Raw genomic sequence first — 126474 nt, 5'->3', positions numbered from 1 at the left:
TATCTCGAGTTAGACGTTTAACATAGGTCACCTGGGTCCCCTGTCTGCTCAGCGGATGGCAGCGCTACAGTCAGCCGTTGGAGGGCAATCCTTGACACCCACCTTGACACCAGCCAAGGACTTTTCAGCTTCCCCTCCTCTGCCAGGTGCACAAGAAGCTGGGAGGGGGCACAGCCAGGGGGGCTGACCCAGACTGGCCAAAGGGCTATGCCATACCATATGGCGTCATGCTCAGTATAGAAACTGTTGGACAGGGGGGAGTGATCGCTGCACAGGGCTGGGCTGGGCATCAGTCAGCAGGTGGTGAGCAATTGCATTGTGCAACACTTGTTTTGTTGTTGTTGTTGTTGTTATTTCCCTTCCTTTTCTGTCCTATTAAGCTGTCTTTATCTCAACCCACGAATTCTACTCCCCCCCCCCCCCCCCCAATTCTCTCCCCCATCCCACTGGGGAGGGGGAGGTGTGAGCAAATGGCTGTGTGGTGTTTAGCTGCCTGCTGGGTTAAACCACAACTGCTAAACCAGATGCCCAACCTTGACAGCTGCAGCGAGGCAAGCCAAGTCCTACCTTGTTTGCTCATTTTCCCTATATAATAAAAGCAGAGGCAGGAATCCTTGAAGGCCCCAAGGAAGATTGTTTTGGCCCTGGTGCATGCATATAAGATAGGCAGAGAGGATCTCCTGGGTGCTTATTTTCAAAGGCACCTGCTGAGCACCCAGGGAATTTAGGTACTTGCTTTAGGAGGATGGCTTCACTAGGTGCCTAACATTTAAATGCAAACAAGAATCACTCCCTCAGGTGAGGCAGCTGCATTGCACCTCTCTCGGGAGCCAACTGCCAGGAGCAGGATGCCGGGTGTTTAACCATGGTATGTGACGACGCCTTAGGTATGTCCTAGTTACAGCTTGGACCGATGCCCTTTTCTGTGGTCACCATGTGGTGTGAGAGAACCCAAATGGGTCCTGCCACCAGACCCAGCTCTGGTGCCGTTTGTAGGGTCTGGGACTCCCTTTGGCTCGAAAATACAGTGCTTCAGCCTCCCCGGCCACCTGCTTGCCTACGTGTGCTCCTTCAGAGCTCCAGCTAGCCAAGGAATGTCCTGACAACTTCACTCTCCTGCAAGCGTTTGGGAGCCACAGATCTTTGTAAAATACCTGCAGAACAGAGTACATACTAGGACTCCTGATTTGCTTTTGAGGCACTTGTCCTGCCTCTTCAGTGAATATGAGTTATGCTGCTGTTTTGCATCTGGCCCCGTCCCACTTGCCTTCCTCCTTTCTATTTCTCCTATATTGCCCACATATTGGTGCAGAACCTCAATCAGAGGTCATGGGCTTGCTGTAGCTTTCTCTCCACTTCTCTACTCACCTTGCTTTAATGCCTGGGTGATAGGAAGCTTTTGTAAGCAGAGCAGTAGGCTGAGCAGTTTGGAAAGCAGTACAGTATCCTGCTTTGGACAAGGGTGCAGAACAAAATGCCACCCCTGTCTCTTTCTGCGTATACCTTACACTGCCATGGTGCTCACTCTCACTAAAAAGAGGAGTTTACCAAAAAGGATTTACCAAAGATAGGAGGAATAATCTGAAAATGTGTTTTGTGAAATACAGCTTTGCAAGGTACAAGACACTGATGGCCACCATCCAGTCCTTGGATGCAGTGTGGTAGGTTTCAGTTCTGTTTTCCCAAGTCAGAGCCAGTGTAATATTCTGTCTAGACTGATAATTTGATAATCTTGATGCGTACAGATAAACGTGTGTGCATAGGCATATGTGTAAAAATGCCATTTGTAATGCAAGAAAATTTCAGTATTTCAAAGAAATATAATGCTCCAGGTTTTTATGTGTACTTCTTTCAAAAACATCCTGGCAGATCTCCGTTAACCTATGCAGTCATGTTGCCCTCTATTGACTTCAGTATGTGCCTGCAGCTTTCCTCCTCTAGCTCCAAGTCAGAGCCGACTCTTGTTCTCAGGGCAGCTAACCAGAAGACTTCATGAGGCAGTTTATTTTCCTGACACAGAATCACAGAAGGGTTGAGGTTGGAAGGGACCTCTGGAGGTCGTCTTCTTCAGCCCACTGCTCAAGCAGGGTCACCTAGAGCTGGCTGCCCAGGACTGTGTCTGGATGGCTTTTGAGTATCTCCAAGGATGGAGACTCCACAACCTCCCTGGACAACCTGTGCCAGTGCTCGGTCACCCTCACAGTGCAAAAGTGTTTCCTGATGTTCAGAAGGAACCTCCTGTGTTTCAGTTTGTGCCCATTGCCTCTGGTCCTGTCACTGGGCACCACTGAGAAGATCCTGGCTCCAGCTTCTTTGCACCCTCCCTTCAGGTATTTATGTACATCGATGAGATCCCCGCGCCTTCACTTCTCCAGGATGAACTGTCCCAGCTCCCTCAGCCTTCCCTCATAGGAGAGATGCTCCAGTCCCTTCATCTTTGTGGCCCTTCTTTGGACTCTCTGCAGTATGTCCATGTCTCTCTTGTACTGGGGAGCCCAGAACTGGACCCAGCACTCCAGCTGTGGCCTCCCCAGTGCTGAGCAGAGGGGAAGGATCACCTCCCTCCACCTGCTGGCAATACTTTGCCTAATGCAGCCTGGGATCCTCGGGAGCCTGCTTTGCTGCAAGGGGACATTTCATGTGTACTAATGAATGCAATAAAAAGCAGGACTGTACCCAGGCTCCGTAACCTCAGTGTTCACAAAAGGAGTGCCACAACGAAAGAAAGGTGAGGTAGAGTCATGCCAGGAGCAACAGAACAAAAAGCACTCGGGTGATTGTGGTTTACAACTACCACAGTCCCACCGGCAATACACTGAGGATCTGATCTTTATGGTCTGTATTAGTCAGAGAAGTAAAACCTCAAGAAAATATTTTAACAACCTTCACATTCCAGCGAAGTCCCCAGGAAGGTTCGGAAAGGCAGTCCCAGCCACCACGACCCCAAGTGACATGCAGTTAATGGGCAAGGCTCTTCAGAGGTGACTGCCAGGCCTGTGGTGAACGGGACGGAGGGGCCCAGCCCTGCGCTCTCCTGTGCCCCTTTGGCTCCCCACTTCCCCCATCCATCAAGACATGCTTTGATGCTTTCTGCATTTCTCCAGGTCCCCTACACCCTCTTGCTACTCCTGGGTCCTGAAGAAATTGCCACACAAGTCCCCTTCCCTTCAGTGGCCAGGGTAATCATCAGCATCTTCTCTAATTTGAGAAAAATTTCATGGTGCAGCATGAACCCGCGGCTGAGCCCTCCGGCTGGGACACAGTGAGTGCAAAGAGATGCTGCATCTCTGTGGAGATTTCCCCATGGGGCTTTCCAGCAGCTCCGCTGAGGATTCGGCTTTGCCCTCAGAGGGGGACGGGGATGGGCAGCCGTCTGCTCTGCCCCATCCTGCTCTTGCACTTGCTACCCAGACGTTGCACTCTTAGCAAGACATGACGTGCCCAAAGTGTGTCCTTCGGAGCCTTAAATCATTTCTTGTTGCAGAAGATGGTCTTGTTCACTGCTAGGAATAACAACATGCTCGTGGCATTTAGATCTATGTCTGAAAAAAATTTAATTTCCCCAGAAATACTCTCGCGCTGCCGAGCACTGCCTGTGCAGAGGGGAGGGCTCTGGTACCCTGCTGTGCACCAGGGCTGGGAGGCCGGGGGAAAGGCCATGGGGAATTAAAACCTGTTGGCTGAGTACTTGCAGTCAGGTACAGCTGGAGGATTTTTGCTTTTTATTCTCTTTGGTCTACCCATTAGTGAGGATGGGAGGGAACGATGGGGCCATGATACTTTTGCTGCAAGCATCGGGGGTTCCGGGATGCTTTCTCATTAGCCGGCCTAAGAGTTAGGGATTTGAATGTAAAAATATCAGGCACATCCAGTCTCCAGTGTTGCTGGAGGTGCAATCAAAGAAATCTTTGTGTAGAAAGACAGAAGATGAATTCTGCCCGCTAAATATGGCCTTCCATTTTGAACCCAGGCGCTTTCACCCAGTGTTATTAGGGGCCGTCGCCTTCATTAGCTAATGCACTTTCAACAGATCTGGCTATATTTTATTATTATGTGAATTGCTCTTCTCCCAGGTGGTTCTTCTAAATAATTTAAGCTGTCTCTGATCAGAAAGCCTGGCATTTATGAATATTATGCTTCTCTTCTAAGGGATCTCCAAAATCGGTGCTCAGTGATGTGCTTCTCGGTATGGGAACTAGCAGAACACTGCCACCTGATGGAAATCTTGATTTTATGCAAGAAAACTTGAGAACTTTTTCACAGAAAACATTTTCACTTTCGGGCAAGATGGGCAATCGCTATTATGAACTCTGTTGCATATTATTTACCGAAAGCCACGTTTATATGTTTTTAGCATCAATTGAACGGAATATTGCACATGTTCTAAACCAGGTGGAATTCAGCATAGAGGGAAAATGGTCTCGGCCCGTTGCTGTTCCCCCACCGGCAATGAAGGATTTAGGTGTTCAAACACTGATGTGCTGAAGTGCAAAAAACAGAGCACCGCGGGGCGTGCGGTCTTTTTTCTAGAGAACAAATAGTCTGGAAGAATATAAACAGCATTGAATTACACTGTGTCAATTACAAATATGTCTCAATATTCTAGTTCAATATTTTTTCCTGATTAAATAAATTGAAAGCAACTGTTCCAAGTCACTTGAAATCCTTTCCAAAATGAAATATCTTAGATTTTACGGTTTTGAATATTTAAAAATTGAATTTATGTACATTTCACCGTCATTCAGATGAAAGAGGTTTCCTTTCTGAAAAATGAAATATTTTTACGTTCTCCGTCTGTTCTCAAACTTTATTTTGATTCACTAGCTGTGGGCCTGCGAGCTGCTTTGCCTGGCCGCTCCGCTCATTCAGTGCCGGGCGCGGCTGCCACCGGCGGGGCGGCCGGCCCGGGAGCGCCCTGCCGCTTTAAGAGGCTCATCTGCATGGCCCCGCCCCGCCCGCCCCGGCCCCGCCCCCGGGCGCCGCGCGCAGCGCCGTGCCGGGCGGCCGCCTCCGCCAGGGGGCGTCGTGGCGCGGCGGCGCCCGCTCCCCGCGCCGCTCCCCCTCCCTCCCTCCCTCCCTCCCTCCCGCCGCGCCGCGCCTGCGCGAGTCCGCGGAGTCCTTGGAGCGGCGGCGGCGGGCGCGGGCCGGCGGCGGCGGCGATGCAGCGCTGGGGACGCGTCTCCTGCGCCCTCGCGCGGGTACGGCCCGGGCCGGGGACGGCACTGCCGCGGGGGGGGGCGGGCGGGGGGAGCCGCGCCAGCCGCGCCGCGCCTGGGAGCTCGGGCCTGGGCTCTCCTCACGCCCCCCCACCCTTCGCCGGGAGCGGGCGTGAGGGCGGGCGGAGCCGGAGCAGGCGCCCTGGGGCGGGCGCGGCGGCTGGCGGCCGCGGGGCTTGGCTGCTCTTCCCTCCCTTCTCTCCTTTCGCCTCCTTCGCGGGGCAGGGGAGCCGCTCCTCGCCCGGGGCGGCCTGGGCTCGGCCTCGGTGACAGCGTGCCCGCGGTGTCGCCTGGCCCCGGGCGGGCGTCACGGCGGCCCGGGAGGGGTGGGCCCGGGGCCTCGTCCCTGCCGCCGTGTGATTTGCCGGCTGTCGGCCCTCCCGAGAGCGGAGGAGGGGAGCCCCGGCCCGCAGGGGCCTTCAGCCGGAGGGATCGCCGGGCCGCGCCGGGAGGGAGGGCCGCTGCGGCTGTGGGAGCCGCCGGCTGTCAGAGGGCCGCTTCCCGCCTCTTGGGGAGCGGTGAGGGCTTCGGAAGCGCTGAAAAGGAGCTTCCTCTGCTCCAGTTACAGCATGATCGGCCCCCGAGGTGCTCGTAGCAACGGTGCTGTCCCATTGCCATTAAAAAATCTTGCCCTCCAGAACCGCCTCCGAGGTGTTGCCTGTTCCTCAGAACACCTCCGAGGAAGTGGCCGAAGGGGATGGCGATGGAACAACAAGATTCTTCATAGACACCTGTGGGTGTCTAATTCATGTCATTAAGCGGTGTGAGAGTCCCGTGTGAAGGGCTGAAAGTTTGCATAGTTAGAGGCAGCTTAGGCGAGGCTGACGTGAAAACGGGTGTGATGGTCGGCTGAGGTTGCAGCCCAGGTAAATGGCAGAGTGACTTCTACCTCTTGTTCCAGTCGGTGCCCTCCGTGTCCACTTCAGTCACGTTGTTCCCATTTTGGTTAACTGGTGACTGTAACCGCGTGTTCGTCTGTGTGTGGTTGAATGCTTATTTTTCTTCAAGGGTAGACTTCAGCTTCTAAAATTAAGGGTTTTTTTCCCTTTTTAGAGAAGCCATTTTGATAGAATTCATCATGGTCTCCAGGGAATTTGTGCAGTGTCACAAAGGACCTATGCTGATCAAGGTAATTAATTGTGAAGAATTTCTTTGGACAAAAAAACCAACCCAAACCCCCCAAAAAACCAAAGCAGTGCTTCAAACTCAGAAATCGGTCTTCCAGGTGACAGGGGAATCCATGTCAGCATGGAGATTTAGATGAAAAATAGTGGCTTATTTGCCCTATTTGATATCAAGCTAAAGCTATAAATGGAAGTTGAACTTTATATAACGTAAGAACAGTGGTGGTAATTAATATTCCAAAGGAGATTATGGTTATGAGAGATTAATTAGGTACAAAGTTCATAGCGTCTGCTGTGTGCATAATCGATAGAGGTTGCATAGATATCTATTTCAGCCATATTTTCTCCTTTATAAATTACTGATTTTATGGCATTCAGTAAGCATTTATCTTTTGCACTAAACACCAATAGAAGCTGTGTTGGAAAAATGTTATAGTAAACTATCCAGACATCTTGGGTTAAGTTCTTAAAGGATTCATAGCAGGTGGATGGGTCAGACAGAATTCAGTTGCCTCCTTTCATTTTATGTTATTTTCCCTGTAAAATTTAAGACTGGTGGTTTTTATTGCAGAGTGAATACCTCCACACAACCTTTCCTTTTGTCCAGAAAGTTACTCTCAGATGTGAGGTGTAATTTACTTGTCTAAACCTAGTTTATTAAGTTGCATCATTTTTAATAGCTATTTTGCTTTTTTAAAAAAATATATTTTCAAATGTGAATTATTTCAGAAATGATAAACTGGTATTCCTCCAGTAAAAAGTTAATTGCGGAAACAAAAATAACTCAAATGTTCTGTATTTCAGTTGATGCCGATGTCACAGTTATTGGCTCTGGTCCTGGAGGGTATGTTGCTGCTATCAAAGCAGCTCAGCTTGGATTTAAGGTAAGATGAGACCTCGCTCAGGTAGCAGAATATTCATCCAGGTGAACTTGGAAGATGTTTGTGTGATACTGGAATTCTGTCACACCTTGGGCCACCAGATGCTGTTACATGTCGATAATCTTTCTTTACCTTGCTTACCTAGATGATACAGAAGTTGAAATGGAGATGTTGAAGGTATTGCTGTCTATAGCCCTGCTAGGCTACTGACAAAGCTGCTCAGGACAGCTTGCTTTTGATTGGAAGCGATAATTGAGGTGGGCTTATGCTCTTGTGGAAGAGAAGGTGGGAAAAGAATACTAGGAAGGAATTTTTCTCCCAACAAAGAAAAGGCAGGGAGGGAGGGAAATGAGACAGTGACAAAAAGGCCACTGAAAAACTGTCCTGAAGAACAGACTGAGGGAACTCAAAAGAGGAAGAAACAGTATTCAACTGATGTGGTTTTTGAATGTGAGTAGAGGAATTCCATTGCCACGTGAGAACTTTAGAGGCAAAAATATATCTGTAGAAATACTATAGTATCTGACTTATATTTATTTATGTTCATCTCTGTTGTTCTGCCTGTTGTCTTTGATTTGAAAGATGCAACTTTTATCTGATTTGTACTAATAATGTGCCATTTAATTGAGTATTGTGAGAATTATACGTGCATAATGCATTTCAGATTTTCTAAACTTAAGAAAATACGGAGTGTGACTTCATCAGGATATTTTTTTACCCTCACTCCTTAATATGAGGCCAACTTATTCTTTTGGCACTGTGTTGTTATTCTCTTAATTATTTTGAAATCTGAGAAGGTGGTGCTAGCAGTCTTGAGTGTGTGCCTGCTGGCTGATATGTCCCAATGCTTCTGAATTATGACATTTGGACTTCATGACAAAAAGGAGTTGATTCTACCACCTGGTAAGGACAGGAACTCCTGTTGATGAATGACATTCCAGCGAAACACTGGAACGGGGGCCCAGATAGCTCAGTAGTCTTCACCCTTGGATATTGTCAGAACTTGGCTGTACAAGGCCCTGAGCCACCTGCTGTATCTTTGATGTTGACTGTGTTTGGAGCAGGAGGTTTGACTAGATGGCCTCCAGAGAAGGTCCCTTCAACCTAAACTTTTCTGTAATTCTGAGTGTTGTCCCTCATGGCTCCCCCAGCTGGGTTTCACTGATGTCTCTCTGAGTATCTTTCAGCCTTCTAATGTGTAACTGTACGTTTGAGATTCCATTATGAAGTTTTACATCTGCCTGTGACCTAGTGCAGATAATTGAGTTGTCTTTATCCATGTTCGTGAATGATTTTTTTTTTTTGTCTTAATAAATACTCTTGCTTTTAGATGTATGTTGTTACCAAGCTACTAGTACCTGAGAAAAAAGGTGCTCAGTGCTACAGGTTTTAATTGAGATTGAGGCCTTCTGCCGTATAAGTTCATGTTTGTTTATTCTAAAGCTATTTTTTGTGGCTATATGCCGCTTTTCTTGGAGCGACGCTGTCCTCAGGTCCTTCATATCAGTGATTAAAAATAGGATAGCATATACAAGGAGGTTGAAAAGTGCCCCTGATGCTGTTTTTCATCATGGCAAAAAATAATTTTGTTACACTGCTTTACAGCTAGTCAGAGTGGGCAAAATATTTGGATGTGCTTGCATGTGTCACCTGTAGCATTGAATAAACATGAAGAATGTTTATGCTGTCCTTGAGGAATGTAAGGAGATGTTTTTGTGAGACGGGCAAAAAGATAGATTCTATAGTGACACCATTCATGAAAGAACCTGAGTGTGCTCTACTGAACTACGGAACTTTAACCTTCAATTTTAGTGCTGTGTGTGCTAGCACAAGCGTTAAGTCCTTGTATCACCACCACAACATCCCACGGTATTGCCGACAATGTTGTCTGGGCTTTGGCTTTTCAACAGCTTTGCTTGGCCTTGTCGCTGAAGTTGATGTAAAGCAGATGAGGCAGAACCTCCTTATCAGGTAAAGGTAGGAGCAGTCTGCTGCTCTTTGATCCATAGTGCAGCTTTTAAAGCCTTTGGATCATTTTTCATGCATTCATGTGCTTAAAACAGGAGGAAGGGTAGATAGGGGCTCAGCATGTCTCAATGTGTTTCTGTGATTTGATACGGTGAATCCTGCTCTTCAAGTTACCATCACCTCTACTGTAGCACAAAAGCAGCAATTTAAAAGAAATGATGAAAGACTTTCCCTGGGTAGTCGCTTCTGTCAGCAGATTGGAGCTCTTAGAGTATAAACCAAGGAACTATTATTTTGAACATGTGTGCACGTTGCAAAAAAGATGCCAGTTCTTTTGCTTGTGTAAAAAAGGTTTACGATACTCTCTTCCCACCCAAGTGATCTGTTTTTACTTGAAGTTTTGTCAGTTGTTTTTTTTCCTTTGCACACTTTGATGTTGGCAGGTTGATGAGAAGGAGATGAAATATTTTCCATCCTTGTTGGTATTGACCTTATTTTTGCTTGGCTTTGCTTTACTTGATTTTTATTCTTTCTTTATAGATATTGGCACAACTTTATAGCAATGGGTCTTGCAGGATAGTGTGTTTAGAGAGGGAAATGTTTGTGGTTTGGGCGTTTTGTTTTTTAAGAAAAGATGACTTCATGCAATTTTAACATATTCGTTCATTTGTCTGTTGTTTGCTTGCGATTACTTGTTTTTAGGAATCTTTTGCATGATTTACGTTTTTTACTTTTTGCAGGTTTTTAATTGTAAGGGGAACATCTTTCACAGAACTGAGTGTTGTGTTTAAGTGAGGCAACTGTGGATTTTTGAAGCAGAACAAGAGCACTTAAACTTGTATGGAAGTATAATTGGTGCAGTGGGGAATGTGGCGCTCTCCTGGTAGAGAATTTTGTTGCAAAGAGCCATTTTGTGGTTTTCAAATTAGGAAAAAAGAGGGAGGGGAAATCTGAGCCACAAAATAAATCTAGGAATGAAATTAATGAGACACTTGTAGAGGAAGAGTTATTAGGTAAATGCCTGGTCTTTGTCATCAGTTCTAATTTGTCAGACACCCTGTAAGGCAATGGCTGCATAGTATTGCTAAAAAGTTCTTTTTCCCCCCCCATTCTCCCTCAGACCGTCTGTGTAGAAAAAAATGAAACCTTAGGTGGAACCTGTTTGAATGTTGGATGTATTCCATCCAAGGTAAGTGTACATAGTTTGTCATAACTTCATTAAAACTAACAGATATTATATGTATCACTTGAGAAACTCTCCTTAATCTTTCTCCAAGATTGACGTACTTTCTTTAAAAATTGAAATTGCAATCCAAGTAAGCTGAGGATCCAAATAAGTAACACAAAGGGTTAAAATTTTATTTGCTCAAGGGAAATGTTTTGTTTGCAAACTCTGTTTTATGGGCTTTCCCAAAAGAAAGAGAGGAAGAGAATGAAAACCAGAGGTGCATACAGATGTGTCTTCTCACTCTGATGAGCTGTTGAGTCTGTGTTGGAACCAGTAACTGACTACAGCGTTAACTGTTTCAGATGGTTGTACTTCTTGTAGTCTACCATGTGAAGTTCTTGATTGCCTCATATCAATTTGGTCAAAATAAACCTGTAGTTTTGTCCAAGATTATGTTCTTGTTAAAGGAATGCTAAACTATGTCACTAGGGGTAGAGAAAGTAAATCTAAATTAGGGGGAGAGGGGCACCCCTGAAAAAATCATGAACTCTGGTTTTGGTTGGATGCACCGTGCTCTGAAGATAGCTGTCTCTCTCCATTGACTGTAGTAAAAGCCTAGTTGATTAGCTTTTGAAATATTACTCTAACCTAAAATAGTATTCTCACCAGCCCCAAAAGATGGTGTGGAGAGTGGAGCTGGTAGTGCTTGTGTGGAGTAGTGCAGGTAGGGAGAGAAAAGGGAGAGTACAAGGCATACTATCTGAAAGAAAGGAGAAGCAAGAAGTAGTTCAGAAGAACCTAGTATTTGATGTTGTCAGTCCAGTTTTAAGTAATTTCAGAACTAGGGCCTTGTAAGAACTGTGCTATTGCTAGATAGCCTTATTAGTCTAATGTAGCCTGTCTAGCTGGGTGCTAATGAGTCTGCCTCATTAGCACGCAGCAGGTGAAGGAAGACACTGGTAATGCCAGGTTTGTAATGCCTGTAGTAACAGACACAATTTTCTCACCAAGATCCCTCTTAACTGTATTGCTGTTTCTAATCTGTTTGCTCAGAGAGGTTCCATTAGCATGGTAGGAGAAAATACAGTATAAATACAAAGTTTTTTAAATGATATATTAATATTTCTAACCACTTTACTAATAGTTATAATGAAGTTCAGAGTATCTTAATATGCTGAGGAAAAAATAAAAAATGAGATGTAGATCAACACAGTCTTACTTTGAAAGTTTGGAACTCTGCTAGGATCTATTTAACTAACTTTTCTTCTTGAGTCCTTTTTGTTTTGGGTTTGTTTTTTTTTTTTAATCCTTTGAAGTTCTTAAGAAAATACTTCTGAACCCATGGCTAAACTCGAATGCTATCCAGAATTTTTTTTGAGTGGCAATAAATTTCTTAAGAAGTGGATACATAGGCTGCGTACACGCTGGCAATAACAAACTATTTGAAAATGCCTTTCCAAAAAGCCACCCAAAATTATACATTGGGCGTGGAATTCTTTTCTTTTTTAATTGCTAAAGTCTTAAGTTGTGGCTGTGTCTTCAATAATTTTGGATGTTACAGATTCAGGGTTGTGACAGTTATGTGAAATGGGCAAATGAATTTTAAAGAGTGAGAGTTGATAAGACTTACTCATAAAAATGGAATTATCTTATTCTGACAGTATTAGTTTCACTCAAGCATGTGTATATAAGGCAGGTATCTCAAAATGTGCTTTGAATGTTTTACTGTCCTGCTTTCAGTCTGTGCAGACTTGTGCTGTTGTCCTTGAAAAGATACTGGTAATTTCATGTCTTTCACTATAGCCATCCCAAACATCATTTTTCTTACCAAGATCCCTCCCTAACTGTATTGCTGTTTCTAGTAGAAATACAGTTCTAGATGTTCTGCATTTCAAGCTGCTGATTTATAAATATCATTATAAAAACTATTCTAATTTTGAATTCTGAATGTCCAGTGACCTGAGCTAGCTCTAAGCCATCTATCTACCTTCAGCTCAACTAGTTATGCAGTTGTAGTAACTTTAGCACAACTCCTGAACTATAAAATTTAACTCACATATGTCTACATGGGCTAAAATTTTAACAGGTATTTCAGTATATATTTTCTTCATCCAGTTTTTCTGTATCCTCTTTTTGTTCACAAGTGATCTCTTGTCTGAGGTAATAAGGAAATTCTCCTGTGAGTCAGTCAGAATAATCTTTCTTTCCTCTACTTAATTTGTTCCTATTTTTTTTAATCATCCTGGAGTCATTCCCAATTTCTTTGCTGAAATGAGCAAAAAGGATAGATGTGGATTGAACTATTTTCTATGTTTATGTTAAATATGTAACTTTATGAAACACTTCAGTAAGAGCTACTGTGTACAATTTCTGTGTTTGAAATACACCTTTTTTAAATACGTACATGTCAGACTTAATAGAATGTTTTGCAAATAACATCAGATTTTTTTTCTCATTATATAAGAAATAAATAATTCAATTGCAAATGCGTGTCTCAATTCACATTTCTGTGTGTGTACTTTAGGCCTTGCTGAACAACTCCCAATTCACATTTCTGTGTGTGTACTTTAGGCCTTGCTGAACAACTCGCATCTGTATCACTTGGCCCATGGAAAAGATTTTGCTAATAGAGGAATCGAAAGTGAGTGTGAAGAGCAACTTGTCAGTGCCTGTTAACATCAATGCTTTCCATCAACGCTTTCCATCAACGAGCAAATTTAATCATGCAAATCTGACTGCTATGGTTTTCTGGTCAGAAAACTTTTTAGACTTATAAATAACATCCTTTATCTGTCAATTGGAGGGTTAGGGACGTGTGTCTGCTCCTTGAACCCTGAATCCTGGATAGATAAATTATATTTGAAAAGTGTAATACTGCTTTTTAACATAGCAGTTGTTGAATGTAACCTTTGGCGTTTAGTAGGTCCATTCAACACATCTTACTGTGTCAGAGCTGTTCATTGTGTTTAGGTTAGCTCCTTTAAATAAAACCATTGCAATGCTTGACAGAAGTTTTTTTTTTTAACCTTAGTTACAGGAATCCGTTTGAATCTAGAGAAGATGATGGAACAGAAGAGTGGTGCAGTGAAGGCCTTAACAGGTGGAATTGCTCATTTATTTAAACAAAACAAGGTTAGTTTGGATTATATACTGAGGTATACCCATGATTTTTTTTCTGATCTGAATTTGTTGCTTTTTACATTTTCATATTTTTGCCACATAACTTAATTTGAGTGACTGACTCGGCAAGGGCAGAATTTGAATGCTTCTCTTCTGGGAAATTTTTAAATGAACGGTTCCTCTGTTCTTAATCTACTTAAAATAATAGTATACAGTTACTTTGTGATTTGTACGAGATGGTAATGCAAAGGTACGTGTTAGCAGCTTCTCTAAAGCATTAGTGAGATTTAGATTAAATGTAGCATCACTTATATAAGTAATTTGAATCTGAAGTTACTGTGTTCTGATTACTAAAGGTTGTACATGTATCTGGGTTTGGAAAAATAACTGGCAAAAACCAAGTCACTGCAACCAAAGAAGATGGCAGCACACAAGTTATCAATACAAAGAACATACTTATAGCCACAGGCTCAGAAGTTGCTCCCTTCCCCGGAATTACTGTATGTATTTGAAATCTTAATGGTACTGTTTTTCAATGTGTAGTATCCACGTAATTTAATGTGTAGTAATTTTTTGCATATGATTGCACTTCAACTTCTGTGTGCTTTATATATAATGTATAAAAGAGATTGTAAATGTCCCTTTGTGGATTTCTTTGTCATTAGATTGATGAAGATAATATCGTGTCATCCACTGGTGCGCTGTCACTGAAAAAAGTTCCTGAAAAGATGGTTGTCATTGGTGCAGGAGTCATTGGTGTGGAACTGGTGAGCGGGTGTTTAAACTACTTGGCATTTAATTTACAAAGGAAGAGAGTGTTCTTTTTGGTGTTAGATTTGATCGTGTTGCTGTGATTTGACTGATGTTTGGTTGAATGAGTTGTAATGAAACTGTTTAGGCTTCATAGCTTGCTAGCTCCCTTTTCTACCAGCAAAGCTGGGATAAGTGTTTGTAGGATCAGTACTCCTGCAGCTGGTTAGCTGAGCAGAGAAGTGAGAGAGGAACATACAGGGCCTCACATATAGTTTTCTTTTGCAGGGGCTTAACTTTTGCTGAGTTTTGTACCTGCCCTATGTATAGATGAGAAAACTTCCTTTTATTAAGAGAAGTTCATTTTAAGCCAGGATAAATTCTTGTGTGTAGCAGTTTATCCCAATAAATTTTTATGTGATACGATTGTACACATTCTGTCTAACAACCAAAGGAGCGGAGACTTTGTAGTTCATCTTGGTCTGAATCCTTTTGCCTCATACCTATGTAGTTCAAAAAAGAATGTATATTTGCTGGTCTTGCAACTGCTTGGAAATGTGCACATCTGCTTAGTGGTTGCTTAGCCTGCTGACCATTAAGCAAGGAAAGAGTAAGCACAGTGAAATACTGTGTTGGATGGATGTGGATAACTGCAGGTAAATAGGGTGTATATGGGTTTTGTTGGTGAAGCTGGTGGTAGTGGTTATGGTTACATATACATACAGAAGCAGCAGTGGTTCCCTTTTATTGCATAAAATTTCCTTAATGTGGTATTGTTTTGATTTAATTTGTAGTGGTATTAGAACACCACAAGCAATTTCCTTTGGATTTTCTGAGCTACATTCAGCTTCTTTGATTTTGAATTTTTCTATACCTATAACCTAAAACATACCTAATTTATACTTAATTATTTTATTAGCTATTTCTTTAAAAGCTTAATTCCATTAATTCAATCACTGAAGTTTTGGGTATGCAAACAAGCAGTGATAAATCCATTTTTTTGTGAAAAGGCTGGGGAAAGTTGGACTTGTTTTATTCCACGCTGTAACATTTGTAAAAACGGATCAGTTTGCTGTTATGTGTTGTCCTGCTTTTGAAAAGTTTACAGTCTGTGGTAAATATTTAGAGTAAAGAAATCCAAAGTTTGCTTTTCAAAAACTCTTTACCTATATTATTGTGACTGCAGGGTTCAGTTTGGCAGCGCCTTGGTGCAGATGTGACAGCTGTTGAGTTCATGGGCCATGTTGGTGGAATGGGAATTGACATGGAGATCTCTAAAAACTTCCAGCGTATTCTTCAGAAACAGGGACTTAAGTTTAAACTGAACACCAAAGTTACTGGTGCTACCAAGAAACCAGATGGGAAAATTGATGTAGCGTAAGTGTTTAATATAAAACTAAAGGAATGCCATGTATATTTTTTCTCCCAATCCATCAAACCTATGTAAAAATACAGTCAGATATTCTTTTTTAAACAGGAAAAAATGCATTTAGGATGAAACTTAATTCTTTAGTGAAATTCAGTTTTTATCCTGTATTGTAACTTAAAGAGCTCATAATTTTGGGTTTATTGAGTCCTGGATTGCTTATACAGGAGAGGTTCTGTTGACTTGAGCTGAAGGCATGCTAGTGTAAAACCAATGTTGTTATAGTGAGATCAGTAATGAAAACAGAACTCTAATCATATAATAAACATAAATATCATGATTGTTCATACAGTCATTTTCAAGCCGTTAATTCTTGGCTGTTTACCGGAAGGGTTATTTTGTCCATACCTCCTCCTGTTTCAGAATAAGCGTGGCAGAGATTTTATTGCTTTTGAGCAGAAATAAATGAAACTATCCCAGAGTGTCTTTTAATGGCCACGCTCAAGCTCTTTGAAGACTTATAGATGAACAGCTGATATAGAAACATATAAAAAAAACTTGCTTCATAAAAGTCCATATGTATACACTACTTCTGTTCTTTTTCTTGTTAACGTATTCTTTATGCAGAAATTGTAGTTTGAGTTTTAAGAAAATGCTTAGTGTTACTTAACAAAAGTAAGCTTAAATGTTTTTTTCAGTGGAATCTTAATATGGTGACTTGTATTTGCTGTATCGCCATACCTCGGGATAGTCTGTCCTTCACCATTGTAAAGGTCCTAGATTTGGGCTTCTTTATGTGCCACGCTGATGCTGGCTGGATCTCTCATGTAGTCTGTTTCTACATCTAGAGTTTCATTTTGGTTCAGGAGTATGCTTTTGAAACACACTCCCTATTTATCCTCGCTGACCATGCTTTGGTTCTAGTGCCCTCAGAACACGTGAACTGAACTTGTTCTGGGTGCAGTTAAACACAAAGATGCACTTGAGGGATGCACTTGATGGGGGGCAGCTGCTACCAGCTGTTTGGTTCTGGGGCCAGAAGAAAGCTTGCTCAGAATACATGGCCCTACCCCACCCCAAAGTGTATATAGTTCGGATGTCAAGTACTGAGCACCAATTATTTTGCTGTACAGATTTGATCCTATCAGGTCATCCTACTTGCTAGTGGATATATACCCTCTGGGTGGATATATATAGCGGATATATCTAAGAGTTGTCAACAAATGTAGTAAGAGTTATTGTCCCTTCCTCCGTCTTCTCAACTCTTGCAAGGAAGAAGCGTGGGGCAGGCTGAATGCAAGTGTTTTGGATGCCAGATTCAGCCAGTAGGTCGCCATCTGAATCATATTAGTTACTGATCAGAGAAATACAATGCTGAAAGTTTACAGCTTAGCGTTTTTGCTACTTATTTTTCTATAGTGTTGAAGCTGCTGCTGGTGGCAAGGCAGAAGTAATAACTTGTGATGTGCTCCTAGTTTGCATCGGTAGACGTCCTTTTACAAAAAATCTAGGTCTTGAGGATATTGGAATTGAACTTGATAAGAGAGGGAGAATCCCAGTCAATAACAGATTCCAAACCAAAATTCCAAAGTAAGTAAGACTAAATATTTTTTACTTTCTTTAAGCAGAACTTTTTTTTTTAAAGTTTAACCTATTAAAGCACTTCTTTTGTTTTTAATTGCAGAATATAGTTTTCTTTTCTGAAAGGAAAACTCAAGATTTCTGTTTATTTCAGGAACTAAAGATTTTTAGTCAACCTTTGAAGTCTTGTAATTTAAAAGTCACTAGTACTTCCTGAAGTGTGGTCATTCTTTGGAAACTGCTCTTTTATACTTTGTATTTCTTTTGAAATGTAGTATTTTAATCGGTTTTGATTAGAGTTTTCAGTAACATGTTTCAAACTGACGATTATATAAGGTAGCCTAGGTGTGCTAGGATGTTTTTAAACGGTGTCTCATTCTGTTTCATTGGTCTGATAGCATCTATGCTATTGGTGATGTAGTTGCCGGACCTATGCTGGCCCACAAAGCTGAGGATGAAGGCATTCTTTGCGTAGAAGGGATGGCTGGGGGAGCTGTTCACATTGACTATAACTGCGTACCCTCTGTGATATACACTCACCCTGAAGTGGCCTGGGTTGGCAAATCAGAAGAACAGCTGAAAGAAGAGGTACTGTTTCTTTTCTTTTCAAAATTGTTTTTCCATCTTGGGTGCGGTTTCATTGTCTAGTAGTTTATCTAGCTACTTTTTCCAGGAAAATTCCTGCATCTGAATTTATTGCTTAGGGTGTATGATTGAATGATTCCCTCCTGCACGCCACTCTCCCAAGGATCACAGTTCTCTGTAATGACTTCTATTCTGTGAAGTTAATATTGTTCATTTGCTAATTAATCTTTTTTTTAATACCCCTTATACCGCTTTTGGTGGGTGTTCTTATGCATTGCTCTGTGTGTCTTATATGTCTTTTATTTTTGTATTGCTTCTGTTCTTGTACTTATCAAATTGTCAGTATGGTTACATTGTTCTTGTTGGTCATTAACTCAGTAACACATCTATTTTGTAGGGTATAGAATACAAAATTGGGAAATTTCCATTTGCTGCGAACAGTAGAGCAAAGACAAATGCTGACACAGATGGCATGGTGAAGATACTTAGTCAAAAATCAACAGACAGGATGTTGGGTGCTCACATTTTAGGCGCAGTAAGTATTGTAAATTGTGCTGCTGTCTTGGCCTTGTAAGGTCTTTTACTGTTGCACAGTTGCAAAGTAGTTGTCAAGTTAGGAGAAGTGGTGCTTATAAAAAGAAGGAAGATTTGAGTCTACCATAGTAATTTTTATTTATTGCTCTCTTCTGCAGCCCTGCCCTCCTTCCCACTGTTCTCTTACTTTGGTGTAAGGCCCAGCATTTTTTTTTCCCTAGAATTGCTAGGGTTAATTGGTTTTTCTGACTAGTTTTTTGGTTTGTTTTTTTTTTTTTTTCTTAAGAGTACTGCCAAGTACTCAAGAGAACAGCAGAAATTGTTGACTCAAGTTCTGGAAGTTGAGGGAGCTGAACAGACTGGCTTTTTCATTCGTGTTTTCTTTTTTTTCCCCCTCTCTGAACTTCAGACTTCAGCAAAGCTAGTAACCTTATGCTGCAGTCATCAAATCTGGGGTCAGTAACTTACAGAACTTTGATTAAAAATCCTTTGTAAAGGTGAGAAATCAGAAAGTTCGATTTGGGAAAAGTATAATTTTCCGCTGTCCCTCACATTCCAAAGTTAGACCCTTTTCTCTCTCTCTTTTGTTTCTTAGCTTTGAATAATCTTTTTTTTTTCCTAAAGATGTATGCAGAAACACTTCCGTGCATCTCTGTATACAGCTTTCTTCAAGAGAAAGACTAAAACTGCTCTCCATTTTCCTGGAAAGGAAATTTTATTCCTGTGAATGGATATACTGTCAACACTAGTGGATAGGCTTTTTGTTTCTGAATCCAATTCTCATCACTTCTGATAGGAATACATAATAAGGCGTTATGCTAGTTATTTTCTCTCACAATGCCAGTCATTTAAAAAACAACATGCCTTAAAGGAAGCACAACTTAGGCTTATCAGTGTGAGACAGACTAATTTTCTTCATTGGGAAGGGGCTGGGGGAAAATGTTATGATTGTGGATCTGAATGCTAAAAATGTAACAGGACACTTCACTATTTTTGGCTCTTCAAAGCAGTGTTCTCTAAGTAAATACACATAAATACAACAAATAAAAATGAGGGTGCAGATGTGGTAACAAGCTTTTGTTTATCTAGTTATCATCTATTAACTTTCCAGGAGGGCACTGAAGTTTTGGGGAGGTTTCAGCAGTGATAATGTACACTGTAGCTTTGAGAATGTGGGTATTATCTGACCAGTATCTTGTAGTGGAAAAACGCCCAGATTTTGCACCACTCTCAGTAATGAGAGAACAAATACTCTCATTAAGAACTATGTTTAGATTTACACTAGGCTTGAGCACCGTCACCAAACAGATTAAGTACTTATGACTTATATTAGAACACAGCTGAAGTGGTAGTTACAATACAACTTTTCTTTTTTAGCAAAAGATGCTTATTTACAAGCTGTTAGTGATTCAGGAGAACCCGGACAACTGCATGAAGACTTGTGCTAATTACAAATACCATTAATTTACAGGGTGCTGGCGAAATGGTTAACGAAGCTGCCCTTGCTATGGAATATGGAGCATCATGCGAAGATGTAGCCAGAGTTTGCCATGCCCATCCAGTAAGTTTTTTCTGAACGGACTGTGGAACACCAGGGTTCCACAGACATGCTATAATTGCATGTAACTATTAACAACTTGTCCCTTTTTGTGTTTGCTCTCTACAGACAGTGTCAGAAGCCTTCAGGGAAGCAAACCTAGCAGCATCTTTTGGCAAAGCTATCAACTTCTGAAATGAAAGAGCAGATCTTTGTACGTGTATAGTACATCTCTGAAAATGGACTGTGGGCCCTTACGGAAGGCTGCGTCTGAGGATTTTAGGACTGAATTAAGTGAATCTCTTCATTTTAAAACATGAAATATTTAAGCAAGTAGAGTTTGGAACAAGTGGAATTATCCAGTTTCTGTAAATTAAATACTTAAAATTACATGTTTATTTACATGATGAATGTTGCAGAAAAACAGCCTGACAGAACTCTTCTCTTTTTCAAAACCAAACATTTCGCTGCTGCATGGGATTATCAGGTGTGCTGGTCAAAACTCTAAATAAGTGTCCAGCATACCTGGTGTTTTCTTATTTGAAGTAGTGATAGACTAAACCAGTTGAATGCTGGCATTTATAATGCCGCTGGCACTTAAAATGCCACTGTCACTTCCGCACAAAACATGTGTTTCCTTCTGAAAGGATTAACTTTAGTATTTAACCTACTTCTTACATACAAGTACCAATCCTTCTTTTGACCTGGTAGTGCTAGGATGTTGGGGGAAGAGGGGCTCGTATAGATTGATTAAAACTATATTGACTTTTTGAAGAGAACATTACTCTGTGTGCGTGTGATTCTCCACACATCATGTTTTCATATTGAAAACTCATCGGGGCAAAAATCGAGGGCTGATGGAGAAATGAAAGACTGAAGAAAAATTAATCTTACTGCTACTTAATCTTTTTTTGGTTTTAAAGCGTCTGTTGTCCAACTCTCTTAAACTTGAAACGCTAAAATTGGGTAGCGAAGCAGCACTTGCTATTAAGTGCTTATGACATGAGGGTTATTCTGCACCTTCCATACACAAGGGCTGCAGTGTTGGCTCTTCACACAATTAAGACACACTTTCTTCTCTTCTTCTGTTTTCTATTTTGTGCTCTCTTTCCGTCTCTTCTGTAGCAAGAGAGCTTAATAAATATTTAACGTGGCTGGAGGGTCCTCTTGGGTTTTGTTTGCCGATTGGCCCTGTTACTCCTTTTAGCATCTAGATTGTCGAATACATGAAGAAACTCACAAACAAACGGCATCTTTGGAATATCCCCAGTGCGTATAGGGAATGTGCCCAATTCCAGTAGCTCATTTTAAGTTTTCTTTTTTTGCTAGGCTCTTCTGCCTTGAAGAAAACCTTAGTATCTGCTGGTATTGTGCATGTCCTTTTTCATTATGCCAATGGCATGATAGGTGAGAAACGTGCACTCAGAAAATGGTACAAAAGCTACTTGGTTTTGTGTATGGACAAGGTGGTTGTATCCTCCTGCCTTTCTTTAGAGCTGCTTCTTACGTAGCGATCCAGTATTCACACTGAGTGATGGAAATATATGCCAATGTTACCATTTTATTAAGGTCTCAGTTAATCAACAAACACCAGCGATACTGTTCTTCATTTTGGTTTGTTTGGTTTTTTTAACTCCTGTTTTAAGTGTAGATGGGGTTAAACCATGACAGCTCGTTAAAGTTATCACCAGGCTATGAGATGACCCAACATATCTGTGAATTAGGGTAAGTAAGTGAATTAATGTGGATCTGCTTTCGGTATTTCGGAAGTTGCTGAAGGAAAAGCAAAGGTGAGACAATAGCGAGGAAAGAAGAACTCGATTCTTCCGATAGATCTAGGCATTTCGGAATCGTTTCTACCTGCTGCAGGTAAATGCTATTAAGTGTTAGCCTGGTGCTTTGCAAGTTCTTCCTAGAAGCCCTGCTCTTTCAGAAGCAGCTTTGTGTCCGCTCCCCCCACCTCCCTCAATACTTGTGCCAGCCTTACTGCAGTTTGGCCTTGAGGTTCATCAGTTACAAATTCTCATATCTCATTTTGTTCATGTTAAATGAAGTTTGGAAAGTCAGGGAAATAATCAAGAATACTACTAAAGTTATACTGGAGACTATAGTGTCCCAGACGCTGAAAAATAAAATTCAAGGCCTTAAGATTGTTACCGTATTGTTACTTCTCTCGCTGTCATTCCTCTTCTAGTCAAGTGTACAAAGAGTGTTTGTAAACGTAAAGCGAGATGAGCTACTGAGCCACCTGTCAGTGGTCTGATGGCAGGTAAGTCTGCATGTTGCGAAGTTTGCAGACTGTATTATTAACAGCTGTGAAGTATCCTGGCAGTGAAATGGTGTATGATGCTGGTATGGTAATCGGTTCCTGTGATGGATTTGGTTTTTTGCTCTAGCATTTGTAACCTGTGGAGCTTAAGGGTAAGTATGTATTTAAACATACTGCTCTTCAGCTTGCTTAGGTGGTGGTATATGCTGCCATAGTTGTCCTGACTAACTTTCACTGACGTTAGTCAAGGTGCTCGTCAAAGTATATACGCAGATGTATTCCTCAGGTCAGAGTTAGCAGTCGGGATGTGTAAATGGATGTTGCAGTTTCAGATGCTCATTTGTGTAGCTGATGAATGTTGAATTTGTGCAGTACTGTACAACTGTCTGAAGGTGCACTGTTCTACATAACTTTGAGCTAAAGTATGGTGAAGAGGATGTTACTCTTGCACTTTGAAAAAAGCCTTATTTGCGTTTTCTTAAGTGCAAGCTGTTCTTAGAGAGCAATGTCTGTGTACAGACACTGTATACAATGTGAATCAGTTGACACTAAGTGCCCTGTGAACTTTTGTAACTCCTTTTCCAGAGAGGCTTGATCCTCCAAGCTCGGTTTATCATGTAAATTTGGTGCTTGAAATCTAAACCACACTCACCCCTTCAGTGCTGACCTCTGTCTCTACTTCGCATGTCAAGTGTTCCATAATCAGTGACGTGAAACTAGCGTTAACCCTAAATGGATATCGTGCAGAGGGTAAATAATCCTTTTTGAGTACTGTGGCGTAAATGCTAGCTAACCACACAAGGATGGTGTTTCTTCATTCACTTGTAATTTTGTCCTGAATGACCATCCTGTATTTCATAGTAATTGGAGCCCTTATTTAGAATTACATAGCTGGAGCCAAGATTTTATTAGATCTCTAACCAGTTTAAAAACAGGACTTGCTAAAGGATTAACTGATTTACTATTTCAGTTACTGAAAAGAGGAAGGAACTTAATGAGCCATGCTAGGTACATACAGTGATATAAAAGTACTGTTTATTTTCAACATCAAAAAGTTACTTGTCTTTGGTTCTGTGACTTGAAAGTCAATATAAAACCTGTTCACTTTATCAGGTCTTAGTGTAATGTCAAAAAGAACTAGTGTAATACTTGTAAAATCCATCCTGAACACAAGCGTTTCCTGCTGCCATTTATAAGCAAGTGCTATAAACAGCAACCTTCTGGCTGATTGTCTGTAGGAGGGAGCGAACTGTCTCTTCCAGCTCCACCAACTGCTTGGCTTTATCCTCCAGAACCTTTTGATTGTTTTCATATGTGTTTTCCAAGTCTGTCAGCAAAGGGAGGGGAAAAACAGCTTAATTAGGAGTGTTTTAATGCAGTAAATGTAAATCATTATCGTTACGGATAAACTACTACTCAAATTTATTTTTATTGCGGAAGAGAATCTGATTAGGAAAAAAAGCCAGCTGGAACGGCACCTTTTTGTTCCCGTAACACTGGGACATAAAGCAACAAGGAAGTAATTTTCTGTAAGTGGAAATCTAGAAGTGCATTTTGATTCATGTTGAGAATAATTGTTATTCTCTGCTGCGTGGTGGCTTTCACAGAACAGTGAAATGTTTTGGCTTGTTATGGTTAAGACTATTCAGTGAGTCCTTAACTGTGCAGGAGCAGCTGAGGGGAAGAATGAGTTCCTGGCCTGGCAAAAACAGGAGGAAAACTTAGCTCCCTCCCTGACAGTTGTGGGCAGACTGCCCCCTCCTGTTTCAACCAACTTTAATTGGCAATGGGAAATGTTAAATTAATCTGCAAACTGGAAGTGACGTATCCCGATTACCTTTTGTTTTAATAGCTTTCCGGGGTGGGGTGGGGGCAGTACTGTTTGAAGATGGGGGTCTTGCTTGAAGGGGTTAGTCCTGGTCCTAAGCATGGTCGCTGTGTTCCCTCCCTGCAGCAGTTCTTGGAGCAGCGATAGGTGCAGTACCAAAAGTTTGTGTCTCACTGTAAGTTTCAGCTTTTTTATAGAAATCTTTGATTCAAAAGACTATGTTGTGTCCATAAGAATAAGGAAAGCAGATCAAACCTCGGTAACAAAGAATTAACTTCCATTTTTTCCCTACTGCTGATGAACATTCAGTTTAACAGCATGACATTGCTTCATATTCTAAGATGGTGACTTACCTCCTCAGAACAGCCTTACCTTTCAGCAGCTGGAGTTTGCTGTTTGCTTGAGCCAGCAAGGCTTTAGCTTCATCTTGCAACATGCCAGCCTTCCTCCTCGCATCAGCCGACTCTTCTGTCTTCTTGGCAATGAGATCTTCCACTGTTTTATACTTGTCGTTCACCTCGGTATTGAGGACCTGTTGTTCCAGATTCAAGCACAAGATGGAGCTCATTCAAAAGACACCGCAGTGGGAGTTTGCCTTGCCTCCCTCTAGCTTTACTAAGCCGGGTGTAAGGAGAAACAGTAACTACACTGCTAGCTCAGTTAACAAAACCAGAAACAGTGTTTGGGTATTTCCTACTTAATACTCAGACTCTAGGAGTTGGGGTGAAGACTCATCAGTTGCCCTTTTGCAGATCTGTGGCTGTTTTGTGGCTTTAATACTGACACTTGGGAAGGATTTACAGGATTTGGTTACGCAATTCTGTAACTAATGGAAGCTGCGGCCCCCAGTGCAGCTGGAAAGCTGCCTATGGTAAGGAACTGGCACTGCTTCTGGTTGAATGCTTGCATTTGGGGAGGAATACCCTTGTTACTCTTTCAGTAACAAGAACAGCTGCCGAGTTTGCATAGGTGAAGGTGTGGGAGAAGTCATGAGGTTGGCTTCTCAGCTGTGGTTTTCTCTGCAGTTAAGAAGTCCTATGACCCAGCTGAATTCAACCAAGCAGCAATCTAACAAGCTGTAGCAGTACTGGAAGTCTCTTGTGTTTACTTGACAGCCACCTGAAATACTACTTAGTGTTTGGAAATAATTGATTTGATGGATAATACATCTCTCCTGGCAGAAAAGGCCTCTCTGGTGACTGATGGGCTAACTATAGACAACAGATTGGAGCCATGAAACTCCCTTTGGCAGATTTGTCAATTGTTTTGTTAATGAGCATTCTTTTGCTATTACGAAGGTGTGTGGCAGATGCTGGGAGCAATGCCATATGGTCACAGAGCAAATCTTGCCTCTCTGATATTTAGGAATGACTCTGGTTCTATATTGAGCTAACAATTTTTCTTGTTGCTTGATTCTGTGTATTCCCAATTCTGGGTTGTTTGTCCTGAACCTATCATTGTCATAGAACCACAAATACTCTATGGAAGGGGAAAATACCAGTTCTGCTGTGGCAGATAGTAAAGCTGAGGGACAGAAATGGATCTGTGAAAGGCTGTCAGTGTGACAGCACGGCAGGTTTCCTGCAGCTATTTTAGAACCTGAAAACTTCCCAATATTTCTTTCTCTCTTTATCTGGTACCAAAGTAAGTAAAAAGCAGTTATCTTTGGTAAGTTCACTGAGTGCTTTTTTTTTTTTTTTTTGTCCCTGCTACTTGGCCAATAAATGAAATGGATCACATGTATTCATTCATGTTCCTTTAGCCAAACCTGGGGCGAGAGTGGTTTTTTGGCTTTCCCTTAGCATCTTTCCTGAGCTTCTCACCTTTTTAACTTCTTCAGCATTTTGTTTTGCAGTAACAATTTTTTCTTCTATATTGTCCACGTTCTCTGAATTTGTAGCAGCCTTTTGCTTAAGGTCTTCAACACTCTTCTCTAGCTCAGACAGACGTAAGGTAGCATTGCCCAGTGTTTCTTCAGATGCTGCATTTTCAGATTGAATCTAAGACAGAGGGACAACAGTTACATTTGCAAAAGACACTGAACATAATAGTAAGCTTTCTGGATAAGCCCTGATCAACTAATTAGCTTATGTCCTAGATCCGATATAAAACCCAGTGTTTAAGTTTTGTTACAAATGGCCAGTTGCAATCAGGATGAAGGAGCCCACTGCCTGAAGACGGAGTACGTATGGGGCTGCAAAAGCATTACGGAACGTGGTTAAAAAATACCTGATTGTATTACACACGCAAGAGTTGCCTAATCCACAGGGAAAACTGAAGTTTGACATTGGATTCCATCCTGTAATAACGGACTTGTGAAGCTGCATATGTTCTAAGCTGGCCAAGCCTCGTGGGTATAGATAGCACTACGGTCTCAGGAGGGCTATGAGATGAAGTCTGACAAGACTACAGCAATTACCACTTTAATCCAGCATTCGCTTATTCTAGTCTCATGCTGCAGTGGTGGATGACACTGGTAGCATGGCTACACCAATACACCGCCACTGTGGTTAAGAGGTGTGACTTTCCAGGGATCTTGGCACACTTGCTGTGTTAGAGGGCTACAATCCTGCTCAGTCAACTTTAGTGGTGCAGGATATGGGGGGAGAAAAGCCTTTTGTTTGTTGTGGTGGTTTTTTTTTTTTTTTAAGAGCAAATGGTCCCCTAGCATCTGTCATACTAACTCAAAAGTTTATGTGAAGGCGAGAGTGGTTTAGATTCATTTTAAGTGCAGTCTTTGATTTGCAGTACCCAAGAGCCTTCCCTAGACAGGCTAACATCAGTTTCTAAGTATCAGACTTGGTGCTGTTTCTGTATCTTAAGAAATACTCGTAAAGAACTCACTGAGGTCAGCAGGTCTTGAGTTCCTTTAATATCTTCATCGGCTTGTTTGATGGCTTTTTCAGCTGCATTTTGAGCTTTTTCAGCTTCTTCCAGTGCTGCTTTCACCACATCTGCAGTGACTTTAACATCTGTTGCACCTTTGCTGTGGAGCAAAACTATGTTAATGCTAAAAATGCTTTTACCTGGAACTGGAAAAAGAACAGCTCGAACACTGTACAGGGCCATTTTTGCCCCTTAGTGAAGGAATGCGAATCTGCATTGGGGTAAGTTCAACTGCAGTTTCTGATACAATGCAAGGAAAATCTTGCTCAAGCTCTTGGTGACGGGAAAACGGCTAATACGCAATAGGCTTGCATACCTTGCTTTTTTAGCTTCCTCCAGTAGCATTTCTGCTCTGGCAATGTCTCCAGCACTCTGCTGCAGAATGACCTCAACATCAGAAAGGCTTTCTATACGCTCACGAATATCTTCTGTCAGGGCTTGCAGCTGCTGGGGAGTGCTCGGCATCTCCATGTTCAGCACTTCATTAGCCACCGCCTCGATGCTGTCCAGGTCAGCGCTGTCTTCTAGTAGATGGACACAAAGGACAAAGATGTAAGTAAAAGCTTCCCCCCTGTCAAGTCTCAATACTCAAATTCTGGTCCAGCTGCTCCCTTAAGAAGGAAAAATCATGGGAAAACTTCCTCCCCCGGACTTAAGAGAAAATCAGGGTGTTAAAACTGCTTCCTTAGGGTGAAACTTCCCTCTCGGGAGAGGCCCAGCAGGCACGTAGGCCCTGCTGGCATAGCTCTCTTGGAAGCCATTTGAAGATCTCGGTGATTAGCTACACCCCGCTGGGGCTGTGGGGGGTAGACGTGAGCCCAGGGGAAAGGAAGCCAACAGCTGCACATGAATGTAGTTGTGCTAACAGTATAGTCAGCCTTGAGCAAACACAGAAGGAGTGGGTTCGCCATGCTGCCGCTTGCTAGCGAACAAGGCCCTCATTTAACCTCTACCTGCTTGCTAACAGAGAGAGAAACTCGGTTTCTGACTCTCCTCCCCTTTAATGGTACTTCGTCTTTCTAGCCAGAACTTGCGAGCACACTTGGCAAGCTACAGCAGTACAGCAGCCTCAGCTGAAATGAACACAGCATGCCACAGTTTGCTCTCACTTTCCTATCGTCTTGGTTTTCTCTTGGTTCCAGATTTCGTCATGCACGCTAAGTCTGGCTGAAAGCGGGGAGATGACACACAGCTATTGCATTACCCCTTAGAAGATGATTCAGAGCTAAAGATAGTTTTCACAAACCCAGAATTAAAATATAATTCAAATGTAAGGTTTTTACGCATTAGGAAGTCTCTAATCTGTTTAATAAGACTTCTCAGATCTTCGTTGCTTCTGTCCACTTGTTCTTTTGTAGCATTGGTTTTGAGCAAAACTTCTTGTGCGTTTTGTTTTGCTTCATCAGCTCTCTGTTTTGCCTCAGAAACCTAAAGAGGAAAATAGAAGGCTCAATTACATATTTGTTTATGCTTTAAGGCCTGGTTTAAAACAAAAATTCAATTAGAGTCAGAGGTAATAGTAATGAGAAATACTTTTTCTCATAAAACTCACTTTCAAACACTTTTAAAAGCTGGCCATGATCCATACCACCAGCGCTAGTTTAAACAACTCGGGCTAATGTTTAGAGTTATCCATGAAGTTTCACTTTGGCAAGTTCCTTTCCTGAGGATCTTTACAAGCACGATGAAGTTACACAACTGTAGAGAACTATTTTGAAGGAAGCCAGGCACATACTTTGTCAATTAGTGTCTAAACATGTGTTACAACTAAAATTTTTTTTTTTATTAATATCTAACAATTGATTTGGCATATTACCATTCTGGAGAGTTGCTCAACTTCTGCTAATGCACTGAGGATGTCTCTGTCAAAATCCATGGCTTTCTGCCAGGCGTTGTGAGCTACGGTCACCAGCCCGTCACAGCCAGGTCCTCCACACTTCTTCTGTCCATCATCAGTTCGACAGTTCAAACCGCCGCACTCGGACTCAGCACAAGAGGCTCCGGCGGGGGTGCCACACGTCTGCAGAGACACATCGGACAAGGCAAGCAGCCACAGCTTTATCTATCTCCATTGCTGAGCTGCGAGGGGGATGAGCAGGGCACTGCTCCGCACTATGTTGTTGCTGCCCCTTGCAGCAGCATCCCAAGTACCCCCAGGAAGGAAGCTGAGGTAGAGCTGCAAGCTGGAGGTGGTTCCTGCAGCAGGTCCACACCAGCACGACTTGAATCGTTCTTCTGTGCCCCGTGCACCTTCCTGCCTTTAACTTGGTTACAAATACGCAGCTCCCTGATGCTGAAGTAGCTGGAGGTTACGAGGGAAGCCTTGCCTCACTTCCATCATCCACTTTTCCTGTACATCATCTCTCACTGGAAAGCTGCCTTTAAGCTTTGGTTTCAAGCTGGAAGCTACTACTGTCTGTATGCCTTTTGTTTGCAATCACTCTTCACTACTGTTGGAGGAAAAACTGGCCATCCCCAGAAGCTATTTCATAAGGAACAAAGTGTTTGGTGCAGAGTAGTATCTTTTCCTTTGCTCTAATGCCCTAGAAATAGAATAGAAACTGAAATGCTCCAAGTTGAACAGCAGACTTTTTTTTTCATTTCCCTTAAAAAGCTGTCCCATTCCCTTCCTTTCATCTTTCCAGAACACTTCCCAATATGTGAATTCTGTCAAGGATGTGTTCCCATAGAAAATTTCAGGGTAGAGTTGGTTTTTTTTGGTTTTGTTTTTTTTAAAAAGCAAAACTATTTCAATAGGCAACATTGTACTGAGACTTATCCACTACTTGGTCAATTGGCTGGACAATGAAATCACTCGGGAGTTGTTTTAGCCAGAGGGAAAATTGGAAAATTCCCCATTCTTGTAAGGTTCTTTTCCCTTTCCACCCCACCCCTTTTGCCAAATGATAGTCACTAACTGACATACTTTGCAGCCAAAAAACCTCTCTGGGAAAGCCTAGGAGCTGTGCCAAGCTAAGCTGCAGCTGCCTCTTGTGAAGTGTAAATGAGGCCCTCTTACCTGTTTGGCATGCAACCCAGCAGTAGCTAGAAAGCAAAAATTTTTTTTTTTTTTTGGTGTCCCGTGATTACACCTCCAAGCAACTCCGTGTTTATGGCCTTGATAAACATCTACCCAAGATTTTCAGTCCTCACAAACAGTTAGGCAGGAATGTAGGGGAAGGGAAGCTAAACAAAAAGATGTCTCTTTCTTCCCTCCTGAGAAAAAAGGAGGGCTGGGGGAGTCAGGAGGGATGACCGTAGTTGTAAAGAAGGGGACAATTTGGCATGTGAAGAACTCGTCCTCTAACACAGGCCTGGCCTGCCCAGGGGAGTTAATGAGCAGTCCCCTGCAGCCCGCCTTCACGGGGGATTGTTCTCCGAATGCAGCTGGCCGACTTCAAAGCGAAACCAAGGGACACCCAGCCTCTCCCAAGAAAAAGCCACCCTCCGTCATATTTACAGATGAGCAGGCAGCTTCAACAGAGAGAATGCCCTTTTGACTCCAGCTCCCTGTAAGTTCTGCATTGCCTCAAGCACAAGGACGGGAGGGCGGCGATGCCGAGGCGGGCGGCCGGTCGGAGCGAGCAGCAGCGCTGCCTGGCTGGGCACCGCGCAGGCACAGCGTGTGCCCTGCCGAGCTGCAGAAAGGAAGAGGAGCCTAGGGAAAGCAAGCACGTGAGCTGAGGGCAGGCTGGAGAGGACGGCTCTCAGGCCACCAGCTCTGCTACACTTTTCTGCACATGGGAGCTCTGTCCACAGCAAAGGGGTTTGGGTTAGAGCCGGGGTGATGAAAAGATGGGTGCTTTGTCAGGGCTGGGAAAGGCAGGAGGGAGGCCAACATGAAAGGCTGCTGCCTGAAAGCCACTGATTCAACAGCCCTGTTCTAGCCTACAAAATACCCTGTCATCCAAGAAAAGTACACTTTTCATGAACAAACTGTCTCTCACGCTGTCAAGCTCTAAACAGTTCCTCCCCATCAGTCGCCTCTTCACAAACCTGACTTTGTTTTTGCTACAGGTTTTATACCAGCGATTCTCAGCCTCGTACCTTCTCCGCCACTTCAGAGAGATCCAGGCTCTGCAGCTTGCCTGCGAGTTCATCCAGAAGGCGCGACTGCTCCTCTTGTTTAGCCTTGAACTGGGCCTCCTTCTCATTGATTAAGTCTTCCACTTCCTGCCGCGTCTGTGCCGACAGCTCCACGGCGCTATCGGGGTGAACAGTGGAGGCATTGACCCTCTCCTCTGCCTCCAGGGACATCTGGAAATACTTGGTGATACTATCCAAGGCTCCTGCAGAAATCAGACGGAGCTGCTCAGCTATCTGTTAAGTCATCCAAAGTAATTTATATTATGGAGGTTGGCAGATGACACATCAGGGTTAGCGATATGAATATCAAGTTAAATGAACCGCTAGCCTTTGCAGCTACATTCAGTGCAACTGCAAGGGTGACAGAATTTGGCCCGTTCTGGGGAAAAAAAAAGAAGTTCATTTTTTTTTTGCTTGGTTGACAGTGTGTCATTAAGTTCGCTGGATTTTGAAGTTAAGCCTTTCTCTGACCCTAGTGACTGAATTCTGCTTGCCCTGAGGGCAAAAGGAGATCCAGCCTTTTAGGTTTATAGGGCAACAGCCTGTTTTCTGCAGCTTCACTTATCCCATTAGTTCTTGTTGCTTGCCCTGGGATGTCTGGCTTATGGAGTCACTGCTTGGAAACTAGTCAGAGCGTTCCTAAGAAACAACTGCTTGATGAAAGATGCTGATTTATGGAACTGTTAGTTTTGGACAACTCCTGGAGAGGCCTTGAGCGGGTGTGGGGGACCCCGTGGGGGTGGCCACACTGCACCTTGGGGCAGCTTTCCTCTGCAGAATGCCACAAGTCAGGGACTCCCCTGTTCTACGTTCTACTTGCCTCACTCTGTGAAATCCTATATTCACTGGAAACAACCTCAGGCTTCCTGCAAAGCAGGAAATTTAGAAAAAAAAAAAAATAAAAAAAATTCCTTTGTTTCAAGTTGGAATGAAGTCAGCTTTCAAAACTTCCAAAGAATTTGGTGACTATTCCTCTTTCTCCAGCAAATTTTGATTCTTGGCCCATTTCAATGTGCCAATGGGCATGCAAGGCTTGGGTGGCTCGGAAGAACTGAGCCCTTACAGCGTGCTCTTAGTCACCAAGACCCAGGTAGTTTTTCCAACCAGAAACAGCAATTTAACAGACTGGGGAGAGCAAGGGAGATATCCAGGTGTATCTTGGAATCTGCCCCACTTTCAGCTGTTGTGTCTCATCTAAAATGTACTAATCAAGATCCTTTAAGACAGCTCTGTGCCCCAGGAACTTGAGCTGGCTTTGCAATGTACAGAGGGAAAGCGAGGGGGTGAGGGGGCAAAACAAAATTCCTGCTGCATCAGCAACTCTGCTAATGCACAGAAAGAAGCTGCCCTCCTAGGAACTGTGTTTTAACCTGGTATTTAAAACCATGCACTAATTAAATCTTTGGCCACCCCACTGCTTTCTCCCCCTCCCTGCGACACTTACCCCGAACATCAGAGATCTTGATGAACTCTAGCTGTTCTGCAAGTTCTTTCACGACGCGGTCTAGGCTTTTGGCATCTATCTCCAGCGCGCTCAGGTCAGTGTCTGTGCTATTGCTCTTCGCTGCTAAGGCTGACAAGTTTTCTTCTACATCAGCGATCTTAACTGTAACATCTGCTGTTAGCTTTCTGTAAAACAGAGGCACAGGACTCAACACGAGGAGGAGGAAGGGTTGTAAGCCTTGGTGCTTCACTTCAGTGAAGAGTGGTGGTTAGAGCTGTGTCAAGCTTTTCCCATGGCAGGACCTGTCCTCCCTTGGTGGAGCTGTAAGTGATTTGTAACAACATGCCTACCTAGAATACTGTTTTCTTTTCTTTATCATACAAAACTACTTTTTAATCTACAGCACGTTGATAAACTCAAAGCACCAAATTGCTCAGAAAACAGCTGCTTTGTGTAAGATTAACTGGAGGCAGATTCCAGAGGACTGGTGTAATGCTCCTGTAGCATGGCAACTGCATAGGTCAGAGTTGACTACTATGATCCATACATAATTTGCTTCCCATCCCACACAGCTACAAATGCAGTTTTGATTACTACGAGCTCATGGGACAGATTTGAACTTCAGGAAGCGGGGGGGGAAGCCTTAGTTTTAACACAATGGCTTCTTTTAACTCGTCTGTAAAGATCCCTCCTCACCAGCCATTTCTCTAGGGCTATGAAGTAAAACCTCCCGCCCTCAGCATTCAGCATGGCCTCAGTGAGCCACAGAGCAGGCTGTAGCTAGCGGGATAACCCTAAAAGGAAAGGCAAGTGTATGTTACACATCAATGCTGCTGCGGAACAGAAGTGGGCATAGAAAGCTATTCCCATCCATGGTGATCCCACCAGTCCCAGTGTTTCCTCACTCTGAAAGAATCAGGCAGTATTTAAGCTCTGTAATCAATTTACAGCTCTCTCAATAGCGCAACAGCCTGCTGTTTTCCAGGAGTCCTTCAAAGCCCAGTACTACTTCTATACAGCCACAGAGGAGCAAGAAGAGATACACATATACATATGTTTGTTAGGGAAAAGCAACTCCTCGGCAGCTCTGACCTCCCTCAGTACACACACAGCCCAAATGCAGCAGCAACCCCCAGCTCTCCAGCTGGAGCAGGGGAGCTGCAGGGCACAAGCGTATCCCTAATTGAGACATTTGTGCTTTAATCCTTGCCTCTTTGCTTTGTGCAGTCCCCTTTGCAACGCACAAGCAAGCTTGAGCAGTTGTACACAGGGTTAGAAAGCATCTGTAATCCTACTTGATGTTAAACTGCCCCATCTCCAAAAGCACAAACTACCATCTTTTGTATACTTAGCCCTAAAACAAAATACAAGGCTCCTACCCTAAGAAAAATGGAAACAATCCTTGTTATAAAGCTGGTGCTTCCCCCCACACACGCTCAGAGTGCAGAAAGGAGCCCGAGTTTCCAACTCATCGGCTACAGAGGGAAATCCAGGAATTTAATCTCTCCCCTCTTCATTCTCTCACATAATAGCAGTGTTTGTCCTTTGCCCCGGGGGACCGCAAGGCAAGCCTGCGCGGCTCGGTGGTAATTAGCTGCCTGGTGTGCAATGGGAGCAGCACAACCCCTGCCCAGAGTGTGGTAGCTCTGCTGCTCCTACCTTCCCCGGCCAGGTTTCCGCTTGTGGGATGGATGCTTGCTGCTGGCGCTGAGCACGGCGAGGTGCTCCAGCAGCGCTAGGAGCCGCGGCGTACCTGGCCCAGCTGGGGGAGCGGAGCCGGGGCGTCCTCAGCTCAGCGTGGGGGCATTGGTCACTCAAGTAAATCCCAGCTTGCTCGGACTCCCACTCCTTCCCACAGTAGACCTAGCCATGTAACTGCGACTGTACTCACTCTGCTTCATCAAAGAGATTCTCAATGTTCTTCAGGGGCTCGGCAGCTGGATTTTGAGCGATGATGGTTTTAATTTCAGTGAGCTTCTCCTCCAGGGTGTTGAGTGTCTGCTGGTATGGGCCAGTGACTCCAGTGATTTTGAGGGCATTAGCCCTATCCAGGAACTGTTGGGTCCTATTAGCCAGCTCGCTGATGATCACGTCCCAGAGGGCGAAGCACTGGTGGCATGGCACGCAGTCGGGGAAGAAGCCTGAGTAGCCCCGGGAGCACTTGTCACAGCGTGGCCCTTCCACCCCTTCGTTGCAGATGCACTGCCCGGTGGCACGGTCGCATTGTGGGGTCTGGATGCCACGAGGGTTGCAATCACAAGCTGGAAGGACAAAAAGGCATGCGTGAAGGTTACGGTGAGGGAAATGACGTTGACGTTGGCAGGGAATTAACAAAAAAAATTCGACCAGTAGTAATGAAGTAGGGAAATGAGTATCGAAGTGATCTGTGTCTGGATTATAATCAGCTAATTATGGACGTGTCTGCTTGGGTATGGGGGAACCAGGGCTGAATGTGAAAGGGGCGAGAGACAAGGAAATAACTCTAGGGGAGCCCAAGATTTGCACATCTGAGAAACAGGCACAATAATGGAGCAAGGATGCACACTTCTTTGCAACGTTTGGATGTCAGTTGGGTAGCAATTGAAGATAAAGATTCCAGTTTCACTCCTACAGTGAAGAGTAAGTAGAGCAAGGCTTTCCAGCTGGGAAAAGAAACAACAGGCAGGCAGAGGGGTTTAAGAGCAAAACATGATTGAAATAGAAAAAGTGAACATGGAAGAACCATTTAGTGTCTCCTCCAGCACAGGAGTAGGGGTCAACTGAGGAATCCAGCAGATCAAAAATCAACCACCCTCCCCCGCCCCTCCCACAAACAGCACAATAAAAGGAGAGAGTTGATTACACAGCACTTTTAGCTAAGTGGCGGGGCTCCCTACCACAAGACACCATGGGTGCTAAAAGTTGAGGTGGCTTCAAAGAAGTACATGACAAATTCATGGAGTAACAGCCCTTGAGAGATCTTCTATGCAGAGGTATAGGGCCTGGCTCAGGATGTGCTCCTGCCACGGATGGCGGGAAAGCATTCACAACGTGCATTGAGGAGCCTGGCACTGGGCTGACAGGTTGGGTATACAGAAAATGGGGGAAAAAAAAAAAATCAGACAGTGAAAAGTAGAATAGAACAAAGAATGTGGTCATGGGCAGCCCTGTCTGAGGGAGAAGAGAGAAGTTGTCTCCAACACGAGTGCTAATAACCAAGAGCCTATACAAGGGTGAGCTTGTCACCCTCAAGTGGGAATGAGGATGACTAACAAACAGATGTGGTTTGTTTTTTTTTTTTTTAAATTACTTCACACTTTGAGCACCAACTCAGGAGTCAATATTCACACTTTCCTGAAATGGACTTTCATTCTTATTTTATTTTTGTAACTGTGAACACCTACCTATCTTTATACGCTAGTCAGGTAAGACCTGGGTGATTGCCAAATTGGAGTGATAAGGTTTGGACAACACCCTTTTTTAACAAGCTTTTAGAATAAAGGTGCACTTCTTTGGCACTAACCTGCCATGAGGAGAAGTTACTCAATTAACTTACTGATGCACAGTCATTTCTAAAAGCACAGACACACTTTGTACACAATAACGCTATCAGGAGAAGCGTTTCCATGCAGCAAGGCTGCCACTTGACCTCTCCTCCTCCTTAATTACGCAGCACCAGCAGAGGAAATAATTACCAACCCGCAAAGCTTTTCATAAAGGGATGGCAGCAAAGCACAAAAAGAGAGGCCTCGAAAATAGGCAGGTCACCTACCTACCGTTGTGGCAGAGTACACCCGAAGCAGGTCAAGCACACATTCCTTGAACAGGAAAAGGACTGCATACCTGATAAAAGCCTTCACTTACACATCCATTTACCAGGCATCCTTGAAAGAGGTTAATAGCTCAAAAAGGCCCGTAAATCAATTCACACACCCCAAGCACATGCCCCCTTGAAAAAAGGGCAAAACACAAAGCCGTTTTCAACATTGTACATTGTTTGCTTCAATGCCAAAACATTGGTGGTCTTCAGTTCAAAAATTACACAAAAGGCCTCAGCAGAACAAATCGCTCCTCAACAGAACGACTTTCTTGTACAATGTGAATATGATAGGCAAGAGACAAAAATAACTTCTGCTGCCTGCACAATTGAGCAAAATGGTCCTTTGTTCTTTGAATTATACCCTGACACAAGAGACTGTTTTTACTTTACATCGAAAGTGCTTAAGTAGTCAACTCGCCACGGAATATGTTCCCTGCAGGCAAACCTTCGAGTTCCTGTTTGAAGGAGGTCAGTTAACCCTTCTGTCAACTAATAAGGCCCTCAGTATAATGATGAATTGTCCAAATTCCTTTGCACAGAAAGAGGCTAAACGGCATGTGGTTTTTGTCAAAGATCCTGAGATCTGATCAAGTTACATGAATGCTTGCTGCTGGCAAATCAGATCACTATATTTACTTGTGGATTTAGAAAGCTTAAAGTGAGAGGGAAAAAAACCATGTTGGTAATTCTACTCCTGAATACCTGCATGTTCAGGAAAGGCAGATGACAAGGCTTTAGTAGCATTTACATGGTAATGTGGATTCCAAAATCTCTGGAGCCAGAAAATGCTGGGGAAGAGGATAGGAGAATTTAAGTACTAACTTGTTTGCAAAGTGAAAACCCCAACTCCACCGCTGGCTATTGGGAGATGATAAAGAGCAAAGAAGTAATTTATTCTAAATACAGCATGACAGTTGGAGGAATCATCACATTTCTAGAATTCTACACAACTTCCAAACTGAGCTTTGTGGGACCCACGAGAAAACTGTACAAGGCAGCTAGAAACATTACTGTGGGTTATTTATCTGGTTTTGGGTTCTCTATCAAGCCCAGAAGCAAGCAATGCTGGCTCTGCATTACTTCAGGAGTGCGAATCCAACATATATAAAATGGCTTTCAAAAGGGCTGGTTTCACACTTGCCCTTTCTTTTCTTCATGATCTTCCAAAGTCATTAACCGTGTACAAGACCACACCAGCTTTCAAACCAAAAGGCAAAACTAAAGACAATTTTATGTCTATTTTTAAGTAAAATCACATAGTCTAAAGGAAAAGAAGAAAAAGCCTCCCTCAGAACTGGAATAAGAAGATTCCAGTAGATTTTATTTTCTTTCCATTTTGAAAATTTGGGGGGCATTTCTACGTGTTGGTGGTACGGTCTCTCTAGCTACAGCCCTCGGTCAACTCCTTACTGTGGCACTGACTGAAACATTTTTTAAATTCTCACAAAAGCATCACTGCTCCTCTTACAGCTCACATCCTGTGAGCAAACCTTTCATCTCACAACTGACATGTGCATGCCAGCGTTTGGTTACATGCGATCTTCTTTTTTAGAGCCTAGATGACCTTAGCCAAGTGCTTCAGCCACAGTTGAAATCATCTCTGTTCCTTGCTAGAGTCAGTCTCTGAGCGCTTCTACAAGATGCTGGGTCCCAATTTCCAGACACCACGTTAATAACTAAATTTGGCCAGCGAGAAACCCACAGAAACCCTCCAAGGCCATGTGGAGCAGGACCTCCACCATCTCCAGTGCCTTTAGTGGAGGAGTCCTGCATCCCGTGCCCTGGCCACCACCAACTGGCTATTGCACACCCTGGCACAGAGCACATCCAAGGGCACAGAGCACATCCAAGGCCCTTGCAGAGAGCATCTTCCCTTTACAGCATGGTGGGGATCAAACCCTCAACTGACTTCAGCTGCGGTAACTTCTCAAGAGGTAAGCAAGCCCAGGAGAAGACCATTAAAGCCTTCTAGGTAGCGAGGAGCACCTTGAACACTGTGGGCCACCAGGCAAATAGCTCAGTGTATAGGTTTCACCACTTTGCCTCATGCAACACCTGCTAACCAAGCATCCGCTGGCTTCAGTCTCTGTGGGATTTCAGGGCACAACTTTGTCCTAAAGGGACAAAAGCACAGTGACAGTGGCGGGATCCACATGAAAGGAAAGGAGGACCTCCTAGCTGGTGCGGACTGGAAAAGGCTAGCACAGGATTGGCAAATACCTCATGGAAGAATAACCGCATGCCAAGTTACACATCCATCATTCATGACAGTGGGTGCATATCCAACAAAAGGATTCACGTAACATTTGATTATCACCGCCGATGAACTGCGATGTGAAAACAGGAGATGCCTTGATTCCCATCACCTGCTAGAAACAGAGCGAACACTGTGCCAGAATGATCCAGCACGTCATGCCCAGCATCTTTTTTGGCCAAAGTACCCCAGCATCACATCTAGCCACAGTGGAGCTCTCGCTCCTCTACCACCTCCTTCATTAATGTCCAACTACTCCTATGGCCACCATGTGAGCCAGCTCCTATGCAGTCCTGTGCTAATGATGCCCTTTGCTACAGCAGTTTTGCTTCTGATGTACTCAAACAGGCTAACGCAAACACAATCTTCAAAGTATAGCTTGGCTCTGAAGATTTCGGCTCTAACCAGCACACTCAAGTCTGATGTAACTCTTGAGTAGCTATACCACATATAATTTTAGCATATGCCTGGTTAATCTAATTTTCCCCAAGAAGAACAAGAAACACGCAGGCACATCTAGGAGTGCAGAAGTGTCTCAGATATTATCCAGTAGCTAGCGATGGCTTTATACTCCACCTAACACAGTATCTGTGGAATACGGAAAGACGTAAAGTCCTGTAAGCTCTTTTTAAATGCCTTACCTATGCTTACGTGACTAGAAATCGGGAAAAGTGGTTCATTTTGCACTGTAAAACCACACAGATGCTGAGTTTACTGCGAGACGTTTAGATGCCTAAACCAGTTTGGGTTGGAAATGGCCTTCAAGACAAATGGTTGATTATTCTCCCTTCCTACAGAGGGGTGGACGAAGGCCGGGGTGAAGGGCTGCACGTTAACACAGACTGGGCTGCTTGCTTTGAAGATCAGTTAGACAGGGATCAATTCTGTCCTCGGGTAAGCAGAGCAGGACACTGCCATGGAAAATATGGTGGAGGAAAAGAAGTTTTTTTAAATCATTGGTCAAAGATCTGAGGGTTTTCAAAGGAGCATTTACTAAGTTAAACAATAGGTTTCTGTTTCAAAATGTCGTTTTGGAACTGGGTGTATTGTTTTCTTTAATTGAGTGTTTAACTCAATCAGACATTCTTCTGTGGCATACTCCAACTTAAGCGAAATCACATTTTTACCAGGAAAATTTTCTAGCCAAATTCTTCAGTCAGGATCTGCTGATTAGCAGCTTATGAGTAGAAAAGATTGTAGCTGCATCTATTCACAAATGCATGTGCGCATACGTGCATGCACACACAGAGTATCCATGGGTAATTTTTTTGCTACCTTGATCAATGCATTTCTTTTAGTAGTTTTTTTTACTGATCTTAAAGATAAAAGTAACACTCATACATGTTTATTGAACATAGACTTTTAGAAAGCTATGGGGAGAAATCCCAACAAAGTAAACGACTGGCTCAAGTGGTTTGCTTCAAGCTCACAAGGATCTTTCAGTTACTCTGACAGCTCTGCTACCTTTCCCACTGATTTTAAATATTTAGAACTCACTTCCATTTAAACTACTGTAATTTAATATATGGCATATTTGCATATCACTTAATTTAAACTAAAGTGTGTCAGAGCAGTTGATACTACAGCTGAGATGATATAACGGATACTGAAAGGGCTGTATGAAGATCGGGCTCGGGGTTTAATGCCTTATTGCAGGATGCTAGGAACAAGCAAGTGTCACACATCATCCTACACAGGACAGAAATCATTTTTGCAGAAATATTTTCTTTACTGCTTGAGATTGGGGACAGAGAGCGTCAAATGTTTAACTCATCTGCAGCAAAAAAACAAAGGGTTTGTTCAAACATGATTTCCTGGCATCATTTCCCAGTGCTAGTGAGGCACTATGATGATAAAACCATTCAGCAATTTGTAAGGTTGAAAGTTTTGCAGAGCCAGCAAATTTCTTCTGAATAATCAGCTATTGATTCAAATCACCCTGTAAGCATATTGCTAACTCCTCAGCGTTACGATTTTCAGTACGAGTGTTAAGATAAGATCCCAGCCTAGAATCACTAGAGTTGTGCTGCATTTTAACATGCTAGCAGACCTTGCCAAAAGGGCAATTTTCTGGAAACAATCAATACACATTACAATATTTGAAGAGCACAGGACAATTGAAATTATGAAACTTGAAGTGAAAATTATATTTGCTTTAGTGTAGAATTTGTCTGACTTCCTTTAGACACTTATCACAGAAGGAAAAGGAACACCTGCTAATCTTTCTCTCCACACCATAAACACCTCCTATAAAAGCAGCCTACATGACTAGTTTAAGACCCAGGTGTTAAATTAAGACTATGAAGCCTATTCTTAAATGCCAATGGGGTAATTTTCAGTGAGCAGATGTTTCAGCACCAGGTACATGACAAAGACTAAAAACTGAGAAAAACAACTTTCTGCCAATGTCTGCAATCAGTATTTGATAAAAACATGACTTTTGTCCCCTTAGTTCAATTAAATTCTGTTTTTTACAATAGGGTTTGATACTCAAGTCCAACACAGAAAAATACTGACACACGTATACTTCTTGTAAAGGGGAGATAGCAATACAACCTAACTTTCAATCTCGTACAGTACCTTTTACTAACTGCACTCTGTTCTGTTTGTTCAATTTATTAAAACATGATAGTAATGATAGTAAAATGGTCATCTCCTTTATATTATATGAAACACATAAACTTCAAATATCTCCTGTGCAAGGGCATTGTTTGAGCTGCATCTGCAGCCACACCGTACCTCAGAGGCTTCCTGGGAGCCTGGAGCCTCCTGCCAGAAATGTGATTTGCGGGCTGCAGTCGGAGCAGAGCTCAGCGTGCTGAGTCCTGCACTTTGGTTGCCAGGCTTTGGAAAAGCTCCAGCAGAATGCCTGGCAGACTCGAGTTAGATGAAATTTGTAATCCTATTATTTACTACCTTAGCAAGGATTTTTATGCACATGCACACGTTCACGTGCAGGCTCGCGCAGAGCTGCATATAGCTCATAGCTAGAGCAATGGCCAGAAGAGTCCTGTAAAGGGGCTGGCACTGCCCCCCGAGCAGACGACGCTCACTGCACAGCTCCTGCTCACTGTAATCCTCATTGGGACCCGCACGAGGCCAAGAGAGACGCGCTGGCCTTTTCCCTATCCTCTATGCCTCTCCTGTGCTTGTTGCAGCCACAACATTAAATTAAACGAGTACCTGTTGTGCTTTTTTAAAGCATGGGGTAAGCAGTCCTACAAACTCTCTGCAGTGTGTAATCCCCAACGGATATCGGTGGGTGGTGGGAGCGTACCCAGTATCGAGGGGTCGAGATGCTGCCCAAACGTAGGCACCCACCTTAGCTTGCCCCAGCGGTCTGGTCCCAGTGTGATTTCTGGGGACATGCAGAGGGGAGACGTCAGATGACGCTCTCTCTCTACCACAGGGAGCACAGACTGCAAATCAAAGCACCCAGACCAGGTGCAAAAACCTGCCTCTCCCAGCTTCTGCTTCACCATCTCCGATCTTAACAAGATTTCTAGAAAACAGGTCACAGGCAGCAGCCGGCAATGGTCACTGCCATTGATGGGGATGACGGTTAAGTGTGCCCTGGAGTCTGGTTTCCAGCGGAGGGTGCTGGGATCCCAGGGCCACATCCACAGCTTGGTGCTGCTGTGAGCACCTGGAAACCCATGGGGGGCTGTGGCCTCCAGCCTGTCCTAGATGGGTCATTTTGTACATCTCCACATAGCTGTGTCCAGAGGTTATTTGCAGGCACTTGTGTTCACATGACCTCACTTTTTTTTTTTTTTTTTACTAATTAAAAAATTTGTAAGGGTGTCACAGTGACGTGGGCAGTACCGTCCCCATTTCTCAGCAGGGGCTCATGTCTATTGGTGCCAACAGCCTGAAGACTCTGGTAAGAGATCACACATTACTGTCCTTTGAGTGGTGCACCCTGTGATTTCCAACCTTGAGCAGAAGCCACTTGCCCCAGCCAGTGGAGGATCCCACCCTGGAGCCATCAGGACTGATGTCCACACCTCCGCATCAGCTCGGTGCCCACAGCGAAGACTGCCCATCCATACTCACACGGTTCAGAGTTATCTCGCCATTCCCCATCTAGATAGGTTTGTATTTTCTTCCTGAACGCGGCACAAAATGTGGCCATTTTGGCTGCTTGGGCCAGCACAAGCATGCCACCGAGGGCAGGTGGCAAACACCACGGCCAGGAGTCCACGTGTCCTCCTGCAGCTGGAGCCGATGTCTTTGTGACGAATCCCCATCTCAGTTCCAGCTTCACCTTGGCCACAGGCCATATTTGAGTTGCTTTCCAGGGGCACTGCTCTGTAACTCCTTAAACGGCACAGTTTTCCAGTTTGCCTGCAAACCGCTTACCACTGAGAGAGCCGCTACCTGCCCATGCAGCGGCTGCCCATCTGCCAGCCTGAACATCACCCCTCTGCTTGCCGGGACTAAATGAGAGCTGAGAAGTCGCTTCCTTCTCTGCTGAGGAAGGATGGGAGACAGGGCAGGAGGCACTGACACCATCACGCTGGGGAGATCTGGCAGCACCACGGGGCTGGATGTGCTCCACGAGCGAGCGCGTGCTTGGAGCCCATCTGGGGCATCGTGCCGCAGGCTGCTGTGGCTCAGCCCCAGGCACCAGCTCTCCCGGCCTGCCACAGAGACTTCCTTGGATGCAGTCCTGAAGGAACATCTGCATTTCCACCTGAGTGAGCCTCCCATGTCACTTGGGGGCAGAAGGGGCGGCGGGTTGGAAGGAGAGTGTAGAGCTTGCATGGTAAAAACAGGCTTTGAAGGATATATCCTCTCTTTACTTCAGAAATGTTAATAAGTAGGTTTTCACATGCTCAAAAGGCAGCAGAAACTCCACGAGAGGCCAGAAATGCTGGTACGTGGTAAAATCCTGCTGATAAGGTATACTGATGGACTCCACCAATAAACCCTGATGGAGACAGCTGATACCAAGAGACAATCCCTGCCCCGGAGCCGGCAGGGTCAGCGCCCCTCACCACGCCAGAACACACACAGCCTCCCCGAGAAACCCAATATGTACTCAGGAACCGGGACAATTCCCCAGTCCTTTCATCTGTTGCATTAACCAAGTAGCTGTGACCTGCCTATCTGGTTAGATAATGGGCTCTAAGGTATCTCTATTGTAAGAGATTTATTAAATACCACAGCAAGCACATTCCTCCCTGCAGGAAAAAATACCTTAATCTACTGCAAACCCTCCTGGCAAAGGCTCCTATTTGAACAGATCAGAGATACAAGTTTGTTCTGGTCTGGACAGTGTTTGAAGTTTCTTTTCCAGCTAATGAACAGACTTGTTTATAGTGAAAAGACACAGAGCATCGTTTCCTAAACAAGCGACTTTATGGCGCTCTGTTTTGCGGCATGTAGCTATGGCTAGCCTGCTGCATGGTCTCTGCTGGCTCCTTTATTTTCACCTGAAATATAAAGGAAGTCTTCTACTAAATCAAAAACCCTACTTCTTCAGCCCCAGCTTCCCTAACAAGACAGAAGAGGAGAGAGGGGTCTTCCACTACATACAAACAAGGGGCAAAGGAAACTTGTTTCCAGACAAATTCTCAAACCCAAACACTTGCAATACGTTTTCTTACCACACTGGCTTACCTGGCAGCATTGCAACCTAATGGTTAAAGAAGAGTTGCTTTCTACACAGAGATGATTGTTTCTGAATAAGGGTCCAGAAGAGAAATAAGATAAACCAGGCAAGTGTTGGGCCAAGCTCCTGCTGCGCCTCCCATCCCTGGAAGCACCAAAACCCCAGGGACAGCCCCCGCCATGCCTTCCTCCCTCATTTCCAAGGCTCATGTGGGCACTGGCGGGGTCACCAGAGGGGCTGCTCCCAGCAGGGGTGTCCCAGTGCACCGGGGGTAAATGCGTGCCTGGCCACCGAGTCATCTCCAAAAGGAGCCGGTGGGGCGGGCGCCAGGCTGGGACTCACCTCGGCACTCCACGCTTGGGTCGCCCCAGAAGAGCTCCTGGCACTCCCGGCAGGTCCGGCCTCCAAAGCCCCGCATACACTGGCACTGCCCTGTGAACTGCCAAAAAATAACAAGAGACGTGACCATCTCAGCGGCTCACCCCCGCGCTGGAGCAAAGCCCGAGCCGCCACAGTGTGCCCCGCGCTCCCCTCACCTCGTTGCAGGCGGGCCCGAGGGAGCGCGCGGGGTCGCAGCCGCACTGCTCGCAGCCGGCACCGCTGGCGAGCCTCCATGTGTGGGGGGCACAGCGGTCGCAGGTCTGCCCCACCACGTTGGGGAGGCAGCGGCACTGCCCCGTGGCCGCCTCGCACCGGCAGCTCTCCGAGCCCTCGCAGTCCTCCCGGACAGTGCCCAGGTAGTTGCAGACGCATTCTGTGAGGGAAAGAGCATGGCACCTCGATGTCAGCCTGCCTTTTTGTTACCAAACCACCCAGAGTTTGCATTTAATTTATCCTCCGAGTCCCCAGAGGTGCGGGCAGATGCCGGCACGTCCCCATGCCTGCGGCCAGGCTTGGCTGACCCAACGCTGAATGCAATCCAGCACCACTCAAGAGCCCTGCTCACGTCCCAGGCTGGCCACCTCTACGGCTCCTGCCCCAGCACACAGGAGGCGAAAGGACCCCCGTGCAAGCAGCCCAGCCTTCCTCCTCTTCTCCTTACCTCCCTCTGTACACAACCAAAGGCCAAGGCTGCCCAGCTCCTGTCAGCCAGCTGTGGTAGCAAATCTGCTTGCCACAGGGCTCTGCTCGCCCACCCAGTGACCCATCTGCCCTGCCAGGCTGTGTCCAGCGCTGAGGGAGAGGAGGGTCTGCCTCCCCACCGCCCGGTTCAGCTCTCTGGTGTGGCCCTTGCTCCCCGGGCAGGACTCGCTCCCGCTGTCCAGCCACATCTGCAGGGACGCTGGTGCAAACAAAAGCCAAACCCATACCCTGCCACAGGCCACCTCCAGAAAAGAGGAAAACAAAGACTGCTAACAAGAGGGCAAGAAACCCCCCTCCGACAAAAGCCTCGTCCTTTTTCAGCATATGTAAATGCTGTCCCTGCTCTCCCTGTCAAATGTAAAGAACTGCCCCCCTGGCCAGGAGCCCTGCTGAGCTGCAGGGTAGCCGTACGAAACTCCAGCTGGAGGTAATTAGGTTTCCCCTCCACCCCAAATGTGCCCAGGTAAATTAAAAAGAGCTCAGACAGCCACTGCCATCCCCATGACATGGCCAGCTGAAGGGACATGGCTGCATCTCCCCACTCACTTCTGCAGTCCTGCTGCAGGGCGCTCCCGTAGTAGCCCTGTTTGCAGAGGTGGCAGTTTTCCCCCTCTGTGTGATACAGGCACTTCATGCATGTTCCTGTCTTCTTGTCGCAGGCCTCCGGGTCAGTGGTGTCGATGTTGTTGTTGCACTGGCACGGCTGGCAGGCGCCGCCAACCTCGTCGGGGCTCCCAAAGAAGCCAGACGCACATTCATCACATCGACTGCCTGTTTGAACAAACAGTCACGGTGGGAATTACCATCACGGCTTGCTAGTGTGCAGGGCCCTAAATGGCAAGACTGCGGCAAGACATGAAAGGCCATTAATTGGTTCATGCTCAAAGCAACAGAGGCAGCGCTTGGTGAGACTGCAGCAGCTTGGCGCAGCATGGATGGTACTGCCTGGGCCACCAAGGCATGGCGCCGCAGCACAGCTGCCGGCACGCTCGTCCCCTCGGCTCCACTGCTGTCCTGTCCACCTCTGCCAACCACTCGTCATCCCTTTCCACGCTGCTGGGGATGAGCTTCACAGTGGTGCCGGCATCGCCTGCACAAGTTGCTCTGCTCTGGCACCTTCCAAGCACTGCCAACCTCCAGCAGCAACACATGGACACTGGTGCTGTGGTCACATCCAACAACCCATATGAACGTACACCTTCCCACCGGGAGGTCCAGCCCAACCAGCCCCCTCCACGCACCCGCCAAGTACCTATGTATCCCACACTACAGACACACACGACTTGCAGTGTGACTGGATCCTGGTAACAGCCGCTGGCAAACTGGCGTCCACTCTCGGGGCCATCAGGGCAAGGGCAGGGGCGGCAGTGGTCGCCTGATCCCAGGACGGGGTCTCCATAGTAGCCAGGCTGGCACCTGCACAGTGGGGTACACGGCATGCAGGGGACCGCAGGCAAACAGAGTGCAGCCTTGTGGCAATTACACTCAGGTTTCCAACCACCGTGAAGAACCAAAGGGCAGAAACATCCTTACAGCTCTTCTGTGCTACTCATGCTCCAAGCAGCCACAGAGGCAAATTTGTCTGGCTTAGAGCAGCATAAAAGCAGGAGACTCAAGGCTGATGCCTCTCAAGAGGCTTTCAATGGACAAAGCCTCTCTGAAGCCCCGGCTCCTGCAACGTGCCCTCTGGCATCTGGGCAGGCACTGCTGGGAGGCATGAGGCCACGGGCAGGGAAGATGGGGTCCCTGCTCCCATCCTCCTCCGGCACCACCAGCACTGCTCTGGCTCCCAGGGTGCCGGGACTTTCCCCGCGAATTCACACCCACCCGAGCACCACCACCGGAGGGGAATGGCTGCTGTGCCCATCCTGCCAGGGGGAAGGAGAGGGGCCAGGGATGGGGTGCACGCGCCGTACCTCTCGCAGTTGTGCCCCGCTGTGTGGTCCCGGCAGCTCAGGCACTCCCCGGTGTAGGGGCTGCAGTCGTCGGCATGGCCATTGCAGTGGCAGGGCTGGCAGCTGGGGAAGCCCCAGAAGCCAGGCAGGCAGCGGTCGCACTGCCGCCCGTACACCCCAGGGAAGCAGTGGCACTGGCCCATCTCCGCGTCGCAGAAGGCGTTGTAAGAGCCTCGGACGTGGCATTCGCATGCTGCAAGGAAAGGGAGAGAGGGGCTGCATTTCCATGGCAAGCCCTAAACACACGGCCCCAACCGCAGCACAGCCTAGAGCCAAGGGTTTTAACATACCTCGGCATCCGTTCGGCCCGAACCCAAAGGTGCCAGGGGCACATCTGTCGCATTGTCTTCCGACAACATTAGGACGACACTGGCACTGTCCTCCGCTGGGGTCGCACACCGAACTCAGGGAGCCCTGGGGGTCGCACTGGCATGCTGAGCAGAGAAAAACATTGCGGGGAGTGAGTACCACAGCGCAGGACGAGAACTACCTGCCTCACCCCACGCACACGCCTTCCCTCTGCAAACCGCTCTGCCTGCAAGCGCCATCCAGCTTCCAGGCACAGTTTGCCCTACAAGTAGGTGGTTACGTACATAACGCGGTCTCGTGTAACAGAGCAGAAATGCTGAATATGATGTTCTTGCAGACGTCCGTCATGGGGGTTTTCACAACACTCCTGCTGTTTTCCAGACACCGGTATCTTTGGAAAGTTTCCCAAGCGCTGTTTGTGACCACGTCTTCGCCTGAGCCTCCCACTGTGAATATGTCCAGCGATTTGCAGTATGGCATGAGAACAAGCTACAAAACAATTTTACAGTGACAAAGTGTCACTATTTATAAATAGCCTCCAATAAAATTGTGAAAATTCACTATTATCCCACTTCTTATCATCCATTTTTGGCCAAAAAGCAAACAGCCACTGGGAAGGGAAATGACAGTATTTCTGTTGGTTCTGGTGGTTTCTGTTGGTTTTGGTTCTGTTGGTTCTGGTATCTACCGAATTGTTACCAAATCTACCAAATTCTATCCATTCAAAAGAAAAAGGTTGACATTCATGACATATATGGCACTCATTAGCCTCCCCAAAGAAACTACAAATCTGTGGAACTAGCTGCAGTCCTGTAAAATACAACAAAAACAACCCACATACTTTGAGACGGAAGAAACCTACAGTGCTTTACATTGTTCAGTTAAAACCTGGCTTCGGCCATAAGCAACAACGTTGTAAAATATTACTTCGGATTTACACAGACGCATCCTAGAGGAGATGCAAACTTTCAGGCTTTTAAATATATTTTTCCACCAGAGCATCCCCAAAATAATTTCTGCTCACAGAGTCAATGAGCGTGTACGGGCTCTCCGTTTCCGTATCCACCGAGGAGTACTGGGACAGCTCCAGGCGGATGGTGTAATTCAGCCCCTTCTCGAAGCAGACGGGCCGTGGGAGAATGACGTATCTGGATTAGGAAGAGGAAACAGTTCTTACTTCAAACGTCCAGCACCATAAAGCGTTTCAGGTGGCCCTATAAAGCAATCGAGATAACGGAAAGCAGCCAAGACCGGGCAGAACAAAGCTACGATGTGAAAGGGGCAGTTTGGAGGCTTGTGCAAGTCAGAACCGGGAAAGCTTATCGGCAAGGTAAAGAGTCATACCCATGTTCACTCACGGTCTGTGCAAACACTTCCCCCCCTCTTTGCTCAGTGAACAAAACAAATCACACAACGAGAATGAACGTAAAAGCTTTGAGTCTACAGACACAATGCTAAATATGTTTTTATAACCCACTGGAAATTAAATTTCATTCATTTTCACAGAGGCCAGGGCAAACAGAAAACATGCCGTTACTTTGTTTCAAATTTTTAAGTGTTTTTTCTCCCTTCAGCCCATCCAGTTATACTGACCTGGAGCCGGGTGATAGTGAGACGACCTGATTATCATCATCAGGAACTGTATTGCCACACCGGCTACCCGTGGGGATCTTGCCTGGGCGCGAGACGCTGATCACGGCTTTTTCCCACTGATCTGGCAACTGGGGGAAAAAAAAGGGTGATCAGAATCAACCATCGGCCGTAAGCTCCCGGGAGCATCCAGAGCTCAGGCCAGGAAAAGCGTGCGCACAGAGTCGTCACTGTGCTTTGGGGAGGATGGGGCTGCAGCTCCAGCATCAATGCAGCATCTACCGGCTGCAGGTTTGGGCTGAGAAAAGACAAGGCAAGTGCCCCTGGGCATCATCCAGCATGACAGCCTCTCTCCCTCCCTCCCAAAAAGCCATGACTAGGGGTAGGTGGTCAGCAATCCTCTCTGCGGCACAGCATTAACACGGGCTTTGGTGACCTCCTCTCCCCCCACCTCTGGGTACTGCACCCAAGTATTTCCCTGCAGTCAATTGCTGCCAAGCTCTAGGTAAGGAGCCAGGGGGGATTTTTCTCTTTCCCTTCACCCTGCGAGTTATCCATAGTCAAGACCAACTGCTTGCAAACTCTTGGCTGCAGGCATTCAACATCCAAGATGGGCAATTTGTCTGCTAAGGTGCATAACAGCATTTCCACCCATTAGAAGGCCATGTGGCTGATGCCAAATTTATATTCTAATTTGTCTTGACAGGACTTGTCACTTTTTAATTTGCTCGTTAAACACATGCTGAAACAATGCAATAATGAACAAAACTGTAAAGCAAATACTGGTAATAGTCAACATCTTCTTGGATTTTCACACATCTCAGACATTTAATTGTGTGTCCATCCTTGTCTTGGAGTCCTGATGACTCCTGGAAGCACCGGGCTCCTGTCAGTCGTGCACCGGGACAGCCAGCGCCTGCCAGGAGGCAGCAATGCCCATACTCACAGACCTACCTGCGGCTCGTAGCGGACCAGAATATCGTACTCCATGGAGTAGGGGATGTTGTCAATGTAGAATTCCAGGTACGCCCCCTCAGGGACCCTTACAAATCCTATGCCTGTCCACGATGGTGTGCGGTCCGGTGTGTACTGGCGCTCTATTATGCTTACTCCCTAGAAAAACAGGGAACAGAGATTTTAATACCAATACATTAAATTTGTGAGCTCCATGGGAGCGCGTGAAGTGATGAGTTCTGCTGATGGATCACTTCCGGATCGCAGCATCCATCATTTGCATACCAGAGAACAGAAATTCTCATTTAAACCCATGTGCGTGCACACCGTTGCCCTTCTGCTTAACAATATACGAAAAGCAAGAAAGATAAAACAACACTGCACAACTCTTCACCCATTTCTCTGTTATAGTCGGGAATTAAATTTAAAAACTTGCTGTGAGTAACTAATCCACCAGCTACGACATCTTGGTCACTGGAAGGACTTTCACATCATACTTGTAGCAGTAGGATTTACTGCGGTGGCACATAACTGCTCTATTAACCACCCAGGCTGAGTGCTAATTACTTCCTGGCTACACCGGGCTGCTCCAACCGAAACCACTGCTCAGGATAACATTTGAAAAGCAGATCACAGCCATCATGAGTAGGCTGTCACTAAATAACAGAGATCCTCATCATCGATAAATATTTAAGAGCCAAATCAATACGTGGTCACTCTTCTCAGTCTGAGGTGCCAGGTTTTTATCTGCTACTCTTTACATAAAGCAAAGAGGAAAAAGGCAACAGAAAATGGAAATGTGTGGTGTTCAAACTTCCCGTTTCAAATATATCTGCATCCATGAATAGTTCTCTCCATAGAACAACATCCTGTGCATTCCTAAGGAAGCTGCTTCAGTAGAAAGGGATAAAATGTAAGGAAATGCCTCTCTATATACATATCACTTCAGGATGTCCCCTCGTGTATTCTCACACTCTTTGAAGAGAGCCTAGCTATAAGTTATTACCCTTTGGCTTTGCACAAATGGTCGGAGCTCCCCAGGAACGATGGCAGGCGGGACGTGAGCGAGGGTGTGCAGCTATGGGCAGCATGGGGCTTGGCAATGCCTGAAAATCCCTGCAACTCTGTGCCACTTCGTTTTGCCTTGTGCTGGGCCCCTACCTGGGAACTGAGAGTTTTATTCTGCCACCAGACTTGTGAGAAAGCTTTTTGATATTGGCTTTTTATGCCCTCTGCTGTGGTCCAACTTCTGCTCTGCACTGTCTTCCATCTCTGCAGTTATCTCAGAGCAAAAATCCTCTGCCTTGGCTGAAACTGCAAAGCGGCTGCATTTTGCCTGAAATAAATAAACTAGGGCCAAGTACCCCAATTGCAGGCAGACAAGGATCTGCTGCTTTAGAGAAACCATTATCTCATCTCCCTGGCTCCTTGCTGGAGGCAAAAATAATTGATGTAATCACCTAGCTGCTGTTAATGAATTAAAAGCAAGGCTGCGCAGTGGTGAATGGAAAAGGGCCAGAGACCCCGATGTACCATGCCAGCGGGCAAAACAAGATAGAGGCAACCTCACTCACAAAACCAGTTTTTTGCACAATCATCAACTATGGTTTTAGTCATTAATAAAAGAAATGCTACTGATGTACAGAAACTCTAAAAGCTGCAGTAATGTGCTTAAATGCGTGCTTTGTTCCCTCCCGGTTTCAGTGGCACCAAAGAGAAGAGCCAGTGTCGGCGTCCCACTGCTCTTGAGATAAGAGGGGAAGGAGAAGTGGGTGCAGTGGGCACGTACACAGCGGGGTGCAGAGAGGGATGCTGACAGGAACCAAACTGTAAAGTCAGGATCAAAGAAACAGGTTTAAAAAGAAAAATGGCAGCTTCCCCCCCCAAATTACTACATTATTTATCGATACTAAGATTGAAGAGCTACAGGTTGACAGTTTTCCAATACAATTCAGTTTTGTGTTTTCCACATTTTAATTGCAAAACACTCAGGGTATAGAACAGATGCTTCCAACACCCAAATGGTGAAACAACTTTCCCACAGCTGCCCAGACACACCAGCCCACTAAATCTGCTACTCACAGGACCCAAGTTGGCTTCCTCCGCCTCGTAGATGTAATGATCAAGCGAAATGAAGTAATAGCCAGGCTCCACCTGGTTGCACTGACGTCCAAACATGTGGGGCCGGCATTCGCATTGGCCAGATTCACTCGAGCAGCTAAAGTGGAAGAGCAATGAATTTACAACACATCTTGGCTATGCCGAGACAGTGCTAGAGCTATCTCCCGCTTTGACGTTTTAAGTGACACAGGCTGAGAAGCGGTTCTGGACACAGCTGCGTCTAGACACAAAATGTTCTCGGGCTCTGCAGGGACCATCGACACCACTAAAATGGCAGCACAAGCACAGTCCTGGGCGCAGTCTTGGCTCAGCCCAACTCTCATTCTCCCAAACAACTCCTAGGCTCAGGCTGGGAGCAAGCACGGGCCAGGGACCATTTCCAGCACGCACTTTGCATGTGGTTTCCTCTGTTTGGATGGCTAGAGGATTTTGTGCTATGGATGCAGACGGTTCCCCAGGGCCAGACAGTAGTCCTGGGGGAGCTTCACTTGCTAGCACAGACGTAGCCAAGAGGCATGTCTGTCCTGCAAGCTGAGGGCAGCCTTCGGTTCCAGGCTTGCACGCCACGTAAGCAGGGTATCTGTTTGTGTGGGCCCAAGCAAAGCAAGAACATGCATGACCCTGCATGCCCCGGGACGTCAAGCTGCTCTCGTGTGCTGCAAAGCACATCCCAAGAGGTCGCCCACCAGCAGCTAGGCACAGGGGAAAACCATACCTGGCTGCTTTAAAGTAGGACGGACACAGCAAAGGACATGGGACAGACAGCAGCTCCACTTCCTTCATAACGAGCCATTTTCTTTTTGCAGTACAGCTCTGTCCCCAAAATGCCTTTTGGTGGTTTTATTGTCCCCAGAGAGTCCGCCCCACATTATGAAGAACCCTTGGGCGGGTTGTATTTTTGCACGTGCCCAGTCACACTTTTTCATAGGAAGGTTTTTTGGTCCTCCAAAAGACGCCCTTTTCTTTAAATTTGAGTTGAATTTAGAAACATTTTCTAAAGTCAAACCCCTCTGGTTTCCACGGAGAATCTCCAGCCTTTTCAGGCCCACATTCTAAGAGCAATTTTAAAATTAAACAACTTCTGAAATTGCAGAGATTCACTTAAAATGCTCTCTTCAAGATGCCAGAAGTGCTCTAGCTGCCCCAGAAGGGGAGCTGGGAAGTTTCCCCTCCAGGGACGGGAATGACTCCACCACCTGGGTTACAGCGCAGGGATGAATTTCGGGCAAGATGCAGCTGCCCCAGGCGCTGCATCCCACACCCTGAACCGGAGCCAGGAGACAGCAATTCAGCAGCTGAGGAGAGGAGCCCCGGGGAGGGCGAAGCTCGCCTTTCCCACTGATGTTAGAGAGCGAAGCTGGGAGCTGGAGCTGGGCTTTGTGGCTCTCCTGCAGCCAGAGGAAAGCGCAGCTGCTCACTGCCTGTGCCAGGACACCGCACATCCCCTCCCCATGTGGTTTTGCAATCGCTGGGCTCAGTGCATGGGAAGTGGGCTGCAAAGCCTTGCTTGGCTGCGGCCGAGCCGTACCCCAAACCACGGGAAGCGGCTGTACCAGGGGAGCCATTATGAGCTGTGTGGCGTAACCGATCCGCACGCAGGGAGTGAGCACGGAGGAGTAAATAATCATTAATGACCACGCCACTGCCTGCTAAGGGGTAATAATTCACCCGAGAGCAGAGGGGAGAGATGGCCCGTGGGACATTCCCACGGCAATCCCTGCCACAGATGTGGTGTCTGCAGGCTGCGACGAGCTACAGGAGTCACACCGGGACCAGTCCCGAACTCCCCCAGTCTGGTCCTGTGGGCTCCAGTGGGAAACAGTTCATCCACCCCCTTGGAAAACTTCTGTGGCTTCAGACAGAAGCAGGATGTTTCAAAGGGTTTGTGGAGGGAAGGAAAAAATGACAGTGAGGGAACGCGCTGCTGTTGGAAAGCATGGGGTCGGACACGCACCTAATGCACAGAAAACTGCTCTGGTTGGAGGAGCAGTCTGGCTACCCAGCACCTCTCTGACTAGGCGTTTAAGCCAGGACTTTCCATGCTCTTACTGATGGATGCATCTTCAAAACCTATGCCTTCCTCTGAAGAATCTCCACCTCCCCAATGGGCACTTCCAGGCCCACATCCCACCCCATGCAGCACCACCGGGGCAACACAGCAGTACTGTGCAGCTAGCGTGCTTCCCCCAGCGCTGGTGGACAGACAGACAGACTGGCCAAAGGGCCAGTTTGGGAGGAAACCAAGAGTCAGCCTGACTTCCCATGTCACCGCCTGATTCCTCCTTTGATCCTGTAACAGCAAAGCTTTGACACGGACCACACACCGGGTTATGGCCAAGGCAGAGCTCAACCTACAGCTGGCTCCTACCCTGGCTGACCAAAGGCAGAGCTACACTAAAAACAGTTTTATGTGTTCATCTGCACCAGTGGCACAAACAGAGGCTGCTCAGCACGGAAAAGACACGGATGCCTCTGTCACCCCTTGCTGCAATCCAGACCTGCCACTGTCTGCACACTGGAACAGAAACACAGTCCCAAACGTCCCCCTCCAGAGCACATTGAGCCCTGGATGTTGTGGTTGCAAATGAAGCGAAACTCGATGGGGTGAATGATTACAGCAGAGTAACCAGGCTGAGACTCACTTGTTGTTCAATGCTCCTCCCTGGTCGCAGTCGCATGGCCGACATCCATCCATATCGTTGCTCAGGCCCCAGTGCTCAGGCTGCAGGAGGAAACATCACCGGCACTGTAACCCAGTGCCGATTTAACCCCATCTACCACAAAAGCACATTTTGAAACACTCAGCATAAGCCACCCCAGACCGCCCCCCCAAACCATGAATCCTGCTCCCCTGGTTGTGAGGGTAGACCCACAACCACCAACACAACCTCCTCGCCTCCTCTCCCCCACCTTGTTGACCATCTGAGAGGCATGAGAAAAAAACACATCTCTCTGCCTAGTTTTAAAAGCAAGATGCAGGAGGACCCAAACTCAGAGACCTCACTCCTACTGCACCATTTACACCAGTTTGGGCTCCCGACCCACAAAGGGCTTGGAAAGTCACAGCCCAGTACATTACACCACAGTGGAGAGCAGCCCCCTTGCAGGGCTGCTATTCTGCAACTTGCTCGGCAGACAGACAGATTTGTTTAGCTTTTCCATGGAGTCCACTGTCAGATAAGAGTCAGTGTTTATACAAACACATCCAGTTATCTGACAGTGTGTTTCTATAACACTCCAGCATGCATAACACTATATGGAAATGTATGTGAACGAAATAATCCCTGCCTAAAATAACGGCCTGTATAGAAAGCAATTTTTTTGGTAACGTTGCTTCTCTGACCATTTTGTCTTCCACCCCAGCAAGGGCTCCAGCAGAACTGCCCCAGATCCCTCATTTTCACAGAGCAACTACAACAGGTATCCTAATGTCTCACGCCTTATGGTCCCAGGAATTAATTTCCAGATGCTCTTGCCTGCCTTGATGTGCCTCCCAGCTCCGCATAACAGTGTGCTTCACTGACACTTCGAGGCGCCCAGTCCAGCCTGAACGCCAGGCGCCTGCTCGCAGGCAGGCGGAGACAGCCGCCAGCACCTTGCTCTGTGCTTTCTGCACGCCAGCCTTCCTCACAGCAGCGTCTTCTCATTTATTTTACGGTAAGCTACTTACCAGGCACTGATTGCACTGCTTTCCTGTCACCAGGCGCTTACAATAGCAGTTTCCTGTCTCCGAATCACAAGGATTCCCGCCAGGATGGGTACCCAGAGGATTACATGCACAAGCTAGATTGGGAAATACAAATAGGCAGGTCAAAACACAGGACCGGAGTTATATTTTAGACAGTATCCAACTTAAATATTTACATTAAAGCTTCCCCTATATTCCCCAGGACAGAGATTAATTGCACACTTTGCCCACCACCCATCCCAGTAAAACTTCCCTGGCTTAGAGACTTAAATAAGGAGGATTCTCCTATTTCCACTGAACGCACAAGGAGGATCAGCTGGGGAACTGAGTTTTAAGGGTGGGTGGACTCCAAGCTACAGCAAACCTACAAGAATGTTTTTCCTTTAGCAAAAACATGAAACAAAGGGAAAAAAAACACCCCACAAACCAACTTCTCCCGGCTCTAGCAGCTCCTCAAAGACCTTTTGATCACACATAAAGGACCATATGTTTTTACTCACACTGACAACCCGCTGGGTCATCGGCACTCAGGCCATAGAAACCTTCTTTGCAGAGGTCACAGCGCTCCCCTTCAACAAATAATTTACAACGGCATTGTCCGGCAATGAGGCCAGTGGAGAAATCGGTGTAGCGATCGCAGATGCCACCATTTTGGGAGCCAGCTGGGTCACAGTTGCAAGCTAAGAGGAAGCATCGTACGTGTTTTATTAACTGCTACAAAAGAAAAGGCCAAGTCTCACACTGAATTATTTAAACTCAGCTGCCGTGTAAAGAGAGCATATCATTCCTGCAAGTATTAGACATGACATGGATTGAACACGTAATGACCAGATAAATTTCCAGATTCTCGAAGAGAAAACACAACCCAGCCAGGCTCGCTCAAGACTTCCAAAACAACCACCTTCCCTCAAGGATCTTTGTTTGGGAGCACAGCACTGGCCAAAAAAGGCCAGTAAATCCTAAATTCTCCAGGGAAAGCCCTGGAGGGCCACAGCTGGGATGCCACGGCCATTCCCACCCCAAGGAGCGAGGCTGCACTTACGCTCACAGATGTCGGGGTCCCGCAGATCTCTCTCCGGGTGCTGGAAGTAGAACGGCTTGCACTGCTCGCAGTTGCGTCCTACGGTGTTGTGCTGGCAGTCGTCGCACACTCCCCCGCTGGTATTCCCCGTCGTCATGTACACGGCCATGTCAAAGTGGCACTGGCTGGAGTGGCCATTGCAGTTGCACTCTGTGACAAAGATAGAAAGCAAAGTAAGAGTCTGGTCCCAGGGGAGATGCAAATTTGCAGAAAAGACACAACAAGGTCAACCAAAGAACATGCAGGACTTTATATATTGTCACAAGTTCCCAAGCAACAGTGTATAACGCTCACACCAGACTCCAGATCTGCATTCTACTCTAACTCACTTTTGCATGCGTTACTATTGCGGCCTTCAGCGGGTCGCCAGGGTAAGTCATGGTAGAAATCCAAACACTGCTCACAGTTTAATCCTTTGGTATTATGTCTGCACATGCAGTGTCCATGGACCTGTCATTAAAAAAAGAAAAAAAAAAAAAAGAGGAATATATTTGGTTATAAAAGAGGAGGGAAAAAAACCCCCATGCTCCAATTAATATAGCTAGTACATAATTGATATACTTCTGGAGACTTGAATGCACATAACTGCATGTAAGAGGACATAAAGGGCCACAGGAGCGTCCTTTTTACCACCCAAGGTAAGAACGTCCTCATATAAATTTGTCCTTTCCTTACCAGAACTAATGCCTGAATCAATGCTTTCAGACATGAACAAGGAGAGCACAGTTCCACCTAAATAATCACAAAAGCCTCTTGGACCTAAAAGTTAACTGTTTATTAGCTGTTAATTAGCTATTAACATGCATGTAGTTATATCAGCATGTCACTAGCCCAGCACCTTCTTTCCAGACCTACCTTGGTTCTCAAAGCAAATATAACAGATGGTTTGGATGGGTTTTATCCATCAACCCCAGGCTTTGCCTTCAACATGCACGGAACAAGCACTAAGCCGACCAACAGTGACTGTGTGACAGCCGCTGCCTTAGACGACAGGGACTACCAGCACTGGAGCCAGGATTTTCAAGTCAAAGCCAGTCTTGCTGATGCTCAGGTGGAGACGCTCGCGGAAAGCACAGGGCAACAGAGCATACCTGCTTGCCAGCATCCCCCAGCCCCTGGGGCAACCCACACAGCCTCCTCGTATGCCTCCACATTCCCATCCAGTTAATAACTCACTCATTAACAGGGGTGCTATTACTGCTCGTCAGGCAAAAGTCATGGGGAAAACCAGAACCCAGAAGGGATGCAGCATGCGCGCAGCAGCGTACGACGCAGGCAGCAGGGCTTTCCTTCAGACCCTGCTGTTAATTAGGGCTACAGCCTCCATTTCTTAGCTGATAATGACTGATAGAAATGCAGGTCATGTTTGATTCACAAAGATGTTTCATCCTTTGATGCCTCTATTCACTTCAATTTTAGGGCAACCAAGTCGACCCACACACCCATCTCTGGCCCCATACAGTTACACTCCCTTTCTGCATTCCTGCCTTTTAATTTCATCAGCTCTCTAACATAATTAGAAAAGGAATGTTAAAACAATTTTCACCTAATCTGAGCTCTCTGTGCTTGATTAACACCAATAACGACAGGTATGTTTGCTGAGGAGAAACAGTTTTAATGGTTTTCGTGTTTGAAAATTAAGGGTGAGGAGTGGGGAGGGGCAGAGCGTCAGCCTTAAATGTGTGTTTAAGTTGCTTAAAAGAGGCAGAGTCAGGAACAGCTTTATGCAGAAAAATGTGAATATTTACCATTCCTTCCACTTCTTCGTTAAAGCCATCCACTGGCGCACACTCGCTGGCGTGTCCATAGCAGAAACAGTTCCCGCGAACCACCATGTCGTAGATGGCATAGTAGTACTTCTCTCTAATCTCCATCCTCGAGTCCAAGAGGTTATCTCCCAGCGTGTGCAGCTTGATGAACTTGACTCTCAGATTTGTGATCTTTAATAGGTCTGCAGGGGACACCAAAAAAACCCTCCGTTTTAGAATTATTTACCAGATATTGTATTGAATGGGAGGAAGCCAGGAGTGACTTCCCAAGCACGCTTCCTATGGGCAGATTAGATCAGATTTAATTTCAGCACTTACGTACTATGCATCACATCACTTTGTACTCCCAAATTTTAAAAATTACATTATTTTACTATAGGTTGTCTGCTGTATAAGTTAGTTTAAGCTTAATTAAAAACACTAGTCTATTTTCTTGTAGACATGCACAGGCACAAACACAAATATTAATGGCAGATGCAACGGTACCACCAAGGAGACACTGGTTCTTTGGGGTTTTAAAATATAAGAGGGGCAGGGACCTGATATTGAGGAACCACTGACAAGTGGACCAGAAGCTTTAAGAGTTATGAGCTTTTTAGAAAAAACCCTAGTTGGAAACAAGACATGAATATATTCTTCTTTCTTATACAGCCAACTTTCCTAGCAAATGTAATTAGTTACACTTTGCTGAAAGAAGCAACACCCCATCACTGACCAAATACAAAGAAGTTCTCGAGGGATAACCCATGGGAAGACAATATTGTAGTAATTAATTCAGTCTACACATTCACTTTGATATTACGAATCCTGTGTAATTTCTTATAGCCTTGAAACTAGGCTTGAAAAAGTACTTCAAGCCCATGAAAGCAGAGTTTCTCCTTTAAAATGTTGGTTAAAAAACCGTTCAACTGATAGAGCAACTAGCAGACACTCTTCTACTTCAGGTATTTTTTTTCTGCTCCAGTTAGCTTTACACTGAAGGACAAGAACCGAAACTGAGACTGCATGTTAAATCAGAGGTCAAGTTTAAGGCCAAGCACTGCAGTTCCTACTCAGGCCAAATGCCCCATGAGGTTTCTCTTTGTGCCATGCTCAACAGCAGATCTACCTTTGCATCCTGGATTGTCATGACAGTACATGAATGCTACAGTCATTTGTGTTTTACGACTGCATCTGTGTGGTCCAGCCATGCAGTGCTACCAAGGCCAACCTGTAATTCTGAAGTCATGACTCAGATGTTTTGAAAAATAAAACACGGCCCCCTTGATTTTAGCTAGAAATGCAAAATTATATAAGTGCCTTTGTAGTTCTGTTTCTTTGCTTTCTGAATACTGTACAATTATGGGATCATGTTCCAAGGTTTCTCTCGGTGACTGCATGTATTTTGGGGAGAGGAGATCTTTAATGAAAATAAGTCCCTGATCAGTTAAGAAATGGACCAGCTACAATGATGTGTGTAAGAACAATCAATTGAGTTGGCAACACTGATCATTATTTCCCAGCACATCACTGTCTGAGTTAGGAAAAGAAGCCATACCACAAATGTATTCATATGACTTCAAAACTGTTATCGGGGCTAATGCATGGCTTTATTTGTGGCTTACTCTTTTTTGTAAGCAAATAAGTACAAAAATGCTTTCAAATGGGCCTGGAAGGTAACTGCATACATACTTTGAATCCTTGGACTGTACGGATCTTCAATTCGAAAAGCAGGATCTAAAACACGATATATTACCTGGAGAAAAAATGGTACAACAAAAGGTTCAGCTTTAAAAATAAGAGAATCTGAATTTGTATGGAAAAGTCTATACAATAAACATATTTGAAAAAAACCCCTCTGACCTCTCCCTCCGTTGAAGGTTCAATATCGGAGTATCGGGAATCACAAATGATATCATCCACTTTCTTCATGGGTCCAGTTGAAATCCCAGGAAATGAGCTCTCACAGTCGTATGCAAAATACCTATATACTTGCCATGTTTTTCCAAAATCAGATGATCTTTCTATCAACATTGCAGCAGGACGGAATGTCTAATAGTAAGAAAACCAAAGGAGATTTTATACGGTTAATTATTACTTACATTTACATTGAGCGCTTTTAAGTGTGAGCAATCCACATGTCTGGATTTTAATCTCTCTCCCTGCACTGGCTATTTCCAATATTTGGAAATATTGGAAATATTTTTCTGCTGATATCCCACTTTCTGCTCAGACACAGATCTTTGAAATAACACACATCAAACTACAGACTACCCATCTTTAAAAAGATGGCACTCAGTGGCCAAGCGCTTAACCATGCTTACAATAAATAAGCAAACTTCTAAGTTTTTTGGATTCCAAATCCTTTCTTAAAACCGCGGGTTAAAGCAAGGCTTTAGGGAGACAATAGGCTTTTTTCCACTGCGTGTGGAAAGCAGCACAGCCTTCTTCCTTGCCTAATCTTCTGCAAAGGACCTAATGGGCCTCCTCTCCTGCCTTGGGGACTGAGAGGCCACTTTCAGTGCTCCCCCTCCAGCTCTGATGCCCAGAAGTTCTGGCTGAGCAGTCATCTCTGATGCTCAGAAAAGCTCTGGGATTTCCCACCTCTCTTTGTCTGACCACACTACCTTTCGCAGCGTCTCTGCCGCCCAGTGCCAGCCGTCCTCTGTGCTGCATTAAGAAAACCTTCTTTAAGGAGATTGAGAGGTTCGGCATCATCCACTCTTGCTGCATTCAACTCCCCCAGTCCCAGTGACCCTACCCCAGCTGGCCTTGCCCAAGCTCCGGCAGGCTGCATTCGCTTCATACAAACCACCGTCCTTCTTACCTACATGTATTCAACTCCAGAACAACTAGCTAGTGAGATTTTTAAAAGATTTTTAATCCCTCTGACCTAAAAAATCTCCTGTTTCAATTTATGAGCTGCATTTTAAAAAGCAGATATTAATTTAACACCTGGTTTGCACCTACCAAGAAACACCAACAGTGTCTTCATTAGTTTTATGTATTCAGAGGAGGCCCTCCAAGAGCCAAGCACAAAAGCATTCAGTCACAGCTGGAAACAAATTTTCTTTCTGCTTCCTGGCTGAAAATATCACCCAACTTACAAACTGGTATCTCACCCAACAAAAAATGTAGCAACCCAGAGGTAAGGCAGCTCAAGTGTCTACCACACAAAGTCAACAAATCATCATTACAACTATCTTTCCCCTGCAGTCTTCCTCCTGACGGCAGACCAAGCCCAGCGGCATCAGGGCACGATGGCCACAGCACCCACATCGGGTCAGGGATCTCTTGGGGGTGCCTCGCCGCTGGGGGCCAGCAGAAAGGACCACCTCCTACCTCAGCCACCACCATGGGGCAGGGCGAGAAACCCAAGCTGATGCCATGGGAAAGAAGAACCAGCTCTCCTAGAAAGCTGACGGGTAAAAATTAAGAGGTTAATTTGTCTGCATGCGAAAAGCAGGGATTTAGCCCTGCAGGAATTGCAGCCCCTGAAACCTCAGCTGAAGGTTGCCGCTAGCGTTTGCCTGCGATTTAGGATGTACGGGACATAATCTGCCATTCCAAGACATCTGTTTGTATAGAAACAAAGACACTTTGTGCACAGATGTTCCTTCTTCCTGAAGACCTTTCCCTTTGCCAAATGAAAACCAATACCATGGCCAATTTTTTTTTTTAAGAAGAAAAATCCTTGCTACTATATGATTTAACTAATGATCTTCTAGAACACAACCACCAGAAAGAGACACCAACGCAAGCCCCAGCTTCCGTATGACTCCTTCTGCAGCCTCACTGGAGTTCAAACACAACTTCAGCCACAAGTCACAACTCAGCCTTCCTGCAAGACTTCAGCAGGAGTTAATAATGGTTGACAGCTCTAAAAAATCCGGCAAAACAGTTCAGACAAAGCCCAAATCCCAAATATCAAACAGATTTAAAGGACTATGAGATCTCTTATTTCCTTGTGTTTTGGGGTTCAGGGTAAGGCTGTGGCTTCCTTACCTTGAAGGTCATAATGAGATGCGTGAAATGAAACTCAGCCTCCAGGTTCAGCTGGATAGTCACGTTTTCCAAACCTGCAGGGGCAGAGAAAAGAAGCTGTGCAGCACACAAGGACACCTGCCAGCCTCTACATCTAAATTTTGCCAAAGCTCTTTGCTCCGGTGACGCAGGGACTCTTTTCTTTGCCACTTGGCTCTCTTGTCAAAAAAGGACATGAGGGTTAGCACATTACTGAGGTATGGGGGAGACACCAAGGACCTGCTGAAGAGCATATCGCACGTGGGATTCCTGTACCTCATCTGCACCAAACATGTTACACCCAAAGCCTGAGCCTGCAGTGCCGTTATTTTAGACTGCGTAACATAGTTAACATCACCAGATGCAGGGTAAGGATGGGGACTGCTATGGGCTGGATCCTGACACCAAAGCACCCAGTGGCTGGTACGACTGAGGATGCTGAGCCCAGATCTGCGTGGTGACCCCAGGCTGTCCTCACACACTGCAGCCCATCTGGCAGCAACAGAGCCACGAGGTTCTGCAGCCCCAACTCCCCAGATCTCACTGATGGCTGCTGGGGGCCGTTTCCCACCTTCCTTCACTCACTCTGGACTCTCCCGTCCATCCAGACGCACGAACAGTTCCTTTACAACCTAGTTTTGAAATACTCCTAAAGGAACTATCACAGTCATGCTTTGCAACTGTTAGGGCTAGGAAACCAGTGGCAAGCAAAAGGTTTTCCAAACTGTTGTACTACCTACGGCCAAGGACTCTACACAGAAAGGAAGACAAACAGTTACAAATATTATTTTGTCATGTGAAAGGACCTCTCAAAACAGCTGGATACTAATTATACTGTAGTTAGAAATTTAAAAAAAAAAAAAAAAAAGAAGAAGATTTACAGAGAGGGGAAAGGGTAAGATATGAAAATAATAAACCAATAAAGTGCTTAATTTTCGACCAGCTGTAACTTTATGTGGAGCGTGCAGCAATGGTCCCTTCTGCTGTATGCCTGAATAGAAGAAAACATGAATTGGACAGAAAGAATCATTTGTTTTTTATTGTTGAAGGACATTTTCATGACCTTATGAGCTAAGAACTTTTCTGTGTGAATGCTGCCAAGCCTGTTGCATGAATTATTTGGAACACTAGAAGAGAGCTGCTAGAGACAAGCAGCTTGCTAGTCCAATCTAAATGGTTAAAAAGGATTTAGTGAAAACCTTTCTTCACCAGGCAGCAGAAATGTTACAAACATTATCATTTTATTTTAATATACAGTAAGACAGCTACTGCCAATGCATTTGCAGAAGTCCCATCCTGTCCAGCTGGCTTTAAGGCTTCAGGGAAGGACTGCTGTTTGAGAAACCTCAGCGCCTTGTTTTGTGTATGAAAGCATGCCAAAAGCATAACCATAAAAGTAAAAAGGGCAGAGGAAGAGTAAAATAAAAGGAACAAAAGCCATCAAACTAACATGCAATATTTTTTTTTTTAACTAGCTGGCTTGTTTCTGGTGTTCATTTTACTGTTTGGCACACGGATGCAGGCACTCAGGGAGCCCAGGAGGGGGAAGGCAGTTTGCAGGGTAGGAGGTGTCCCCAGCTCTGCCCTCCCGGGGTAGGAGGCCAGGGAAGCGGGAGGTCTGCGGGCGGGATGGCGGCCCCGGCTCTGCGCCCAAACCTCCTCCTCCCACACCCTCCCTCCAGCTCAGCGTGGGGAAGCCCTGCGGTGCTTCCTTGGATATTTGCTCCTGGAAGGCTGCTCCGCTCCCGCTGCCCAAACATGAGGGAGATCTGGAGCCAGTGCGGGAAACTTCTCTTTAGGAAAGGATTCTTGCAAAGTGGTGGGACGGCTCATTCCAGCACTCCCAGAGAGCTGACAGGGCCTCGTTATGGATTAAGGACCGCTCCAAGGCACACAAAAGCAGCCAGTTTTACTCAGCCCTCCTCGAACAGCATGATCCTTCACAGCGCAGTAATCAGCAGGCCAGAGATAACAGCAAACCCGCAGGTACCCTTAAACAAAAGGAGGGAAAGCAGCTCCCGGCCCTGGAAATGGCTCCCGGACAAACCCCCGTACCATTTTCCGACTGCCACCAGAGCTTCAGGCGATTTGGAGCAAAGGTGGTGACCACGTTTTCAATGCGATGACTATCAGGATTGAGTGTATCATGAAAGGGATCCTCGGAGTCACATATGAAACATTTTTTGTCCTCCTGAAACAACAAAATAATCAGCATTACTGATTTTATCCGTGGGGTAATAGGTGTTTCCTGCAGATAAGAGTATTTTCCATCCATACCACATTCCACTCATTTTGCCTGCAGGAGTCATCAAAGGTATTTCTTTTTGTTGAAATGATAAGTGTATTTACCTTTATGAATTAATGCAAATTGCAAAGTGGAAAATATGCCAGGAATTCCATAAACTTCATTTTTAGGAGAAGCATGTTTTCTATTGAAATTGCTGTTTCAGGAAATCTCTTCCAGAGCGCGTATTCTCCAGCAGAATTGAGAATCAAAGGCAGCATCTACAGAAAACCACTGAATTGCCTCTGTACAAATGTACACATGCAAAACTGCGTCTTCAACAACTTGTGCAAAATCATGTTGGCCTTTGGGAGCTAGCTTGGAGACGCAAGTTCTTGGCGTTAGGGACACCTCCGGTGAGGCTCAATACATGTCAAGGGTCCATCAATGATTTAGTGACTGGGTCCTTTCAGTTTGGGGTTAACTTTACTCTGAATCCATCTTGTCAATCTCCTACCTACACCTTGTATCTTCACCTTGGATTGCAATCCCAAGCTACGCACATAAACCCAGTTTGCACAAACTACAAGGTGTGCCCATAAAAAACCCAGTTGGGCCAAGTCTGGCACGTGCTGGTTAGGAAAGCCGGACACGTCTTCACCAGAAGGACAAAACCCCATCATGACTGCTACTATCAACAACGCTATTTTTACATTGTCCTGGTGCCTAAAACCACTACGTTCCAATTTTGCAAGGTAGGATGCAAACCGAACCAAAAGGGAGGGTTCCTGCCCAAACCACCTCAGAGTTTGGCAGACTGGAGGGGGCAGAGGAGGGAGAGGAGCTCATCGCCGCAGCGAGGGAGCCCCGGCACACCAGCAACCCATCACTGTCACAAGCTACACAGGCATCATTCCTCCAGCAGGTTTATGGAGACAAACGCGGTGCTTTATCAGCCAAGAATGTGAGAGCTGGCAGGTCTGCGCCACACAGGCTTTCCATTTTGCTGATTTCGGCTTGGGCGGCTCCTCCCCAGCCCAGCGCTTCGCCCCCACGAGCCCCCGGAGACTCCTCCGGGAGAGAGCAGAGCACGAGCGGGGGTCCTGAGGAAGACGTCCCCTGCCTGCTCCAGGCTCCTCTCCCCCAGCACCACAGCCCCTGCCTCGTGCCGCGACTTGCTCCTTCTCCCACTGAACGCAAATCCTGGAAGGCTGGATCCTGCAAAGCGCTCAGCATGGCCAAGCCCCATGCTGTGGCAAGGATACGTGGCACCGTCCCGCATCCACAGCCTGGCACAATTGTTTTAATACCACCTTATGGTTTGGAAGTAACCAGGGGCATCCCAAACGCTGAACTGGGGCTGTGAGGTCAGGAATAAGGGCACACGTGAACTCCTGAAGCAACGCTTTTTACTATGGCACTTCAGCATTTTTTAAGACAAGAAAACATAACAAAGTTTCTTTGTTGCTTTGTTCTATCAGGGATGCTAAGGTCGTTAAAGAAGTCCTGTTACAGATGATCCTGACATATGCCAAAAATGTTCCAGCAAAGCTAAACCCCGCGTTAAATCAAGTATTAACTCTAGCAGATGAAGCAGTACAGTAAAACTAAAGGTGGGGGTGAGATTTGGCAACCTCAGGGCACAAATGCGCTGCAGCCCCTCAGGCAGGGCTCCTCCTGCTTCCCGTGGTTTTCCTTCCAAGCGCCAGAATCCGGCCCTATTGTCTCTGCAGTAAATTCGGCCAGAGATTATCCCCTTACTTTCAGGTCAACAGAGTCCCACTTATAACTGATATTTTATTCCTCTCCACCATCCCTTCTGTCTCAGAGATTTTAAGTCTGCTGAGCTCCTTCTGGCGTAAATAGTAACGAGCTTTGTGTTTTCCACCAGATGTGCGGGACAACCTTATTTGCATCCTTGCATTTGGAGACCATACAAATGTAATTACACGACGGGAACAGTGGCCAAAACACTGCCCGGGTCCCACAGACCGTTCTCAATCAGGAAGCTGTCTAGACGGCTCCGGGTAAGTCCGAAAATAAAGTATTAATTGAGTGTACTGCGGCACATTCCTCCTCATTGACCTCGCTAGGGAAAGGGGGGTGGGGAGCCGAAAGCCGCCGGGGGCCCCCCGGGCCCGGGCCGCTCTGGCGGGGCGCGGGGTCCCGCCGAGGGGCACGGTGCGGACCCCCGAGACCACCGCCCGCAGCAGCGGCTTCTCCCCCGGCGACGGGCGCTGCCCGCGGCCGGGCGCCCCCCGCTGCCCCCTCGCCCCGCGGCCCGGGGGTGCCCCCTCCCCGTCGAGGCGCTCACCTGGAGGTGGCTGACGATGCAGTAGGGCTCGGGCTGCCGGAGGCCGCAGGTGGAGGAGGCGGAGAGGCGGGCGGCGCGGCCGATGAGCAGGTCGCCGGTGGCGGGGTAGCAGCTCCCCTCGGCGCAGCCGTAGCTGTACTCGGGCTCCTGCGCCGCCGCGGAGCACAGCGCTGCGCGGCCGCGGAGGGAGAGAGGGGTGAGAGAGAGAAGCGGCGGCGCGGTCGGGCTGGGCGAGCCCCTGCGGTGCCCGCCGGGGCGGCTCGGGGCGCCCAGCCCGCCGCGCCCCGACGGCGGCGGGAGCGGGGCGGGAGTTACCGAGGCAGCAGCAGAGGTACAGCGAGAGGCGGCCCATGGCGGGCGGCGGGCACCGACGGGACGGGACAGGACGGGACGGGGCTCCCCCTCCACGCCGCCGCCGAAAGCTGTTGCTCCGGCTGCTCCACGCAGGCGCCGCAGCTCCCCGCGGCTCCGGGGAGCGGCTCCGCGCCGCCGGGCGCCCCCCGGCCCTCCCGCCTCCTCCTCCGCCCCGCCGCCCCCGCGGGGCCGGGCCGGGCCGCCCCCCGCCCCCGGGGCCGCCCGGCCCCGCCGCAGCGCCAGGCCCGGGGGAGGGGGCGGGGGAGCGGCCGCCGTCGAGGAGGGGTCGCCGCGCCGGGGTGGGAGGCTGGGGGAGAGCGGCCCGGCGGCGGGGCGGGGCGGGGGATGCGCTCCCCGCAGCAAGCGGGGAGCCCCGAGGGGGAGGCGGGGGGACTCCAGCCTCTCGCCGCCACAGGTTGTGCCCTCCCCGTCGCTCCCCGGCTTTGGGGGCGGGCTCTGGGCAGGGTGCCGCAACCGGGGAGATGGGGGATCACCGACGGGGCGACCCCTCTCACTGCCCCTGTCTGTGGGGATGTGGTGCGGGGATGGGGATTTGGACCCCATCCTGCCTTCTGCCGGGGGTGCTGGTGGGGCTGGGCGCCTGGGAGGGAGGGATGGATGGTGGATGGAGCGTACCTGTGTGGCAAGGCCCGAAACCCAGCAAAGGGCCAGGGGGTGGGCAGCCATCGCGTGCGATGCTCAGCGGCCCCAAATCGCCCGGTGCTGTGGTGCCAACAGACGTGGCTCAGGAGTGCCCTTCCTGGGGACGGTGGCCGTGCTGCCATACGTGGCTGGCTCTGGCGCTGGCGCGGGCAGAGGCCCGTCGAGGCCGGGCTGGCCACGGCCAGGCTGTTTCTCGTTACCTGGGAGCATGCGGTGCTGCTGCCCTGCCAGGGGCGCTGGGGCGGCTGTGAGGGGTGGATGGCCCCCGCGCTCCTGGCCTCCCGCTTCGGTTCCCTGGGCTCCGCAGGTGGACACGGGGGCTTTGTCGGCTGGTGGCAGAGTCCCCTTGGCACCCAGGGGAAAGGGTAAATACACTGGTAAATAAACACTGAGGAATGGGCACGAAGGATGGACGCGTTTGAAGAGCGCAGCCCCGGCTGGGCGCAGGCTCGGACAGATGCCTGGGTTTATATACCCGATTTTGGCTTGCGCACGTGTAACACCTAAACTTGTGTAAATCTTTACCAGGTACCGGTGTCCCTCAAGAACACTTTGCCCTCGCTATTTGCAGTGCCGGAGTGGAAACACACCGCAGTCTGGCCGTCCCAGCAAACCCTGCCGAGGTAGGTAAATATGTTCGTTCTCATTTTACAGATGGATAAGCAGAAACAGAGAGATACCAAGTGACTTGCCCTAAAGGTTAAACACCAGGTCTGAAACATAACCCAGGACTCCCAATTGAAGAACTCGTGGGGCTGTTTCATTAAAGATATCCAGGAAATTAAACCATTTTAAGCTGACATTGTAATTGTAATTAGGTATTGTAATTCTAAACCTCTCCTGCAATGTGGTCTTCTAAATTCACAAAACTAATTCAGTTTCACAGTCCTGTCATGTAAATCACAGCCCAGCTTTGGTTTTAAGCTTCAATAGGAGGAACATTTTGGTCCCACTAACAGAAAACATTTTACTCTGCTGCAGTTAGAAACTGCCCCAGCCTGAGGCAGTCGGGCAGGGGCACTCAGCAGCATCGCTCCCTGTGCAAGTGTGCAACGACAGAGTTTCATTGCCACTGGATTTGTTTCTATCCCATATTTTTTCAATTTTTATTGAAGTTTTCTCCTTTTTTTTCTGTTTCATAACCTTGTAGAAGTCCTATGCTCCTCTAAACTTGAAATGGGCTGAAGTTGCCCTCGGAGCTCCTGGCCGCTCCTTCGTGCCTTGGCACGGGCGGCGTGACACTGCACTGGGTTCCAGCCGGGGGGTGGCCCTGCTGCGTGGCATCAGGGATCGAGCTGGGGTCGCAGTGGTGACCACTCACCCTGTGTGGGGAGCGCAGCCACGGAGCAGGGTGGCCACTGTCACCTGTAACCATGGTCGCCCTTCAGAGGTGGCTGAAACCTGGGTGAGACCACCAGCATTTACCGTGTGGGTAATTAGGTGCAATGAACTTGTTCATGTCCGTCCCTCTCTGCAGTGCTCGTGAGCAGTAGCTAGTGGGAGTATTTTAATTTGATTGATTCTTCAAATGGTAAAAATTCACTTTTGTGTCATTTTCTGTCCCTGTGGTTGGTGAAGTGGCTTTACAGTCTTGAGGTGTCTGTGTTTGTGCTGGGTTGGAAGTCTTGAAGAACCAAAGTTCAGAATTTGACCTCAGTGGGACCCACTTGATCACCCGTTTTCTTATAACACTGCTGTGGTTGAATGCCTAGCCAATAGAGCTGATGAGATAATTTTTGATTAAATATATCTTTGATTATATGTGGGTTTGGTTAAATGTTTGTATTTTGATTAATGTCATTGAAGTCAAAATGCTCTACAGGAAGATAGTGATTTCAATAATTTTTTCAATAAACACTTTTCTGAAGTCACTTCCGTCTACAAGAAAGAGAGCCAGGGGAACTAAAAATAGGTATTTTTGATCCAAATACAGCATTTTCCCGTGAATTAACTTTGCAAAAACACTTTAAAAGTTTTTGCACCACTTCCAGTGGGGAATGCTGCAGAGCTGTAAACCTTGGAAGCTGTCAGAGAATGGGGTTTCTGTCCCATAGCCGCTGGTCCCATCAGGTCTGCTCACTTTGTGTGTCTGAGCCTGCTTGGAGGAAGGCAGGGGAGGTCAGGCTCCACGCTGACTTTCTTCCTGTTTCTGCTTTTCTTCCAGCGGTTTCTGTTTCCCCCCATGGATACATCTCCCCTCCAGGCCACAACTGCCTTGTGTTTACAGACTTCACATCCTCATGGCTTGTCAAAAGCCATATGGCAACTCTCAAGGCCAACGGTGGACTTCAGGAGGAAGGTCTCTTTCAACTTTCTGGTTGTGAATTCAGATTTTTAAAGCCATGAATGACATAATTTTGGTTTATATGCAACTGGGAATTTCTTTCTAAGAGCTTCAGTTTGCCTGTTCCAGGTGCAGTGCGGCAGGGCCGCATTGAAACCTGCAGGAAATCCTTCGTTACCTGCAGACCTGTGTGTGAGCAGCTTGGCGAGTTGTGTGCTCCAAGTAAACCAGAGATGCTTGATTTCATTATGGCAAAGTCAATCTAAATACACTTGTCTGATTACAGCCTTAGTAACTTCTAAAGAAGCCTCCCACCTCACAGATGATTTTTTAAAGTGCTAAAAATTCAGAAAAAGCTAAACCACAAATTATGTGCATACCTGCATTCAGGTGTCTCTGTTAGATTAGATCAAAGTTACAATTTGATTCCATCATTTTCACGATAGAAGCTATTATATGGGTAATGCATGTTGCACATTGCCCTGGAGCACAGCTGGTTTGAGTTAGAGGGATATCTCTGAAATCTCATCTGTGCCAGCAATTCCCACCCAAGCCCCCCACTGCATACAAATGCTACTTTAGCTCTTGTAAACACAGAGTGATAACTATGGAGGGTTTATCTCAGTTGGATCGAAACAGTGATTGCTTTTAGATAAGGATTGTAGATGCTAAGAGCCCTGTATTCCTGCAGAGCATTCCTCGATTTACAGATGTGGTCTGGGCTGCACCCGAGCATGCTGCAGCAGCGCTGCGCTCCTCACACCAGCTGAATAAAGTCCACGATGGATGCTTGCTGTGAGAGGGTACAGATGGGAATGACACGACTGGATTTAACTGAGGAAAAGCCATCATTAGTCTGTTCAGCGTCCTGCAGGAATATGGGTGGGATTTTGAAACTGAGGCGTAGCTCCCTTCGGTCTTTTTAAAACCCTAGCCCTTCTGTAGCATTTGCTTAACCACAGTGTTCTTTATATTAAAAGAAAAAGAATTATAAACTAAAATTTAGGTCAATTCCTGTGTTGTTTATGGCTACAAGAAACTGCTCTGTGAACCCTGACTTCTGTGAAGTGCTGCATGTTCGAGAAAAGCTGGAGAAACTGTTTTTCAACATTTGTGGCCCTGTAGGCTCACTGCTTAAACCTAAGAGATGGAGTTATTCTCCAGTTGTTGGTTGCATTAACGAAAAACGTGGGAAACCCCTTATAAGAAAAAAAGGTGTTGCAGGAGGGGCATTGACAAATGATCCTTAACAACTTAAACAAAGATTTTGAAGTCGTTTTTGGCATTAAGCATCTGTGCACCGCCATCCAGTGGGCACTGGGGAATTGGCTCCCTGTCACCCACCTCTAATGGCCCAGCACTGCACGGAGGTACCGCACATCCCTGTGCATTTTCAGTTAACATAGGGGGACCCCCACATGGTCAGGGGTTCCTGGTGACGCCCCTACTCTGTCCCAGTGATGAGACGGGGATGGAGGAGTGACAGTACCCTGGGGACGTTGCCGGTTGTCAGCAGGGATGGCTACAGAAGCCCACAGCCCTTCATCTGCATCGCCCCATCCCGGTCTGTGCAGCCCCGTGCGGGGTCATGGCACGGCCACAGGTTATTGTAGGGTTCAGCAGAAGACACAGGGTGTTGGGAGTCTCTGAGGCAGTTGCCTGTAGTTCTCTGAGCAATCCTCCTTTTGCATTTCCAACCCCCTACAAGGAGAAGCCCTGGGCTGTGGGCAGGAGTGTATTTTAGAGCTCCTCCAAAGACTGCATCCCAATTACTTTATCAGCTGTTTTATTAAAAGGTATTTCCTATTTCCGTATAAACTCAACTGGACAAAAAAACCAAGAGAAAGTTACATTATTCACTGTGCCAAAATACTATATGCACCTTCAGATGAATTTACAGAGACGGCCCTCTGTGCTGGGAAGCTCGGGAGGTGGTAAGCATGAAGACTTCAGTTGCACTTTACCTGATGGTCTGTTCAGACCCTAACTTTTGCATGTTGCATACTTGCTTTCCTGCTCCATGATTTCATTTTTGATGGCTATCACTTGTTCCTCTAGTTGTCTCAATTGCTCTGCCTTGTCTTGTTTGGTTTGATTCAGGTCCTGAAGTTTCTTCTCCAAATCTGGAAGAGTAGAGACATGTGATGATGCTCATATTTGTTGTGTAAGTAAAATCCAGGGATCAACAGCATTTCTTTTCCCAGCAGTTTTAGAGGCAATAAGCCCATTTCAAATGGGGAATGTTATATATGCAACTGGAGGGAAAAGTCTGACTTCTGGATTGCGAGAAACATGACAGCCTTAAAGAAACTAATTTCTCAGCATGTGCTTTTGTCCATCAGCTATGATGAGGCAGGACGTGGAGCTCTTAAAGGATTTGGCTTAAATGGAAACACTCAGAAGAACAGCATGTCCACCGATGTGCGTAAAGCCTAGACAATTTGGGCGTAAGGGGCTTAGGTCTCCCTCATTTACAGGAAGGTTTCCGCTGGTCCCTATGAAGCTACACCAGTGGTACACACTGGTAATGAGTCAAACCCACATTATTCACTGCCCGTTTCCAGTGCACTTATCATCTGGGCATTTGGAGTGACTGGGATGCTCTTAATGCTTCTCTTCAAGGTATCTACTCAAAGTATTTATTTGGTTCCTGTCCTGAAGAATTTGCTCCCAGGATGGAGTTTCTGCTTCTGTTTTGCTCGTACTACATGGTATTTTCAGACATCGAGCCTGGCAGGATCCTAGGCTCAAGGATTCCCAGTGGAAATGCCCAGACCTTCACTACAAGCAGAATTAGGTTCCCTGTGTGCAGTTACCTCAGATGTACTCTTCTGCTTTGGTGACCCTCTAAACCCACCCGAGAGGCTGTGTGAGGAGCAGCGCCGCAGCAGCCGTGGCCTCCACTGCCCACGACCCCTCTGCCTCCTGGCCGCAGCCCCGCACGTGCGGGGCACATCGGCTTCAATCTCGGTGGTAGTGCACGTGGGTGATGACACCGGCGTGTGGACTGACGTGACCGAGGCACGTACTCGCGCCCCGCTGCCTGCTGTGGGACACGCATGTTTCTCTGCATGTTCGAACAAGCCAGTATTTGTACCTGGTTCTTTCTGCCATTGCTCAGAGATAATGTCTGAAGGGGAACAAGTATGGACTGATGAAAAACAGCTACCTTGCAGCTCTCTATAACACGAGCTGTCAGTCGGGTAATGTAAGAAAAGACACAGTGCAGAGGAAAGATTTAAGGTCCAAATGCCCAAAGCAAGTGCATAAATCAAAGCTCCCAGCTAAATCTGCAGCCAAGTTTTATGCAGATTTTGCACTTGTCCTGCTTTTAAACTGTCTGAATCAAATCATTGTAAGTCCCTGTGTAGACACTTCTTAAACTCTGCTTATAGCAACCAATTTACGTCAGAAAAAGTACATAAGCCAAATCAATTTAACTGCTTTTAAACTGTTCAGGTAGCTTCAAGCAGGGATTTTCACCAGTTAAATTGTTTTAAACCTGATTTCAGGTGAACCTAGTCTATTAGTGTCTGTGGGCAAGGACTTCAGTTTAATTCATGACTGTCACAATTTTCACCGCTCGCTATGGAAGTGAGAACGCCACCTGTTATTCTTTTAATCTTTTTTTCAGTCTCTTCAGCCAGTTTTTCTGCTTCTTCTTTCAGCTGCTTCACTTTTTCTAGTGTTACTTTTGGAGGTCCTCGGGCTTTTAGCTTTTCTTGAAGAATGGTGTACTTACTTTTAATGTCAGCAAATTCCTGTAACAAAAAGCTGTTACTTAGTTTAAGAGCATCTCATAATTCATCTGGTGTACCAAAGGAGATTTTTATACCTTTTTTGAATATCCTCTCTGAAGCAAACTTTAAATATCTCTCTCTCTTAAATCTTAAAAAAAAAAATCCGTGAGTGTACATTGCTTTGCACAACCTGATAAAAATCAATTAAACTGCCAGTGGAGCCATGTGAAGTGTCAAGGGAGGGCGATGATGTAAAGAAAATATGGGTTAAGATTTTTAAAGCTTATGCTGTTTTACTTCTTTTGAGAGGGCTTTTCTGTAAATTTCATTTTTCCTATGAGGCTTAATTCAAATTTAATTAATTACCTGTAGCATCATTTTTTTAAATATATTTTTTTACGTTTTTGGCTGTAGTAATATTTACTGGCTAACTCCAGTCCATGCCAATTTAGATTGCTGTTGAGGCTGCCGTTCAGATTTCTGCTAGGTTTCTTACAACCTGGAGGCTTGGTCATGCTTCAAGCTTGTGCTGTGGGTGCCTGGTTCTCCTTGCAATTTTAGCAGATTTCTAGCTGCCTCAATGCATTCTCAAAAACTGGAGTTACTGAAAAGCACCTGGCCGACCAAAAACTCCAAGTAACTCCCACAGCAATTTTCTCTGAAGGAGAATGGCATGGGGTGAATGGCCAGGCTGCTTCCATCATTCATGTATTTTAATATCTGGTTTTGTGATTTGTTCTGTTGTGTTTACTGGTGCCCATGGTGACTACGAGTCTTATACACAGTGCAAGGAAAAATGTCACAGAGTAGCCAGAGAAATGTGTATGTTTTCTTTCATTCAAGCAAACAGAAGTGTTACTTGCCAGAAGCCTTAAAATAAAAAACAAATTATTCTTAACTTGTGGCATTTTACACTGCATGGCATAAGAAAAATGTTAACAGTTTTGAGGAGAGCAGGGCAACACAACAACTTCTGAATCAAAAATACTATCAAAGATGGCGGGAATCTTTTTTCACTTAACATGTGGCAGAAAGGCTTACGTTATCAATATTCTGGGCTTGCTTGTGTGCTGCTTCTGCTCCTGCTCTTGCCTTTGTAGCTTGATTCCTGTTCATCAGCATTTTTGCCTGCAGTGTGGCAATTTCATCTTCCATCTCAGACTGTTTTGCTGACAAGTCATTTAGTTCATCATTTGTCTTGTTTGCTTGGTTCTCGGCCTAAAACAGAGCAATCAAAGGCTGTGGTTTCTTCTGCAACGTCCATCCAGCTTGCAGAGCATGGTAATGAGGGAGATGATTAATGTCAATTGATTAACAAGAGGAGACCCTTAAACATTATGAAATCGGTGTCATATCTGTGCCACATTCTGGTTTTATTTATTTAAGTTTACATTAAGGAAACTTCGACATGAAGTATCTTTTTCTAAAATATATGTAGTAAATAAAAGGTTTACAGTAAGATACCTGTGAGATTTGTGTTTTGATGCCTCGTATCCCTTCATTTAACTTTATGAATGTGTTTTTGGAGTGTCCTTGGGACTTCACAACATTTTTTAGTTTATTATTAATTTCATCCACAGGCAGAAGAGCTTTTGCTGCTTTGCTAAAATGGAAAAATAGAAGCATGTGTAGTATCGTGGTGTGGAGAGCAAAGCAAGAACACATTTCAAATGCACCCATGCTCACATGCAGGAATGTTCCCTCAAGTCCAACAACAGCCGTTAAAATTGTGGTTTGTAAGCTGGCAAAGCAAAACCTCAGTAAGGGACCTTGTGCGGGAGCACATGAGCTGCTGTATTAAAGGTGAGGCTGGATGCTGCCGGCTGCCTGGTGGTGCACTGCTAGTAAGGAAGGCTGGCTTATGGGTGAACATATTTTCTCTCTCCCCATTTTAAACCTCCCAGTGAACCAGATGTAATGATCCACTAGGTCCACTGTGGAAGTACGTAGCTGCTTTGGCCTCTTTGGCTCAGCAGGCAGAGGAGCCAAGAGCTGGCGGGAGGTGCCTCCTTGGAGCACATCGGCTCCTGCAGCCTGAGCTATCATAGCTCGTTCTTGCTGGAGAGGCCATGTGGAAATTGCAAGCTGAAATCTGCTGTCATCTGAGCTTTCCCTCCAGTGTTACTAGGATACTGCCTGGGGTATGGAGCAGTCCTACCGTGCACAGTGCCACCCCAGCTGGAGTTCGCACATCAGTACAAGAATATCCTACTCACTCGGCTTCTTGTGCCTTCACCAGCAGCGTCCGAGCTTCCTCACTTTTTCTGTTTCTCTTACTCACATTCAGTTTGTACTTCTCACAGGGGTTCATAATGCTCCTGATTTTGCCAAGCATGCCCGTGAGCTCTCGTGGAGTCAGGGGAAGGTTTATTTGCAGAACATAATTTGCCACCTTCTCAATGTCTTCTGGAGGCGCGCTCTCATCTGCAACAGAAACAGAGCTGAGGGTATCCTGAAGCGGCTCCTTCCTCCCAGTGAAATGTAAATGATCATTATGGCTGCCTACCCGTTGAGTTATGTGGCAGAATAAAGATGACAGGCACAGCAAGGCGGTAAGAGAATTATCTCCAACATTTTGTAATTTAATATTATGCTTCCGTGTACTGCTGTTAGTGTTGTCAGAACTGGCTAAAATGAGGATTTGAACCCACTTTGAACTGGGTTATTAAAATTCTGATGTAGAACTGAGCCCGCGGAAGGTTTTAAATCGGTGCACAGCACAGCTAGATGTGTCAGAGCCCATTTCTCCCTCGGCCCCCAGATCAAAGAGGCGCTGGAGAGACTGAGGTGTGAATGGAGCTTTCCAAGCCGGCCGGTGGGTGTAATCCCTTCCCTGGAGTCGCCACAATATTGAGAAAGCGGTCCCTTCGCTGGTTAATGAGAAAGGCTAAGCTACAGAGGGAACTTGGGTCAGACTCAGATAGGATGGGAATTTACAGTAGAAAAAACATATTTTGACAACTCCTCTTACAAATGATCTCGTCCTAGTTCTTTGCTAAGAGGCACAGGCACACAGAGTTAGAGTAGTCAATGCCTTGTGAAGTCTCATCATCACTTCCGTTTTCTGCTCACTTCCCTTTATAGGCAAGAGCTTGGGTGATAAAACAGTTGAAACATACTAAATGTTTGTGCTAATGCTCCAAAGTAACTCACCAAGAATTAAATAGAAGACATTTACCGTGCAAACAGTAGTGCATTCCTGAGAGCTATTTTCTATAGAAATATATTAATCTAAAACTACCATTCATGTCAATGTAGAGTACAGCAGATTTAATGCAACTGTACGCATCTCAGCTGTTACAGTTCTTAAACTTCAATTTACAAAACAAAAATTCATGAAAAAATGCTTTTGTAATTCTTAGTAAATGCCGAATGTCTACTAAGAAACATAAAAGAAGAGCCAAAGGTGGAATTTTCAATTGCTATCAAATAAAAATCTGAGAATCTTAAGGACTTAAATGGAGCTTTTCTTCCAATTCAATATAACTTAAATGTTCCCGAACAAAGGAAGTCCTCTGCCCTCGCTCCCATTTGGATGTAGAATGAATGCCAAAGGACTGCCAACATGCAATCCTTAGAAACTTATGAGATCAGCTACATTCAAGAGATTAAAAAAATCCTACCACATTTGAACTCCTTTGATGTGCATCTGGTAAAAAAACTTAGGGTCCGTTTCTTACAGCCTTTTTCTGCAATCGCAAGGGTGGAAAAAGTTTTAGGGTATATATGGTTGTTTTGTTATTTTTTATGAGAGCTGTGAAGTTCTACCAGAATCCTTTGATTCCTCAAGTTACAGCTTTACAGAGACGACTGAGCAGTATGTGTCCTAATTCCCACGCTCCCTATGGAGAGCCTCTATTTATGGGCCTGGAAGAAGGGGGTGGAATAACAATTTGAGGATGCATTGGACATGCCTGGACATTATATGTTGTATGAAATGATGTTAGTAGTCCTTTACATAGATAAACCAGGAACTGAGGGAATTACTTGCATGCTTCCAATTAAGCAAATTAATAAAAGATGACAATCAGCAATCAGAACATAAGAGATCTATTGGAAAAGTAATACAAAGTACTGTCACGTGGGAGAAAGAAGCATTAGAAAAAAGGGATTGAAAAAGATTGCGCGGATCAGGAGGTAGACAAGAAATTTGATGGGTATCCAGGTAGACCATTTTCTGGCCACCTACTATGCTGTATTATATTGGAATATATATTAAAAATTAGTCAAAAAGAACTTTGCATATTTACCTAACAAGAAGTCTTTCACTTTTCGGATGAACTCCTTAGTGATCTCTTGGTCAACTTCAATTTGATTCTTAGCTGTCTCCAGTTGCCCATTAAATTGTGAGCCTTTCAACTTGCTGTCTTCTGCCATTTTTCTAATGCTTTCAACCTGGAAATATTATTAGAAATAGCAGTGCCATTTTCTGGAGGTTATCTATCATTGCTTGGCAAGTTGAGCTCTGACACAAAAATAATTTTGATCCAAGCCTCAGCTGGAATCACTTGATGTGGCTTTGAAAAGTAGTAGGAGACCCCTTTGGGGAACTCCAGAAGTTGCTACATCGTGGCCTTCATCTGGCCTCAGAAAAAGCCTAAATCAAGCATTTTTCTCTCCACAACCACTGCTAAACCAAAGCCCCTTCTGTTTCTAAAAGAAGGTGTTGACTGTTATTTTCTATTGCGGTACTGCAGCATGTCAGTGATCAGATTCAGTACAGAAGAGGCACGTCATTTCATTTGCCTTTTCACATTGGACTTGCTGTTAAAAATACACTTAAGAGGACACAAATAAGGAAGGTAGAGTTTAAGGCTTGTCTTTAAAAGTTACATTTTGCCATTAAATTAGTATTCTTGGTAATTTAAATGAGAGCTTTAATCATCAAATTCCAATAGTATTTTGCTTTGCTGGGGGCTATGCTTTGCCTTAAGAAAGTGCAGAGGTACCAGCTCTCTGCAGTCTGCGGAGGGAAGAGATTCGCTGCTTCCCCATGCAACAAGAAAAATGGTGATGTTTTTCCTTCTGAAACATCTCGAAATACTTCACTCATATTATCACAGAGCTGCCTGAGGCTTGCGAGCGCCAAAGGCAATGTTCCGGCAGCCTGGCGCTCACCACCTGACAGATGCCTTTTGCTGCTGCCCCTCTGTGTCCTGGGGCCCCAGGCATGTGCCTCGATTGCTCATCTCTAAACCCCGTTAGCTGCGATGTTAGCTGTGATGCAGAGTGTGAGTGCATTCTAAAAAGAGGAAATGGATGCCCAGGCACCCTGCAGGGACAGGACAAAGCCACAGCTGAATGGCATGTCTGTTGGAAAGTGTGTTTTGCCTATAATTGTAACAGGCATCATCTCTGATTGATTGTTAATAAGAACAAACTGTCCTTACTGGTGTTGTGGGATTTGTCCATTCTGTTTCCTTGGCACACGTTGCATTGGCCACACTTTGCTTGAGATATTTTTCACTGCTACTGTGCAGTACAGCCAACTACTTGATGCCCTTCTAAACATCACCGGGAGCAGAAAAGCTTTGTCTTGAAATTATTTGCAAAAATTATTTAACGGCAAACATAAGAGTAATATGAAGTTGTATAAATAGAGCTTAATGCTAGGCACAGCAGTAATCCCACTGCAATAAGCATGAGCCATACTCGGGCTACTGACAAATGGTGCCATTTGAATCTCTCCCAATAAAAATATAGACAATACTAGCCTGATGCCACCAACTTCCATAGGCACAGGGCACCATGACCCATGGGATCTTGGCAGCTGTGAGGAAGAGGAAGGCATAGCTAGAGCCACAGTCTCTTGGTGGGACTGGCACCTAATACTCCTGGTACTGAACTATGGTAGGTCTATGGTATTGGCACAGGGTCCATCACTGCTCTTTCTCCAAGGAGCAGGTGAGTTTTTGTAGATTTGTGACCTCCAAAATCTCATCCTCCATCCATTTCACTGAACAAATGTAGGTTTGATATACAGCACCTGATTCTCAGGTTCCCGTAGCTGAATAGTCAGGTTATTTAGCAACAGGGCAGTCTCCTCAGCTTTCCTGAAGGCATCAGTGGAGAGAGGAAGAGCTCCGCTGCAGTTTGGGCCACCGCACTGCCTGAGTCCTTGACTGTCCCGGCACAAAGCTCCCCCACAGGCTGCTATGACACAGGGCTGGTCTCCTGGCACACCGCAGATCTGCAATAAGGAAGATGCTTATGTCAGGACTCCTCTGGGGGCCTGAGATACAGTCCTGGGGGAAGGAAGATGTTTGACATCATATGAACATTGAACATAGGATGGGATTTTCCTGAAGAGATGGTGGTCTGGTGTCTCCAAAGATGGGTGTCGCTGCCAGTTACAGGTCCCCCTCCCCTGACTTGAAGGATGCAATGGCAGCCCATGGCTCCAAGCATCCTTGCAGGAGCCATTTGTTGGGCTCCGTGTGTTGCACTAAACCCCTGGTTTCACTCCTCTATGGCAAAAGGGCTGAAACTGTCCCCTGGTCATATCCAGCCCATGGGTCAATGGCTTGTTCTAAAGGATCCAGATCACCTGTCACACAACATGGTACCATGTCTAGCCTTCCATATAGTTTGACATCACAGATGGTGAGACTAAAGGCCTAGATGGATGATATCTTCCAGATCTGGCAGGGCTGGCTGAAGGTGCTATCAGGTATTCACTGCTGTCCCACAGAAGGACAGAAATCCTTTCCTCTCCCATGGGTGATGCAAAGGATGTGTGAGCACTCCCCATCCACTCCAGGGCAAAGTTGCCCTGCTTAGTTTAATTTACTGATGGAGGAGGTTGGGGTTGATCTTTTTGAATTTACACTGATGTCTTCTTGAGACTAGAAAGTGCTTAAACAGTTCCTTGTGCTGGGTCTGCCCCGAGAGCAATGGCTTCCAGAAGGGTGGTAGTAACCACAGCTGAGAAGTGCAGCTGTTTCTGACGTGACTGCATGTCTGTGCCAGGGAAGTGTCGTTTTCCAGATTTAAAAATGCACGTAATCACCCTTTTAAAATAAAACCTACTAAGAGCATCAAAAAAGAGATTTTTGTTTAGCTCCCATTCAAAATTCACAGCGCTTACCTTTTCATTCAAGTTTTGGATGTCGGGGCTCTTGATCATCTTGAGCTGTTCCAGCACATTGCTTGCTTTCAAGGCCTGATGGCCCAACATAGCGAGCACGTGGTTCCTGGTGTACTCTGAGTATCTTACAATAGGGGTTGTCCCACTGGTCTTCTGTTCTGCCAGTGATGATTCTTCGAAGTGTTTCCTGATGTTGCTGATGGCCTCTGTAGCAACAGAAATAGAGTTCAGCACCGACTGTATTTTGGTTGCATTTAATTAATGTATTTACTTGAATTCCGGACAAATGGTGAGTGACAGGTGATTCAGTTTGTTGTCACTGGTGTTTGATTTGGGACAGCAGGGAGGGACAGGAGCTGTCATTTCCCCAGTCAAGCTTTTTAATCCTTTACTCAGCCAGTTGCCAAACAGGAATAGTTACTGATACTCATAAAACCTGCTAGATATATAAAATAGATATATAAAATATAAATAGACAGATAAAATATAAAATAGATGCAAATACAGTGGATCCCATATCATTCTTCAGAGTCCAAGGTGTATGAGAAGCCCATGGAAGATACAAAAGTATTAAGAGGATCCCATTAATGACACAAACTGCTACTAATCTGCATTCATCAGTAGCTCATGTATTGCTGCCATTGTTGATTTGATAAAGCTCCTGTCATTTATGCTGTTTTGAAGTTTAGGCAGGAGAACTGTTTCTGCCAGTTGTAAAACCTATGAAATGATCAGCTCTCTGATTGTGAGTCAGGAAAGCATTCGTCCTGTCTGTTCAGCATAGCACCCAAAAATTAAATGGTCTGCTGAACTGAGGCCAAAATTTAGATTACAAATGGGAATTTATGAGTTTTCTTTGGCTCTGGAAAATCCAATTTCAGGGTTGATGCATTAAAAAAAAAAGTATTTCCATGATAAGCTTGTAGGCCAGGCAAAAAATACTTTCCAGCAAGAGTATTTCTTGTTTGCTTAATGTAAGATTTCCCTTAAGCAGACTCAAAAGGGTTGAAGAATACTATATTTTTTTTGCCAATTAATAGCCTAAGGAAAGGACTCAGGCCTTTTGGAAAACACATAATTTAAAGTTGCTGCTGTAGACGCTTCCCAGATCTCCACAGAACCCAAAGTTGTCCACAGATCCCCAGGCAGAAGTATGTGCAATGAGCCAGAACTGATGTGTCGGCTGTGAAAAAGCATTAGAGGTCATTGATTAACATCCCTCTCTGTGGTGGTAACCGACTCGGTTACTAGTTGAAGTCAATGACAAGGCGCTCGTCAAGTCCTGTGTGCTTTGCATCAGGCTCTAAAGCCCTTGGCCTTGCTTTGATTGAGGCCGAACAATGTTTAGTTATCGTGTGGAACCAGGGCTATTTATTTTATCTTGTAACTCTTGGAAACAATGTACAGTTGAAAGTTAGCTCCTAATACAAAATACCTGGCAAGAGGCTGCTGTAACTCCATGTCTAAGCCAGAGGCTGTTTTCGTGCAACAATTCCATCGCAGGAATATTTTACAGTGGTTCAGCTCTCCATTAAGTGGCCCAAATGCATTTTTCATGCTTGGTTTGTGATGGAGCTGTAGAGCTTCCAAGTTCCTTTACGTTAAACACAGCATCTTAGCACAGGCTTGATTTACATCCTCGGAAGCTTTACTCACTGCATTACCATACCACAGTGGCTGCAAAGCCAGGGACCAAGGCTGGAAAGCCGTAATTTAATGAGATCTCATAAACTGCAAACATTCTTTTAAGGACACTTGTGTCTTGTTTTTTCCAGTGATTTTAATTCATCATTAGATATTGACATTTCCAGGTTGGCTGCCTGTGAGGAAGTTTCTGAGTCCTGAATTCTTGTTCACTTGATCCTCTGCAAAGAAAGGTAGGTAGGAGCCCGTTCCCCACGTGTGTCTACAGCACAAGTGCCAAATGTACCCCAGGTGGGGTACATGGCCATATCCTGCTCCACCTTACTTGCTCGGACAAGCAAAAAAGAGAGAGGAAAAAGCAGACAGAGCCATACCTAGGATGTGGTGCTGGTCCTGAAATGAAGATAGGGTGAGGGAACCAGGCTTTCTCCTGGATATCAGAGAAGCTGGTTTTCTTGAGGGAAATGTTATTTCTGTGCTGTTAGATGCTTGGTAGCAAGACCAATAAATATTTGTGGCCCTGGCCAGAAATTCAGCTTAAATTCAAGGTCTTCCCCTCCCCACACCCCCGTGTGCTTTTTATAGGGCTGTGTATCCGTCTCCTGAGGCCAAAAGACGAAGTGGGTTTGGAACGTGACCAGACAACACCATGGATGCTTCAGCTGTGCATCCACTGACCTCTCTGGGATTTATTGTTTCTTTGCCTTCCTGCCTTTCTCAGAGTCTGCACAAGACTCAGTTGAATTGGGAAGCAGAGCCTGGGAGAGCTGTGCTGACTGCTCGTGCGGGGACCTGAGCGGAAGAGCCGGCCCGGGGGACACTGCCAAGTACAACAGGGCAGGGGAGCCCTAAATCTTTATTAATCCCTCTTTTCCCCTATTCCTTTCCCTTGGCTTTGTGTTCTGTTGCTTTTTCCTTTTTTTTTTTTTTTTTGATCTTGTCTAGGCCATTCCTTTTCTTGCCCAAACAAAACGCAGAGGAACCGTAAATGGAAGTGTAGCTTGTGTCTTCTGTGGTGCACACCTTATCTTCTGGGGGTTCATATCTTGGCAGCCATCTCTTTGGAGAGTATACTGCTGACAGCCTCCTGCCACTGTGGATGATCTAGCATCTGCTCGAGATCCCCAATTGATACATCCCGGTCTTTCTCCAGAAACCAGTCTGTGACATTGCCGTTACTGCTATTAGCAGCTGATGGAGACTATACTTAGCTCAAGCATAGATGGTGTAATTCTTTCAAAAATGCCAAGGAACTCAGTTCTGACTTCACATTTTTTGATGATGGAGAGCTAGTTCCTTACCACATAAAGTCATATATTTTCCCACGGGAACACTAAGAAGTTGCACTATGACTCTCTGCTTTAATTAAATAAACCATTGCTGTAGAACATTCTTTAAGTATTGCTAAGAGCAAGAGGAGGCACAAGTGGGGAAAAAATCCTTTGCTATTCCACTGTATGATCTGTGAGTCTATACTGTGAAACTGGGTGGCTTTTAAATCCTGATGTAAACATCGGGATTCATGAGACTTCTGACTGATGTGACCCTGGCACATGAATCTGAAATTTAGGATGATAGAAATCATGGCATTTTAAGATAAAAGGGAGTTTGGAAAGTCAGTATAACATGTCGTTAGTATTTACGTTTTTGCACTACCATAGGAAGGTAAAATCTAGGGATCTTTGAAATGTATGGTTCGATGGTGAGAAAAACATTCTGAAATTTCACAGAAAATGTTCACCTATTTCAATTAATTGCTGGCTGCCTTACCTTTGAGGTTCAAGTAATGAAAACTTTGATGCAGATGTATTTTCTGTTGTAGAAGTTCATACACTAGGTCAGCTTCTTCCCCAATGTCTTCTATGTTCTTGTTAAGATCAGGAAACTCATACAGGATACTGTGAAGGGGATCCATTTGTGCAACTTTTTGTCTGAAAGGGAAATGGCAGTTATACAGAAGTCAGACTGGATTGTTCTTAAACTAGAACTGAGATAACACAATATTTTAGAGGACATGAGATAAATTTCTAAATGAGCAGAAACATTTACTTGTAATGGCTTATTTAGAAAACCCTTAGGATGAACTGGAAAATTCCAGCATTTAAGTATACGCCCGTGGGGGACAGACAATATACATAAGGATTATTTTGTTCACAGATCTATTGAAAACAGTGACTTAGTAGTCCAGCATCTGTGTGCTGATCAGAAGTGAGACTTGATGTGTAGGGATAGCTGGTGGAGCCTGGGGGAAGAGTGCCTTCTCAGCCAAGGGATTTTTTCAGGAGCAGCCGAGCCCTTACTGAACGTAGCCCTGAAAATCCTTGATGCCTGAGAGGGCCTCCAGTGAAAGAACAGGACGTCTCAAAATTCTTTCAATTTCAGAAATGGCATCTTCAAAGGCTTTGAAGCGCATGTCACAGCTGGGCATTCGTCCTCCTTTATCTTTGAGATTTGCAGCAAACCTCATTAACCCCTGAACAGTCTGAGCGAGGGCAGTAATTTCAGTGTCCCACTGATCAAAACAAAGATGACACTGACGGCAAGAGGGAAAGTCTTTCTCAAAGCCGCGGCCACACTGGTCACAGAAGCGGCCGGTGACGCCAGCACGGCAGATACACGCGCCAGTGGCTTTGTCACACTTGGGCTGGCTTGTTCCCTCCGGGTTACACTCGCATGCTGCAAGAAAGGGACAGCAAGTTACATCCAGTTGTTCCTTTTCCAGGGGATTAACGCATGCAAAAGGTACAATCGTGCATTTCAAGAGAATAAAAGCAAACTGGTGTTTGAAAAGCGGACTACCTGGCTAATGGCTCTTCTTCATCTCTAACTTCCATGGTCCCATCATAACCATAGAAGGAACAATATAGATAAATAATATAAACACTTTTATCCATCTCATACACACTAATGTATGAAAGCCTGCTTCTCTAGATGTATGTCCCATCTCCCTTATGAATATAAAGTTAAACGTTTCTTTTGAGGCAGTTTCTAATCCAGTTGTCCCCACTTAGTAATACTTACAAATGCAATGTGTCTGGGGATTGCCGAAGTAATTTTCCTCACATTCATCGCAACATCTTCCGCTGTAACCTAGCTTACACGGACACTGGCCTGTAAGCTGCAAAGACAGTTAGGATTAAATAACTTCCTGCAGAGTCATATGGCCGGATATACATTATTTATTGGGTTTCTTTTTCTCCCTGTGACTTATGTCATCTAGCTGTATGGGGACTGCAGTGACACTTCTTGAACATGGTCTTTGAACACCATGGTTTATACAGTATTGGCCCACCTTTCCCATCTTCCTCCTGAAGGTTGTGAAAACAAAATGGACTTTGAGAGGTGGCTTTACTTTACTAATATGAAAGATTTTGTATGTTCCAGTCTATAGATGCTCTTTGAGAACTCGTCCTCTGACTATGATCTGAGAGAGGATTCTTCTCCTTTGCAAAACAGATTAATTTCTTATTTTTGCTGGAGCAAAGTACTCATATTAATATTTCAACTTTTAACTACATGATATATTAACTGTGACTGAAAATCTCAAGGGTACATTATGCACATTGCTCTAGAAAATTTATTTTGGAATTCAGCTATTAAATTAAACTGCAGGGAATTACAGCTCTGATAACTGGTACAGCTTAGAAAAGCAGTAGTTCTTCAAGGTTAAGAGCTACATTTGCTAGGAAAAATAATAAATCCACTACATAAACTGGAATAAACAGAAAGCACATTGAAAGGAAAATGTGAAAGCACATCAGCAAGAGCTTGGGATAAGCTCCTGGTGCTCTGAAGTCAATAGCAAAACTGCTGTTGACTCCATGAGACCACAATTTCACTTCTCTATTCTGAAATGCTGTTTTATTTTTTCTACATTCTAGCCCTAAAAAGTCCACAGGAATTAAAGATGAGAAAAGGTATTCTAGCAGTCTGGTAGATGAGGCATGATTAATGTAATGGCCCCAGCTACTACTTTATGAAAATAAACACTAAAAAAATACTCGTAAGACTCTTTCTTGGGTCCAAGCTTGGACTTCATTCTTCCCTATATGTATACTTATGAGGCAGTTTTTTCCTGTGTGACATTTTCTTACAAAGTATTTCTAAGATCCACTTGACAAAGAAACAAACAGGCAAAGAGAAATTGCTTACAAGTAGAGCCACATTATCAGAACAGCACGTTTGATGTAAGGACTCAAAGTGTGATCGCACCAACTGCAGACTTCCAAAGACTTCTTGTTTTCAGGGAGCACAACAAAAAAACTATCTTCATCGATAAGAGGGTCCCCACCGTGCCATGCTAAACCACCACCACCCCGGTTCCTGGAAAGCAGAGTAATTTTCTTGCCTGGTTGCACTGGTTGCTTTGGGAGTTTTTTGGATCACAGTCACAGATCTGACATCCTTTTCCACTAGCCAGGTCCCAGTAGCCAGAGGCACACTGGTCGCATGTCGCGCCCACCACGTTGGGCAGGCAAGGGCAAGCTCCCGTGGCTGGGTCACACAGACAGGCTGCGTCCCCCCCCGGGCACATGGCAGGGCGAACACCCGCCGGATTGCACATGCACCCTGGAAAAGAAGTACAATTACTACGTCAGATGAAAATATAGACCATCGGTGGACAATCAGAGCTGTATATAAAGCCCATGCTGTAGGTTTACTTCTAGTAATCTTGAACACATTTTCAATCTCATACAGTTTACCCGTCTTTCTATAATAGCTTATATATCACTTTGAGCAAACTTACTGGGAACATTCAGTATGTTTAATACAGGCACAAAAAATGAAGGCGTAGTGAATTTTGAATCTTATTAGAATGAAATGTTAAATATGCTGGGTAAGGAGAAGCTGATTTACAGTAGGGACTATCCAGCGTGGGAAACCCCAGTAAGCCAAGTAAGATAAGAAGCCTGCTTGTGAGGAGCCAAAAGGTCTTGCTTAACCACTTCTAACAGACATCTTCCAAGAACAAACAAGGAATGGGCTTGAACTGTATTTTAGAGACTCCCAGAAAAAGAGTTTCTTGAAAATACCTATAATTGTCTGGCCTGTAGAAATTAGACCCTTTACCAGGCACATTTGTGAAAACAGTCTTTGAGAAACGTTGGGAAGAAACTTATGCCTTGCTTTTTCTTACACTCCTGCCTTTCTGTTAAAAGTGCTGAGTTATTGACAGTGTCCGCATGGAGTCTATTAAATTGCCTGAACAGTCTCATTCTAGCCACTTAATGAAAACAACTGGTAAGGCAGGGAGCTCAGCAAGGGATCATCTGGTTAACTGAGCATTGCTTAGTTGGCATCAGCCAGCAACACAGATAAAAAATTCTCTTTGATTCCTTTACTTTTGATTCCTTCCTGAATGGGCTGAATGCACATTTATTTTTCTAACAGAGAGTACTGATTTCATTTCACAAATGAGTATTTCACAAATGAATGATATTCAGCATGAAATTTAGTGAGACTTGGATGACAAAGAATTTAATAGATGCCATGTTAACAGTTATTTGTATCACTGGATAGAAATATATTTGGTATTCTCATATTTTGCTCCATTGGTCTGCTTCAGTTTTACTGTCCTTCCAAGGGCTAACCTCTCCCTATAGCCTAATTTCTTTAAAACTTTTCTTGGTAGTAAGAGGCAGTTGCAGTGCTGTTGCTTACTTTGACAGTTTTGATTGAGGGCTGAGCCAAAATAACCTGGTTTGCAGAACTCGCAGTTTGCTCCATGGGTGTTGTGTAAACACTTGGTGCATTCCCCGGTGACCCTGTTACAGGACTCTGGGTCTGTCACATCAATGTTGTTATTGCAGGGACATGGCGCACAGTCAAGCCCGGGGCTGCCTGGGTTTTTGTAGAACCCACTAGGACACTCATCACACCGATTGCCTGTTGGAGAAGAAGGTAAAAATATTTGCTGGCTGATGGGAATTCAAGTGAAACATGTAATTTCCAGTAATACTGTTAAAAGATTCAGACTGTCTGTTCAAATGCACATTTCCAATGGAAAATATCCACCTGTTTGAGACTGTTGCCCTGTAATCCTACGATCGATTTAAGTTACATCTCCCACACTGAAATCTGATGGAAACGCACTCTCCACATCCCAAGTCATTTTGACCAAGGAAGTCCGTTCAGTAGGAGTAAATAGGTACCCCCTCACATAACACCTCCAAACATCTTTTTCCAGCAAAGTCCTTTCAATGGTAGTAGTCAGGGTTGGCCATATTTGCAGGATTTTCCCTGGGGCCTTCACCCCAACAGCAGCATGGGAAGGTGAGGGGATGCCCTTTCTCGGAGCAACCCAGAGCCCGGCAGACCTGCCCTCCTTTCTGTAAGCCAGTGGAGGATCCCCATGAGGTCAGACGAGCTCTGGGATGCTCTGTCCTTGCTTGCTGGCATTGCAATTACTTCTGCACGCCGCCCTGATTGGGGTGCTGTCTCCCTGCACCTCAGAAACCTTTCGGGGAAGGCTGGTGTTGCTGGGATCTCATCCACCTCCATCCTGTTGGGTGAGTACCAACAAGGATCTTTTTGGCCCTACAGCAATTACTCAAGCAAAACTGCTCTTGACTTATAAAGGAACCTGGCCTAAGTAAAGATGACAGCATTGGTTTAGTTTTTGGCAGCGTTTCCCATTAAGGTTTGCTTCCATCACTGGAGATCTTTCTAATGCCCAAAGGGAGGGAAATATCTTCAGTTTTCCCTGCAGAAATTCAAGCAAAGTCAACGGGATCTTAGTAAGCAGGGCATCAGTTTGCTGCAAAAATATCTGCATTTGAGACAGCTGAGAATGGAAACCTTATTTCTGAAGTGACCATTTGAACAGTGAAACGGTCACTTTTGGACATAATGGCAAAGCAAGATTCCTCTGTATGAAGAAAGAGTTTCTCTGATTAGGAAATCTTATCAGCTCTTTTTGATGCCCTGTTCTTTCTGACTTGGGCTTCCAATGCTTGTTTTTCAGAGGTAACGAGCAACTGCAGTTCTCCCCCCGCTCTTCCCACCAGGTTAATGTAGTGCCCCTGGAAAAGAGGAAGTTGCCAGAGAGTGCCATCAGATTAATTAATGACTTCACTGTATCCACACAGGTGAATCCCTTTTTCAAACAGTAATTGCACAATTCCCACTCTTCTCAGTCAAGACTTCCCTATTTCAGTAAATTTGAGTGTTAACTTTCCTTATCTATTTTATTACCATTACCTCACTTGTCATTTCTGAACAGAGGATGGGCGGAAGATGGTCATTTTTCTCTCTTACATTAATTTTAATAGAATCAAAACCAGTCCTTATTTTGCTTCATACCTGAATATCCCTGAAGACAATTGCAGACTAGTTGTGCAGACTGGGAGTCCTGGTAACAGGAACGTGCAAAATACCTACTGCTCGTAGGTGCCCCTGGGCACATGCATGGGCGGCAGGGTTCTCCCTTCAGAGGGTTTCCATAATAACCGTCCATGCACCTGTCAAAGCAGGGAACACAAAGCAGCAGGAATTGTCAAGTGCTCCTTTCAGTCCCTGCAGGTGAATCAATTTATATGTATGTATAATTAATTTAACATTCCAGGTCATTGTAATGCTATCTCCATTAATTGGTACAGATATATCAAGCTTCAAAGGTGTTCTCAAATGGAAAATCAGAGCTGCATTCCCAAAATCTGGAGCAAAAAGAAAAAAATGTGTTTTCTTTTCAAGGAATATTTCTGAAGACTTTCACCTACTCTGGAACAATTTTAATCTAAATGATAATGTCGGGGTTTAACCCCAGTCGCCAACTAAGCACCACACAGCTGCTTGCTCACCCTCCCCTCCACCCAGTGGGATGGGGGAGAGAATCAGGAAAAAAAAGTAAAACCCGCGGGTTGAAATAAAGACAGTTTAATAGAACAGGAGAGGAGGAATAATAATAATAATAACAACAACAACCACCACAACAACAACAACAACAATAATAAAAATGTACAAAACAAGTGTTGCACAATGCAGTTGCTCACCACCTGCTGACTGATGCCCAGCCCAGCCCTGAGCAGTGATCGCTGCCCCCCATCCAACAGTTTCTATACTGAGCATGACACCATACAGTATGGCATAGCCCTTTGGCCAGCCTGGGTCAGCCCCCCTGGCTGTGCCCCCTCCCAGCTTCTTGTACACCGGGCAGAGCAGGGGAAGCTGAAAAGTCCTTGGCTGGTGTAAGAACTACTTAGCAACAACTAAAACATCAGTTTGTTATCAACACTATTCTCATCCTAAATCCATAACACAGCACTATACCAGCTAGTAGGAAGAAAATTAACTCTATCCCAGCTGAAACCAGGACAGATAATATATATGTATGACATACCACACATGCTCTGCATAGACAGCTAAAAGCTGCCATGTAAAAATTCTGTATATTCACCTATCACCACATATATTCATCTGTTTCCATACACACACACCGAGAGTGGCTGGCATGACCTTAGAAAGTCCTGGCACAGTCAAAAAAACAATGATTCATTCAGAGCACTCAGAGAATATTGCATATTTTAGATGCAGCATATGTACTGAAATCAGCCATGCTCTGTCTGACACGTTCTGCAAACCCGGGGTGAGGGCTGTTTCGAGGTGGTGGTGGCTGTGCTGTTACCCAGACAGGCGAGGGGCTTTGGGGCCTCCCTGGGGGCTCAGCCACCCCCGCCACCCTGCCCATCACCGCTGCCTCCATGTCCCGGCCCCCCGTGGCCCCACAGCTGCAGCAACACAGCAGCTTCTGAAGCATCCTCAGTCTTTGATCTGCTTTACTATGGAAAATGGGAACACAATTCTCTATATGTATACAAGCCAGGCTAAAAGTCTTGGCTATTTGATTATCCTCGCCCTGGGGTCTGGAGCTCCTGCAGAGGCACAGGGCAACAAGTATTCCAGTCTCCCATTTTTAATCTATTTGCCACCTACAAGCACAATAACCAAAGGCTGTATTGTCCAAAAGCACTGCAAGAAGAGCTCAATAGGTTTCATGGGGAAATCCTCTTAAAAGTGAATGACAAGGTACAATCCAGCCAAACTAAACTAAACAGCTAACGAATTCAATTCTGACATCCATGTTGAACTCTGATACTGCTGCCAGTGTATAGAATAAAAAAGAGGAGCACTGTTTTGAAGGGAGCTGGAACACGTGGGGAAAGTCATTTGCTGGTCATATGGAAATAATATGAACGAGCAAACAGGGCACGTTTATTTAAGCTCCTCAGAGATAACTGCAGGTATTAAAATGAGTATTCAGCACAAGGTTAGCCTCTTGGCAATTTAAAAGCTGACAGGAGTCAGTGTATCTCATATGCAGCACATTACACATCTCTCCAAGCACATGGTGCTGTGGCACCCATGTCTCAAATGCCTTTTTGCAGAGACCCCACTGCGATGCTGTGTGTGTGCCGTGTCCACAGTACTCCCACAGACATTACATGCACCTTTCCACACACATTGGCTGAACAAATAGTTACCTGCCATTCAACAGCGAGGCCCAGTTTAATCCTGTGTTTAGATATATGTTTCCAGTTAAGGTCACTGATGCATTCATGGGGATGTAGGTGGGCCCCCAGCTACACAAGCGGTTCAGAGAGTACTGGTGTTTGGGTGAGCTTTGCAGTGCTGCCCGTCGCCCTACCTTTCACAGTGGCTTCCAGCTGTAAACCCGCGACAGTTCAGGCATGATCCAGTCACCGGGTCACAAAGTTCCGCGTAGCCATTACACGGGCAAGGGCGGCAGTGGGGAAATCCAAAATACCCAGCCAGACACCGGCTGCAGCGCTGACCATCCACCTCCCGGCGGCAGGAGCACTGCCCCGTCACCTGGTCGCACAGCGTGCTCAGCGAGCCTTGTGGGTGGCACTCGCATGCTGGAAAACACCGAAAGCAAAGCTGCATCCTGAACGTATTCCCACCAACCTGGCTCATTGCTGACACTACTTGAAGGCAGTGCGAGCAGCAGGGATGGAAAATTCATTATTTGTGGAAATATTTTTTATATTGCTTCACACATAATCATGGATTCAAAGCCCTAAAAAGTTGGTGTATGCATGAAGAGCCAGATACTGGTATTGGTACTGGTGCTGGTGCTGGCTGCCAAGTACTCACCGTAGCAGCCGTGGAAGCCGAAGCCGTAGCTGCCTGTGGAGCAGGTGTCGCAGCAGCGTCCCACGACGTTGGCTTTGCACTGACACTGGCCCCCCAGTTTACTGCAGCTGGCATTCAGCGACCCTTGGGGATTGCATTTACACGCTGCCAAGGGGAAAGAAAATCAATACAGGTTTGATTATAAAGGCGTGTGACTGCTCTTGTAAACTTGCAGGTTTTACACTTAAAAATAGGAGGGAAAGACCTTGATTATTCTCATCAGAGGTTCATTAACCATTGATGGCTAAAGCTTGGATTATTTGATGCTGTAGCATTGAGGGTGATAGTGTATCAGGCACCAGCACAAGTCTCAGTGTTGGAGCTGCCACATTCAGGGCACTGCCTTCAGCACATATTTGGACAGAAGAGGGCATAGCAAAATGTAGATCCAAAATGGAGATATCCTGAAGTCTAGAAGGGTTTGATATAAACCTATGTCTAGTTGCAGCGCTGGACATAACCTGCAAGCAGTACTTAGACAGCCTGCACCTGTGTATTGTTTGCTGCTTTCTGGACACCTTGGACTAACTTGTTGCGTGAAGCTGGTCTGCTAACTCACAGAGGATGTTTGTCCAGGATGCTCAGATGCCAGCACTAGAAAGCCAAAGTGCCATGTTTCACTGGGAGAATCCCATCACTCTGGGAATTGGGCTAATGGGGAGTCAGCACAGCCCAAACTTAAAGGAGGGGAGGGTCTATGGCTGCACAGCCATGACCACATCACATGACGTGGGAGTGAGGCATTGCTCCTTCTAAAAATAGCCCAAAGCAAGCAGATGCTCTCAGGTCCATTGGAGGCAAGGCTCCCTGAAAAGAGCTGGCCACCAAAGTTGTCCAGAAAGGCCCCTCCTGCTACTGGAAGTGCAGAGAAGCTCCATTTCTCTGAGCCCAACATCACAGAAGCCTGCTGAGCCACTGAGCCCAGCTGCCCTTTCCGTGGTGGGTCCAGGAGACTGCCTGGGGCTTCAAACCCCAACCGCCACTGCCCTGCTGCTGGGACACCAACAAGGTTTCCTTGGTGAATCTCTTCCAGCACATCAGCTTGTGTGCCATCATGCCTGGAGTCCTACCAGGGCACCCAGCTGGCCTGCAGCATCCAGGGAGAGGGCTTAAAAACTCCTCTGTCATTTTACAGCAGCCAGAAAAGTAGGAAAGTTACTGCTTTGACCATCTGGTGAAGCTGCATCTGATTGAAATGCTCTTCAGAAAACACACAAGCACTGCCATGGAACCTGTCACGCTGCTCCACAAAGCTCATCAGGTGCGATGGACTCAGACACATGCCGTCAAAAGGTGTTTGCAGCGCACTCAGGGTTCAGCAGGACATATACTGCATGTCCATACGTACCACGTGGTGATCGACTTCACTTACCTACACCACCATGGGCTGAGCGCTCTCCAGTCAACATATCCTACAAACTCAAGGGTAAACTAGTAACTGTGGAAAAGAGCTGCCTGTGCAGGTTGCTCCTTACCGACGGCACCGTTGTGAATACGGGCTGACATGCTGGCTATGAGCCGTGCACACACTTCGGGCAGGATGTGAGGTCCAACTTCTGATGCAATTTCAATACAGTGATACTTCTGGTACTCATCTAAATCCTTTTCACTGCATAAGTCCTCCACGGAGCCGATTCTGGGAATAAGTCCAAGCTTTTGCGTTAAGAGGGAAAAGAAAATATTTTTGCTTAGATATACTGAAAACCAGAATTTCCCACATTCTCTTACTGTGCTCTGCATTGCAAGGACAGAGGCCTGGAGCACCATGTTTCCAAATCTGCCATTGTGCTTCTCTGTCATCTAAATTCACATTTATTCTGAAGGTCTAGACATTCCCCAAGTTCTTTGAATAAAAGAGACTGTGTATAAAAAAGTCAGATTATAGTAAAACCTCAGATATATGCTCAGAACTGTTTTTGTTTCTAAGAGGTGCTGTGTCGATGACTCCAACAGCAGTATCTGGCCAAAATTTTTACTTGTATTATCGAGATAGAGAAAAATCAGCTGAAGGTTCTATGTCCAAGTATGGCCAGCCCTTGTCAGGTCCAGTTCTACAGAAGTAATTAGAGGAATGGACTTAAAAATATTTTTCTCAAGAGAAAGACCCAAAACTAACACCCAGTTCCTGACTTGGTGGAAACCTGGGAGATGTCTGGACCTGATTCCCAGGAAAGCACAGAATGAACTTACTTTTCCAATGCCATCTTTAAATATATCCATTATTTTTAAATTAGATTCAGACAAATTACAGAGATTTTTAAAAAAACTAAGTGATGAAGAACTGCATGAATTTATATCCCTAACCACATCATCTCATGAGCATATGTAGAGTGTGCTCATAATAAATGAGCAACAGATAGAGGTACATACTCTGACTATTAATATATGACTTGATGAGCTATTATGGTGTCACTCCATGAAAATCAAAACAGATACAATTCTGCCTTTCCATACAAAAACATGCAAACACAGTGCCAATGGAGGTAAGCAGAAGCACGCTTCCCTGAATTTCTATTAAAACACATTATAAATTATTTTAAAATATTTTGAGTAAGTCTGTGTGAAAAAAAAAATCACACTGGTATAAATACAGCCTCAAGGGAATTGTGACAGAACTACTCACTGAGTCAATCAAGATGAATGATTTCGCCTTTGGGTCAGAGGCAGAGGGCTGAGAAAAATACACATCCACAGAATATTCTGTTCCTGGCTCCAGGCAGACTGGAGTTTGCAGAAGTGCAATCCTGTTTAGCAGAAATAAAGCACGGTTATAGCCCCGAGTTGGGACAAGGCAAGTTTACTGGATGCTGTGAGCGCTCCTTCCACTCTGTGCCTGCATCCTAACGCCTGCAGCCCCAAGCAAGCCCTGCTGCTGCGGGGAGCACACCCAGCCCCACTGCTTGCAGGCTTTGGGAAAGCTGCACGACTTCTGCCTGGATGCTTCACCAAGCACGATTTAACCTGGTGAGATTAAACCGAAAATGGCAGGTTTTACTACGTCAAGCAAAGGAGTTTGCAACTCACTGTTCATATTTGTCCTTTTCTGTCCCTGTTTGATCAAGACTTTGGTCACATCCTCTTGGCTCCTCTCTATTCTTTACATAGGTCCAAGCTGAAAAGCTGGTTTTGAAAATAGGCTAGGACAGTGACTTTAAGTCAATATTTCCTTTCTGTACTGAAATAGCTGAAGTTGGATCTTCGCCAAAGCAACGACTAACCCCAGCAGGATCTCAGGCTGCTCTCCTGGCCTGGGCAAACCTTTGTCAGGCTGAGGACTGGAGCATCAGACTCTTCCTTAGAGCCTACGTGGCATTGTGGTGTGACAGCAACAGGAAAGGCCACACATGTTTCTAATATTCCCACTTTCCCACACATTTATCGCTTTGCAGTGCTTCAGTAAAACATTTGTACACAGAAAATCTACAGGCAAAAGGACAGGAACAGTCAGACCTCTTTGTAGCTGGGAGAGGCAACACGTGTGGCTCCTGTGAAAGGCCCTTGTTTTTGCAGCGTTGACTTGACAAAATACCAGCGGGCTGGATGGCAACATTTGCAAGCCAGTCTTCCAAGGACTATAAACAAAGGACAAAAATTATGGTCATTTTTCATATCTGAAAAACCCACTTTCTCTTTGCCGGGATTCATGAAAGCCATCTGAATGATTTCACACTGCAGTGACAAAACAGATTTTCTCTTTGTTCTTTGCAGGACTAAAAAAATAATGTTATTTGTGAAAAATGCATTGTATTTCCAATGGCTAGTTGAAGAGCAGAGACGGAAATGGGACCTCAGCTGGTGCAAATGGAAACAGCTCTGTTAAAGTCATTGGAGTTGTTTCCTTTCTTAGCACAGTGTTGTCCTGGAGATATCCTTCATTATCTGCTGCTCTCACATCTAATAAGGAGTAACAAACATAAAAGACTTTGTAACAAAAGTCTTTAAAATTCAACTGTTTAATCTAATCCTTAGAAGGAAAAAGCTACATCAAACCAGCCCACTGTAAAATTGTTCTCACATTTTAAGACACTGGGAGTTTTGTTTGCCTCAGAATGACAGTATGAGAACAGAATACAATAGACAGAAGGAGGATCTTGAGTGGTGGGATTGTCCCTGGGAGCTGCGAAGCAAAAGAGCAAGGCATGTACAAATGCTGGTACCAATAAAACACTTGCCTGTGTTTTTGAAGACATGGGTGTGGACTTGGGTTTAACCAGACTGGGGTTAACAGATTTCCCCAGACATGTCTTCATCATTGAGAAATTTTGTCCAGGCAAAAAATAAGATTTTTTTTTGGCTATTTTCCTACAATTTTCACACATCTCAGAGCCCAGCTGGAGCAAATGGGAAGCTGGATGTCTGCAAAAGCCCTGGATAAATAGCTACTCAGATCACTCCTGCCTGTGCACATTCTCCTGCCCAGAAAATCCCAGCTAGAAATACAGGATGCCCATCTAAAAGGAGCTGCATTTTGCATGTGTCTGATTTGTGAACAAAAGTCCAGTCCAAGCAAAGGTACCAAAAGAGGAACTCCAGAAAGATGAAATCTTGGCTGATGCTTAGAAAATACTTTTGGTGCTAATTTTTCGGATATGAGTGGAAAGGGTTAAGGGGATCAGTGGAGGGCATGTTGCTCTGTTGATAAGGATGAAAAGGCAAACAATTTTAAATTTAAATATAAAGAGTGGGACAAGTTGCTGTGTCCTGTTATTGACAAAATAGACCCTGCATCTATCACACATCACAAGACACACAAGACATCACAAGTACCTCAGGCTCATAACGAATTGTGATATCAAAGTCCATAGCAAAGGGAACGTTGTTGATGGCAAATCTCAGCCCAGCTCCGCTGGGAATGCGGGCAAAGCCGGGTCCCGTCCATGTGACAGACCGGCCGGCGCTGGGCTGCCTGAAAACCACCGACACAGCTGAGTCCTGTCCAAACTGCACTGCACCCTGCAAAGACATACTGACATTTTCAACAACACACAGAGTCAAATTACAAAAACATAACAAACTCAGAAAAAGAAAGGAAGTGGTTTTGCCATGTTATTTACTTATTTCAGCCATCAGCCAGCCTCATTTTCTGAACAAGCTTGCAATTGACACACTAAGAACTCTCCCAAATGTAGGATATTTAGGGTCACATATAGAGAAAAGCTTCCTCTAGCTTTGCAACAAAAGCAACAAGAAGGACCAAAATAATCCATCCATCTCTGCATATTTGGCATCTCCAGGCATTCACATTGCAAACCTTAAACAGATTAAGCTTGATTTGATACATGGCTGGACTTTTCACTATAAGCTGAATAAACAAATGTCAATACTTACAATGACAAAGCTGACAGCATTTAAATGCAGTAGGTACCATGTTAACATCTAGGTACACTTAAACATTGGAAATGTCTTGCAAGCAAAAAAAAAAAAAAGGATTTTACCTTTCATGGAGGCTCTTCCCTTCTAAACAATTCATTGAACCTGAGCCTACAATGGCACCGGACATAGCAGAGTAAACCTGTCGATGTGAATCATAAAATGTCCAGCCCAACTGCATACCAAAAAAATTGATTTCATTTGTGTCGGCATTGTAACATATAGGACTGCGAATCCCACATCCTCAGACACTTCCTTGCCCTCTATTGCAAAATAAAATTTTAGCATTTGGTGTAACCTTAAGTAACTATTAAAGTACCAATTTACCTGTTCCAGTCTAGATTTTCTTATGCTTCGTTTCTTGCTCCTGTTTAACACAATCTTTCCATTTTCAATCATGAACTCATAGCCTTGCTTCTGGAAGTAGATGTCACATCTTGGAAGAGTGCTTGGTTTAACCTATGAAGCAAAAGTAATGAGAGAGGGGACAGCACTGTCTCAACAATGTTGAAAGGTAGGTAAGCAGCTAAATGAAAATCCACATTCTTAAAACAAGCTCTATTCTCCACTGGGTGAAACTCTAAACTATGGCCCAGCAGCTGCTGGAAACCCTTTTCCCTCACTCTTACAATTAACTTGCACTTCCTCTTAAGCTATGTCCCAGACATCTGTTTTCCATTCAATTATTGGACTGTAGGTAGATTACTGGTCGTGATTATAGCTAAATATTTGCAGATGTGACCTGCAAATAAACATTTTTTTATTATTCCTTCTCTATAGCTTCTGGACAACACATCGGAGAAGAAATAAATGTTAGTAAAAACGTAGGCAGCAGAAGGAATGCATTCCAGACTTGTACTCTGCATGGGGAACAACTACGGCCATTTTGAGGGAAAAAAAAATAAATAAAAATTAAGTTTTCTAAAAACATTACAGATAGATGCCAAATTCTTGAGGAAATTGGGCTGCAATCAGTGCCATTATATAAGGCAGCAGGAATGAGTCCAATGGAGTGGAGAGGAATTTGATTCTTCCCCTGTTGGAGATTCCCAGAAATACCACAGTTCATGATAGCCGTTGGCAACTCAAACACTTTCCTCTAATTTAAATAATTAAATTAGTTTCTCTAATTCATGTTAGACCAGCCCACACTTGAGAAGCAGCAAGGACAGCTTTGCAGGTCACACCATGCTGTAGCGACGGTCTCTTGGTAACAGCCACAGTTACAGGATAGTCGTGTCCATGAAGAACAAGGATGAACTGAGGACGGTCAAGGGACTTGCTTTGTATCTTCTTGCTAAAGAACTGCTGCGGCTGCTCCCCGAGCGAGGGCTCCTCTCCTCAGCCTCAGCTCCTGTGCCACCACTGCACGGATCCCCTCTCAGTACGACACCTAACAAGCCAACTACGTACCAAGGGTGCAGAGCCAGAAAGGGGCTTTGCATGCTCAGCTTCATAAATATAATAATCCAGGGGTAAAAAGAAGTATCCTGGGGCTGGCTCATTACACTGGCGGCTCACGATGTTGGGAAGACACTTGCACTGACCGTCCTTCGGTGAGCACCTAGGGTAAGAGTTGGTAAAGGGAGGACATCAGACTGAAGCATCCCTGGGTCCTCACAGCATGAGAGCAGCTCAGCTCCACCCTTGTTTCAGCTTTGCTTCATTTCTTCCATTGTCGGATTGCCTCCACTACTAAACTTCTTCCTACCACCCACCCCTTCTGCTTCCTCTTTCCAATGCTGGATTTATTCAATGCTACTTTTCATTCCTTAGGAGACAGGACATGCTTGGTCTTTCTCGGTCCATTCCATACCTGAAGCACAAATCCTTTTGTTTCCTGAACATCCATTACTATCTATTCCTGTATCCATTTCTTGTGTCTGTTCCTATATCTATATATAGGAACATATATCCATCCTATATCCTATCTGGCAACGAAGTTGGTGAAGGGTCTAGAGAACAAATCTTAAAAGGAGCTGCTGAGGGAGCTGGGGTTGTTTAGTCTGGAGAAGAGGAGGCTGAAGGGAGACCTTATCGCTCTCTACAACTACCTGAAAGGAGGTTGTAGCGAGGTGGGGGTCAGTCTCTTCTCCCTAGTAACGAGTGATAGGACAAGAGGAAACGGCCTCAAGTTGCGCCAGGGGAGGTTTAGGTTGGATATTAGGAAAAACTGCAAGGGCAGTCAGGCACTGGAACAGGCTGCCCAGGGAAGTGGTTGAGTCTCCATCCCGGCAGGTATTTAAAAGACGGGTAGATGTGGTGCTTGAGGACACGGTTTAGTGGTGGATTTGGCAGTGATAGGTTAACGGTTGGACTCGATGATCTTAAGGGTTTTTCCCATCCTTAACGATTCTATGATTCTATGATCTATTACTGTATCTATCACTATTCTTAAGTATCTATCACCCATAATTTTAGAGGCAGGATGTGAGATCAGAAAGAGCTTTGATTTGATGTGATATGGTAATTTTCATATACTTACACTCTTATTTAATACATCAGATTATTACTAGCTTTGATTTACCTGCTCACAAGGAGCTGCTCTATGGCATTGGACTATGTGCTCCTGTGTCTGAAGTCTAACAGCAGTAGTGAAGACCCCTGCCCAACAAACTCCTGAAGGAATGCAACCGAAACCAAGCTGGCTTCTGAAATTATATGTTTTGAATAGGAACCAGTACAACAGAAAAAATTAAGATATTTCTAGCTTTTAAAGTAAATGTACGAAGCCAAGTTAAAAACATAATCTCTAATTTACTTGTAATTTCTATTAATATTAGGGCCTCTGGTTCTCTCAAACCATGCAGTTTATATTTTATATTAAACAAATCTTGACTCAAGCTGATTCAAAGTTAGCTTCAAAGGAAAAAGGTAAATCACCTCTAAAATCAAATACATTTTCAAGATCCCAACACAACTTTACATTGTTTGTATGTGATGAAATTATGTCTATGGTCTATTTTCCCATTTGTACTGAGACTCTGTTAACCTAATTAGAAAATGTAGCCTGTGAGTTTATAAAAATTAAAACCAAGAAAAAACTTGAAGAACATTAACTTACAAGTTATTCTGGGATCCACCAATGTCACAGTCACACGGAGAACAGCCATGCAAGCTGTTGCCAAGACCCCAGTATCCTACCTGGGATAAAAAGGAAGTGAAAGATTTTTTACAGCAAATATTTAAGTATGTAAAGCACAACAGAACTTATTCCCCTGGATGAACGATGCTCTGGAGTACTCCTGGGCTGCCTGGCTGTGCTTGGCCATGCGAGATTGCTTCTCTTACCAGATTGCATGGGTGCTCAGCCACTGCAAGAAGAGCCAGACATCTACCCATTTGTGCAAGCCAGTTGCTCTGGAAATAGCAAAGATGGTCTGAGACCATGATTTTGCATTTCCTTTCTTTCCTGTGAGTGCTCCTCCTAGTGCAATTTGATTGCACAAATGTTGCAAGCAGTAAAAAAGAACCAGATGTATCAATGCAAAATGGGAGGATACAGCTGTAAAAGCATTTTGAATTTTGACTAACTGTTTACTTTTCTGGCAGTGAAAAGGTGGGAGATGGGACAGGGGACTTCTAAAACCACATGCAGAATTAATAACAAAACCTGAGTACGTACGAGGCATTTTTCACAGCGTCGCCCTGTGGCAAACCGCTGGCAGAGGCACTCTCCGGTGGCAGGATCACAGATGGAGAAAGGCAAACTGCCGGAGGGATCGCAGTTGCACGCTGCAGGGAGAGAAACACGCGGTTACCTCTGTGGGCCCCAGTGACGGCAGCAGGACTGGCATTTGCTTTAGATGTGGGATCAGCGTGACAGGCAGCCTCTGCCCTCTGGACAGATGCTCTGCAGATGGACCTGCCCTGGCACCCTGCAGCCCTCGGACTGCCCTTGGGGAATGGGCTGTTTCCCCAGTGGGGACCCTCTCTGGGGAAAGCAGGGGCACTGGCACAAGTCTAGTGTGGTGGTTTGCTGTGTGCTGATCCGCACTGCACAGTCCTTGCATGTTGCTGAGTACCATGTGGTGGGCACAACATGCTCACAAACCCACAGTGTGTCTGCGTAGGGGCGGGATGTGTTTTTCAGCGACCCTCGCTCAGAGGAACAGCTGGCTGGAAGCTCTCAAGCAAGGCAGCAGCTCCTGCCGTCTCGATGCTGCACCGTGCAGTGCAGAGTCCAAGTATCCTAACAGTGATTCCTGGGATCCCCTCTGTGGCTTTTCATTCACCCTTGTGCTGATTTTGATTGTGAAGTTATTTTCAGGTGTTTCAATCTCCCTTTTCAATTGAATTGCGTATTTAACAATTCTTCTATCAACAACAGCCTGATCCATTACAACATACTATGTATTCTGCAAGTGATTTTGCATCTTTTCCATCTCAGATGCTGCACCAGGTAAATTAAATTACATTGACATTAAATTATAGTAGGCAACTGGGTATTCTGTGAAGCAGGTAGTATCTGTGCATTAGTGTGTGCATGCAACTACCTCAATCTCTTAAAAGTGCTTTGGAAAGAAGAACAAAAGACATGGTTTACATACGCTGGCAGCCCAGAGGGTCACTGCCGCTCAGCCCGTAGTAGTTCACCCTGCACTTGTCACAGCGGACACCCTCCACGTTCTCCTTGCAAGGGCACCGGCCTGCGACTGTTCCCAGAGCAGGATCTGTGCGGCTCTCGCACACGCCGTTGTGCAACGTACCTTCTGGGTCACAGTTGCAGGCTACAGGCATGGTCAAGGAGACATACAAAAAAAGCACATTTAGATATAAGCATGAAAACACAATTACAGAGCTGTAAGTAGGCACAAATTGAGGATTCTTGTAAAGATTAGAGCCATTCATCCATGCTTGCTGTGTTGGATGCTTTACAGTTAATGCACAGCCACTGTTAAGAAATATTATGAGAGTGTTTTCAAGATCTACTTTTTCTCTGGAGAAGAGTTCCTTTAGTAGAAATATACCCTTTGATTTGGATAGAAATAGGCATTACTCATCCACTCCCTACCCTCTCCGGAGTACCTGGGGAGGAGAGGGGCCTATAGCTATAAAGTATAACTTTTGGGGATGCTCTCATGAAAGCTGTAGGGTTGCAGAGGGGTACCAAATGTGAGCCACCTCCCCAGAGCTGGTCTGAGTTGGCCATAGCTGAATTATTTACTGGAAGCAATGGATTCAGCAGGGGACACTGCCTTCATGACGCATCCCATTTTTTCCTAAGGCACAACCCATTTCCCACAGCAGAGCTGACATCCGCCATACCACTTCCCTGGGTAATATCCCCGTGGCTCCTTAAGGACTTGTCATGCCAACCAATTACTAAAAGTAAATTATACTCAGAGCATTTTTCCCATCATATGTTAATACTGAATTTAGCTCATCTTTCAGAAGAAGGGCTTTCATGCCTGAAAGCTTATTTTTCTTATATATGGCGGGTATCTAGCAAAAGTTATTTCTCCTCCCATCATTTTGAACTTCTCCTGTAATCCCTGACTATCACAGAAGCAACAGCACTATTACTATTCATATTTATATTGATGTTGTTCAAGAAAGATTATAGCCCTGCTGGATTTCAAAGCTCAGTTTAGCAATGAGTTGGAATATGCAGCCCTTTTCACAATGCTGGTTCAAGGATGTTGTCATGCAGCTACTTCATAAGGTAGTTTGGATGTTATAGGTTTGGTAACATTTTTACAACCCTATGAACATTTAAGCATGGGGATGCCATAAGGCTCAGAGCAAAGAGAACCAGAACCACCCCATTTTCAGTCATTCTTACAGAAGCTAAAGAAGCAAAGCTTACGGAGGCATGCGTGAGGGTCCGAGATGACTTTGAGTGGATCCCGGTAAAAGAAACGTTTACACTGGTCACAGTGTTGCCCCATGGTGTTGTCCTGACAGTCCTCACAAACACCACCGCTGACCCCACCACTGGCCTGGTACACGGCCATGTCAAAGTGGCATCTGCCAGAGTGGCCGTTGCAGTTACACCCTGAAACCAAAACAAACAGTGGGGTATTTCACACCACAATTCCTTTTATTGTTGTCTTGCCACCATTGCTGTCTACCGTTAACATGGGGTTTCTTGTTACTCATATGACTTCAGTGCCCCGGCAAGATTATACCTTCCCAGGCCTTGTGCTTTACAGCTGGGGGGAAACATTGGAGAATTAGGACAGAACTGGGCCCACACTTGGAAAAGTACCCATGCTGGTGAGTGTGCCTAATATGCAGTGGGGAACACTGCTCCACTGAAGGATCTAGCTGCATATTTGTTACAGATCCTAAGATATTATTCTTGTATATCCTACATCACTCATTATTGCGGAAATAAATAATTTAGCCTTGTCTAAATTCTTCTTGCATTCACAAGAAAGACCCTATGCAAACCAATGAATGATCTTTTTTGCATTAGTTGCTTTTTCCTCTCTTTATTGCTTTGTTCTCTTTATGAAAAATAAGAACATGAAACAGCTCTCCTTCCTGTAGGGCAACACAGCACCGATGGATAGAGGAATCCATCTATTTTTCTAGATGAGGCATGGAAAAGTCTCCCTCCCAGAAACTCGGCCATCCCATTATGCGTTGCGGTGGGATTGTACTACACACCACCCCCCCAGGTACTGAAAAGGAAAAGAATATGTTTGAATTACGTTTGCAAGCATTATCTTGCGCCCCTTCAGCTGGCCTCCAGGGAGCATCATTGTAGAAATCTTTACATCTTTCACAGGACAAACCTTCAGTGTTATGGTGGCAGATACATCTCCCGTGGACCTGCAACATGGGGAGAACAGAGAGGAGGTGAGGTGACATGAGAGGAGAGGACAGGAGATATCTGCTCAAGGTATGCCAGCAAGATCAGGAAAATTCAAAGCTCTTTGGCTCCCTCAGCTGACATAATTGTCAGTTATTTGAGTAAAAGGTCTGGAGAATACCTGCAAACTTTAACCAAATAGTTTTAAAGCCACTGAGCAACATTTAGGAAAAAATACTTCTAGAGATATCAAAGGACACTTCAACTTTTTAAATGCTCTCTCTCTCTCCCTACATGTCTCTATACTAAGATACATATTTTCCAGGAGAAAAAACCTCTTGTTGCCAGAAGGAAAGAATTCGCAATCATGTTCCTGATTTTTCAATAATCCATTTTTCATGGGTTAGCTTTGCATTACCAGCTATTCTTCGTGCCAGTGCCTCCTCTCCTGCTGCAGAGCCCCCAAGCCCAGCTGGAGTATGGAATGCATCCAACGAGTGGCCATTCAAGTTTGCACGCACCACAGGCTACTTACTGCATTACATTTGCACCATTACAGCTCTGGTATTTTGCTGCTATTTTCAACATGTCTTGTCCCAGTCGCTTTTGAAACACCATACTAGTGCCAACAAAGAGACAGCTTCTGAGCAATCCAGCCCAAGGTTTTAAAGGAAGAAGCTGTATTGAAACATTTTACAACTTGAAGTTACCAATGGTCAATCCAATGGTCATCAGAGAATTTCCTTCCTCTCCCTCCCTCCATCTCTTTCTTCCCCCAAAATACCAGGTAGGGACTGCCCTCATTGGAGACAGCGTTAATGACGCACCATCCCAGACTGATGGAAAACATCTCCCCGCAGATTCTGCACGGGATCACACTGACTGGCGTGGCCATTACAAAAGCAGCTGCCCCGCACAACCATCTCATAAACAGCGTAGTAGTACTTCTCGAGGGGATCACTGTGTCTTCTTCCAAGCAGAGCATCCCCAAGGGTGTGGAGTTTAGTAAAATTGATCCTTAGGTTTGTCAACGTAATGAGCTCTGGAAGGAAAGAAGAGGAATCAAGAGGCCAAGTTCACTCGAAGATGAACAGTATGAAATCTTCAGCTTGGATCAGTCATCCAAGAATTCCCCCATACTGAAGAAATAGTGAAAATGATTTGATATTGGCCAAGACCAGTAACCCATACAGCGCCAGGGCACGGACTCACTCCTGGCACACAGCTGCGTAAGCGTTAGCACCCTTCTTGGTACGGCTCTGACTGTGGTTAACCTGTATTTTCCCAGTCAATGTCTTCGTGGGTTCATGTACAGCTCTGGGACTGCTCCCAAAAGGCAGTGTGGACTGGGCCACCTGATCCCATAAGGAAAGACAGTTCAGCTGCAGGCATGAGGTCTGCAGAGCTGTGCTGTTTGCCCTCAGGGCTAGAGAACACGATTGGCCCATTTTATTTATTAATACAGATGTCTCCCTACGATCTTCTGGTACCTAATTTTCAATATCATTGACTTACACCAGCTGAGCTTTTCACCCTTTCAGTGTACAAAACAAGCAACACCAGCAAAGTATCTCTGGAGAAAACCTGTACTGTCCATACCTTGGATATACGGTACATATGGATTTTCTATTTCAAAGCTGGGATCCAAAGCTTTTAAAACAACCTGCAAAACAAATTAATACATGTCTATAGATCACTGAAATTATTCCTTTTGGATATAAAGTCTGTTACCTAAGACCCATTAGTTACTGATGCCACCTTACTGATCCCATAAAAGAAAAAACACAAGGCTGTGGCCCTGATTCAGCAAGTGCTCTCACCCTTTCAACCTGGCCTTGGCTGAGCGAGACAAAAAGACCTTTTGGTGGATTGATGTGTCAGGAGGAGGGAAAAGCAGTGCCCTAGAGTGACGTAGAGATGGGACCAGCACCTACCAAAGGGATCAAAGGAGAGGCTCCTGCCTTTAGCAGAAGAGGATGATGGGAAGTCAAGACCTCTTATGAGGGGGACTTCCATGTGAATTGGGAAAGCAGGAAAGAGCAGTAGAAGGTTTTGTACAAGTTTTTAATGAATTCATTTGGATGTGAAAATGAGGGTAAAGAGCAGTATTTGTCTTTCCCTCTTACTTCAGTAAAGTCAATAGCACTTCATGTCTCAGAACCTGTGTAAGTGGATCTGATGGATACAGACAAGAGACCCTCAGATCCAGAAAAATAGCCACGTATGATCTGAACTCATATGAACACAGACACCTGGCAATACCTCGCCTTCAGTGGAGGGCTCGATGTCTGAATATCTTGAATCACAAATGATGTCTCCCACACTTTTTGCTGGACCAGAAGAGATGTTGGGAAAAGAAGCTTCACAGTCCTGCGCAAAATATCTAAATGCTTTCCAGGTCTGACCAAAGTCGGTGGAGCGCTCAACCAGCATTGCTGCAGGCCGAAATGTCTGAAAGAAACATTATTTCAAGAATTCCTTAACCAGGTGTTGATAAGACATCTCAGGGGTTGTTCTGTTGACATTCCTGTTTGGGGGATGCCAACAGCTGCCAATTAAAATTCTGTGTCTGGGAGATTGCAGGCTCTCTACAGGGCTACTGGGCTGGTTACATGATTCTCTGAAAAAGCCGGATTCCTCATCTGAACCCTCTCAGCAAAAGGGAAGGGCAACCTTCCACATAGACATAAGGTTACTTTCTCAGTAAGGAAGTTTACTGTAACAATGTAGGAATTTTGTAGAAAAAAATTTGCAACCATCTGGATCATAATGGATATGCGTGAGAAGACTGAATTAAACTTGAAAGAGCAACCTCAGTTCAGAAATGTCTTAAATTTTTAGGGCTTAATTTTGCAATCTAATTTTTTTTCAGTTTTAATTCTCAGATTTATAGAAAATAGGACCAGAAGGCATGCGAATAGGAAGCTATTCAGTCTATCCTCCTCCCTCAAGGCAGGATCAACTATAACTTAACCACACTTGACAGGTGTTTATCTAACCTGTTCTTACAAACCTCTAAAGATGGTGCTTTCACTGCCTCTCTAAGCAATTTATTTCTGTGGTTAAGTAATTAGTGTGTAACATTACATAAAAGCTCTGGTAAAAAATGTACCTTAAAAGTCAGAATAAGATGGCTGAACTGGAATAAAGTTTCTAGGTCCAATCTAATGCTGACATGGTCAACACCTGAAAAGAGAATGAAAATTAAGTGAAGAGGACAATGCGCACGTTGGAGGGGTTGCTGAGACAGCTCTCCTGTGGGGAATTTAGGATGCCTTTTCCCGTATGGCAGCTAAGCTCTTTGGAGCATCCCCTGTGCACAAACCCGGTGTGCAGCTGGATCGCTCTCTCGGGGGCAATGCTGCCTTTCTGGCACTGGCACTGTCAATGCCACATGTCACTGAGACTGCAGGAGATGATAGTTCAAAGTCCTGTTCAGACCATTCAGACTGTAAGTGATGGTGATGGTAAGGTTCTGGGTGCGCATCTTTCTGTATGCAGTAAGATTTTTTTTAAAATCCATCCAAATAGTTTGCTTATTTCTAAGAAAAAAATGAAACCCAATAAAAATATGGGGTTTTCCTCATGCTAAACAGATCTGTTAAACCCTTCTATACTGCCAGACCTGAAATTTGTCATGAGCAGAGCTATCGCAACAGGCATCTTCAAAACTGCAACAAGTATGGAAAAAAAAACCCTACAATTCACACATTCTCTGTAGAGAGTTGCAGAAGCTCAGCTGATATCCCCATTGTTCACGTCTGCATGCAGCATCCCAGGGCTTCTGCTGACCAGTCTGTGCATGAGACCTCATCCCAGAAGAAAGATGGTGAGAGCAAGAAAACATCCTCTCACAGCTGGCCTACAGCTTTATTGACATTGATGTCCAAAACTGGTGACAGTTCCTGGCTAAACTCCATGAAAAAACAAGGCTTATGAATTTTAGTTGGATACCCAAAATAGGGTAACATATTATCTTAATTTTTCTATGCCTTAATTTCCAGCCAGTCAAATATTTTTTACATATTCACTATATGTCAAATAAAGTAGAGTAGATGCTATTCCTCCTATCACGTCTTCAGAGAGAAGCTGTAAGGATACATAAATTGATATCAGTGAAGACCTACTACAGAGAAGCTTGTGACAATAAGGGTGTTGATAGCCAGGCTTCATTTAATTATTTCCTAAACTACTCGTGCTTTACACTGCAAGCACTATTTTTTTAAAAATGGATATTTGTGTTTTACACACTCTGTCATTACACATCTGTAGGCAAATGTACCTTTTGCCACAAATCACATTTCCTTGAAAAGCAGACACTCTGTGAAAAATACATAGCCACCGTGTACAACGCAGCAATGCTGCAGGTCCTCTGGACAGCCCTTGGAGATACCGTGCTTAAAATTTGTCTGTAGAAAAATAGAATTTCTGAAATCTTGTATTGTTACACACAAACAGGTTTAAATCACTCAGTATCACTGAATCAAAGAATGGATGCAGTTTTGTCTCATCTCTTCATGAAAGCAACTTGATGAATCCAAATTTCATCAATAAATCTCACAGTAACATTTTGCAGTAATATTTTCTCAAAGAAACTTACCATTTTCTGACTGCCACCACTTTTTTTTCCTATCGGGCTCAAAAGTTGTGATAACATTTTCAACCATGTGACTGTTGTGCTGCGTGTAGGGATTATACGGGTATCTGGAATCACAGAGAAAGCACTTCTGTTCAGCCTAGAAAACAAAATGAGCAGGATAAAAGATTAATTTGGTCTCTTCTCTAAAGACCCAGTGGATGTACACGTATTTATGCCATTGCAAGATTGGAGCCTGTCATGCTGCTTTGGGTGCCTGTGCTTTTAATCACTCAGGCTTTCATATATAAGGGACAAGCCCAAGAAAATCATCATATGCACAAACCATGCATATAGTAAATGTTGGCCTCAGTTTGCCCCAGGTACTCTATAAACAATACACTTTTTCAGTTGTGGAAAAGGGATCTCAGTAAGAGCAAAGAAATAAGTTCGTCAAGGTGTTGATTCTGGGTTTAGCTGCCAGAAGGTTTGTTTTGCAGGAGTTTCTTGGGAGAAATTTATTTTTTAAAAGTTGAGCTTTTATTCATGCCTCATGAAGGCTGTAGGAACTTTAAGCAGTGAGGAGGCAGAGGGGATACAAGGGAGGACTTGATCTTTCAAGATCTGAAGAAGCCTTGAAGAGGAACATTCACTAAATCATTTATACATTTTTTCCTCTCTCTTTTGCACGTTTTCTAGCAGCTCGGAGACCCAGCCAGGAACAGCAGACAGGTGCTGTTGTACAAATGGAAGACAAGGCTGGATCCAGGTACAATGTAAGCAGGTGGTTTGGGCTGACACCACCACCTTGACCACTGTCAGTGCCTTTTGTAGGCATAGGGAAACTGGAAAAGTTTAAAAATGATGCAAAGGAGGAAAATCGGGATGTCAATAGGATGAAAAGGTCTTGTTTGAAAATGTAACAAGCAGAAGACGAAGGTGGCAATGATTAGCCAATATCTCAATGCTGAATGGGAGGCTTTTGTCTGCAAAAAGGCTTTGAAAGCCAGGGCAAGGAGATCCTATTTAAGGTGATAAGAGGGGGATTGAGTGGGAGACATAAGGAGAGGTGACAAGGTTAACATGCGGGGCTGGGACGTGACCCGTGCTGAGCCATGCGGACAAGCCCAAGCAGCATGGGATCGCAGCCAGCAGTGCCACGGGGAAGCGAACGGCAGCGGCTGCGCCGGGGGATGCCCAGGGTGGGCAAGGTTGGCTATGCTATGCAGATGGACTCTACGAGATTTGGGCAGAGCCTGAGTGCGAGGACTCAGGGATAAACGGAAGCAGAAGGTGATGCCCAAGCTGTGTGCCTGGCTGGCAGGGATGCTGGCAGGGAGAAGGGGAGATGACACAGCACCCCAGAGGGAGCTGAAGGAGGAGGCACAGATTTGGTGCCTTTGGCTGGGAGGCTGGCAGGGATGCTGCTGAAAACAAAAACTGGAAGTTAGTGGCAGGAGCTGGGCTGGAAATGACCCAGAAGGGGACAGGCGGAGAGGCACCCTGCCCAGCACGCTCAGGATCTATGGAGAAGTATTAGGAATGGTTTGGACACCTTTGTATTATGAAATCACCTGGGAATTATTCACATTTAAATAAATGAAGAGATATAGATTTACAGGTATGGTATAACTCATGTTTTAAACATTACGATATATATTATATTCAGTCATTCTCTAACCACACTTGACAACTGTACGAATGTACAATTTAGAAGATGAGACAGAAATACAAAAAATACTCTGTCATTTCATTTCACAAAGCTCTGGTAAGGAGACCTCAGGTTATCGAAGCATTTGGCAGGACTGCGCACACCCACTCTCTGGTTTATATAGACACATACAATATGACACTCAGTCAACTTATGTTTAAGATTGCTCCATAAAAATCTTTTTGTGCCCCAAAGGACAAGCACGTGCATGTCCACATAAAGTCTGGCAGATCCCATTTGCCTCTGAAGTGTGCAGCTTTACACTCTCCTCAATACCGAGTCCTCTTTCCTTTCCTTTCAAAACATGTATAATTAGTAAATCAAATCATAGGGCTAAAAACCACTTAACCTACATTTATAAACAATAAGACACATTAAAGACTGAAAATGATTTGCAGTGCTTCTTTTCAAACACAAAGCAGCTGAACTCTAATTTTTTTTCAATCTGAATTTTCAATAAGACGCCCCAAGTGAGTCCTGGCTGTTTGCATCTTGCCACGTTGACTAACACCAACATTCACAAGTAAGGTTTGGTCTGGTCATGATGCCTGACACAGGTCATCAGGAGGAGAACTGGAGGAGGAAGCGCTTGGCTTCGCAAGATGCGAAGCTTCCTGGCCTGCCTCCAGCAAAGCATTCAAGAATGTGCTGGTAAGAAAGAGAATTGAGTTGAGTGGGACTCTCTGATATACCTTAGGTGACACACACATTTAAGGGGAGCTGGTACAGCAGATCACATTGCCAGAGCATAAGCCTCTATCTATCAAGCTTTGCAAAGCAGCAGAATTTGTAGCTCTCATCCTTTTTAGGACACAGTCACCAGGGGTCAAGATACGTTGAAGCAGCATTAAATCACAAGGATTATTGTGGAACAGCTGTTCCTTTTCATGAGTCTGTATTTACATAATTCAAAGAATAAGTACAGGCAAGTGAAAATATTAATTTTTTATTGCTCTTTGATCTCCTCTTAAAAAGAGGGGAAAAAAAGGCAGTCATGCAGCTAAGGGCCAGAAAGACAGTGTCTCTGAGATGGCTCTTTGGAGATGAGCTCATCTACCAAGCAAGCCAAGACTCAGAGCACAGCCAACGAGTTAGTGCCCAGGATCCACTTGTTCAAACAGCATGGGGAAAACCAGCAAAGGGTGAAGAGTGGCTCACAGGGCCTTTTGGAAGAGAAAAGAGGTATTTACATTTTGCAGAAAACTGTAGTTGCAATGAGTAACTTGGAGCATTGCTTGGTGCCATCTCAGTATGGCAGAGCTTTGCACTGTAAATGTGTCACAGCATTTTGCCAGAAGGTCATAAACTGTAATTATTTTCAAATGCTTATAAATTAAGCTGTGTTTTATTAAGTTCCTCTTCAGCCTACAGCTGGTATTTAGTGAAAATATTTCTATTTGTGATGATTTATTAGCTCGGTGGGGCCAAGTCCTCCAGGACATGCAACAGGGGAATTCCCATTTCTGCCTGCCCGGGGCTCCTGCACAGCCGCTGGTCCCCCGTGGCCCCCATCGCTGCAGCCAGGGAGTGAGAGGGATCCCTCTGATCACCCACGTTTCTGCCCACCCACCCACCCACCCGGCCAAAGACTGGACTACACCATTAGGTTTTTCCTCTGCAGGAGATGGCTTTCTGCTTTTATCAACGTTGGCCTAATTTCAGATCAAAAGACATGAGAGGACATGGTGTGAATCGCTTAACAGGCTGCCTCAGGTCCCAACACTGTAGCGGACGTGTCCTCCAGCTAAGGCCCTTCGAGGCAGTGCCTACAGCCTGCAGGACCACACTCCTCCTGCTAAGCACTCACACACATGCAAAGTGTGGTCTTCACCTCTGAGGCAAGAGTGGGAAAAGGACCCACAGAGCAAAGCTCCTTTAGAAATCCCTGTGCTCATTTGCATCTCATGGATGTTTCTCCCTTTTGAGAAACTGTACGTCACTGTTGAGGCTGTGTGCTGCCAAAGTCTCCATGTGTGCTGCAATAAGGCATAGCCTTCCACCAGGCTTATGTCATGCTGTCAGACAACTTCAACAGAAACTTCCTTGTCTGGGCAATTTCCTTTTACAGATGAGAATATTTTTAGTAAGCAGAGTTCAGTTTATTAAAAAAGAAAGAGCAAACCAACCTCTAGGTAGCCTATAATGCAGTACTTCTGAGGGCCATTCATTCCACAGGTTGATGAGGCTGTTAATTGCTTGCTGCGACCCAGGAGGAGGTCCCCAACGGCCGGGTGGCAGGACCCAGCATCACAGTCATCCTGTGCACGCTGGAGTCTTACCAGCGCTACGCACAAAAGAAGATCAAAGGGAGATGAAATTGTTTTGTATACCCAGCAGTATTCTCTGCAGAAAATCAGTTACATCCTAACATCAGCAGAAAACTAAATTATCCTTTGCCTGTACTCCTTTTGTCCTTAATAATCATTTGGTAGAATCTTGAAGAGCTTTGGTAATGAACACACCTGCTGCAAAATCATTATAAAAATATAGCTAGCATATTGCAAATCTATGCTAAAACTTAAATTCTCAGCACAATATTGCACAGTAAACATGCCAATCTGCTACAAGCAATCATTTATTATGCTTCCTACCCTGGCATACCCATAGCCAGCAGTCCTGCAGCATTTCAGCATAGGCATTTCAATTGACTCTGTGAGGAGAGCCAGATTTGGATTAATTCTGCCGATTTGTGCTGATTTCCAAGTGATAATGGAACTGAGACCAGAATTGACGTCGGGGGTCCCTCAGATTTTCTGATGATTTGCAGTGAACATCTTGGTCCAGTCCCAGAACCCTCCATTCAGACCCCATGGAATGGTCATTAATAATCAAGCAGAATAATTCTGAATTCTCTAAATAATTGCAGGATCTTTTGGTTTATTTTGCCTGAAACAAGTTTAAATATTTTCCCCATTATGTTAAGACTTCCCTTACAGGGCTTGTCCTTTAAACAAGTTCTGTCCTGAAACCCTGAACAGGAATGGGTACCTTGGAGGCTTTATCTGTTCAGTTTTACTTGGCTCAACTTGTTATAAAAAGTGTAGTTCAAAAAATACAATCAATACATGAAGACCCCACAGAACACCAGAAGCAGTAATGAAATTACAGCAGTAAATATACAGTATTTTACAGCCAGGTTTCAGTCTATGGCTCAGGCTACACTTCAGGTGATGAGTGAAGCTTGACTCTTCAGGTATAAAGCCATGCATGTGGTCGGTTAGTCTGTCCTTCTTTATTTATCCAGATAATGATTGCCCCTTTCAGGACCTGACTCAGACTCAATTACAACAGTTACTCAGTTACTCAATTACTCAATTAGCTTTTCTTTGTATTTAAAGGTTTCATATCACTCACAGCTCCTACGCTGGAGAGTGGGGAATAACTGTCACCTGTGTCTTAATAGCGTACATAAAAGGTGCACCCTAACAAAATCTTGGAGAGGTATGTAAATCACATGGTAATATTTCAAAATTGGCCCAAATAACTGTAACATCTGTACTTACTGAGGTGCAACAGGATGGCCAGCCCCAGCCTCATGCCTCCCCGTGAAACTCAAACTGGTGCTGCTGCAACAGAAGAACTGGCAGGTCACCCGGTGCTCTGCCTCACCAAGGCACCCCTTGCACGTAGGCTTACTCAGAGCTAGGCTTTAGTAAAGTGACAGAGCCATAATAAAAATATAAAGGTTAAAAGGAAACCCTGGCTTGATTTTCTTTTAGCAATAATTTCTCCTGACAATTTTCAGCACTGAAATCGGGATGAAAGCAGCAGGACATCTCACAAGTGCTTTCGGAGAAGACCATAAAAACATATTCACAACTTAAAGTAAAACCAGAATGCTATCAGGAAAAATATTGTAGTATTTGAATATAAGCTATTTAATCCTAACTAAATTCAGCAGGGCTGCTTGCAGAGATCTAACTCCTCCGGAGGTTCATGTTTCTTGCATTGACTTAAAAGAAAGACCGAGGTCCTAATGAAGACGCCACTGAGGAATGCCTGAAGTCAGGTGCTATGAACTTTGGCAGCGACAAGATTATAACCGCATCTTTAAGCGTGGCAAGGAAAACCAGGTAATGTCAGTACCAATGCAAAAGACTCGTTCAGGGGAACCTCAGCATGAACCCAAGGGAGGTTCATTGGGGCATTTACTTCACACCCTTCCTCTTCCTACTCACCTGGAGGAAAATAAGACTTGCCAACACAAAACTTCTGTTGGAAAAACAGAAGGCAGCCATGGGTATAAAAGGCAACCCAGCATCCTGCCACCAAGTAGAGCTCCCAAACTGCAGCCTGCCCCCCATCTTTGCACCTTCCACCTCTTTCTCCATTTGTAGGCATCAGCAGGGCCAGTGTGCCCTGATGCAGCTGCATCCAGACTTAAACTGAAACAGCACTCCAGTAAAATGCAGGTATCCATGGTAAGAGTAATTTTGGAAGTTATACATCCCATCCCTACTCTGTCTAACACTGTGACATTCAATACCAGTGATACTCTTTAAACATGATTGACTTTAACAGAGAAACAAGGACTGGCAAAACCCCAGCATACTTTAGTTCCACGCTTAGCAGGAAAATTAAATACTGAAGAGGTCTTACCTGGGTTTCAGACAGCCAAGTGTTTCAGCTGGAAATGAACACAGCCGACTGGGGGAAGCGAGCAAAGGCATACCTGTGCGCTTCAGCTGGAGAAGACAGCGCATCCCCCGAGGCACTGAGGTGTAGGTGAGAATGAGACCCAGCCTGCAACCTGCCAAAGGCTTGATTTGTGAACTCCTTCTGTCAGAGCTTCTGGCATCAGCAAATATGTGCAGTGAAAGAAAATTGTGACAGGTTAAGTTCACGGCAGAAAAAGTTCATGCAACTGAAAAGAGAAGGCTAGGATTCTTAAAGTGCTGGTAAACACCTCTTTAATTGTTATTTAATTAAACAACTGTTCAGTTGGTCTGGTTTGCAACCAAATGTCAAAGTCTTTACAGATACTTAACATCAGAAGTCTAGTGGCACTGGTTTCTCTGAACATGGGCTAGAAAGAACAGCTCCTCATGGTAGGGGTGCAAATAGCCTGGAAAGGTTGATTTGGGGTTTTGAGGTGACTGTAAACACGCCTACCTGAAAGCTGTGATTGCACCTGTGTGGACGTATCGAGCCAGCTTCAAATTAGTTCAAGCTCTGGATCACTGCCATGAGCACTAGCTTTTTTCAATTTAAAGCTAAAGACAACACGGCAACTTGAGTCACAGCTTTGCATTTCAGCACGAGCTTTGCCTGTAACTGCCCGCAGCGGCAAGCACGGGGCAGGGTGCTGTGCGGCGTACAGCGCGGGCGTGGGAAACGCAGTGATGGAGCCGCTCCAATATGGCGTTCACCAGCTCGTGCACAGAGCTGGCCGCTGTTTTTTCGTGTCTTTGTTGAAACCTGTGGCGCTTTGACTCCAGTTGTCAGAATGGCAGGTTGTCTTGGGTACACATTTTCAGTTGTTATCAGTTATTTGTTATCAGTTCTCCTCTGACGGCTTGTAAGGCTTAATTCATGATTCTCTGTAAAGTATCATCACATCCTCAAACAGAAGGTATTCTATATGTACAAAATATGTTTTATAAACTAATCATCGCTTTTCTTTTGGTAGTTCCTATTCTTTCGGAAAAAAAAAAGATATGTGTTCTTTAATGCTATTGCAATGCTCAGTACTAAGTGTCCTCTGCCATTAATGATTGTTCACTCTAGCTGAAATAATTCATATACTTACGTTTTTTGAAATTATTTTCCTCAAGTGCATGTGGAAATTACTTGTGGGAGACTTCTTTCAGGCTAATTTAATCTGCATTTAATTTGTATTCATGCATGATTAATTATTGTACAGATATGGTTTATATTTAGTGGGTTTCAATATTAAGAAATAATAGATTAAATGATATATTAAGATATTAATTTTACTTTTTATGTGTAAGCAGTGTGTCAAGTGCTCTCTGAAAGAGTGACATATAACTGAAGAAAGCATTATTATTATGATGCTACTAAATTATAGAATGGTTGATGTTTTATTAGCATATTTGGTAGGGAATTCAGATTTTGTTACAGAAAAGTTATGTGAGAAGCAAGTATCAAGGAAGATTTATTTGCAGAATATAGCTGGTCTTGTGTTTTGATTTATATAGGACCCCAAGCAAGAAGGAGGTTTTAAACCGCTGGAGGCAGGGATTAAGAAACTTCTTTCTTGCTTCTTTAATCTCTCCACTGGTAAAGGATCTGGATTTATAATGCATCACTCATCCCATGCTGGCTGGAGGGTAGATAGCACTGGCGTGTGATTTTTCAAGTCATCACAGGTCCTACGGTTGTAATTTCTTAGGCCCCAGGCATGTCTGTAGCACGCACAAAGGACAGGAATTGCCAGCACTTCGGCATACATTCCCTTCACAGACACCAACCAGCGGTGAGGGAGAGGGCAGGAGTAGAGGCACCAGCCACGCTTCAGAGCCTGGCCCCCAGACGCTGGCTGATGGGCAGTCGGCACCAGCCCCTACAGATACGCGTTCTTCTCCGATAGACATTCTGAATAAAAATGTCTCTTGGGGTATATGGATTTTTTTTCCCCTGTAACGAAAATGTGAAATATCAGAAAAAAAAATTCTGGTTTTCTTTAAAGTTTCAATAAGAAATAAAATCATTTGAGCCTGGGATTATTCTTGCCATCTGAAAAGTATTTAATCTAAAGAAATCACCTGGACTTCCTTTAGCATCAATGGGGAAAGACAGGGATCCCTACAGGGTCCATCCTACCACCTTCTTTAGATACCTTAAAAGGATAAAACCCCCTTGGGAGGTACCTGCTGCTCTCCTTTGGTTATGGGCAGCCCAGTTCCTAGGGTAATAGGACAGATGCCTGTATTTTAAGCAACTAAACTGCACCGAGATGAATCCCATCCATAAAGAACTGGCTAAAATCGTAAATGAAATCTAATGGTCCGAAAAGCAAAACCATCTTGCTACATATGTGTCTCTCCTCTTTTGTTTCTGCTCTCATTTCTTCATGCATATCTTATGCTTGAAGTGTAATTTCTCAAAGGCAAAGACTGTGCATTTTTTGGTTTTCTACATATTGGGAGAACGCAGCACTGAATAATAAAAACAGAATGAAGCATAAGCTTAAAATAAAATAAGAGAAGTATTTTATTTGACAGATCTGATCAGGAGAGAGCTAAAGACAGCAGAAGAATGTGCTGCGGAGCTCAGGGGCAGGGGGAGATGAGGCCACCCTGTCCCCCCGCCTCTTCACCTTCGCGTCCCACCAGCTGGCTGCTCCTCCATGTCTTGCATCCTGGAGCAAACAGCTCCTTTTAAAATTGTATTTAATACATGTTTAAATGAGCTTTTCCACATTTTAAAAGGATGTAAAGTCTATTTATAACTTACGAGAAGCTGCTTCATTTTCTAACAGTCACAGCACCCCATGGTGCCCTTCACATTTCGTGTGCAAGTCAGATATTTGAAGTCTTCTGGTTTTTTTCACCACAAACAAGAAATCCAGTTTCAACCTGAATATTATCTCCCCGGCAGGCACAGCGCTGCTGATTGTTGTAATCAACACTAAAGAGAAAAAAGACAGAGAGGATGATGAACTGTATTGTTTTAAAATATCGGTGTGATTTTCAAAGTGCTATTCAAGACATATATATTCAAGATACAACGTTTCACGTTGTTTCCTAAGGTCCTGACACTTCCAAGCCGGCAGTGCAACTGGCAGGATGAGAAGTCTGGCACCTACCTTGTTGTGATCTCATGTTAGTTTGTTCAGAATCGGTGAGTTCATGCAGTACAACTGGACAAAGCTGTTTCTAGGATCCTTCTCACATCAATAAACAAAAGTGCTTGAAATCTTTCACTTTTCATTGATTATTGGCTTATTAATCAGAAATAATTATTCTCCCTAAAGTCAAAAGAAACATGGATTACTGTGCATGAAAACACAGCAGAGGTGACTAATATGCAAAAAAAAAAAAAAAAAAAAAAGGAATACGCGCTCAGGAAGAAACAACTGAAGACACATACGAAGAAAGGGAAGCAAAAGAGCTTTTCCCATCTCCACGAAGTGTTGCAGCCTGGGCTGCAGGGCTGCCTCTGGGCCCCCCCCTTCTTCCCTCCCAACTGGACCTCCTGGATGAACCCCAAGCCTGCTTCACCCTTTATCGAGCCTGGGGGTATCGACAGACACCATTACCAGTACCCGACTCTGGCCACCATATCGAGACCCCAAGGGACTACACCCATCGGTGACACACTGCATGGGATCAGAGACACAGCAGTATCGATGCCAGGGATGCCGACAAAGGCTGAAGCTAGAGCACCGGCAGTGGAAAACTGCTAAATCAGCACAGCTGTATGGTGAAGCTGAACTCCTAGGTGCTCTGGATGCCCTCCCAAAGGGGTGTGTTCCCTTACCACAGACCCCGTGAATAGTCTTTTCCCCCTTGTGGCAGTAACCATGGTTCCTCAGGGCTTGAGATATGGTCCTGCTTTTTGTTTTGTACATTGTTAGGATAGCTACAGTGAGCTTTTAGATATATTTCTCTAGTGATGATTTATTATACCTGAATAACAACCCGCAAAAGCCTGTGGAACTGGCATCCCCCTGATGAAGGCTGCCCTCCAGGTGGGAATGCAAAGTGAGGTCCAGCCCGGGGAGCCGCACATAACTCTCCTTTTGTGTGCCCCCCTCTCTACCTCCTCTTCTCTTGCACATAGCAGTGTTTCCACAGCTGTTTGGAGAACCTCTGTTGGCTCCACTATGGATTTTGAGACACCAACAACGACCCAGACTGGAGAAGTGCTTCACCCTGGAGTATTTGCTCCTACAGGTTGTTGTCGCCCATAGCTGCCTGGCACGTTCTGCTGTGTCCCCGGTGAACTTCCACAGGGGAACAAAGGGAAAGTACACCAAGGAAAGCAGATTTACCCTCCCAAGCACACTCGCCGGCTTCCTGGCTTTATTCGGCCCCATTAAGCCCACATATAAGTTTTCTCCATGATTATGAGGAGAAAACTGCATTTTGAGGCTTTAACAGAAGTGCTATAGGCTATATATATAAACCCCACAACTGTAGGAATTAATCATGCATGTTTTTTTGTTCTAGAACAATGTCTCCATTAAAAAGGGAGAGTTGTATCAGACTTGCAGGAGTTAAGAGAAGCTATATTCATATTGATGACTTTATCAGGAATAATCTAAAGTCTCTGCAAATAAGACAACTGGAAAAGATTCTTAAAACCTAACATTTGCTTTCCGTGTCTCACCATTTTAGCTACATGGAAAGGTTTGCTTGTCAGATAACTGGTGAAGCTGTTCAAGGCAAGGTGCTTCACATTAGTCACAAAAAATTGCTATTTTTAAAGACAATTTGACTAAAGATTTTTTGAAAAGACATTTGTTCCATTACTTTCTTCAAGAAAACAAAAACTGCAAAGCACACATAAGACAGGGGCCAGAGGGTATGGTCCTTCCAACTCTGCCAACAAATTGACTCAGAAAGCAGACCCAAGCAGCACGAAGGGCAATTGTTGAATTAGATTTACCTATATGCTTTTAAAGAATCAATCATACTTTGTTGTAAAATATCAAGCTATATTTTGGCAAACAAATAAAAGACCAAAGAAACCCCTTAGTAAACCAGGGATTAAAATTCTATTATAGCTTTAAAGTACAACTTGTACAAGGACAATATACACAGATCCAAGATGACAGCAACAGTTTTTCACATGACAGCCACTACCCTGCAACATAAAATAATGAAGTTTCTCAGTGGAAAGCTTTTTGCACCACAGTATCTGTTAATAGGGTACAACAGTGCTCTTATTCTGCTAATAGCCTCTGTACTGTTGAAAGTGCTAAGAAAAGATTGTCTTATTTTTACTCACACAAATTTGTGCCAATGTTCTGTTTTAAATGCCTATTATTAGATTTTTCCATACCTGTCAGCCTAAATTATCCTAAGTATTTTTCTCTAGGTTAAAGTAAATTCTTCTGCAAAGGTTAAACTGATGTTGTTTAGAAATTATCCTGACCTCAGAAAATCTCCTGGCCCCTGAGGAACTGTTGTGGCCTACTGGCTTAGAAACGTTTTGCTACCAATGCAGAAACCTTCCATACTGTAGTCTGTTTGGGAACTAAGGTGTATGTCTGGGTTTTTTTTGGGGGGGAGAAATAAACAAAAATCAGAAACCAGGAGAGTACAATTTAAAGAACAAAGGGAAAACAGTCAATTCCACAAGCTCACAAAAAATCCTAGGAAACTGAGACCATCAGGAGGAGAACCTGACAGATGGAAGGACGACAGCTTCAGTTTGAAGAGAAAACAGTAGAGAGAAAAATGTGCCCGCTGGAGGACAATGGCAGCGGCAACAGCAGCAAGAGCACCCACTACAGAGCCACCAAAGCCTGGTGGTTAGAGAGTTCCCATGGGAGCCACTGGCTCTGGTCCTCCGGTCGGAAGCACAAAGTAAAACCAGCTCTTCCACTGTCCCGGGGAGCGTCCAAAGTACTGGCCTCTGAAATGAAAGAAGTCTGCCCTCGTAGTTTCTCCTTATTTTTTACAAGAACTGAAAACTTAAATGTTATGTTTTAGATTGACGTGGAATAAAATAATTTTGGTTCATTTAGTTAATTTTGGTTAGTAAAAGTGAGATGGACTGAAAATCCCTTTTCTTTCTCATTACTTCATTGGCTGGAAGAAATGGTTTCTTTTTCACATAATTGGAAAACAAAAGTAGCACAAAATCACTAGAAACCTGCAAAAGTACATTTAGACTGAAACGAATAAAGCTTCAGGAAGCTTTATAAATAGAAAGATCTGCATGGTGAAATAACGGGGAAATCTGAAGTTTTCCATCTGTAGTCACCAATACCTGTGATACGCGTGGTGTCTGGCTGTGCACAACAGCACTCTCACATGGACCCTCTCCAGTGGTCACCCAGGAGGTCCCTGGTTGCAGAAGACAGCAAGCGCAGAGCAGACGGGTTAGATGAACCAGAGCTCAGCCAAAAGCCTCAATATACCTCACTTACCTTCTTTCGCCTAACTTGGCAATATAAACAGCTGAACTGACATTTTGGAGATTCTCCATTTTCAGTCCCAATTGAAATTTAATACAAAGGCTTCTGGGGCGTATTTAAATCTATCAACATATACATGTTAATTACCTAAAAGTATGACAGAATGACAGCTGGCTGGCTATCAGTTGTTTAATTTTATCTGTGCCTATTCTGTAACATCTGGAATCTGTACAAACATGGGAAGCATTACGCATAAGTCATGAATAAAATAAGTGAGGGGAATGATTAGATTTCGTCATGGACCCTAACGATATAACCAATGTAACAGTAGCACAGCAATAATGCTTCACGCTAGCAAGTTGGGAACTGATGCATAGATTTATATAATTTGCCCAGGATCAAGAATATATAACCTCTGCTTTATCTTTCTCTCGAGTACTTAATTGTACCAGATGGCAGAAAGAAGAAAAATTAATGTCTCCCTTCACTTTCCTGATCTCCCCTTGTCATATGGAAGGGAAGTGCTGTCATCACCAGGCAGGAGCAGCTGGGTATGATGGAAACCCAGCCAAGCACTGAAAATGCCAGCAACAAACCTGGAGAGAAGGAAATACCTTTCAAACGCTATTATTGAAGCAGTTGCTTTTCGGCAGAAGGCGGCAGGAAGCGATCCTTCCCTTGCTGACCATCTGCGTGGAGCGCATTTCAACAGCAATTGGTTTGCTTGCACGTTGCCCATCCCTTCTCACCAGACAGTCTGTGACCACTACCTTGAGCTCCCTGCAGCGGAGTTAAAGGAGTAGGTGTCTATGGACACCGAGCCAGATGGCACTTCAGACTCTCTGCTCTATCTTGAAGGGTAAGCAGCCTGCAACAGAAAACAGGGTAGAAAAGGATCAGAGCTTTGGGGAAGCAAGGGCCAGTTTGAAGTTGGGGATTGAGAGGGTGCGAGAAAGAAGAGAAGCAGCTGATTCAGGTACCCTGGCCAGGAGAAGATTTAATGTTTTGAGAAGGTACACAGGTACTCATAGGGACATCGAGTGGGCAAGGAAGATGTGGAGGAGCTGGGCAGGGGATTACAGAGATGATGTTGGAAGTTGTAGCAGGAAGTTGTGGCTTAGTCAGATGGACATGAAAGAAGTGGCGTGTGCTAGGAGTTGGGGAAAAAAAGTATTGTCATGCAGGAACAGAGGCTGAAAAAAAAACAGGGCTAACCACAGGCGTGGCTACAGGGTCTCCATTCACTGGCTGGGCAGGTCTGTGCCGAAATACAACGTCTTTTAGAAGAGTTGGGATGCATTGGACTTATTGGGCATGTTGAGGTGCTCAGGTAAGAGTATCCTGACCTCTTCAGATTGTCTTGCAGAAGTGTCCTGAAAATTAATTGAAACCCTGGTGATTGCCAGATTACACTTAGACTAGATAAAGCTTAATTAACAGTTGTTATTTTTGCTAGGTTCAGCTCTCACTGATCATAGTCAAATTGTTACAGAAAGCAACAAGCATGGTAAAATAATAAAAAAAAAAAAAAGACCAACAGACACCAAAACATGGAGTTAATGATGTTCTTTATTATTAAAATCAAAACAATATTCTTATAAAGCAAAACCTTTCCAGCAATTTGCCAAGATTCTCTTACAACCTGTTTGGCCTGGCAGAACATCAAGGGAATAATTTTCAAGAAAACTCTGAAGATTTATTTCTTATAGAGCCCAAACAATCAAATGTGCATACTTACCTACACAGAATTCACAATAATTTTGGGGAACCTTGTTCTGCTGATTAAGCATCAACTTACATGTATGGTACTAGTATATTTGTAACACCACAAGGGTCACAAGAACTTGAAAAAATTTGATAAAATATTACTAAGACTATGTCAAACTTGTTATTCATGTATTTATGAATATCCTAGTATCAACATCAGCTCAAATATGGCTTATCCAGACCCCTCCCAAATCCTGAAAAAGCCTTTAGTGTCTTTTATGCAATTAACAAATAGCAATGCCTTTTCCTCTATCAAAGGCAAATCATTCATATCCCTCCGCTATGCCAGCTAACACTGTTCTCAGTCAGGTAGCCCTGCAGAAGCCCAAATCCTTCCTACCATCCAGGTTTTTAAGACTAGTGATACTTTTCAAGACTAAGCTTTATGCTGGGACACAACAAACTTGTAGCAAAGCAGTAAAAAATTATGATTATTTGTGAATACAACTTCAAAGAAACTTTGAGATACCTATTTATCAATGGTCATGTGTTTCTTCAGGAAAACTGTGTTCCAAAGAATGGAAAACAGAACATTAAAATCAAAGAAATACTTAAGGTCACAATGTACACTAGTGTAAGTGTCTTTGTCTCCTGATAGTTGCTGGCCTTGTGCTGAGTGTTTAGACAATTCAAGAAGTGATTACATGAAAGTATTAGTGTTTTTATGTAACTTGATCAAGTAACAAAATATTTCTGTTTTGGAATCATGATCTAATTACTAAAAATAGCCAAGTGGTGATAGATCAGGATTTATTACTAACCTGACATTTGTAATCTAGACAGAAATTCAGCTCAGTGACTGATGTTCCCTTGCTCCCCACACACACCATACAATCTATCAACAACATACAGCAAAACTCCGCTGAATGAAAGACACAACTCCGAATCAGTTATCTGTCTACACCAAACAATTTAAATTCTTGGTAAAAGGAAAAAACCCAACAAGATTACACTGTAACACTTTTAACCACAGCTTTCACAGTACTTCACTTGAGTACAGTACTTATCCCAGCTCCCCTGTGAGTGAAGTATCAGCCTCATGAAGCAGCTGTATAAATTGCATTTTAAATGTTAGCTAAGTCACAGAAATATTCAAAAGAAGAATTAGGATGAATTTCTCTTGAAAAAGATTTGTAATGGTAAATAATTTTGGATTACGTATTAAAACACTGGTGATTCCGTAGAACAAAGTTGCCCTATTTACACGATGAATTAACTATGACTGTTTCAGACAGCCTAAGTAGCTTTAACGTGTTTTTTCCTTTCAGTGAGCTGGACTGTTCTGCTTTTTGAGACCCTATGAAAAGACATTTTCATGAAGCTCATTTAAAAAAGGATCTCTCAAAAGGCCAGAAGTGGGACTGAGTTGGAAAAACCATGTAACAGAGACCGAGGCCTCCTTTCATGGCCATCTCGTTTTTATTTAAACCAGCTACAGATGCACCAAGAAAATGGAAGACCGTAAGTAAATACCACCACAAAAGCCACTTGCGTTCCTGCATCGCAATGCAACCGCAACTCCTCCCAGGTTTTGGGCAAGGAAACAGCGCCTCTGGCCGCGGGCACCACGGCCGCGGGCTGAGAGGAGCCGACGGCGGGACCGCGGGTTCCCGCCTCACCCCCGCGGCGGGCCCGGCCGCCCTCACCAGCCCTGCGCCTCCGGCGGGCTGACCGGCACGGCGCTACTCACCGGCGAGAGGCACAGACGCGTGGCAACCTGTGACTGTACAAACCGGTTTTAAGCATTAGCTAAAGTGAGGGACGTAGAAACGCCGGAATCCTCCAGCGATGGAACAGCTCTGCCGCCTGAGGGGCAGGCGCCAGGCACAGCCGACCCTGAGGTAAAACGGCGGGCGGCAGCGCACAGGGCCTCGCTCTAAGGGCCCGGGGGCCACCCAGCACCGCTCTGAGCGGGACGGCGGCACAGAACGGACACAGGCAACCGGCGGCGCGGCGCCGGGGCAGGGGACGGCTCCCCCCAGCGCCCGGCGGGGGCCCGACAGGCGCGGCGGCGGCGGCGGCCGCCCCGCCCAGCGCCTCACCGCGCGGCTTCCTGGAGCGTGGGTCCTGCCGATTGGCCGAGGCGATCTCCTGCCCGCGGCGGCGGCTGCGGCGCCCGGCGGCGGCTGCGGGGCCCGCTCGCCCTCACGGCCGCCCCTCGCCGCCCTCACGGCCGCCCCTCGCCGCCCTCACGGCCCCTACAGGCGCCCCTC

At 45.1% G+C, this 126474-nt stretch overlaps 3 protein-coding genes across 4 annotated transcripts; 1 reads left to right on the top strand and 2 right to left on the bottom strand.

The window, feature by feature from the left end:
* The first annotated feature begins 5115 nt into the window (after positions 1-5115).
* On the top strand, positions 5116-20984 carry DLD (dihydrolipoamide dehydrogenase). 2 transcript variants are annotated; one of them, XM_082310993.1, is made up of 14 exons: positions 5116-5198; positions 6270-6345; positions 7145-7224; positions 10310-10378; positions 12929-12998; positions 13389-13489; positions 13834-13977; positions 14143-14244; positions 15414-15604; positions 17013-17183; positions 17573-17762; positions 18157-18294; positions 19765-19854; positions 19960-20984. In XM_082310993.1, exons 1-14 carry the CDS (start codon positions 5160-5162, stop codon positions 20023-20025), a joined length of 1527 nt encoding a protein of 508 aa, XP_082167119.1. In that variant the 5' UTR covers positions 5116-5159; the 3' UTR covers positions 20026-20984. The 2 variants fall into 2 exon arrangements, with proteins under 2 accessions (XP_082167119.1, XP_082167120.1); XM_082310994.1 differs by lacking the exon at positions 10310-10378.
* Positions 20985-23112: 2128 nt separating this feature from the next.
* On the bottom strand, positions 23113-67546 carry LAMB1 (laminin subunit beta 1). Its single transcript, XM_082308932.1, has 33 exons — positions 67419-67546; positions 67104-67273; positions 64621-64756; positions 62548-62621; positions 60406-60594; positions 60235-60298; positions 58543-58745; positions 57124-57244; positions 56756-56944; positions 56214-56393; positions 55696-55808; positions 54668-54747; positions 51987-52122; positions 49905-50063; positions 48954-49081; positions 48385-48508; positions 47645-47849; positions 47342-47485; positions 47013-47244; positions 46349-46512; positions 45643-45867; positions 44550-44767; positions 44356-44452; positions 34235-34604; positions 32344-32528; positions 30861-31102; positions 28630-28833; positions 28097-28241; positions 27130-27337; positions 26772-26913; positions 25751-25927; positions 24300-24459; positions 23113-23426 (listed from the first exon to the last, which is right to left on the bottom strand). Exons 1-33 carry the CDS (start codon positions 67453-67455, stop codon positions 23290-23292), a joined length of 5358 nt encoding a protein of 1785 aa, XP_082165058.1. The 5' UTR covers positions 67456-67546; the 3' UTR covers positions 23113-23289.
* Positions 67547-72387: 4841 nt separating this feature from the next.
* Positions 72388-114981, bottom strand: LAMB4 (laminin subunit beta 4; the record flags this gene model as incomplete). The annotated part of the gene is made up of 34 exons (XM_082308948.1): positions 72388-72527; positions 74012-74165; positions 75186-75362; positions 75609-75747; positions 76361-76568; positions 78395-78539; positions 80131-80334; positions 81232-81437; positions 84646-84806; positions 85176-85551; positions 85897-85993; positions 87224-87444; positions 88537-88761; positions 90178-90335; positions 92519-92750; positions 92989-93132; positions 94503-94680; positions 95651-95771; positions 96478-96599; positions 97795-97980; positions 98725-98856; positions 99811-99961; positions 101462-101541; positions 102023-102132; positions 102948-103127; positions 104207-104395; positions 105057-105177; positions 105985-106199; positions 106757-106820; positions 107420-107608; positions 108270-108343; positions 109758-109893; positions 113571-113728; positions 114948-114981. 34 exons carry the CDS (start codon positions 114979-114981, stop codon positions 72388-72390), a joined length of 5427 nt encoding a protein of 1808 aa, XP_082165074.1.
* Positions 114982-126474: the final 11493 nt, after the last annotated feature.

This window comes from Platalea leucorodia (assembly GCF_965183815.1).
Source record: "Platalea leucorodia genome assembly, chromosome: 4".
Lineage (NCBI taxonomy): Eukaryota > Metazoa > Chordata > Aves > Pelecaniformes > Threskiornithidae > Platalea > Platalea leucorodia.
The sequence above is the reverse complement of the archived record's forward strand: the minus strand, read 5'-3'. Positions and strand labels throughout refer to the sequence as shown.

What these genes read in the sequence shown, in the direction of transcription:
- DLD (XM_082310993.1), top strand. Translation starts at nt 5,160, where the DNA reads ATGCAGCGCTGGGGACGCGTCTCCTGCGCCCTCGCGCGG. An exon ending in TCTCCTGCGCCCTCGCGCGG is followed by an intron (nt 5,199 to 6,269) that starts GTACGGCCCGGG and finishes TTCCCTTTTTAG; the next exon opens with AGAAGCCATTTTGATAGAAT. An exon ending in CTCCCTTCCCCGGAATTACT is followed by an intron (nt 13,978 to 14,142) that starts GTATGTATTTGA and finishes CTTTGTCATTAG; the next exon opens with ATTGATGAAGATAATATCGT.
- LAMB1 (XM_082308932.1), bottom strand. Translation starts at nt 67,455, where the DNA reads ATGGGCCGCCTCTCGCTGTACCTCTGCTGCTGCCTCG. An exon ending in CGGGCCGAACGGATGCCGAG is followed by an intron (nt 47,245 to 47,341) that starts GTATGTTAAAAC and finishes CTTTCCTTGCAG; the next exon opens with CATGCGAATGCCACGTCCGA. An exon ending in CTCAAGACCTGCTGACCTCA is followed by an intron (nt 25,928 to 26,771) that starts GTGAGTTCTTTA and finishes CCTCTGTCTTAG; the next exon opens with ATTCAATCTGAAAATGCAGC.